Source organism: Oreochromis aureus, linkage group 6 (assembly GCF_013358895.1).
Source record: "Oreochromis aureus strain Israel breed Guangdong linkage group 6, ZZ_aureus, whole genome shotgun sequence".
Lineage (NCBI taxonomy): Eukaryota > Metazoa > Chordata > Actinopteri > Cichliformes > Cichlidae > Oreochromis > Oreochromis aureus.
In genome coordinates, this window is record NC_052947.1 from 6,406,614 (window position 1) to 6,547,846 (window position 141,233).

The 141,233-nt window shown below is 40.2% G+C and overlaps 6 protein-coding genes across 7 annotated transcripts; 3 read left to right on the forward strand and 3 right to left on the reverse strand.

Annotated features, from left to right (window-relative positions):
* Window positions 1-1,485: 1,485 nt before the first annotated feature.
* On the reverse strand, window positions 1,486-33,356 carry hoga1 (4-hydroxy-2-oxoglutarate aldolase 1). Its single transcript, XM_031733912.2, has 8 exons — window positions 30,565-33,356; window positions 30,067-30,343; window positions 27,407-27,535; window positions 25,926-26,053; window positions 24,799-24,933; window positions 15,352-15,448; window positions 10,306-10,439; window positions 1,486-5,373 (listed from the first exon to the last, which is right to left on the reverse strand). Exons 2-8 carry the CDS (start codon window positions 30,278-30,280, stop codon window positions 5,224-5,226), a joined length of 987 nt encoding a protein of 328 aa, XP_031589772.1. The 5' UTR covers window positions 30,281-30,343; window positions 30,565-33,356; the 3' UTR covers window positions 1,486-5,223.
* A 1,988-nt stretch (window positions 33,357-35,344) lies between these two features.
* LOC116315596 (metal transporter CNNM1-like) lies at window positions 35,345-57,002 on the forward strand. The gene is made up of 10 exons (XM_031733933.2): window positions 35,345-36,773; window positions 45,727-45,870; window positions 45,969-46,109; window positions 46,286-46,455; window positions 46,565-46,655; window positions 47,901-48,046; window positions 49,667-49,949; window positions 52,021-52,125; window positions 52,553-52,657; window positions 54,100-57,002. Exons 1-10 carry the CDS (start codon window positions 35,345-35,347, stop codon window positions 54,177-54,179), a joined length of 2,694 nt encoding a protein of 897 aa, XP_031589793.1. The 3' UTR covers window positions 54,180-57,002.
* An 826-nt stretch (window positions 57,003-57,828) lies between these two features.
* LOC116315580 (aspartate aminotransferase, cytoplasmic-like) lies at window positions 57,829-65,010 on the reverse strand. Its single transcript, XM_031733911.2, has 9 exons — window positions 64,774-65,010; window positions 62,493-62,674; window positions 60,765-60,888; window positions 60,517-60,629; window positions 60,277-60,381; window positions 59,975-60,125; window positions 59,670-59,835; window positions 59,219-59,361; window positions 57,829-58,907 (listed from the first exon to the last, which is right to left on the reverse strand). The coding sequence occupies exons 1-9, from the start codon at window positions 64,880-64,882 to the stop codon at window positions 58,768-58,770; spliced, it is 1,233 nt and encodes a 410-aa protein (XP_031589771.1). The 5' UTR covers window positions 64,883-65,010; the 3' UTR covers window positions 57,829-58,767.
* Window positions 65,011-93,599: 28,589 nt separating this feature from the next.
* Window positions 93,600-97,688, forward strand: LOC116315585 (homeobox protein Nkx-2.3-like). The gene is made up of 2 exons (XM_031733920.2): window positions 93,600-94,279; window positions 95,459-97,688. Exons 1-2 carry the CDS (start codon window positions 93,841-93,843, stop codon window positions 96,103-96,105), a joined length of 1,086 nt encoding a protein of 361 aa, XP_031589780.1. The 5' UTR covers window positions 93,600-93,840; the 3' UTR covers window positions 96,106-97,688.
* A 16,414-nt stretch (window positions 97,689-114,102) lies between these two features.
* Window positions 114,103-122,952, reverse strand: LOC116315579 (mitoferrin-2-like). Its single transcript, XM_031733910.2, has 4 exons — window positions 122,440-122,952; window positions 118,064-118,292; window positions 117,673-117,729; window positions 114,103-117,266 (listed from the first exon to the last, which is right to left on the reverse strand). Exons 1-4 carry the CDS (start codon window positions 122,773-122,775, stop codon window positions 116,686-116,688), a joined length of 1,203 nt encoding a protein of 400 aa, XP_031589770.1. The 5' UTR covers window positions 122,776-122,952; the 3' UTR covers window positions 114,103-116,685.
* A 653-nt stretch (window positions 122,953-123,605) lies between these two features.
* On the forward strand, window positions 123,606-137,374 carry LOC116315578 (ectonucleoside triphosphate diphosphohydrolase 7-like). 2 transcript variants are annotated; one of them, XM_031733907.2, is made up of 14 exons: window positions 123,606-123,787; window positions 124,417-124,522; window positions 124,788-124,973; window positions 125,777-125,982; window positions 128,505-128,655; window positions 128,908-129,011; window positions 129,136-129,195; window positions 129,327-129,475; window positions 129,574-129,740; window positions 131,536-131,737; window positions 131,819-131,938; window positions 132,053-132,138; window positions 133,299-133,460; window positions 134,241-137,374. In XM_031733907.2, the coding sequence occupies exons 2-14, from the start codon at window positions 124,515-124,517 to the stop codon at window positions 134,455-134,457; spliced, it is 1,818 nt and encodes a 605-aa protein (XP_031589767.1). In that variant the 5' UTR covers window positions 123,606-123,787; window positions 124,417-124,514; the 3' UTR covers window positions 134,458-137,374. The 2 variants fall into 2 exon arrangements, with proteins under 2 accessions (XP_031589767.1, XP_031589768.1); XM_031733908.2 differs by having other exon boundaries at window positions 124,420-124,522.
* The last annotated feature ends 3,859 nt before the right edge of the window (window positions 137,375-141,233 follow it).

Sequence of the window (141,233 nt, forward strand, 5' to 3'; positions counted from 1 at the left end):
GGGTGGAGAGAGGAAAGGAGGGGGAGACAGATGACAGATCGTCAGGTGTGGAGAGATGATGATGTGGAGAGGAAGCAGCGGGGGGAGAGAGAGTGTATTTGTTGGGAGATTTCGTTGCGATGACCTCGCCGTGTCATCGTCACGCTCCTCCGGGTGATGCTGCGCCTCTTTTGCTGACTCGCCACTTGCTCGCCCCAAGAGCAGGAGCGAGATAGAGGCCGGTCCTACTGTTTGCCCACCAGGAGCACAGACATCACCCGACCCAGATCAAAGGGATGCCCTTGACAGTGCAGGAGCAGCGGTGGGGCGTGTCGCCTCCATGTGGTCACTTAAAGCCACTGCACCTCACACAATGATAAAGGAAACCAATTACCGAAAGGTTTTTGAAATGAGTGAACACAACACTTCAAAAAGTTATGATGACACTTAGCGTGAATGCTGAAATTATACCGATTGAGCTCCAAGAGGCTTCAGACCTCAGGGGGTCAACAGTTAAGAACACAGCTGATCAAACATTAGGACATTTTTCCTCTGGTGTCTGAAAGGACTGAAAGGTACCACAGCGACAAGAGACAGGAATAGGTATTTATGGATCTTATTGAAGATTTTTCATTATTTAGTTCTTTGGCAAAACTCTTCCGTAACAAGGCCGCTGTTGGAAAGAGGTTAAACACACATGAAATAAAAAGAAGAAACCTCATATTATCAGAAATCCTTGAACAGGTTTATTAATATGAACTCATTAGTGGAATGTTTTTCAAACTCTGCGGGATCAGAGCCTTAAATCGCTTTCATGAACTTTAAAAACACACACACACAAAAAACATGGCTGTTGACTTGTGTTTTGAATAGACCTTATTTTTATAGAAGGCCACTGTAAACTCACCATGTAAAAGCCCCACTAACTACTGTATTATTATTATTACTGCGATTTTTGTGTTTCAGACTGGCTCCATTAGCTGGATGAAAAGAGGTCACTCATAGTAGCAAAAACAAAGGATTATTAACAACTCTGTAGCTCTGCTGAACGTTTTTGCCTCTTTTAGCTCACACTGTTGTTTCTGTGGAGCGCGGTTCAGGCTTTGCTGTGCTCTCGTCAACTTTGACTGCAGCACTGGGCAGCAGAGTTCAGCTAAAAGCTGCGATAAACTAATAAGGAAACACTTAGTAATTGGCACAGCGCAACATGTTGACAGCGCATTTGTAAAACTTGCACTAACAGTGTATTTCCATGTTATTTTCTACCATCTATTATGATTATTAATCATTTAAGCACAGTTTCTGGATATGAGTGCTAATTAATTAGTATTCAAGTGATATAACATCTGATTTTTACTTCGCAAAGAGAAAATGAGAGAAAAATAAAAGCAATGACAGTATCAGTTAAATTCATAATTGTGTGTGTCTTGGTTTTGGGTAATTAGAGTCAAACTACAAACACCTGGAGGTAACCATGGCTGCGAAAAGAAGCACACAAAAGAACAGTTGCATAATATTGTCATCACTGACACTGTAGCTTTGCTTCATCTTTATTCATTTCAAAATATCAGTTATCGTTATCATCATAACACTTTTAAAAGGATAACTTATTTCCTGTTACTGTGATAATGCTGGGCTTTGATTGCAGCGCTGTCTCTGGCAAAGGGGAAATGATGTGCACTTACAGAGGAAATCATTTTTTAAAACTTTGGCAGTTCTTAAAGAGCTTTATAGTGTGTTTGTTATTCACCCACTGACTCAAAAAAAACCTCATACACCCGCATATGTATGGCAAGGTGCTGGCTTGTCATTGGGAGAAACTTGGGGTTCTTTATTATATATCAAACTCCTCCTCTGTCCGGTACATGGACCCTATATAAACTTGTTTTTCAAGGAAATGTGACCTCATATAAAACTGCACTTATCTTGGTACCTAGCAGAGCAATATCAAGGGCGGGGGATGCATGTCTGGGTATCAGATTGCAGAAGCTTTGCCTCCAAAAGTATGTAGTTGCACTCTGGCTTATATTTCCCGTTCATCCTCTGGATCTAACAAGCAGGTGAGGAAAAGTTTAGGCAGAGGCCAACTATCCCTCGCAGCTTCAAATCACAGTGACTTTTTAGAGACGCTGTGCTCAGTAACTCACTTTTTACACAAGTCCTTGAATACTTTCTTTAAAAAAAGTGACTAAAGGTCCTATAATTGAATATAAAATTGACACAAAAAAGCGTGTATTGAAGCAAAGAAAGCGGGCCCCTGAAAACCAAGGTGACACTAAAGTGCACTTTTATTCACAAAATCTGGATTTTTATCTTTCACTCATGCCACAAAGAAAGAAATTGTTATAAGGCCATGTACTCTAAAGGAAATTACTTTCTGCAGTCTTACAGACAAGGCATATATAGTCACTGAACATTCTCCTATTACACAAAAAAATGTCACATGTCATTATGCGGAGATATTCTCCCAAATAAAGGACATGCACTCGGTGTCTTCAATAGCCCTGAATGCTTCCAATATTTGACAAAGCCAAATAATGACAGTAACAAAGGTCTGTCACAGTGAATCGGTGTATTTTCAAAAAAACTATTTCAAAGTTTCTCAAACAGTGAACATTTTCAGACCAAGGGTTAAACATTACTTATAAACTACAACTGTGCTTGTAAGACAGATGTCCTTAAAACTGAGTGGCAGGTGATTTCATCAAAACTGTTTATACTCAGAGCTTTCCATCTGTACTGTGTCCTTGTCGCACAGGAACAGAAGAAAACACAACATATCCTCCTTTTTTTATGATCCTGTAAGTATTTCTGAAAATATCTCCTGCTAAGAAAGGTGCTAATTGGACTCATGGTAAGATAAAAGCAAAAAAGTGCTATGTGAAAAAGCCAAAGGCTCTCATTGCCATGGCTACCTGCTACACTTGGCTTTAATTACAGTAATTATGGTTTTTAACTTTTTCACATCAAAGAGCACTCTGGCATTCTGCAGCAAACTGTGACCATGACCTGCAGCTCTGCCTCCCACTGAACTTTAGCTGATCTCAGGTCTTTCTGAAAACATTTATCAAATCTATATTTGAGATGAGGAACTTTTTTGGGGGCCTTTTTGGTTGGCCAGAGTTAATCTCAGACATGCATGAACACATCATTCAGTGCTGTGTCTGGCCAAGGAAGGGCACGGGCCACATTTGCTCTCGAGCACCTGTTTGTTTTTTCTAATATTAGATAAATATCAGCACAGGAAATTAGTGAAAAAAAGTATGGGCATCATTCCCCAGTGAGATAGTTTATACACAAACACACACACACTGAACATACATGACTGATTTAAATAAGAGCAAAATGATGTGATAGTTTTTCTGTTCCAGATTTTTTATTTTTCAAAGACCTTGGGAGGCTTCAGTGTTATTCAGCCTGAGGTTACACGTGGCCTGGCTGTACTTTTAGTTTCCATACAATAGCTCTACTGAGGTATTCTGAATAATAAGACATCTCCTGAGGTCAAAGCATGCCAAAGCTGTGCTGTAATTACATGACAATTACCTTTAGGTTACAGGGCATCTTAAACTAATGAGGCTGATGCATACAAATGACTTTCTGCCATTGCAGTAGGTGCAAATGCCCAAAGTATATATATGCATGCCCTGTGAGACCACCATATTTCTAATGACAAAACAGGCAATACTGTGATTAAATAACTCGTATTTACTCCACTGTGATTTCCATTTACTGTCTACTGCTTTGAGTCTAGAAATTCAGTTTTTTTACGGATCCACTAACAATTAGACAAAGTAATTGTTTCCTAAGTTACACATGAGTCCTGACTAAAGAGTTTCAAAGCTTAAGCCAAACAGGTCATGATCTGCCAAATGCATTACACACCAATTATACAAAAATCTACTTTTTACACTAGGCTGAAAAGCCACTTCTCGCTGTGAACCAATCATAACTGGATCCAGGTTAGTTATTGTTATCTTGGGAACATTAAAACAATGGCTGACATATTTCCTATTTCAATTTAATACGTAAAGATTTGAAGGGAATTTAATGGAATTCCTGAATTCAAAACTGGATCCACAAGTTGGATCGAGCGACCCCTGGCAGGATTTTCATGGAAATATTTTTCGTGCAACAACTCTAACAAACGGACAAAAAACAAATCAGACAGAGTAATCACAAAACCTCCTTGAAAGAAGAAAAAATAACAGTTACAGGCTAAAATATGGGGGTATTATTTTTCCCTGTGTAAGGCTGAGGTTAAGAAGCACTTAAAAAAAGTGTCCCTAGTTTGGAATCTCTTATTACATCCACTTGTCCTCTTGCTTTAGTGGAAGAAAATATGAAAATAAATAACTGATCACATGATAAAAACAACAGGAAAGATCAGCAGCTAATTGCCTGTCACTGGCTTCTTATTCTGGTTTGTGTACATTGTCATACTTGTAGTGTTTTAATGTCTAAACACCTTACAGTGGTGGCTTGCACTGCCAGAGGCACTTTTCTTCCTGAGTCTGATTGGCTTCTGCTGGCTTGATCCATTACCTGTAATGTCAGCTGCTACATGTTTTATGGTGTAGATTTAAAGACTATATAACACTGTGTACATATATATGTACACAAAGTCTGGCAAAGTAAACCATGGGGGGACCACCATGATGATGTTTGTTACAACAAACCTAAGCAGACACTTAAATCAACCTCATCCAGTTGAACATTTTACAGAAGCTAACAAAGCTCAGTATCAGCCAGAAGCTAACAGCCTCAGTATTAGCAATGGCCCCAAATAGTGGACATAATTAAAAAATTGCTTTGTTATACAATATATCCTGCACCTGCTATTATGTGGAAAGTTAAAATATGTCAGCGAGACATGGGTGTACAGCAGCTCGTTTTAAGTTAATCAGTCCTGGTCGCAGAGCACTTGGAGAAAAATTGGAATTGGCCAAGAAAATTTCAGTCAGTCCAGATCAAAGAAAAAGAAGAACAAAAACGCAAATAGAAGTTTGAAGTTGGACTCTTATTTACTTATTTACACATTTATTTTATGTTTTGGGGTTGTTTTTTTTTACAGGTTTTTAGATTTGGCTCAATAAATATCAACAGTGGACTGAACTGAATATTTATTTATTTATTTTCATGGGCAGCTGTGTTTTCCCTTCATGATATAATTACACCCACAGCTAATAGGGCCACACATAGTGACCTCACTCACGCATGCACTCTCGCTCCGCCTAGGTCACTTTACAGCCACCCATTGGAGGAGAAGTCCCGCCTCAGTTGCTGACTCTCGGCCTCTGTGAGCGGCTGAAGAGGTGATCGACAGGAGCCACCGTGGAAACCAAACCACTCCATCGCCTGCTTCAGGGCGGGAACTCCCAGCTTCCTAGTCACCTAGCAACACAGAGCTTTAATCAGTCTCCATATATATCCCATATGGATGATGTTGTGCTTTGCAAAGCTTCAAACTTAGACATTTTCCCTATTTGTGATTAATATTTGACAGCTGAAATCCACCTGTACCACATGCCACTTCATACTGTAGTGAAGATGGATTTGTATGATTTAGACTGTAGAGCAGTGATATTTACCACCACATTCACCTTAATGCACACTTACAGAGCCTGAGACATGCTCAACAGCACCTGCCTTCAATTCAGAACAAATCGGCGCGACATACAGTGCAAAACTGACATTTAACCTGACGCTACAAAGATACATACATATATACATATACATGTGCAAAGCCAAGTTAAAGCTAAGTGTACCTGCCTGGAGTCATGGCTAGCAGGTTATTACAGAACACGATCGTTAATAATTCCCTGTGTTTTGTGGCATTACATCACTTATTCTTGTTACTTTCATGGCTTATGTAAGCCAGCCAGCATTTTTGTTCAGATATCATTTTTCTGGCAAGAACAGTAGCAAGCTAAGGTTAACCAGCTAGTTAAGTTAGCTGTACCGTTAGTGTCCCTGGAAAAATCCTCAGCATTTTTCTACTCCATCACGTCCAGTGAACAGTTACAACAGCGATTATGAGAGGTACAAGCTGGCTTTCGCAGAAGCAGTTAATGCGCTAAACAGATCTTTACCCTGTGAATGATCATCAAACAAAACCTTGAATTACAAGAGCACACGGCTCTCTTTACCATTGCTCTTGCTGCTGCATCTGCACGGAAAATGCCACAACACATTTCCATAGGACTGAAACCAAAATACCTCAGGGTTGTGTTTCTCACCTTTTCTATTCCTCTTCACTACTGATTTTGTTATAAGGAGGTGAGTCAACTGTTGGATTGCTTTGTAGAGAAGCTAGACATGTTGTAGACCTCAACCAGATCAGAGGACTTCAGACTGGGTAGTGCATATACAGATTCTCATTCATATCAACCAAAGGCAGGTAGAAGAAGTGAACAAGTTCTAGTACCCTGGAATCTATTCACTGCTGACAGTATGGTTGACTGGACTGTCATCAGCTAGGTGGACAAAGCCTTAACTATACTATAATGACTGCAACCGATCTGTGCATCCACCTCTCTAAACTCAGCTACAAAAATATGTCTTTTTCAATTCAGTAGCTGTGCCCACGGTCCTGTATGCATGAGAAACATGGAGAGCAACAGAAAACATTTCCCAAAACCTCAACAAACTGCAACAACACAGCCTGCAAAGGATTTTTAAGAACTCTTACTCGGACTGAGTTACTACACTGACACCATTAGTTAGTGATTTCAATTAGGAGGACACATCCTTCACATATCTCCTGAACAATTTGCAAATTGACCTGGACTCCATGAACAGGTAGACAGAAGAAAGGCCAACCAAAAGATCACTTGAGGTGGATGTTCACTGAAGATCTGAACATTGTTGGCATCACCTGGCTGTGAATGACCGAATTTGTTGGCGATCATAAGCTGCCCCGTGTGCTAACAGGCGTAAGACGAACCAAAGGTAAGGCTAAGGTTTACTTTAAGCAGCTTATGCCGTCAGTGTCTGTTGTTTATAAAAAAACAAAACAAAGCTCACAAGTTCTTCTCCTGAGTCTGTGGTTGTCTTTCCAGAGTACACAGTATTCAGAAGGGATAGAATTGGAACAAGAGGAGGAGGAATACTTGTGTATGTAAAAAAACACCTGGATTGCTCTTTGCTTAGTTCACCAATAGATGTCGAAATAGAACATATTTCTGTTAAAATCACTCTTTCCCCAGAAATGTCATTTACATTGATCTGCTTATATCGCCCTCCTTCCGCAAAGAATATTTTTTATGAACAACTACAGATATTACTTAAATATCATACTATAAATAATAAGTCTAATGAAATAATTGTAATGGGAGATTTTAATGTCAACTGGGACTGTGAAAAGGACAGAAAAACACTCAAGGACATAATGGAGACTTTGAACTTTACTCAACACATTGAACAACCCACAAGAATAACAAGACACTCTAAAACTAAAATAGATCTGGTTTTCAGTAATAAGCCCGAGCGAATTATTAAATCTTATAATTTTATCACTGGTATTTCAGACCACAATTTTATATTATTTTCTAGAAAACTTATAAAATCATGGGTTAAGAATCACTTTCAAAGTTCATCTAATAGGAGATCCTTTTATGAATATATACCAAGAAGTCAGCGACAAAATGTAGCAGAAGCATTAGCATCAGTTAACTGGGAGCCTTTATTGTGTAGTGATGATCCACAATTCTGCAGCAGTCACTTCACTGACATTGTCAAGGATTTTATATCAACATAATCCATTAGAGGTCAACAAAAAATAAAGACAACATCTAATTTGCCCTGGTTAAACAAAGAGCGCAAGAATTTAATGAAAACAAGAGATCAATTACTAAAACAGTTCCTGAAAACAGGTCTAACTCTGGATAGACAGAGATTTACTTCAACGCGGAACAAAGTAACAAGAAGTTTGAGACAGGCCAAAGCAAATTTTTTTATAAATATAATTGAAAGAGCCAAAGGTAATGGTAAAATTATCTGGCAACACTTAAATAAATTACTTGGCCGTCATTCAAACAAAAGTAAAAATACAATTGAACTTTATGTAAATAACTCTATTGTTAGAGAGCCTCTATCTATTGCCAGTAACTTAAACACTTTCTTTATTTCATCTGTTAAGGAGATCAGTCAGAGCTTTGACTCAGTCGTATGCTCTGATAATGTGAATGATGTTGGTCAAAATTTGTTCACCATCACTCATATTTCAGACACTGAAGTTGCTAAACTAATTACAGGTTTAAAACAATCAAAAGCACTTGATGTATATGGTATTAACACAAATTTCCTAAAAGAACATATGGATTTGCTTGTACGTCCAACCACTCATGTTTTGAATATGTCTTTCGAACACTCCATTGTTCCAACAGATTGGAAAATTGCTGCAGTTACACCAATTTTCAAAGCAGGTGTGAAGACTGACATGGCTAATTATCGCCCCATAAGCATACTCCCGGTCGTATCTAAAATAGCTGAGAAGTGGGTGGTTAAACTCCTCACTGCTCACCTAGAAAACACCCAACCCTCATTACATCCATTGTAGTTTGGCTTTTGGGCACATCACTCCACAGATACTGCCCTGTGTATGTTAGTGGAGAACTTGAAGAGCTTGCTGGACATGAGTCCCTATGTTGGAGCTGTATTTTTAGATCTGAAGAAGGCTTTCGACTCTGTAAACCATCAGATATTGTTGTCCAGATTGACTCAGTTTAATATCTCCAGTCAGGCTCTTCAGTGGTTTGCCTCATATCTCTCACACAGGAAACAGTGTGTAGTGTTGGATGGGGTTAAATCTCCATATTTAGACTGTGATACAGGGGTTCCTCAAGGATCTGTTCTTGGGCCCTTATTGTTCTCTCTTTTTATCAATAACTTACCTGAAGTCTGTCCAAATATATTTGCTCAAATGTATGCGGATGATGCAGTTATATATACGCAAGCAAATAGTGTCCAGCAGGTGGCAAAAGATCTTACAGCTGCTTTAGCATTAATGCACAGCTGGCTGGAGGACTCATGCCTAATGTTGAACACCTCAAAAACTGTCTGTATGTATTTTTCAAAACACCCCTTAAACTTGAAGCAGTCAAACATATTCCTGGATGGAGTAGAGCTTGAATTAGCTCCAGAATTTAAATATCTTGGGGTCATTCTAGACCCAACATTATCCTTCAAGAGTCACATAAATAAAGTGTCCCAGGTACTTAAATTTAATAATCGAAATTTTAATCATATACGTAATAATTTAAATATGAATGTTGCAAAAACTTATTTTTACTCAATGATCATCTCGCATATGGACTATTGTTTGACGTCCTGGTCACTTGCTTGTCCAACAACACTTAAAACTATTGAAAACATTTATAAAAGAAGTTTAAAACTACTTGACAAAAAACCGACTTCCCACCACCACTGTTATGTGTTAAAAAAAACATAAATTACTGAACTTCAATAACTTAGTGAAACTTAAAAGAGTCTGTTTAATATATAAAGTCTTACACTCCCTTGCTCCACCACCACTAAAGCAGTTCATTAGGCATAAAGAAAGCTCAGACAGGACCACTCGAGCTACAATCCGAGGAGACTTGTTTATACCCCACAGACGGACAGCATTTGGGCAGAACGTCCTCTCTGTCAAGGGTGGCCATCTGTGGAACAGTCTTCCTCAACCCATTAGAGAATGCTCGACATTCAATTTGTTTAAGGCAAAGGTTAAAAACTGGTTATGGACAAATCAAGTGTGTGATCATGTATGAGTTGTATAGTTTTAATGTTTTATTTGGGAACAGAATGGTGTGTATGTGTAAGTTTTGGTGATGGAGTTTTTATTATGAATGAATGATGAATTTTTATGAATTATTATGTTTATTTTTTTATGTTTAAGGATAACAGATGGAAATTAGCCTTTGGCTATAATCTGGCATGTTTACATTCATGTAATTTTGTTTTACATTTATGTTCATTAACATGCACTGTCCTAAATAAATAAATAAATAAAACAAAACAAAACAAAACAAAAGAATCATCAATCAAACAAGGAAGCTGGCTTGTTTCTGAGTGCACTGGACTTTGCATGAATAGTTCTTAGAGGAAGCAACATTTGTGTTGAGTTTAACATCAGATTATCTATAAATACAGCAGAGAAAAAAAATCAGGGTTGTCTTCTTGGCCCAGAGTGCAATCAGTAAGAGTATTTCAGGCAGAACAGTTTTACCTCTAAGAAATGTGACTAAACCTCCAGTCTGGCACCATTTGTGGGAGTTCATGTCTGCGGTGGATAAAAGCGTGCAGTGAGCAGCAGATGGTACTCACAGCGGCATTGGGCTCGATAAGGCGCTGCTGCAGGACTCTGGCTTCCTCCCAACGCCCGGACACACACAGACGCTCCAACTCACATAGCTCCTGGCCCAGCACATTAGCCAGCGCACACACTCCACCGACAGCACCTAGAGACACAAATCAAAGACCGATGAGAGTTCAAGAATCACTGGAAAAGGCATATATATATATATATATGTGTGTGTATATATATATATATATATATATATATATGTATAGGTTTTTTTCTTCCCTTTTCCATTCATCTCTTTTTTTAGGAACTGTTATGCAAGGAGATATCTTTTTAACCCTTTGAGTTTAAATATTCTTAGTTTGTAAAATCCTCATCTGTAAAGAGGGAAGAAACCAGAATGGTTTTTGCCAGATACAACTTCCTGTTTACAATTATGACAAAAATCAAAGAAAAGCAGATCTGCAAACTTCCACTAGTTTTATCATATCAGAGCTTTTTTTTTGCAGTAGTTACAGAGTAAAGTCTGAAGTGTGACAGGATTATTAGAAGGGAGAAAAAATAATCTCCAACATGAAATTGATATTTTTTAGATATTTCCCTATTTTCTCTTCACTTGATACTTTCACTGCAACCATTTTTTCATTAATAGTCTAGAAGCAACTTTCCTTTTTGGGGGGCACTAGTTCAGACCTCAGAAAACACTAAGGCCATAATGGTGTCTTTAGCTGCAAGCACAATCCTTAAAGGTTGTCAACAATGGGCACTTCAGATTTCTGCAAACTAACCTGATGTAGGTCTGAGATGGTGTGCTGACAGCTTGTTGTTAAACTACGTTGAAGGCAGTGGTTTGACAAGTTTTATGTGTGGAGTCACTCGGTGCAGCGTTTAGTCCGCATATAAAGCAATTCGCTCGTCACTGTGTTGCTGACGGTTGATGGCTTGCGGACAATCTGGGCTCTGACTGTGAAGGTAAAGCTCTAATAAATATTTAGCACCCAATCAGTTGTGAGCCAGTGTTCTCCATCACCACATCGCTGCGTGTCTCTTTCTGTGTCCCCTTCAGAGTGTTTTAAATATTAAATATAGCATCTGTGGGTAGAATTTAGTGTTCAAAGAAACGGAAATGAACGAACTCAACATTCAGTATATCAACTTTAATATATCACTGTCCTGATTGTATAGCTGTCCTGATTTTGCATTCCAACTGTATGTCAGTACAAGGCAATGATCACTTTAGAGATGGTTGTCTGACTTTTCTGTTTTCATTAGTTGTTTTTCTTTTCACATAGATAACCCAGGCAACAACTGTGTGTCTAGTATCGCTGTTGGCTGCTGACAGACAGACAAGCAGGCCTGCGAGGGGAAGCTTCTCCACAGAAGGACTAAAGGCTAAACTGATGTAGACTAAGTCACAATGAAAATGATCCACAATGAAATGTGCATTTCACACTAATTAAAATTTACTATAATACAGTCACCATTTCAATTAATGTTTAAATACATAATATACTGTATTAAATTGTAAGTACAGTGTTTTTCTTATTCATGCAAATTATCCTCTAATGATTTTTGATCTGTAAATCTAAAAAGCTCTTCCACCTCAGTGCTCTCCATTCTTTAGCGCAGCGCTCTATCAAGCTAGAGAGGATTCAACAATCAAGGCTAGATGGTGGGAAAAGTGTTCGCTGAAGCTAAAAAAGAAGGTTAAATCTGCATAACTGGAGCTGGATCCTTTTTGTTATTACCTGTGCTAAGGTAATATTTTTAATGAGGATTCAAACTCAGTTGAACAATGTAATGGTTTCACTCTATAACTGAATGTCAGCAGAATAAGAAACTACCAGCAGAGCATATATGTTTGCAAACCCGTGAATGGAGGATTTAGATGCGAGTAGTCTTGTCTCTTTAAAGTTTAAAACCGACTGACATGCATCTTTCTTAGGGTTGCTGACAGAATTCATTTGGACAAAAAACCAAAAATTGTGTGGAAACTTTCTCATATAACTCGTTCTGTGTTGCCTTCCTCTGCATTAGCTGTATCACTTTCACGCACACGTTTACTCACACGACAAATTCTGTATATATGACAACATGTCAAGGACCAAAGATCAGAGAACCGTCGGAGAGAGGGAGTGTGTGTGTGTGTGTGTGCGCGTGTGTGTGTGTGTGTGTGTGTGTGTGTGTGTGTGTGTGTGTGTGTGTGTGTGTGTGTGTGTGTGTGTATTAGTGTGTTTGACGGGGCTGGTAGTGGGAGAACATGACTCATTAGGTTCTTGAGCATCTTGAGCATCATACTGATGCTTATTCCCAGGTGTGTTATCTAATCTGAGCTTACAGTACACCGTACGTGGCCAGCATATGAAAAAGGTAGAAAGTACTTTACTTGATATTGCTGCTGCTTTACATTTTAGTGAAGCTTACGCGCCTCTCCACTGGGTGAGGAAACACCAAACGGATTTTTTTTAAATAGTTGTGTCAAAACACTGATGAGGCAGAGAGTAACTAGTAACGTTGTTTGTTTGTTTTTTGCACACATCTAAGATATAAATAAGAAGATGCCACAGGGCTGGTGTCTTGAATGTTGGATGCAGATAACCCCTCTGTGCTTCCAGGCTCTTTGATCCTGAAGAAATATGGATTTAGGCTCAACAATATGTGAGAAATATAGACATGATTGTATGGTTCCTTGAGTTTCCTGTGTTTGCTGTGCCGTCCAGGTTTATTTTTCAGAAACTGGCTTCCAGCAGCCTTACACAGAGGGGAAGGTGAGAGTCATGAAAGTCAGATATAAAGTTTAAAGTGAAAGCTGAAGCATAAAATAAAAACTGATCTCAATGTGGCTTCACATAGAAACACTGTGTTCCCTACTGGAGAGTGTAACAATAGGATATTTTCAATTTCAATTATTTCAGCTTTTAAATATCTGAAATCTTTAAATCCGATAACGGGGATGAGCCAGAGACCTTCTGCATCTGATGATCCAATCAGAATCCAGCTGATTTGTTGCTACTCTTGCTAACAATGGCACAGTTACTCAAGTCCTGATTGGTTGGTTCATGGTGAAACGCAGCTTACGAGTCAAATACACAAGCCTGTGCCTTTTACTGTTTTCTAGGGGCAATTTGTCATTTTGTGTTATTAGTGAAACAACTGTAATTTTCACAGCTGTAAAACATACTGTGGGCTGTTAAGCAGAAGGTAGCCAATGCCTCTGGTGCCCATTGTCAAATGTTCGTGAATGTAGATTTGGAACACTTAGAATCTGGACACACAATAAAATGGTTGGCATTTTACTGTGTTCGTACTACACACAAAGCAGCTGTTACATCCATCATTTGGTGAGTCTGTTAGAAAAGCAACACTGATAAGCAACTTTTCTCACAGTTGTTTTGTGTTTCTATATGAATTCAGTGTTTGAGTTGATTGCTACCATCTGCCTTAAGCCAAAATGTTACCAATACAATATTACTGATTATATTAACTATCTGTAATTTGCAGCTGGGTTAACTGTTACATATATAATGAATCATGCAGCCTTTCTCCCCTGTCAGATGTGTTGCAACCAGATGCTCCAAGAGACCTAGCTTCGCCTCTTGTTCCTCTCTCTCTTTCCTTTGTGTGATAGCCTCCTTTTCTCTGTGGGCTTGAACGGTTGTGTATTTGTGTTTGTTCGTCCTCTTTCCCGGTCTGTGGTAGTTAGGAGCTTGTGTGCCTCAGACCTGCTCATCAGCAGCTGGAAGTTGCTCCACATATGGCATCTCATCTTATTTTTGTGATTTGCCGTAATCATTATTGACCAGTTATTTACGGTCCTTTACAACAGTTTTAAACGTCTTCCTGTGTGATTTAGGAATTTATTGTATGAGCATGTTTAGGACGTGTGGCGTCGGCACTGTAATTCCAGGATATTAAGCAGCAGACCGGCCAGGGAGAGCTCCTTATGCTCTGTCTCGAATTTGAGCAGCATATTTCTAAAAAGCAGGAATGAGTGGAAGGACCTCTGAGAATCCACACATCAGTCATGATTCTGATGATGCAGTAGACTTCATGCTCTCATCCGTAGTGGGTGAGTGCGCACCTCAAAGACACTTGTACAGGATGCTGCTGATAGCCCTCCCTCCTGCTCACTCTGCAAGGCATCCAGCACCTACCTGCCTCTCTGCACAATATGTTAGACAAGTCCCCAGAGTAATGCATGGTCAAAGGGAAGATGGATGCAGGAGACAAAATGAAAAAGAGCTACAGCTAAATACTGAAGTACTAGCTAAAATATGCACAAGTCATTTTGTATTGTTGTAGCTTCTGTGTATTTTCAGTGTCTGTTTGTGTTTGCTCATTCTTATTAAAAAGGATAGGTTAACTGTTTTGTATGTGTCTCCTGTTGTATTAGCGTGTGGTCTAATTGCTGCACAATTTCCCTTGTGGGATTAATAAAGTTTCTATCTATCGGTGTTTTTGAGGGTACGCCTATACAAACTTAAAAAACTCTGATTGAGACAGGTTTGTATGTCTCTCACAAATATAAATTACTTTCTTGTCTGAAAAACACAATGGGCAAATTTCATCCACAGAAGAGTCAAGATGTCGTAGAGAAGATAATTCTGGTTCAAAAAAACCCCATGAAATGTGTTAAAAACACATAAAACGATGAGAAATGTTCTTTTTCGAACATCTCTTCAATCATTTTTAATTCATTTTCTAAAAATCTTTCCTACCACTTTCTTAACACATGCTACCATCCTATGTAACACAATATTATTTCATATGCTGTAACAAAATCTCAGAAATGGATACTTTTACCGACATACCAATAATCTGATATAGAAACAGTCCTAAAAAGAAAAAAACACATATAGAGTAAGTAGTCAAATCCTGCCAGAAAGCAGGGATGATCTTTTATCAGAAACAAATATTTATAAATGATAATTATTATTAGTGTTTTTACACTTGTTCTTGTGGAAAAAGGAACTTAAAATCTACTTTTTTCCCTATATTTTTATTTTAACAAGTAAATGGTGGCAGTGGATCCCTGTGAGAAAGAGCAGTCCTTGTATTAGATTTCTTACCCACACAATAGGCTGCCATTAAAAACCCAGCCGAGCCCGCTAAGACCTGGAAATCCCACGCCTTGGTTTTATGGACAATCAGGCCGATCCGTGTGATCTGCAGAACAAGTAAAAAAAAAATAAACAGAAGGGAATGAGGAAGTAGAAATCAGAGTGGTTTTATTGTTATCACTCCTCTTTTGCATCAGGACTAATATCTGTTATAGTTTCTTAATCCCAGGGGAGGCTGTCACAAGAGACAACAAACCCAACATCTCACAGGGGTAAACAAATCGCTCGAATTGAGAGAAGTATAGTCTCTACACATGGTCGAGGTTTTTAGAGGAGGGGATCGCTGAAGATCCAAAACAGAAGGGGGAGGAGAAGGAGAGAGAGGGAAACAGACAAGTCCCAAGTGAGAATAAAAAAAAAGGAATCAACTTCAAAAGATGGGAAGCAGAAGGAGGTGGAGGATGGGAGAAGCTCATGAATAACTGATGAGCTCCCCATTTTGTTTCGCCTCTTTTAATTCTCTTTTGTCAATCCAGATATGAAGTGCAGAATCCAAATAACCTGAAGTGTTCAAACGGAGCATTAGACAACTCTGTGGTTGCTCTGTGCATGAAGCTGAAAGCTCCACAGGGAAAACCCACACCCTCCATCCGTGTTACCAAGGAGCTTCTATTTTTAACCAGAGACTGTCAATCAGTTTCCCCATATTATTAATTTCAAACAACAGGACTGCAATTGATCAGTCAGTCAGGCAGGCTGCAGGAGCCCCTGCTGGCCTCCCGAAGGCTCGGGCAGTCTGGCTATTTAGAGGCAGGTCCTCAATGGAAAAGCAAAATTGCTGCAAGGCTGCAGTCTGCCCTAAAACACAGTCATTTTCTTTTCTTTTCTTTTAACTCTTCTTATTATTGTCATTAGCCTATGATCTAACATGAGGGCATGGGGAGATTTAACCCTCTGCAGTATGAGCTGTACAGGTGGCTGGTCTGCTGGAGCTCTTGTTAAATGTTCAGGTCTTACCTTATTAATGTGAGAAATCTCTATGCCTGTCACTTTGTTTGTTTCCCCTCGCTTAACAACTGCTCATTCAGTTTATTCAGCTCATTTTGCTGGGGAACTTAGTAAATGTGCTGCAGAGCTCAATGTTGTTTGGGTTCATATCCATGAATCTGATTTAAAATAACAGAAAAAAGTCTCTCTAATATAGTCAAAATAGTCATGTAACAAAGTAAGGACATCCTGTGGAAACTGTTCGCTTTTGGACAAATTTGGAGAAGAAGTTGGACCCTATTTTGAAACTGTGCCTACTGAACACTTACTAAACACTTTCTAACCAACCTACTTGAACAACATAATGAAAATGTGCTTTTTCTATATTTTATTTGATAGAAATATCAACATGTAGAGATTTTCAGACGTTCTTCTGAGGAAAAAAAACTGCTCACAAGCTATTAGTCATCCCGACAGCATATATGGCTTCTTTTAGCAGTTCAAAAGGGCAAATACTTTCACTTGCAAAATGTTTGAGAGTTTTCATGCATGCACTGCTTTCATCAAATCCTACAACGTTTCAATCTGCTTTGAATCTGGGCTTCGAATCAGCCATTCCATAACCCTCAATTTACTTGCTTTGAGCCATTCCTTGGTGGTTTTTCTATTGTGCTCAGGATCGTTACATGGTTGAAAGAGTGACTTCTGGTTCGGCTTCAACTTTCAGACAGATAACTTCACATTTTAGTAAGAGTCTTTGACAGAATGCATAATATATGCTTAAATCAGTGGCTACAAGCTGGCATGAGTTTCTTCTCATCCTCATAAAATCTGTTCCTGTCGATTAAACAGCTCTATCTTTAACAGTCTATTGCTTGAAAAAGCCTCAAACTAGCATAGCTTTTCTCCGATGTTCTTTTTGGATAGCAAAGGCTTTTTCTGGTATGCTTCACATGCAGGTCAAACTTGTGCAGTCTCTTTCTGATTGCAGATATATGAACTTTGACATCTCTTCCAGTCGTTGCCTGCAGACTCTGTAACACAATCTGGAGGGGTTTTTTGTTGAATCAAACACTCTACTCTTGGGCTGACTTTGCTACCGATTTCATTTGAAAATTATGTCAATTGTAGATAATTTTATGCTTTATTTCATATCATTAAGAAATCTTTTAAGCCTGCCTCAGACTAACAAATCTCCATAGCCTTTTATTGTGAAGGCCTTTGAGCTCTCATAAGATCTGAACATGATGCCAGAACAGCTTTCAACAACAAAGACAGGTAAAGATCATGCATGTCAGATCTTTGAATAATGCAGCTCACCCCATGCCCTGTGCCGATTAATACTTGGCTCTTAATCTCATACTTGTGATTCTCACTGAATGGATTTACAGGTGCTATAAAAGTAGAAGCATCCTTACTTTTTCTGTTTTTTTATCAACATGGAAATGACTATGAAATGTGAGGTCATATACTGTATATCAGCTTTATATGAAGACATTTTTTAAACACAATCAAATATGTTCTTGGTCAGTTATGTAAAACAATTAATTCCAAAATTCATGTACTAGGATGTACTTATGTACTTTATGTATAAAAATGTTTTCAAATTATTTTGATATGGGTATATTGCAAACATTGAGCTACTACATTACACAGCATTTTTGATTTAACCTTTTATTATGAAATTAATTGTGTTTTTTCTTTATAGTAGGTATAAAAAAATATTATATATAGATATAGCCTATATATATGTATAGCTTTAATGTCAGAGAGCCTGATTGATATCTTTGATTAACTGGCATGGCAGATGCAAAAAGCCGCTTTATCAGAGGAAAGAGAAAAAAAAGAAAAGACAGAGTAATAGGAGTTAGGACAGAGCAAGGGTTAATCTGGTACCAGTACATACTCCGTGAAGAGAGCTTTAGGCTTAAAGCGCCTTCAAAACAGACAGCTAGCTTTATGTCTACTCCATCAGTAAGACCTACCTGCTTGTCAACCAACTTAGCATCATCATACAGCCACAGCAAACCACAGGAATACATCTCTGAGGTTTTTTCAATTTTGCATTGTTTTATAAAATAGAAATTCAATTGTCTAAGGAGCTTGAAAAGAAAAGCGTCTGGACTTCTTTAGGTTGCTTGAAGACGTTTCACCTCTCATCCGAGAAACTTCTTCAGTTCTAAGGTCAAATGGTGGAGAGTCCCAGATTTAAACCCAGTGGGAGTTTCCCCCCAAAGAGGGACAAAAGACCCCCTGATGATGTGAAAGCGGGTGTGGGTCACAATCAGCCAGGGTTTCGGGTGAGCTCATTGTGAAACCTGGCCCCACCCTATCATGTGATTTCCTGAGGTCAGATGGCCCAGGATGTGAGTGGGCGTTAAGGCGTCTGGGGAGGGAACTCAAAACTGGATTATAGATGGCAGACAGTTGGTGTCGTAAACCACCGCCTCTGTTCAAAGATGGTCGCTCACAGTGGACATAGATGGCCTCTTTCACTCCTCTTTCAAACCATCTGTCCTCTCTGTCCAAAATGTGAACATTGGCATCCTCGAAAGAGTGACCTTTGTCCTTAAGATGCAGATGGACTGCTGAGTCTTGTCCTGTGGAGGTGGCTCTTCTATGTTGTGCCATGCGCTTGTGAAGTGGCTGTTTGGTCTCTCCAGTGACGAGGTCTGGGCATTCCTCGCTGCACTGTACAGCATACACCACGTTGTTCAGTCTGTGTTTTGGAGTTTTGTCTTTCGGGTGAACCAGTTTGTGTCTGAGTGTGTTGCTGGGTCTGAAGTACACTGGGATGTCGTGCTTGGAGAAAACTCTCCTGAGTTTCTCTGATACACCGGCTACATAGGGGATGACAACGTTGTTGCGTCTGTCTTTCTTATCCTCCCTCGCTGGTGTCTGATCTTCTTTTCTGTGCCTCTTTGCTGACTTTATGAACGCCCAGTTAGGATAACCACATGTTTTAAGTGCTTCCTTTACATGTGTGTGTTCCTTCTTTTTTAGAAATTCAATTCAATTTTATTTTATTTATATAGCGCCAAATCACAACAACAGTTGCCTTAAGGTACTTTATAGTGTAAGGTAGACCCTACAATAATACATACAGGGAGAAACAACAATCATATGGCCCCCTATGAGCAAGCACTTTGCTGCGACCGGTTGGGGTGAGAGAAAATACTGCTAGCATGAGCCATGTTGCTAATCATTGACAGCTGGTTGTCAAAGCCTGAAAATAATTTGTGGTCTAACAAAATAAAGAAGAAACAGCCACCAACAAATACTGATGTCTAAATTTTGTTTCCAAAAGAAAAAGAAGAAAAAGAAGAGTATAAAAGTTAAACCAAGTGATGTGCCCGTGTACAACAAGAAGGATGTAGAACGAATAGAAAATACTGAAAATACTAATGTAAACGGAGAACACACTCATGGATACTTCTTTCAAACCCCATCTTTGTAAAATAAGGACTGTAAGAACATAATATGTACAGAAAGAGTAAGGCATCGAAAGATTGAATTTTAATAATACCTATAGGTGGTAAAGATAGTTATGTCTTCTGTGTTCATCATTACGACGTATGCATAATTCATGTCAAGTTGAAATGATCATTTATCTGCGTCAGTCATATGCATTCAAACAAACAAGAGTTGTTGTTTTTTTATTTGCATTTTTACTCTTTTTTTCTTTCTTTAAAGGTATCAGAATCATCTCAAGCTAAGTAGCTACTTGCTATCCCAAAGTACACCCCCATTGATTTATCAGCGGTCACATGGTCAGGACTCAAGCAACTTTGATTGAATTTTAATGTAGAAACTTTGTGCATATCATCAGCTTTAAAGTTAAAGCTGTTGACAGTTTTATCTTAAATATATAAAAAAATAACGTTAAACCCTCATCACATCCAATTGTTACTTTTCTGACAGTACATAGTTTGAATTTCAGTGACAGCATTGCAAGCTTCCATTTCAATCCATTAAATGTTTTATAACTACAGATGAAAAGATTTGTTACATCTCATTATGTCTTATTTAAGTGTTCATGGCTTCTTAAGATGTGACTTTAATTGCCTCCAACTCTCTCTTACTGGGATAAATAATAATATTGTTGTTTTAATTACTCCACTTAGAGGAGATAATTGTTTGGACTGCGCAGACAGGTTTGTCGTGCCAAGATAGCAATGATGTCATACTGCTCAGTAGATTCACACATTTTGCGTGTGCAGGAGACACACAGACTTTTAGTAAAACACCCACAGTGTAGGCAGAAGGAATCAGATTAAAGAAGATGAAGTAAGATGAAATGAAACCTTAATAATGCCAGTGAGGGGATATGTTGAAGCAGTAAATAACTTAAGTACGTGACAAGAATAACAGAAACTCTTCGAAAGAGTCGAGTGCCTTTTCAAACTTTTCTTTGTGCTTTTTTTTTGTCTTAAATCAGATTTCAGATTGGCAATCAGGGAAGACTGAAGTGTCTTAAGCAAGATTGAAATGTACACTGTGACTGAACAAACAAGCTACTAAACTACTAGATGTACTCAAACCTCAGGTTTTACCTTAAATATATCATATATATTTGTTCCACCCTTCTCAGATCTGGCTGCTGTCAGTCATCAGCATCACTACATCTGCCTGAAAATGCAATTGCTGCAATTAAGCTGCTTCTAAACTAGAACTGAAAGAAAGTAATTAAAGAGCGTTTCTACTCAGTGCATCCTTATACTGTCAATGTTAGGATTTCAGCACAATGATTTTATTCACTAATGACATCTCCAGGCCAAGTCTAAGAACACCTTTGAAGGAATACTTCACTCTAAATGTTTGTTTGAGTTAGGAAACACTTACTGCCAGTACATTTATGTAGAAATCTTGGATACTTGTGCTTCATTTACTTAGTTTACATAGTTTCGAGTTTCTGCTACTTACACTAGCATACACTATTGTTATAATAAATATGTAGGACTGCTTTCTTCCATTTGCGCAATATCTACGAAATTCTGTCTATCCTGTCTCAGAGTGAAAAACTAGTTCATGCATTTATTACTTATAGGCTGGACTACTGTAATTCAAAGCTCGATCCTCATGTGAACGCAGTGGTAAAATCCTGCTTGTTCTAACTGAGGCAACTGTCAAAGATCAGGTCTCTTCTGGCCAAACTCAACCTTGAAACACTAATACAGTTTATAACCTCTCGTCTCGATTACTATGATGCACCTTTCATCGTAATCAGCTAGTGCAAAAGACAACACCGCTCAATTTTTATCTGGCACAAGCAAACAAGAGCACATCACTCCAATTTTAGCGTCCCTTCACTAGATTCCAATTCGTTTAGGAATTTATTTGAAAATCCTTTTATTTGTCTTTAAGTCTCTTAATGGTTGTGCCCCATTTGATCTATCCGAGCTGATGCACCTTTACGTCCTTCCTCGTTCTCTCAGGTCAGCAGACCAGATGCTTTGCTCATTCCAAAGACGGAACGTAAACTCAGAGGTGACGGGGTTTTTGCAGTTGCGGCTCCAAAATTGTGGAATGATTTTCCACTGCATGTGAGGCAGGCTCCTTCACTCACTGTTTTTGAAATCTCATTTAAATACACTTTTACTCCCTGGCCTTCGACCCAGTGTGGGATGTCTATGTTACTTTTATGTACTCGTTTCTTGTTTAACTTCAACAACTCTTTTGTTTTTCTATATCTTTTACCTTCTGTCCTGCGTTTGTCTTTTATATTTGGTGTTATTGCACAGCGCATTGGTCAGCCCTGTTATTGTTTTAAAAGTGCCTTATAAATAAAGTGCCATGGTATGGTACTTTAACCCTGAACCACTCTGTAGTTATTCTGCTATAGGCTCAGACTGCTGGGATTATGCCCTGAGCAGCTCTCCTCCCCTCTCCTCTATTTACTCCCCATGTGTAAATGTGCCACTTCTGCATGCCATCAACTTATGTGTACTTTCTCCTCGAGTTTGCGCCATTTGTAGAGTTGATTGTTTTTGTGGAGTGGTGCTATATAAATAAAAGGGATCTAACTGAACAATTTCTGTTATATTTCAAAGCAAAATATTGTATATTTCACTCAGCTACATGATGTATGTGTTTTGCTATGATGAGTGCATTCCTGTTAATCTTGTTTATACCCATGAGGACAGTGTCTCACACACACACACACACACACACACACACACACACACACTAGTGACACAATAAACATTCTTGCCAACGGTTTCACAGTTATCTTCTGATCTGCAGGTGGTCACTACATCAAATGATACACAGCAATGTGGGAAGAGAAGACTGCAGGGTAATAAAGCTGTAATAAAAAGATGTAAACTGTTTAGGGGTTTGGATACTTCTTCTTTTCTTGGCTGAGTGTCAATGAATAGAAATAGCATCATTTTGATTTTCTATAAAAAAAATGCAATGAGGCTCCTTTAAGCTGGTTGCTTTAGTTACCATTTAGTTTGCAGGTTAAAATTTTTGATGTGTAAGTGTAACATACCATAAACTCAGTATGAATGCATTGGCATGGCTCATAGGCATTTGCCAAGCTAGTATCAGCTAATATCAGTATAAATCTTTTAAATGCCTCATGCATTTAAATTGAAAAACTAAAGAACAGACATGAGAAACACACTGTCAGATATGCCGATACTGCATATTTTGCCCACCAGAGGGCACTCTGCAACATTCTTGCTGGCTAGACACGTGTTTGAAAACATAACAAACATAACAGTCAGCTGAGGTTAGCAGAATCAAGCAAAGCATTAAATAACTAAACATAACAAATGTTTAACTTTTATGTGTCTGAAAGAAAAAGAAGTACTGGACGCTATATCAGAATATGAGATTTTAAATAGACAAATGTCCAGCAGTGATGTTAGAAATGCTTTATCAGTCAGGCTCTAATCAACCCTGATTTTCATTCACAGATTTGTGATATACACACTTTTAACTGGTTAGTTTATACAGCTTAATAATTCTGTAGTTTCAGTCATTTTTCATTTTCAAAGAACAACCAAGAGACCTCTGTGTATTTCACTTTATATCAAACAAATTTGTCAGGCGTAACTTCTGAAAACTGACTTATGACACTTACTGTGGCTTTTTAGACATATTTTATTTTTATTTAATAATTTATTTATAGCAGCATCTCATCTTGGATGTTGACTTGACCTTTTTCAGTGCAGCTACGACGTAAATGTTTAATTTACTTGCAGGCGTCTTATGCAATGATAAAGTTAGATTGCATACAACTTAACTTTAAGGTGGGTAAAAATGTTTCAGCCACATATTGTCCAGCATATGTTTAAAGGTAGGTAATGACAGAGTACGGGCAATTTTAGACCCATTAGAGATGATTGTGCAGTGACTCAAATTTCCATTATAACAACAAAACCCACCACATCAGTCAAGTGGACACACCTTTTTAGGGGGGGTTGGGAGAAACTGTCCTCTCCCTGTAAACTCTGGTCAAATTCTCTTTGAACACAAAATACAGAGGTTTAATGAGCTGAAACAATCTGTGCCAAATAACAAGAGCTGGCTCATGCCAGCAAATGTGTTTGTCTCTCAAGTTCTAAAAAATCTTCCTCCAACTTGTCTGCTTCCCTGAATCTGACCCATCACCCCTTGTTTTCTGTGTTTGTCCTCATCACGCCTACAACTGAGCAGGGCTGCTCTGTACTTGAACTACACCCACACTCCAGTCTCCCAGCGAGTGGACAAACATGTTATTTCCCAAATCAGAAATCCATTTGCAACTTCTTGCAAACACTTCCCACACAGACAAAAAGGTATTAAGAGCTCGACAAGAGCAAACTGTCCTTTTTTTTTTCCAGACGCGTAACCCTGCAATCAACCCTGCAGGATAAAACTACACACGCTTTAGTTTTAGGTTTTTCAGGAGTCTCCACTCTTTTCTCTTTTCTTTGCAGCAGTTAGATTACTGAAAAACAACAGGAACATAGTGCGCTGTCTGATTGCACAGTTGCACAAAATGCAAACTTTTTTCCGCATTGTTTGAGTTTTCTGTCCAGATAAAATGCACATGTCAGATAAGTGCTGGTGAGCTCACTGGGGTTTAGGTGGTGTGGCTTACATCCTTTTAAACTTTTCGACTTGAAATCTTGACGCTTGTTCTCGAAAGAAGCTTTTCTCCTCGTCAGTTTCACTCACTTTCCTGGCCAGGTAAAACGTGGCCTGGCTAAATCAATTTTCTTCCCGACTTTTCAGAATCTCATCTCATGAGATGTTGTCTGGTTCCGTCAGTTTATTATCAAGTATAATCTTGTAAAAGGAATTCAAATCAAATTACATGGAGATCTGTGGCTCTGCTAGATCAAGCAGCGTTGGAGTGGCTGCTTGACATACGCAGAGATACTGTTTCACTTGCATTGCGCTAATCGATTTCTTCATGACTCACAGATTACATTGAGAGAGAAAAAGAAGAAAAGCTTAAGTTTAAGTGTTTCTTACATCTCCCCCACTGTCTTTAACACCTAGGATGTTTGGGTGCTGAGAAAGCTCCACCACAGCGTCCAGTGGCAGCTCCAGCCCCGTGTTTGCCGGCACGCTGTAGAGAACCACCGGCACTGGGCTGCTGTCCGCCAGCTGCAAGAGAGAAGAAACAGACGTGAGACCTCAAATAAAACACCTGTTGAAGGTTCCCAAACTTTCCCGGTCTTTTCTTCATTTACAGTGAATTTACTAACTCGGATCAGGCTCAGACTATAAGAAGATAATTCCTGGTGGCCTGGCCGGCTGACATTTAACTATTAAAGCTGCGATGAGTAAATAATGACAGCGAATCGTGGAAGCAACGGTGAGCAGGTACTGCAGTCAGAACTGCAGACCATCAGCACACATAATCAGTTAAACATTGTCTGGAGTGCAGTGTAGATACAGCTTCTGCCATGTTTGCATGGATTGCTGAAAATTAAAACAGCTAGCTCTAATTATTTTATGATAATCAGCACAGGTCCGATCAGAAGTCTGAGGGTGAGCCAAAGACACTTTATTCCTTGTTATCGAACTCCGGTTGGACTAGCAGCAAAATGAAAGAACACTCAATCTAAAACTTCCTCCCACGTGGTGCTCATTTAATCTTCTTCTTTCATTATCTTCTAAAAACACTTTTTGTACTCGTAACTCTAACTGACGTTGAGCTCAGCAAAGTGTAGATAATATATATATAATGCAATATTCAAACCCAAAGACCCGTACTGCTTTGTTGTAATAAACAGACATGCTTTACATGAGAGGTGGAGAAGTATTATTCTAATAGATTTTTTAAGCACAGCAGCTCCTCATAGAGAATTCTTAGAGTAACTCTTCAATGGAAATCTGCATAATTTTCAGAATTGATAAGCACACACATTTATATAGTTGTTTTGACAGACGGGAATATGACCACATGGAAATATAGGGAATTTTTGTTTTTGTATTCATTTCTGTTGCACCTTTTACCCTCATCTGAGAGTGCTGCAGCACCTCGCTTTGGGAAGCACTGATTGTTCATCCTTTTATTTTTATTTTTTTAAACACCAAATCAAGGCTTAACCCCAAATTTGCGTGGCACTCTGTTTTTGTGTGTTTGCGCTGACCTTTGTGAAGTGATGGATCAGAGCCCGGCTGTCCATCTTCCCCTTGTAGAAGCAGGGTGTTACCACCAGCACAGCATCGGCTCCGGCTGCTGCCATCTTCTGCGTGAGCTGGATCGTGGCTCTGGTGGCTGAACAGGAAAAGGAGAAGGAAAGGAAACAACTTCAACACAGACTTTCACTTTTGACTCATTTAATCAAGCAGAATCACTACAACAATGAACCTCCTCTGTGCTCTGCAATATTTAGATTTGCCTTATATTAACCCCCACCCCCTCAGTCCACAGAATAATTGTCTGGCATGAAACTGGTCCATGACACAAAAAAGCTTGGGGAGCACTGGAATAACCCGTTTTTGTCTTTGTTTGCAGCATTTTATAGAAGCTGGATTGGGGCAGTTCATGTAGTAAATGTGCCTGCGGAGTGTAAATACTGTAAACACTGATCAGCCACAGCTGACAAACCACCTGCCAAATATGCTTTAGTTCACCCTCTTGGCACCAAACCAGTGAAGGTATGAACATGAGGTCTGTCAGGATGTCCTGAAGCACCCGGATCCTGCGTATGATTTGGGTCCTGTGGGTCGCAGGAGCCACTCCTGAGCAGACTGTACGAGCCACACATACAGTAACCCCATGTTGTTATGTTGGTATGTTACATTGTCTAATGTTGTAGCTGATCATATGTGAAGTAAGTGATGGAAAAAAGAAACCAGGAAGTTTTTACACAAGCGGTGAACGTAGGAAGGCTATGGAAGTAGAAGTTAATGCAGACTCTCGTCTCTCTGAGTGTTTATTATACGTTGCAGAATGAACAGCCTATCAAACTGTTACAGACTCCATTTGACTCCAATTATCAGTCCATCAAGACCGGTGACACTGCCGCCTCTATAATAAGCTTCGAATCGCAGTCATTAAAATCCAGAATGGAAAACATAATGAGTCAGTTTAAACTTTTAGCACTCGTCGTACAAAACTCTGATTTATTCGCAAAATATTTCACTTGTACTGTTTTTTCTCCCCGAACGTGCTCAGATCTGAATGAAATTACACTTGATTAACAAAAATTTTTTTCCAAATGTTTTCATCATTTTGTGCCTTTAACAAAGAGCGTTATCTGCAAAAATAATTAACTCTGTTCACTTAGAAGAGGTCAGAGTTGAACTAGTTTAACTAAATGTTTAATGGTTTCCATTATAAATGCTACAATTTTCAATTTCAGCGGCCGTGATGCGTTTGAGGGGCTTTGTTCAGCGTATAAGCAAAGTTTGGAGAAGATAACCACACAGTGTGATGATTCTCTGTAATGAGCTTCAGTTCAGTGTCAGTAATTGTTTTCTAAAAATAAAACTTCTTTTAACTGAATTGTGAATTATTTTAACACAACATGAAGCCGGCTAATTATTGTCTTTGCTTAATATTCTTTATCACTGAACCCTCCACTGTAAAGTTAAAGCCTGAGCTCAAAGTGGCTGAGAGACTTACATTCGCAGCCTGATCCGGCTATCAGCAGCCTTCCCGCCGGCAGCGATTGTTTGACCATCCTCACCACCTCCACCCGCTCCTCCACCGTCAGGTACGGGTACTCACCATTGGAGCCCTGAACCACCAGGCCTGTAACAATAAAACACATGATTTTTTATATTTGAGGTGTTTTTGGGGGGGAGGGGTTAGCTCTGTAAAGAAGCTCATACGATCTCAAAATGTATCAGCCATTTCTGGGTGACCCACACTGCCCTAAAAACTCCTAAAAATGTCAGACTTTTAACTGTTTTTGTCAGAATTTACACCCTTCTCATTAACAAAGACATTTGAAATCTGGCATACTTCAACAAAGTAAATAAGTAAACGATAAACTTGTTAATATTCCTTTAAATAACAGAAAAATCCCTGTTTTCTTCTAAATTCACTAATCCACACGGAACTGTGTCTATAAAACAGTTTCAGAATTATGTTCCCCAACGTGACAATACCTCATCATCTCCAAACATAATATTATAAAAACACTTCAGGAAGCTTGAGAAATGTCTGGGACAACGCTGAAAATAAATACTAGATGCCCGTGATCTCTGGGGCCTCAGGCGGCACTGCATCAAAAACATTCTGTCATAGAAGTCACTGCACGGGCCCAGGAACACTTCCAGAAATCACACGCGCACAGTTTGCTGTTCCATCCACAAACGCAGGTTAAAGCTCAATCATGCAAAGAAGAAGCCATATGTGAGCATGATCCAGAAACACAGCCGTATTCTCTCTGAGTCAGAGCTCATTTAAAAAGGACTGAGGTAAGGTGGAAACAACAAGTATTCTGTGGTCACACTAATCTAAATTCTTTTTGGAAAACATGGATGCCACATCCTCCGCACTAAAGAAGAGAGGGACCATGTGGCCTATTATCTGTGCTCAGTTCAAAAGCCCGAATCTCTGATGGTTTGGGAGTGCATCAGTGCTTATAGAATTCACAGCTTGCACTTCTGAAAAGACGCCATCCCTGCTGAAAGACAGGTTTTAGAGCAGCACATGCTCCCATCAACATGAAGAAGGCCTTGCATATTTCAGCAATACAGTGCTAAACAGCATACTGCAGTTATTACCACAGCACGGCTTTGCAGTCCGGGTGCTGAAGAGCCCTGCCTTCAGTCCACACGTTCCACCGACTGAAAACATTTGGCATGTCATTAAATGAAAAATATGACAAAGAAGACCCAGGACTGTTGTTCTGCCAGAATCTTCTATCAGCCAAGAATGTGACAACATTCCCCTGCAAAAGTTGAGCAGCTGCTCTCCTCAGCTGGCTGATATTTACAGACGGTGGTTAAAAGCAGAGTGGATGCTACGCAGAGGTAAACATGGCCACGTGCCCACTTTTTTGAGATGTGTTGCTGCCATCAAATTCAAGATAAGTTCATATTTTTCTTAAAATGGTACATTTTCTCAGTTTAAACACTTTGTTTTCTGTGTTGTATGTAAATAAAATAGGAGTTTATTTATTTTATTTTATAAAAATCATTGAGCTATTATTCACATTTTACAAACTATTCCAACTTTTTTCTGGAATTGGGGTTGTATTTGACATCGTCTCTTTCTTCTGTGCCAACATTAGAGCGAGCAGCCTCTTCTCTTACTGCCCGAGTAATAACTGACATGTAAGGCGGATAGAGAAGCTCTCGGCTTCTGTCTGAGTCCAGCACCTCCGTGATGCTGCAGCTCAGTCTGAGGGTTTTGCCGGCCTGAACAGTCCAGGCACGTTGTTTTGGATAAGCCGCTTTTGCATTCCCCCTCTGGTGTCTTGAAGCTGCTTCATGATGGAGCTATGCTTCCATCAGACTGAGCTCCAGGTATTATAACCTATTCTGCCATCTAGCTACAGCAAATGTGAATGTAGGAGATAAGACCTTGGTAGAGCCGTTGAGTCCTTCTTTGCATCCCTTGAAAAATGCCTTCTATGAACAACAGTGAGACTGAAATATAACATACGGAGTAGCAGGTTCATTGACAGTACCGTAGGTAATAGAAAGTGTAATATCACAAGCAACAATAGTAAATGTGCTGACTGATGTGTATGCTTTCCTGATCCTCAGTACAGTTCACTCACCATCTTTGTATAAGAATACAAAACATAATATCAATATCATGTGTATGTGCGCTATTTGCCAATTTCATTATAATTAATTATTATTTAATTATTGATAAAAGAAATGTTCTGGTAAATGAAGAATAATCATGTAGAACGATCATTTAGTTAACAACAGTAACATGTTGTGGAAGCAGAAGTGCAAATATTTCCTGCTGTGGATGGAAAATAAAACTCAGTAGCAGGACCAGTTAACGAACACCAGGGGGCGACAAATCCGAATCAGGCCCTGCCGTTACTTTACGTTTTTGCCTCGGTGCTGAACTTTGTCCTGTGTGTCTCGTCCCTAAGCAAATACAGACATTATCCATGGATGTCAGACTGCGGCGCATGCTGCGAGACGCTGCAGTGCAAACACTATGCAGCTGGTGTTTTAGGCTCCAAACTCAACTAGCTTCATAATGTTCAGAGCTGTGTAAGTAAGATCGACCTTATGCGCATCAATGACCTCCTTGTTATTCATACAACTCTGTTTTTGATAACCTTGACTTTCGCGTGCCTCGGGCCTGACCTTTAAATGGGATCTTGGCGTATTTCTGCAGGTTTTCCTCTAGTTTCTGATAGTCTACGTCCTCCTTGGCGGTGAACGGGGTGGCAATAGGCGGATAAATCCCGCTGAGGTCCAGCCTGGCAGCTGCTGCGTGGCTCTGGGATCGTTTCCATGCTCTGTGGTGAGCCACCCTGCACAGGGAGTTCAGACTTCTCCAAGCCCGGACGCACTGCATTGTAATTCGGACACAGAGTGACTGAGGTGCTCGCTGGCGGTGTGCTGGGACTCTGTGCAGCTGCTGCAACCGAGAACAGTTAATCACTAACCTGCTTCTTCAAATATTGACCACAAATAAGTAATTTCTAAATCCCCGATTTCAACCCTGAACACATCTGTCTCACAACAGTGAGACAACTGAATTGCGTAAAACGGTTTTGTGATAATTTTACAACAATGTCCACATGACTGAAACTTTAACTACTTTAGAATCAGTTTTAAAAGAATGGTAACACAACTTACATGGACTCCTGCAGAAGTTCACAGATCCCCAGCTCAGCCCAGGATCAATAAGGGATCATCAACCACAAGCAAGTTTTGAAATAAACGCAAAAGGGTTATTACGAGCGATCATGTTGTGGCCAAGAAAATAAATAAACAAAGAAATTAAAGTAAATTTAAAAAAATAATACTAGTCTTTTAAATTTTAACTTCAATATTTCTTGTGGACGGCTGTGACAGTTGTGGCCTGTCTAATCCCTTTAGTATGATGGATAAGAGGGAAAACATAAACATACTTACAGAAAGATGCTTATTTGATACTTTTACCGAAACTGGGATTTAGATGTTTGTGTCAAACATTAACTGGTTAAAACTGACAATCGTTTAATAACCACAAATGAACAAAATGTATAATATACTCAAATCCAGTTTCTCCTCTCTCCAAAATCAATGCTTAACGTATAATTAAGCAATCATAAAAATAAGCACATCTCGACTGAGGTCATTATAGTTCACTAAAACTAAATTCAAAACTAAAAATGGATGAGGAAAAAAAACATGTTAGTTAATTACAATAAAAAATCTAAATAAATAAAAATCGACTCCTGAAAACAATTAAAAGGAAAACTAGCTAAAATAAAAACAAAGTACAGAGGAAATATTCTTCGTTGTAATATCTGTCAGTTAAATTTGGTTTATTTTAATTAGAACTTGCCTCCAGACGCTTTGGTGGACGTGCTTATTGAGATTTCGGGTGTCTACGAGACTCTGTGAGTCAGCTGCCTTCAGAAAGTTATTTGTTTTTATTGTAATACCTGTACCGATTTTCATAATTATTGCCACTGATGTATGTAATAAAACCGAACTGAAATGAAAATGAAACATGTGAAAAAATAAAGTGAAACCACTCTGGAAACTAACTGAAACTAAACAGAATTTAAAGCAAAAGAGAAGAGAAATAAAAATAAAGAGAAGCAGAAAATACAAAACTGTAATTAGACGGATCCTGACATTGGCTCTTCTATATTTGAACATTTTCAGTCAGCAAACGTCACACAACAGACAAATACGAAGTAACAAGAGGAGACAGACGGGCCTAAAAGTGTTCATGTGTAACAGTTGGGGATTTTTTATGGACTGTATATTAATCACTATAGCCAAGCTTATATCACATGTCACTCAAAGTGATCTGACTCAGCTTTGAGCGACGCAGATCTGACACGTTGCTGTCTGTGCTGGTGGATGTGACGAATATGCCCAGCTTCTAATAGCCTTTACACTTCTGCCACCTTGTGGAAAAAACAATTCGTTACATTCAGTTTACAAAAATGACAAAATCATAACATTCTCTGCGGTTCTTGCCATTAATTACAGTTGATTTATACTAGATGGTATAAACATGCTGTCTAGATGCTTGCAGTTAACTGAATGTACAGAGTGAATATTGGAGTGGACAAAAAGGACCCCCTTTAAAATAGAAAAAAAAAATGAAGCCAAAATGCAGACACAGTGTGAGAAAATCTGAGTTGTCCTTAGTGCTTCAATGGAAACAATGAGAATAAGTATCAGCCAAGTGCAGAAGGTTCATTCAGCTATGTGTTAACATGATGTCTGGGAGGAAAGACATTAGCGATAATTAGACAACCAGTTTTTGCCACCATTCAATCTCAGAAGGTTATATATCCGTCTCCAACCAATTTGAAGTCCATCATTCTATAGTGAGAGAAATTATTCAAACACTGAAGACAGGATGGGATGTGCCTGCAAACTGACCGCAGTGTCAGACCATGGAGTGGTCAGAGAAATTACAACAACAACAAAATAGCTACATTATTTGCTATGTATTTCTCAGTTATCATGTTTAATATTAAAGTTCATGACATTACAGTTAAAGAGACTGAATTAGTTTGGCTTCTTTGAAGGAGAGGTCTTGTCTTACTAAATAGAACATCACTCAGTTTAGGTTTGAACAAACCACTAGACTTGTGGAACAATATCACTGAGACTAAAATGGAGATTTATCACTATAAGGCACAAACAAACACAGCATATCTACAGTCAAGCACAGTGGAGGAAGGTTGATGATTTGGCTTGTTTTGAAGCCACGGGACGTGGGGACTTTGCAGTCACTGAGTTGACTATGAACTCCATATATCAAAGTATTCTAGAGTCATATGTGAGGCCATCTGTCCAACTGTCATGGCTCTGTGTGTCTGACCCAGGGTTTATGTTTTGGACTGTTTTGCATCAGGTGGGATTATATTCTAAGTTGGGTTATACTCTCTGAGTGGTTTATGTTTGGTTTTCTTGTACTTTTGTGTTCTCGTTTGATCATTTAGTTTCTGTTATATTGTAGCTCTTAGCTTCTTAGTCATTCTTTCATCATGTTTAGTGTGTTTCTGTTTCTTTGTGATCACATTCTCCCTCCTTCAGTGTCTAGTCTTGTCTCTGTGTTTTCATCCCCTCAGTTACTGTGTCAACCTCACGTGTCCATTCATCTGTTTCCCTGCCATGTCTTTTGTTTCCTGTTTTATTTTGATAGTCCTTCATCCTGTATTCAGGGTATTCAGTTTTGCTTCCTCTCTGTCTTGTTATGTCTAATTAGTCCCAGCTGTGTCCTCGCATGTTTCCCATCCCCTGCTTGTCCTGCTTGTGTATCTAAGTCTTCAGTCTTCGTCTGTTTATTGCCCCGTTCTCCACATTAGCTGTGGATCCTTGTCATGTGTTCCAAGTTCTAGATCATTATTTCTATTTTTTCTTTTGTTTGTTTCTTCTTATGTTCATGTACTTTGTATTTAGTTTGTTTTTCCAGCAAATAAAGATGCTGCTTTCAGTCAGGTTTTTGTCTTGGAGTCCCGCGTTTGGGTCCAACCCCTGCCTCCCACATGGCTCACCATGACACCAAAAGCTAAGGCTTGGCCCAAATTTGGTCTACAAGAGGACAATGAACGCAAGCACAGCAGCAAATCTGCAACAGAACAGGCAAAAAAAGGAAAGAATCAAGCTGTTGCAATTGACCAGTCAAAGTCCAAACCTCGAGTGGGCCAAAATTCCCCCCACAGTGATGTGACAGACTGATAAAGTCTGATTACTTTTGGTATTTTTTGGCATTTATTGTTGTTTTTATTTCCATGTAGAAACTACAATTAATAAAATAATAAGCAATAATAGCAGTGTTCCAAAATCGACCCACGCTGAAAGCTGTTGAACCAACTGTGTTAGCACATTTTAGCCCATGAGGTCTGTCGCTGATCGTTACTCTAACACTCACCCAAAACAAACAAACAAACTAAAAAGTTATTTTTCACAAGTCTTGCTGTTTGATCCCATTATTTTCACTGAAAATTATTATTTTCAGGTCATTCTACAGCACACAGTGATAGTTCAGACAATGGGCTCGTTTTATGGCAGGAGTACAGGGAGTAATCTTTATTATTTCAGGAATCAGGGAACTAGCTAACACAGAGTCAAAGTGCATGATATAGGCTTCTGGCTGCTCAACGGTCCCGAGTATTCTTTATCATATTTTTCATTTCATTGCAGGAGGTTCAATATTGTCTTGCTGAAATATGTAAGACCTCACCTGCAAATGACATCATGTGGATTGGAGAAAATGTTGCTCTACAACCTGTTTAAGACTTTTAGCATTCATTTCCAGATGTGCAAGCTGTGAATTCCAGGCTTTTTCAGACATGAATGCATTCCCATACCATCAGAGATGCCCCCGTCTGTTTGGAGAAGATTGAGTATCCATGTTTTCCAAAAGGAACTTCAAATTTCAATGTGTCTGACCACAGAACCGTTATACGATTTGGCTCAGTCCTTTTGGAATTAGCTTTGGATCACTGAGTTTCTGGGTTTCTGGTTTGTGTCCACTTATGGCTTCTTAGAGCTTTAGCCTGCACTTGTGAATAGCACAACGAACTGTGTCCACAGACAGTCATTTCTGGAGGTTTTTGATGCAGTGACTTCCATGACAGAACCATGTCCATTTTTTAATGCAGTGCTGTCTTATGGCCCGAAGATCACAGCCAATCAGTACTGATTTTCAGTCTTTTCCTTTGCACAGAGATTTCTTGAAATTTCTCTAAATCTTCTGCTAATATGATGAGATATTCAAAGTCTTTGCAGTTTTACACTGAGGAACATTGTTTTGAAATTGTTCCACAATTTGTTAATGTGTTTTTCCCTTCTTTTTTTATTGTTCTTTTACTTATTGGTGAATCTCAACCCATTTTGACTTCTGAGAAACTCTTCCTGTCTGGGATGCTCGTTTTATAGCCAGTGATGTTGCTGACATGTTGCCAGTTAACCTGATCAGATGCAAACTTTTCCTAAATCTGCTTTTGTCACCCCGTCCCAACTGTTCTGATATTTGACATGTTTTCTAAAATATGGGTTTATGAGATTGCCAAATAATCGCACTCTGTTATTTATTTACATTTTACGTAGTACCCCAAACTTTTTAGGAATGTATTTAAATTTAAATGAGCTCGATCATTTAGGATAAAATAAAGTTATTATTTAAACGCTGGATCGATGAAGGTGAAAGGATGCTTGGAGTTGCAAAGCGCAACAAATCTAATGTAAACTCCACAGTGAAATCCACAAGGCTATTATTAGAAAGTTGCGTCACGGCAAGGTACAGAAGCCCCCCCGTCTGTGTGTGTGTGCAGGCGAACATCATTATCAGCACCGCAGTCAGCGGAGCGCTAATGGTCCCTCCTTCTTCCACATGGACCGGAACCGCGCTGCACGTGACCCGGAGACCGTGGACTAAGAGAGCTTCTCACACCGCATCATGGCTGCATCCGATGCGGCCGCGCGATACCGAGCCGTCTCCCTGCTCTGCTGCGGGGCTCCGCTCTCTCTGAGCCGGCTGCTCCTGCTCCTCTGCGCCTGTTCGCTGCTGCCAGCCCCGGCACTCGGCTTGCTCGGCTTCCGACCAGAGGAGACCGGGGCGGAGCTGTCCGTGGAGGACGGGGTGCTGAAAGCCACCGAGGGGACTCGCTTCATACTTCGGGTGTACTATTCCACCTCCTCGCAGAGACTCAACCGTGCTCGTGCCAACAACGCCGCGCCCTGGATCGCCTTCATCGAAGAGCCAGCTCCCGGCAGAGAGGGGCAAGTTCACCCGAAGCGGAACATGTGCATGGACAAGAACGCCAGCACCTCCGACATCGAGGTTTTGGGCTCTTTCAAGTCTGCTTCCAGTCAGAACTCGGTGCTGGTGGAGCTGCTGGCCAAAGACCTGAGGAGAGGGGAGAAGATTAAATATTATTCCATGTGCGCCTTTGACGGATCCAAATGGGAACACTACCGGACGAGAGATTTCTGGGTGGCCGTGAAGGAGCGCTCTGCAGTGCCGGAGCTCTGGCTGCAAGTGCTGGTCTCCGTCCTCCTGCTCGGGCTGTCAGCTCTGTTCAGCGGGCTGAACTTGAGCCTGCTGGCGCTAGATCCAGTGGAGCTACAGGTCCTCCAGAACAGCGGCACCGACACCGAGCAGAACTACGCGCGGAAAATCGAGTCTGTGCGTCGGCACGGTAACTACGTCCTGTGCACTTTACTGCTGGGGAACGCGATCATAAACGCCTCGCTCGCCGTGTGGATGTGCCAGATACTGGGCATGACCTGGCTCTCCACGGTCATCTGCGCCTTCGGGATCTTCTTCATCGGGGAGATTCTTCCACACTCGGTCGCATCGCGCCACGGCCTGGCCATCGCGTCCAAAACCATCTGGGTGACACGGCTGCTCATGGTGCTCTCCTTCCCCATCTCATACCCCATCAGCAAGCTGCTGGACCTCATCCTAAACCAGGAGATTTCCAACTTCTACACCAGAGAAAAACTCCTGGAAATGCTGCGAGTCACTGACCCGTACCACGACCTGGTAAAAGAAGAGCTCAACATCATCCAGGGAGCACTAGAACTGCGCACCAAAACCGTGGAGGACGTCCTGACCCCGCTGACCGACTGCTTCATGCTGGCCTCGGACGCGGTGCTGGACTTCAACACCATGTCCGAGATCATGCAGAGCGGATACACGAGGATTCCGGTATTTGAGAACGAGAGATCCAATATTGTGGACATTCTGTTTGTGAAGGACCTGGCGTTTGTGGACCCGGACGACTGCACCCCCCTGAAGACCATCACCCAGTTCTACAAACACCCGCTGCACTGCGTCTTCAACGACACTAAACTGGACGCCATGCTGGAGGAGTTCAAGAAAGGTGAGAGGGGTGTTAGAAGGGAGTGTGTGTGACATGTTAGCAGGTTGCTGGTGCTTCAAGTTTATAACTTAAGCTGTAACAGACTCTGTAAGTAACCTGGGTGAGAAATGCAGGTGAGAGGTGGCAAAAACAAACAAACAAACAAACAAACAAACAAACAAACAAACGTTTAAACGCACAAAACGAAACATTCCTGTTGTGTACTTGAACCTGATTTATCTTTGCACTCATGAGTCGTGTTTTTAACAAGAAAGTTTTCTCTGCAGTTCATGATTGTGATACTTTTTCTGGCGCTTTGAAGTACTACAGCAGGAAGGATTCAGTGTGTCACTGCGGGGTATATAGCGACACTTGTGGCATGCACAAAGGGAAATCAAACCCTCTAATAAACTAGTATTTAATGGATGAAGTTAAGACGGCAATTTGTGTACTGACACATAATTTGTTTTCCACCACAAGCTAGCTATAAATACGAGAATGACACGGGCCCTGAAAGTTGCAGCTGAGACAGCTGAGCTATCTTTTAGCAGCAGTGCTTAAACCTCTTTCATCTCCAGATGGTCCTCTTAGTATTAAACAGTTGTGATACTCCAGGGAATGCAAATATGTGATTTTGCAATCTGAAGCTGAAAAGGAGCTTTTCTTTTTTCCCCCTCTTTTGTTTTTGCAGTGTGCACAGCTTCCCCTGCAGATTCGAAGCAGTCTTCTACCCTGCATGCAGGCAGCTGGCTGTTCCATCTTACTCTAGAGTTTTAAATGGGTGGGGTTCGAATTGGCCAATCACAGACCTTGCTGCTTATCACTGCCTTCCTGCATTCTCAGGGACCCTGCATAGTCAGCACTTTTTTCTGCTGTGTTTGTGGTGAGGAGAGGAAGATAAATAGAGGACACCTTGACCCAGGCAGACTCTGTTTGCAGGAGAAGTTTGTATTTCTGTCTGTTTTGGCACAACACAGTGAAAAGCTTTCACTGCCAAATGTCACAGACGTTTTCTATTTATTCTGAACATCTTTTTTTCTTTTTCTTTTTTCTTTTTTTTAGCTTGTTGTAATGTTTTAGTGAAATGCTTTTGGAAACATTTTATAAACTTGGTAATGGTAGAATTTTCCAGAAATCTAAGCTGTGTGACTCTTTAGCTGTAAGCACAAAAAGTTTCTCTTGTCTTACACATCCAGTAACAGACAAGCAAGACCTGTGTGTGGATTTAAAATGAGCTGCATATATTTGTATTATGTAGTGGCTTGTACTGCATGAAGCCAGATGCCACCAGAGCTGCAGGATGAACACAAATATAGTTCTTGTGTCGCTCTGCAACAAAGGGATCTGGATGAGATAATCTACGCAGTCAAAGGATTATAAACAAGGTCTGTCCTCGACGCTTGTGTGTGTGTGTCTTCCTGTGCCTCCTTGACTCTGTGTAGGCACTGCAGCAGAAAAACTCAGGCCCTCTTATTCCTTTCAGTGAGAGTCCTGCAGTAGCTGGTGCTCACAGAGAGAGCTGCAGGAAACACATAGCTGCAGGGTGATGTACGGCACTGTGTAAAAGTCTTAGGGCAAAATTTTCTAGGAAATGGGAAAAAATAATAGTAATAAAAGTCATAGTCAACACTCTGTATGACCACCTTTATTCTCCAGCCTGAACTCTCTTAGGCAAATGTTCTTCTCATTTCTTTAAGTAGTCTTCAGGGTCTGCTTTTTGTTCTGTCCTCTGTCAAAATTATCCCAAACTGCTTCAATAATATTGAGGTTTTTCCAATCCAGGTATGCTTATACTGCATTGGCGGTGTGTGTGGGATCATTTGGGATTCATACACTTTCCAGATGGTATTTCACAGCCGATCAAAATTGTTGTGTACTTTTCTTTATTCATAATTCCATCAGTTGTGAATTCCAAACACCACTGGCTGAAAAGCAACTGCAAAACATGACAGCGCCTCTGCTGTGTTTTACAGATGGCTGTAGACACTCATTGTTGTACCTCTCTCCTGTCCTTGTTGCATATTGATGATAGTTTATGTAAACAATTTCACATTTGGATTCGTCACTCCATAAGACCAGTTTCTACTCATTTTCAGTCGAGTTCTTGTGTAATTTGTTAGATTTCTCCTGTTAAATCTTTCCTGTTTCTCTTCCTTAAGAACCACTTGTTGACAGCCACGCATCCACTGAACCCATTTCTGATGAGAAAGCAGTTTTTTCAATAGGATACCTGTGTCAAGTCTTTGCTAGATTTAAAAAAAAATTCTTATAGACATGACTTTCACATACTGTTCACCAGCTGTCGATGGATTTCTAGGCCTGCCACTTCTTCTTTTGTAGGTTTTCTCTGATTCTTTAAGGACACACTGCACAATATGTGAGGATATGGGATATGACATGTGTTTGGCTAATAACTCTTTGGGAAATAAATTAAAGATACTATTTTATGCCTGTTAAATTGTGTTGTCTTTGGCATTTTTATTGATCCCATTAAAACATGGGAGGAAATGGTGTGTTTTTGTGGCAGGTTGGTAGTACCAAAGTGCTTAAAGGTACAACTCAAAACTGGTTCTTTGTTAATTGGTTTGTTCTGTGTAGACACCACCCTGGTTCATCCTTGGAAAAAACAAAAACATCCCACTGAAAAGAGTTAGGTACAAAGACTGAACTGAAAATGAGTGAAAAAATGCCCAAATAAAAACGTTCAAAGATCTTCAGAAAGCCTGAAGAATTATTGCTTTAAAAATGGCAAAAAAGTCTGACTCCTTGGAAGCAAAATATTAAGAAATAAGCAGTGCCTCAAGTCTTTTTGCACAGTACTGTATAATGCATCGGTGGTTGCTCGACATATGCCTGCTGGCTTTGTGGGTTGATTTAAGCCACAGCTCATCAAGAAAAAGGAACATAAAACTAGAGAAATTAAATTCTGAGGAATAACTACAAATAAAAGGCTGATTATCTTTTATACAAACACAGTTTTGCACTTTAGCCTTAAAGCATGATCATACCATATTTATTTGCATAGCATTTAGATGATTAAACAGAGCAAAGTCTGCAGGCCACATGCATATTTGTTCAGCAATAAGTACAGTGTTGAAATCTGGTGTAGAAGACCTTTTGTACAATTTTCTTGCTTATGTGCCACCTTGTCTTCATGCAGATGGTATCATATGTAGAACAGGATTCCATAAGAACCAGATTTGTGTTGGCTTTTTTTGGTATTATTTATTTTTTTAAAAATAAGCAAAAGGCACAGTTTTAGTTGTAGTACCAAAATATACTAAAATGATCTAACATGCATGCAGTGACCATTTTCAGGTATATACATTATATCATTGGGTAATTCTAATGTCTAATTTTCATTGGGTAATTCTAATGGTAAGTCTAATGCTGGTGATGCCATCCCTCGCCATGCTATAGATACACACTCACGGTTACTTTTCTGTTTTCAGTTGTGAGGAGTAGTAGAAGTACTGAAGTTACAAAGTTACCAAAGATGAATATGAGTGGAGCTAGAGCCTGGTCAAAAAAGATTTTCACATTAAACCTCAGCTCTGGCTGAAAGGTCAGTTTACATCCAATCTTTTCTTTCGAGTGCATTTAAAACATCGTAATTATTGCTAAAATGAAATTCTGACTATAACAGGGAAAATAATTAACCAGTGCTTACTGAGAGAGAGCACATTCACTGCAGTGCAGAACAGAGTAACAGGAGGGCTGGTTAGAAGAGGTGATAATTTATTGAAAGCAAGTAAAACACTGATGTGACTGCATCTGAAGGCAGGTCAGAGCTGCAGCAGAGTCTGCTGGTCTGGTGAGACTGCACAGGGATTCTTTGGCCTGAATGCTAAGCAGTGTGTTTGGCACAAATGAAAGCAGCCAAGTAACACATTTCCTGCTGTGTACAACGGCAGCACCAGTACAGGGGACCTTTAGTTTGCCAGGCATAGGGTTCTTTAAACAGGTGGGAAGCTGAATAAGAGCACTGCACAGAAAGCCTGATCAAAGTGTGTTTAATCTGGCCAGAGAGCTGAAAGCAGGAAAGGAGTTTGTCAGTGAAAGCCAGATTTCATTACTACCACCAAAAACACATACGACAGTATGAGCTATCACTGATGGAAATACAGTGGGAAAAAAGAAATGAATGCTCGTTTAGGTCAACTTTATCTAATGACAGGCACTGAGTTATGCTGTGCTTCTAGTGTAAATTCTGCATCCCTTTACACTATTTTTTCTTTTTCTGAATCCTCTCCCTTCTCTCAGTTCTTCTCAGTATGCAGTCTCCAAGGAGGGAGAATATAAAATATTCAGTGTGCTGTATTTCTAGTTTGTCTCCAAGCCATCTGTTCTTTCTCATGTCCGCTTTTTACATTTCAGTCCATAATCTGTTTGAGAGACATTTTAGACTGACACATTTTCAAATAGGAACTATTTTCTTTATACAAAACTGTATATGTTTTCTTAGTTTTTGCATATTTGTCATACTTGCATGTTTTCAGATCATCAAACAAATTTTAATGTTAGAGTAAATACAAAATGTTGTTTTTAAATGATCATTTCGTATATCAAGGGAAGAACTTATTTAAACCTACCTGGCCCTGTTTGAAAAGTAATTGCCACCTGTATCTGGAAAGGGTTACAGAGACGTTTCTAAAGCTGTGGGACTCCAGTGAACTATATATAAATGGAGAAAACTTGGAACAGTGGCTGGCCTACCAACACTACTCTAAGAGCACACCAAGAACTCAGCAGGGAGTCACAAAAGAACACTTGCCTCGGTTAAGGTCAGTGCTTACCATTCAACAGTAAGAAAGTGAGTGAACAAAAATGGCATCCGTGGGAGAGTTCCCTCCTCTTAGATTTGCCAAAAGCCCATCTTGACGCCCTCCAAGACTTTTGGGAGAATATTTTATGGACTGACGAGACAAAAGCAGAGCTTTCTGAAAGGCTTGCATCCTGTTACATCGAGTGTAAAACTAGTTCAGTGCTTCATAAAAAAAACTTCATACCAACAGTCAAGCATGGTGGTGGTAGGTAGTCTGAGACTTCGTTGCTGGATGACTTGCTGTAATTGATGGAATCATGAATTCTGCTGTCTACCAGAAAATCCTAATGGAAAATGTCCGGACATCAGTTAGTGAGTTGAAGCTCAAGAGTGCTTGAGTTATGTGGCAGGACGATGATGTGAAACACAATAGCACCTCTGAGTGAGGCTCACGTTTATAAATTAACTTTAATAGGAGGAATTTAACTATATAATTCTTTTCTTTCTCTGCTTTTTGCCATATTTTTTTTTAAGTAAGCTTTATTTAAAAGCAGCATAATAAAACTGGACATTTCTTTGGTGATTTGAAAGATTTGAGGGTGACAAAGATGCAAAAATGTAGTTAAACAGAAAGAAAATAGTGCCTACATAAATCGGTTCAGCCACATTTGTGGATTTTTTTTTAAATAACAGAATAATGATTTCAGGAAAGAACCTTTGATGTTTTATAAATACATATTTTTGGCATTTTGATCCTCTCAAGGGGAGTGCCATTTAGTTAGGCAGACATCTCTACAGCCAGTATGTCCCAAACGGGGGAAATCTAACACAAATAACACTAGAACCCAGATGTAAAACTTGTAATTTTGATCTTATGGTGAACTTCCCTATAAGTGGCTTGGAACGAAACTGGACTTTTCACCTGTCATCCATGAGGCTTCTTCAGTTCTGAAGAACTGAACCTTATGAATGCTATGAAAGCATAGTTTCTTATGTCTTGGTTTTGGTGTAGTTCAGTCCCTTTTTACAGGAATGAAACCTTAATGTGAACTCGGAGATGAGCTCAGTTCAGACTTGTCAGCTGCCATAGTTTAAAACAGCTGGTGCTTGGAGACATTGTTTAGAGAAGTTAAAAATTTAAAGCAGTCCTAAACTTTTGATAAGATTAGTTTGTTAAAAAAAAGTTGCTAGGTGATAGACAAAAAAAATAAATTAATTAATAAATAATAAATTAATTAGTAAAGTATGTTTAAAAATTGATTGATTTAAAATCCATTTAATTATCACATACACTTCTACTACTACTACCACTACTACTATTACAACTAAAACCCAACAACTAATAATAATAATAATAATAATAGGAGGAAGAAAAGGAAGACAGAAGAAGAACACAATAATCACAGGATTACCCAGGTCCACTGTGTTTCTGTTCTATTGTATTGTTTTATCTTTTACGATGGTTTATATGGTATAAATGTTTGTATTTTGACTTATGTAGACTAGTTAAAGCTGCTTTAGTTTGCCCCGAGACCTGAAGGAGGAAGCTAACCCAACACGTGCCATCTCCCCAAGTGAAAACAGCCATGAAGGGAGCCGTTTTCTTTCGTTCTTTTTTTATTTATTTACCAGGATGGCAGTTGAGCTTGCGTGGCTGGCCTGAAATAACACTTCGCTCGTTTTTAATGATATGATTGATGCCTTTACAATATAGTTGTTAAAAGTCAAGAATAAAAATGTTAAATTCCAAAATACTTTAGAAAGAATGAAATGAAAGATGTAATTATGCAAGGAAAAACACTGAGACATAGTTGGCGTTGTCACATCTTAAAAGAATCTTTAAAAAACAGAATACTGTGAGAGAACGCAGTGCACATGAGCCTCTCTCAGTCCACTTTGGATGTACGCCTGACCTATTTAGCTACAAGCAACACTGCCAGAATCCAGAATCGTGTGCATTTGTGTTAGTCTGTGTTTGTGCATCAGTGTGTGCGAGGTAGTATTTGGCAGGCAGAGAGTGTAAGAGCAGAGAGCGAGGAAGTTGATTTGAAGCCAGGCTGCTGAGAATAGGAGGGGCTACAAACAAGGGCTCACTTTACTCGGTGAACTCGTTCTTCCGTTATGTTTCCTACACATCTCAAACGAAATAAGATCAAAAGACAATCCTGTCAGCCCGACTAAGCACTTCATCATTTTGTTTTGTTTTCCTCCACTGTAAAATATGCTCCCGAACACGATTTTCATCCAGCAGTGCATGGATTATTAATTATGCCATTTATCTTTGGGAACACCACAAGATGTTACCTTCAAAAGCACACACTCATCACCCTGGAAGTAAACACAGCAGGAGTACGGCAGACTTTCATATGATGGATTGTGTTTTTGCATCCAGAGCGCCCTTTGTATTAAATCCCATCTGCTGTTACACCCACTCCATTCAGCTCCCGCTGGCGCGCCACTTACTGAACATCAGACGGCACAGCTCCACTCAGTCATTATGACTCATACTGTGCAGTGGAAAGGGAAGGAGCATTACTTAAATCTAATCCAGAGGCTAAATATGAAATCTAATCATCTTATTTGACACACCAACACTTTACAGGATAACTGTATTCCAAGTTTCACATCTCAAGAATCAAAAGGTGTACTGTTAGTAAGTCAAGTTAAACAAATTCAATCATCATTTTATAAAATTGTTTCCAGCAATCGATTGCCTCAATTTTAAGGGTCTGTACTAGGGTAGCTTTGCATGACTTATGCTTCAAAATAATCCTTATTTATCTTATACTGAGTCTTTGTGCAGCCCATAATTCCCTTCACCCTGGGTTTTTAGGAGCTTCCTCCCTCCTTTTGTATTTACTTTGTTCTGATTGGCTGTTCCTCATAAACATTAAAGATTTAATCGGCAGGTGGGCGGGGCTTCTATGATTAGAGGCAGAGCAGTGTGGATGAGATGACCATATTAGGAAGTTGTGTTTGTTTGTTTGTTTGTCTAGTGTCCACACTTTTCAAGATATCATTTTCAAATTTTGTGTGATGGAAGATACCAATGACAGCTTCAGCTGATTTAATTTTGGCGAAAATCAGGTCAAGGTCACACCAAAAACACTGAAAACTATTACCTACAATTTTTCAGCAGATTTGTCTGAACAATTGTTCAACAGTTCACCTTTGGGGGCATGAATACCTAGGTTGGCTAAGCATTTGACCTTGACCTTCATTACTGGCATCAAATTAAACTTGAAAACAAATTTCAAGAAACCATATCCCTGCTGTAATATATAAGTGTTATATATAAATGTTCTGTTGGTTCGTTATTGTTCATTCTTGTGTATTCTTGTTTGCCACATTTGACTTCACTGACTTCTGTGTTTCTGTGTTTTTTTTCTAGTTATTTTCATGAGCATTCTGCCTTAGGTTCATTTTGTTATATTCTATTGTTATTTTGTATGTAGTAGTTTGTATGTTTGAGTCTGTTGTCAACTGATTGTGTATTTCCTCCTTTACTTTGGTAGTCTTTTGTCACCGGTGCTTTACATTGAGTTCTGCTTTCCCTTTCCCTGCTCCCCTCTTGTTGTCCATGGTTTATTTCTGCTATGTTTCCCCCCTGCTTCCCGTAGCCTCATTACCTTTGGTGTTTATTGTCTCAGTCTCCCCTTGCCTTTGTTGAGTTGTCCCACATTGCCGTGTGTACCCCAGTGTACTAATTCCTCATAGCTCCTGGATTTTATTTTCTGTTTTTAGACTATGCTTTTTTTGACTGCTCCAGCATTAAATGCTCATCATATTTTAAATTCCGCCTGTGTTCCTGCATTTGGGTCCACTAACAATCACCACACTCTACACAGTTTACTGTGACAACCAGTCAGGAATTTTAATTTTAATAACATCCATATAAAAATGAAAAATTGGGTATAGAAGCTACTATCACTCTGATACTCATCTTCATACAGGGATGTTAAATAATAGTTCAGTCAAAGTCAAGGACTTTGCACGCTGCTGTTGAAGTTTCTTTTCAATCAGTGATATTTGTGAAGCTGTGTAATATTTAAACAGAACCATATCGCAAATAGTTTTAAATGGTAAAAATGGTTATATTTAGAGTTGGGTAATCTGAATAGATTTCCGTGTATTTATCCCTTCTATCTACATACTGCCAGTGGCTTTGAGTGAAAAATGACACTGATGCGAGATTCACTGTTCATGCAGGCAAGTCCCACCTCGCCATCGTGCAGCGCGTTAACAATGAGGGTGAGGGTGACCCTTTCTACGAGGTGATGGGCATCGTGACCCTGGAGGATGTCATTGAGGAAATCATCAAATCAGAGATCTTGGATGAGACAGATCTCTACAGTATGTATGCAAACACACATGCATAAGCTCACACGTAAATACGTGGTCAAAATACATGGAAATGTACGATTTAATCACGCTGTTTTTATGTGTCTAAGCTGATAATCGCACAAAGCGTCGTGTTTCTCATCATGAGCGAAAGCAGCAGGACTTCTCCATCTTCAAACTGTCAGAAAATGAGATGAAAGTGAAGATTTCCCCCCAGCTTCTCCTGGCAACACATCGTTTCCTCTCCACAGGTAGCAGCCAATCAAATCGCCTCTCTGTCTCTCTGAGCGCTTACGTTTCTGCACAATATGCAACAAAAACATCAGTGTTTTAGCACTTGTAACAAGAATATTTGCAGTGTTTGTCTTCACCCAATCCAGTCAAAGTGCAGGTGTTTATGCACCTGTATCTTTTTGCTTTTTTTCAGAGGTGGAGCCCTTCAAACCAACACACATCTCAGAGAAGATCTTATTGAGGCTCATCAAACACCCCAGTGTTGTTCAAGAACTCAAGTTTGATGAGAAGAACAAGCGAGCCTCTCAGCACTTCCTGTTCCAGCGCAACAAACCAGTGGACTATTTCATCCTAGTGCTACAGGTACCTGCAAGAATTTGACCTTTCACCATGGCAGTAATTAGCTATGGCTATGATATCCTGTGTGCAAGTCAGTCAGACCACATTATATTTCTCCAATATTATTTTGCAGGGTCGAGTTGAAGTAGAGTTTGGTAAGGAGGCACTGAAGTTTGAGAATGGAGCGTTCTCTTATTTCGGGGTCCCAGCCATCATGCCAGCAGGTACAAAAAACCTTCCCTAACATCACTAAATTTACAAATATATTAGACCGCCCCCGAATGTAAGGTTTATACCACAGCAGTCTTAGATTAACATTATTGATAATTTGCAACATCATTTTTTATGTTTTCATAATGGTTAATGTGCTAGCATGCCCACGCTCTTTAATGCTAAAACATAGTTATTGTTTATTAAACTTACTATTTTACAAAAAGCAGAAATAAAATAGCAAAGCACCTTTTTATGATCAAAAAAAAAAGCTGCGCATCTTACTCATTACATATGGTACTGCAAATTCATCCTGACACACTAAAAAAGAGTGTGCAGAAGCTGTACAACACATCCACCCTAGACTGTAATGCACTTTCTATCAGATATAAACAAATAGGCCGCCAGATATGAAGCTAATGTGATTTACTTGCTCAGTGAGAGTGCAGCGACTCGTCTCCTCCTCTGCTTGAACATCAGGATTTGAAAAAGGATGTATTTTAAAATCAAAGCAAATTTGAAAGATTTAGTTCTAGTCGAGACTCTAAACATCTTGGCATGTTTTTAAGTAGTTTGTGGATGAATGTTGGGTTTTTTTTAAAGCAACAAGAATATTGCTAATAGTAAAATTCTTATTTTATTGTATTTGTCTGCTTTGAAAAGTATACTTATAATTCACAGTTAATTCATTAAAGATTATAATAGAATGTTTTCAGTTGTGCAGTTATATATGCTCGTTAGGCACATAAGGTTAAAGACGCAGAGTTTTGTTTCATTTTATATGAATAAAATATATTTAAATATCAGGCTATATGTAAAATGTGAGATCTGCTGTTTGCATGTGTCCCCTAGTGACTCCACTATGAAGCAAACACTGTGTAGTGAATGAACATTAGTTCCCTAAACATGCATAAAATACTGCTTGAGTGAAAATGTGCAAACACATAGTGTATTTGTGAAAATGCTCTGAAACTCTTCAAAAATCTTCAGTTGTAGCATTTAAATGCTCTGAGTGGCAGCATTTAAATATTTAAATATTATTGTAAGACTCGTATGGTAAGGAGTCTAACAGTATTAAATATTAGATTAACAGGGTGTAATGTGAACACTTCTGAGTCTTTTAAATGCTATGCACTTTTTTGCAGTACTTCTTTCAGCTGCAGTGACATCCCTGAGATCTTTCGTGATTTCACTGACACTCCACCATTTTTCTGTCCTTGTTAAAAGATGCATGTTTGATATGATGTCGTCCTTTGCAGTCCACAGATCGCCCTCTCGTAGCAGCGGTTTGGACCGCTCTGAGTCGATGCTCTATGGGGGAAGTATGAGCCAGCTGAATGGAGGGGGGAATGTCTACCTGCCAGACTACTCTGTAAGGCAGCTCACTCACCTTCAGCTCATCAAGGTAAAACCTGAAACTCACATGGTGTCTGAAAGACGACATGCTATAAATAGCACATATACACTGACTTGAATGGAGAGGGAGATGTTATCAACCATGACTGAAAAAAGTTCATTACATTTAGTAACTTTTTGCTGAGACTAAATATGAGGCTGCATGCTGGATTTTTCTTACTTCATTTAATTTGGGGATTTGGCTGAAGGTCCATTATCGGCGCCAAACCAGAGACTAAATTTTGTAATGGGATTATTTTATAAAATTACAGAATTACTGAAATGTCTGAAAGCTTATTGTAGATCTACCATAATAAATAAGTAAATAAAAACTGTGCTGCCAGCATCTGTGATCCATCTCATTCATAATATAACATTAGATTAATACATTCTGGTATGATGGGCTCTTACATCACTTTGGACAAGGAACAAATATTTAGTTTTCTGGTTTGTTCTTAGGCTTTTGTGACTGCTCTGAGTTTGCTGAAGAACTGTATTAATAAAGAGAATGTTTGCAGGACTGAAAAGTCCGACATTCCCAAAATCTTTTGCTCACATAGCTCCTTGGAAGAAATGTTTCCCTGACTGAAATTTGGGCTGAAATAACTCTCGTCACTTAGGCGTCAGCTGTCAGAACAAATTGAAATCAGATAGAAGACAGACGGGGGAAAGTGCAACACAAAATTGCCCGCAAAGAAAAATAATTAAATACATCCCCACAGTATACAACAAATGTTACTGGGATAAACTCAGATATATTAAAATCCCTGTTATGGTAAACTAGAAACTGAGTTCTGATCAATATGAAGAAACTAAGTTTCAGAAAAAATATTAGGATCAGTCCTTCAGAGGACAATACAAAGTCACAGTGTAACCTTGCTAATAAATGGAGAATTCTCTTTACTTCCATCTTTTTGTTCTTTGCATATCTCAGTCATCACAATCATCCAGTCGCCTTCAACCTTGGCATGAGTACATTGCTATTACGGTGTACACACACACTCATAGTCATATTTGTTTGGCTATCAAATATCAGATGGAGAACATTCACTGACATTATTGTATAACCAAATCACTTACTCCTAAATTTAACATCACCACTGAGTGCTAAAGTGAGCTTGTCCTTAAAGCTTCAGTTTTTTTTCAAAACAGTAACTTAATGATTGCCTTTCCTGGGCGTAGTTAGAGAGCATCGGTGTCTGAGTGGACGGGGTACTAGTGATGAAATTCAGTTTTGCAGACGACTTCTCGAGGTCGCAGTGTTGAAAGGAAGCTATACTGTGACGATGGTGCAACACAAAAGGTCAGAGGATCATTAACAATGACACAAATGATCTTGAGACAATGAATATTTAATGAGATCTCTTGAACTAAGCAGCAGACGTTACCGTCCTCATTAACATTCTCCTTGATTTCATCTCACTTGTAGCAAAAGACAAAAAGAAAGTTGACCATGAAGTAAAGACAATATGACCCAAGGAAAAAACTTTTAGTCAAAATGGACAGAAATAATTGATTTTTACACTATTAACTTTCAGATATAACAGGGTGTACAACAAAACTTTTAGAAAAGAATAGGTTCACATTCAACTCTTAATAATACCCACAATCCTCTGCTTCTATGTATCAGATCACCCGGAGTCACTACCAGAATGCAGTAACAGCTACCCGGATGGACAGCTCCCCTCAGACCCCTGATGCTGACACCCATCTGACAGAAAGCAACTCCCCAACCCCCGGGCCTCCAGCACCAGAGCCCACCACCACCACACTGATGCCCCCAGAGCACACTACTGCCACCCTTATGCCCCCACCCAGGGAGACCAGTCGGCCCAGTTCAGCCCGAACCCGGGGACAGCAGTCCAGTGTACCGCACAGCACCTCCCTGCTCAATGAGAAGAACCGCATTGTCCGTAAGTATCCTGGACTCCAGAGATATGGAGTCATGCCGTGTCAACAGCGATGACTTGAAGCAGGTTTCATGTCACAGTGATGTCAGTAAGAGATTATTTGAGCCATCAGAGGTAGAAAGCCACGCCACTCCTGCAAATGAGTTTTTTCCTAAATCGATAAGGGTGTAATATTCAGCGTGACTGGAATTGAATACCCTGAGCTACCTAAAACAGCATGTTTAAAAACGAGTGAGTGAGAGATAAAACCACAGAGTGAAATGACAGAGAGAATATTAATGACATGAGATGTGTGGGTTTCTTTGTTTTTCTACTTGAGAAAAAGTTTAGGTGCAGGCTCGGCCCAGAGAGCTGTGTTAGTATTAATTTGCGTCTGGTTTTAGGATTAAAATTAAACATTAGATGGCAAATCAAAGTTTAAAGGATTTCTGGTTAGATGAGGTAAAAAATTAAGGTAAACATGTACTGGGACACATTTACTATTCCAGTTCTAATTTTTAATTTCATTATTATTCAAGTAAATGCTTCCTTTGACTTATTATTTAATGTATGTTGACGTGTCGCGACAAATGCTTTTTACACAGAGTCTCTACAGTCTTGGTTGGAGACTGCAGCACGACCAAAATGAACTTTCTTTGCCTTTGAAATGGTTAGTTTGAAGGCAGGGACCAGATCTGCAGTCACTCGCAGTCAGTTGCCATCTTCAAGTGATTTTAGTGCATCGAGACAGCAATAAAACAACAATAGGACGTCATCAGTCTGCTATCAGTTTGAGATTGAATGGGTTCAAGTTGACAGTTACATGCAAGCTGTGATAATTTAACTGCGATAAATTGGTGAAAAGTACAGATGTGCTGCATTCTTCAATCACAGAAATTCATATTAAACTACTTGAACATTAAACTAACTACTTACGTTCAGCGACCACCCACCTGATAGGTGTGCAACAGAAACTCTGTTGCTGCAGGATGACAATTTAACTGCAAAATGACACAGATGCTCTGCAGCCCTGCATTTATGCAGGAATATAACCACATTACAACCAGCTGAGTTGAGTGTCCTACTACAAACAGATGCCTTGGTGCATGCTGACTCAGACAGATCGCAGCCTGTTGGAAATCTACTTTAAATTTGCTCCAAATGTGAAAACATTCAATGCAAACATCAGCCACTGATTTTTTCCTCTAGTGTGACTGAGCCATTAAGAAGTCATGTTAAAACCAATATTAGGATAGTTAACATAAGCTTTTTTTTAGAAATGGTAAATGGACTGGTTCGTATATAGTGCTTTTCTACTTTACCTGGGCACTCAAAGCACTTTATACAACTTGGCTCATTCACCCATTCATACAAGCACTTTTTCTCTGCTTTTTCTACATAAGTGCTTTCACATACATTCATAGTCCGATGGATGCATCGGAGACACATGGTGTTAGTATCTTGCCCAAGGAGTACATGGTACCTACCTCTAGTGATACAGCCGCCAGTGGACTCTAGTCAATGTTTGGAGGATCAGGACATTGTTCCACATGCAGGACAAAGCTGCAGTTAACCCACTGCAGACCTGCTGTCATTACTGGAAATACTCAGTTTGGTTGAAGTATTTCCTTGGAAGCTACTTCAAACACTTCAATAAGTTTTAGGATTAGGGAATTCTAAAGTCTGTAGGATTCCCTCACTTGCTAACTGGTGACTTTTATCAACTCTACTCGCATATAAGTGCAAACAGGAAATTGGAGAGACTTTGTGCCAGGAAACTGAAAGGTGTTTCAGTGAGTGGTTGCTATTTTATTTTCATTCATAATTATTATACTAAACAATTATGTTGTATATTTTATTTTTCAACATTTGGTAGATTAAATTATCTACTATGTAAAGTTATCCAGTCCAACATGGGATTCAAACATTTCAAAACCCCAAACCAAGAAAAACATGCTATTCCCGCTAAAAAAAAATCTAACAGTTTTATTGACTTATCAGTCAATATTTCAAGATTTCACATCTTAAATCCAATAAAAGAAACTACATCATGTGTTTTTTGATGTTCATATTTCTGTGGATGTGTCTGCTGCAGGCAGCAAGTCTGATGGCCAGAAGAGTCCGAGTGATTCGGTGTTTCTGAGGATGGATGAGATCCCCTACATCAGAGAGGACAGATGTGAGCCTGACAGACATGCTGGTTAGTCTAACTGTTTATGTTAAAAAAAATTAAAAGCTTCCACACAAGAAATCTGACTGATTACAAAAATATAGACATGGGTACAGAGAGGAAGTCACGTCCATGTCTTTAACGGTGACAGCGGACATGAAACGTATACAACACTAAAATATTCCAAAAGAACACACATCACAGTACACATCATCACGTAAAATCTTTTTCTGCATTAATGCATGTAAGGCAGGTTTACCACCAGCTTCAATCCTTGAAAAAAGCTTGAAAACTCCAAACACAAACATAAAATATCAAGTATTTTTAGCACGTGGCTCTCAAACTAAGCACAGAGTCAAACAGGACTTTAGTCTGTCCTCTAGCAGAGACCAAAGATATTTATCACTGACAGGTCATAATATCTCTCTCTCTTTCTCTCTCTGTCTGTCACTCTCAGACATGGCCTCTGTTCCCATAGAAACGGACACATCCCCTTTCATCAGCAGCCTGTCGCTGAGTGGTTCAGAGGACACACTGGGCAAGAAACTGCTGCTCAAACTAAGTCAGTCACACACACAAGCCACCTATTCACCAACCCTTTCTATTCATTTCACTCACTTCCTACTTGGATTTGATTCACATGCAAACACACACACACACACACACACACACACACACACACACACACACACACACACACACACACACACACACACACACACACACACACACACACACTTAAACATACATTAGTGTTTTGGACTTGCCTGCTCTGTATTCTCGTGCTGTTTCTGGAGGATGATTCCAGCGCTTTGTGTCAGATCGATGTGTAGGAGGCTGCTGCTGCTGCTGCTGAATTTGAAAACCAAATCTTCATGAAAGTAAAACTATACACAAACGACTATAAATAGTTTACAGGGACATTTGAGTTTTGTTGATTTGGGTATTTCTATGCAAATTGTTTACTTCTCTTCATTTCAATCTGAAATGAAAACCTCACAGAAATAAAGCTTTGTTCACGCAGCATTAAAAGCATTGCAGAAATTAGAGACGATAGAAAGTCAAAGACAATCGACAACTTCAGGTGAATATTTAAAGTGAATACAGGTGAAAAATCACTGTTAATGAGAAGTGAATCAGTCCTGAGATAAACCTTTCTCAACTCCAAGGCAACCGATTGAGGCGACTTCCAATGAGATCGCAGGATGCGTGTAATTGACATGATGCAGGGCAGTAAATACATTAGATTGGTACCTAACCAACTGGAGCCTGGAACTCACCATTCAAAGTAATGCACCATGAGCAGATTGCTGCCTATGTGGATACAGCTTAACACATGCTTACAGAAGCCTGTAAAGGACTTTTAAAGTGATAATGAAAGATTGATTGATTGAGTAAAATAGAACTAAATGTAATGCTCCACATATGTATGCTTAATATGAGTGAAAATTACAACCTCCATCTGGTGTATAAAACAAATTTGACTGATTTTTATTCCAGTTTGCAAAGAATTGATGTTTTTGGTTTCCACTGATTGTTAAGATCAAAGTGTTTCCTTCTTTTTGTTGAGAAAATTACTTTTTGGTTCATAGAGACCTGTTACTTTATGATACTTTATCCTCAAGCACAATGATGTGTTTTTATCTTTTTATGAAACACTAAAAACAATTTTAAAAATCCAAAAGAAAAGAAAAGAATTTTATTTTAAACCAAAAAAAACAAAAAAGCCTCAGCCATGTTGATTTATCAGGAAGTCTGGACATAGACAGGCAATTGATAAACAGAAACATTTCAATATATTTCTGGTAAAAAATTACACCTTAAATTAAGATCCAAAGCGTTACAATGCTAGTAACTGGCAATAATATGATGTGACCTTGGCTAGAAGCCTAATAAATACTGTCTATAAATTTAAATCTAACAACAGCATGTAGTTTCTAGTAGGTGTATGATAGGTACGCTGGTCCTTCTGCATTTAACTGTTAATGTGTTTTGTTTCCTCAGGCCACAAGAAGAGGAAAAAATCTCGTGAAGGGGAAAAGACACCAGAGGACATTTCAGAGCAGCCACTGGTGAAAACCTAGCAGACTGTGTGTGAAACAGACCTGAATACACTCCATCATGTGATGGTTCTTTAAGCTGTTTGTAAAGACAAATGTGGCTGCTGAATTACAGCTCTCAGAGTTTTATCTGAAAACACACTCCAAAAGCCCGCACTGTTGGAGACCGTAAAGTGGGCCTGTTTCCAGGAATGCACAGAACCTGTGGGTGGAAGACACCATTCTAACAAGAAGTGGGGGTGCAGCTTTAGCAACATGCACCAAACCCTCAGCTCTTTAATTCACTGTATCAAAAAACACAAGCTTCAGCACTATGCCATGGCTTCTCATCTCCAGGCTCTTGTGTGGATGCACATGTATAAAGAAAAGACTGTGAATGTAAAAGATTTATAGAAAAATAGTTTTTTTTTTTTATACTACTCACGTAAGACTACTTCTTCAATGGAGCTAAAGACACTGATGTTGCACGGGAAACAGAGGGAAGACACCAAAGATGTTGCTGTTTTGTACGTACTGCTCCAAAATGCACAAGTGAAATTATAGTAAAGGTTCTTTTAAAGGCTGCCTGATTAGCACCCATTATGTAATAATTAGAGTTTCAGCCTACAGTGCAGAAATATTGTCTTTTTGCATTTTATTTGTTAACACTTGCATTTCATATGCAGTCAGTCACAAATTTTTTCCACTAGTCGCTCACAAAATGTGGTCACACTGGGGAATAGTTAAATAGCATACAGCGATTTCTGATGGTATGGAGGCCCAGAAGTGCCAACAGAAAAAAACAAAGAAAGAACAAAATGAAAACATCATCAAACATTGCTGATGCTTGTGTGGTGTAGGCTATTACAGCAGCGAATTTATATCCATAGTTTTAGATGAATGGCATGTTCGAATATAATTTGAACCTTTCGATGTGCCCACGTGTTTCTACCCATGTGGTGAATCAATTCAGTAGATGAAGAGAAATATATGGTTATGATAATATATTTTTCAACTGCATGTGGGTATTACGATTGGAGCTCTAAACAATCGCTGAGTCTGAGAATCATTTAAGTGTCTGTAAAACGTGGGCTGGAGACAAATCTACTAACTGTTGAGTGTCGAACACAAAGTCATTCCCTGTCTTGCTGAGAGCGATTAGCTCAGCTTGGCCTAAATCCTGGAGTCTGGCGCAATTTGCTTTAAGCGGCTAAAATCAGTATTTTGTTGTGGTAACAATAAAACATCCCATGCAGAGGTGTTAGCAAAGGGCTAGTGAGCATTTAGACTCAAAACGCTGGTAGACACTATGGCCAAAAAATGGCCACCACGATGTCATCTATTTGTTAGAGAAGTCTCATTGTTGGGGGTTATGCGGGTTTCATGGAAGTCATGTTTTAAACTCATGGCTGAGAACATCAGGAAAGTGGTTTTTTGGAAATAATCCAGCATTTAAATATTGTTCTGCTCTGATGTTTGCTACATGTGCTGCAGGCAGTGCTGAGTGTAAGAGAAACAGTGGCAGCTGAGCCACAGAGCCAAAGACCACACCAGGCAGTGTTCTGGCTCTAATATAAGAGGATGTAATGATTATATAACTCTCCTTAAACGTTGTTAGCGGAGGTGGAGGAGTGTCTTTAAAAGGCTTTGTTTGTTTTTCTTTTTGCTGCATGTATCCACCTACAGTTTGTATGACAGCAGTGCTGAAAACACCCAGTGCCACACAGTTTGTGGATGACGTCATTGCTTGAAATCATGCTCCTTCTCGGTTTTGATAGTTGAGACATGTCGCTTTTTTGATCACTTTCATGAAGTATAATATCCTGCCACTCTTATTGTGTAGGAAAATGATTCAGTCATAATAGCATGCAGGCCCTGGAGGTTTACTGCTGACTGTCTGAAGGCCCAAATCATTCAGGTTTTTCCTGATCTGTGCAGAGCTGCCTCTGAACCTGCGCTCTCTGTTTGTCTACATGGTGCAGCAGGGATGGGATGGATGGGTGTGGCACTGTCTCACTGAGGTTCAGGATCAGATTTGTGCCACTGCAGCACAGACCTGGAGCAGGAGGAGGAGGAAGGAATGTGAAAAAAAGGAAAATGCACTTAAAGGCCTAAAGTTTGATGTCAGACTCACCAATACAGTTTTGTTTCCTGACTGAAGCCACTTTGCTGCATTACTTTGTAAAATGTTATCGTGCTGCATCATCTGCACTTAAAAACTCTACTTGCATAATTGGGGGAGGATTAAATTCCTTGATTTGTTTAAATTGAATTTTGAAAGACAGTCAACAAATTAGTGAGAAGCAATAGCGTCAAACAGCCTCGCCCAGCAGTACAAATTCATATTTAGGAAGTAGTGGGAGGGGTGCTTTTTAACTCTGCTCATTGGTTAATGTAATAGGAGGCCAGGGAGAGAGAAACATCCCTCCTGGGTACAATACATGAAACCTGCTGAGTCATTTTGCTGCATTGGGGCACCAGCCTCAGCCAATCAGCAGCATCCTTTGAGGTCAAATCCAGACAATAACAGATTCTGCTGCAGGACGTTGTTGATTTGTTAGGTCAGTTCATGCTTCCTGCTGTACATCTATTTGAGCTTTGGAGATCAAGATGCACTCATAACATGTCTGAGATCTGTTCTGTATATTCACTGTTTCTGCTATGAGACAAAGTAACGTCAGCTGATCAGTGCAAATTTGTTCTCAGCTGTTTTCACTGTATTTTCTAACAGAAGGAGCCAAGTTGCAGACATGTACAGACAGGATTTCCTTGGAAATATGAGTTTAATACTTGTAATATAGAAAAGCAACTATGTGATGTTTTTTGTATCAGAATATACAAAAATACAGAGTTCCACAAAATACTGAATTTTAAAAGTCTGCTGTCTTTATTTTATATTAAAGACAAATCTGGTGATTATATATTGTGGTTTATTTTTCTTGCTTTAAACATTTCCCACAAGACCAAACCAACCAACATGATCCTATTGACAAGTGTCGTTGGTACTAAGGGGTGCAAAGTGTGCCATGAAAATATCCCTCACCCCACTACTACACCAACAGACTAAATTCAATAAACCGTCGTTACAAGGCAGGATGGATCCATGCTTTCATGCTGTTTGCACTAACTTTTGACCCTGTAATGTGAATGTTGGAGATGTCAAATCAAGACTCATCAAATCAGGGGACATTTTTTCCAGTTTTATGTTGTCCCATTTTAGCCTCAGTTCCTGTTGTTTGAGGACAGAAATGAAACCCAGTATGGTCGTCTGCTGCTTCAAGTTTTGACATACAGCGAGTCTGGAGTTCCTCTTTCTCTACACCTTCAGTTTAGATTAACTTAAAGCAGTCACTCACTGGACAGTTCTCTTTTATGAACCATAGAGATGGCTGTGTAAATCAGCAGTTTGTGAAATAGTCCGTTTAAAGTCACTCAAATCACCTGCTCTGTTCTGGAAAGCAGCCACAAGCTCCTCAGCACAGCTATGATTACTTGTGACAGCTGATGACTTTACTTCACACTCAGTGCAGTCAACATCTCCATACTTTCTACACAATGTACGGTGTTAAACTGATTATATTCTATCTGGAAGTCTGTTCCAGACTGTTTGTATTTGCCTTTAAATATGAAGCTATTTTAAATGCACTGTCTCATAAGAAGGTAGATATGGGAAAAACAAAACACATACACAAAGCAGAGATCATAATTTAATTTGGTGAGAACGCCATAACAAACACCACTTAACATGTGACTGTGGCATAGAACAGGTTCTGAGGTCTGATCAGTGGCTTCTTACAGCAAATGACTTTACAGAGGCTTTGTGTAACAACATAAGGGCACTGCAGGGTGGAAACAAAGTAACAGAGAGGAGAAAGGTGATTTTTGTTCAATGATGGCACAGAAGGCGATTTTGTTGACTTAGTGGCTAAACAAATTATCTTCTGCCATATGTCTAACAAGGCAACACAGCATCAGGCATGTGCTTTACCTTTAAGTGAGAGATGATGATGATGGGGATGATGACCGTTGAACTTTAACACAACAAAATAAAGTCAAACATATTTAGCATGGTAACAAAACAATTTGGTGGTGTGTATGTAGACTGCCACAGATTACAGTACCAGCTTTTATATTCTAATGGCTAAAAACAGGAAAGTGATTTGTTGTGGTCTCAGTGCTTATGAATGAAATGGCAGGACTCTAACAGTAATTACATCTATTTACACGACTTTTCCTGTGCTGCAGTTTGTTCAGTACTACTGTTGTATAGGAAGCATAATAATTTCATTGCAAATCTTCCCAGTCCACATTCTGGTGTCCAGTTTGAGTGGAATGATTTGGACTGCACAGAAGCTTGCGGCAACAATTCAAACAAATGGGGTTGTCACGTCTGCGTATTCGATCATACCTGGCTGTGTGCAATCAAGTCTCTTCCAAAAACCACTGTACCTCCCATAAAATGACGCCGTCAAGTGAGAACAAAAACACATCCTTCCTCCCGTTGGTTCAACTGCAAATTGTGAGGACGCAGTTTGACCAATAGGAGGAGAGGATAAGCAAAGAGAGGGGCACAGACACGATGAAACATCCTGTGGCGTACAGGAGGCAGGAAGTGGGCGGGCACAAACGGCCTTTACTGGACTTTGGTGACGGCCTCGTGGATGGACTGAGCGACGTAGTCGATGTTCTTGCTGGTCAGGCCGCACATGTTGATGCGACCGCTGGCCATCAGGTACACGTGCTTCTCTTTGATCATGTACTCCACCTGTTTGGCTGTAGCACAAATTGCAACAGAGTGAGTGAACTTCATAAATGATGTGAAGATAAAGTGAGCCAAGACCGCTTGTTTCAAACAGAATATGAACTGAGGGGCTGCACAAAAGCTAAGTATAAGATATATAAAGATACTTTAACTGTGAAGAGCAGAGTCCAAGAACAGAAATATCAAGTATAATAGGTCTCTTAAGTATGTTTTGGGTATCTTGCAGGTCCCTCCACTATTGTGATGCTCATCTCTGATAATCCCAGTATGTCAAAGCAGGATGCGCTTCTACATTAGTGCGTGCATGTGTGCTTTCACTCACGAGTTAGGCCGGTGAAGCTGAACATGCCAATCTGCTGAGTGATGTGGTCCCAGGTCCCCGGGGTGCCCAGAGCTTGCAGCTTGGCCTTCAGCTGATCCCTCATCAACAGAACTCGGTCTGCCATGGTCTTCACATTACCCTTCCTAAAGAGGAGAGGAGGGATGGAGACAAGTGGAGATATTTTTTTAAAAAAGGACATAAGACAGGAAATGAGAGTAAAAGTCAGCTGACAAAGACTATAAACCTCTAAAAGTAATAGCACATGACTGAATGGATTGAAGTGTTTCCACAGTTTCAAAACCATGCTAGCATGCACATTTGGTAGCCGCATGCATGTGCATGCACCGACAAGGAAGAAAAGTTATTAATATTACTTGAATAATCAGGTAAAAGATGAAGGGTTAGCAGGAGCTAGTATGCTAATATTAAAGTGCTGACTGATGGAGCGTACCATTCTTCAAACAGCTCAGGGCTGTTGAGGGTCTTGCTGACAATGCGTGCTCCCTGAGAAGGTGGGTTGGACCAGGTCGTCCTGACAATCTTCTCCATCTGGGACAGAACGCGGGTTAGGTTTTCGTTGTCCTTGGAAACCACTGTCAGGTTCCCCACTCTCTCATCTGTAAGTAGAGACAGATAAAATATGGCTTTATTATAACACTACTCGAGGGTAAGTAGAGGTATAAACAGTATAAACTTCTTTTTGGCTAAAACACACAAGACTGTATGCATGAATGCACATGGACCATGAGTACTCACTGTACAGGCCAAAGTTTTTGGAGAAGGACTGAGCTATGAAAAGCTCAAAGCCCTCGGAGACAAAGAAGCGGATGGCCCAGGCGTCTTTTTCCAGAGAGCCTGAGGCGAAGCCCTGGTAGGCGGAGTCAAAGAACACGTATAGCTTCCTCCTCTGGAGAAGGAAAAGGTGAAATACATACATTAAAATTCAGTTCATTTTTTTTTTTAAATTACACATTGAAGGAATTTTTAAAAAGAAGATATTCATGGTGAGTTAGGCACCACCAAGGCCATCAGATGATGGTAAAATAATGTCTTTGTACCTTCATCACTTCTGCGATCTGCTTCCATTCCTCCTGGGTCGGGTCGGTGCCAGTGGGGTTGTGTGCGCAGGCATGGAGGACAAAGATGGAGTGCTCTGGAGCTTTCTGCTCAGAGAAGACAAATAATGAGTAAAAATCTTTAAAATAAATGAAAAAAATGCTCCCAAAGAGTCTTCTTGTTTTCATGTCACTGTCTGTTGGGTTCTTGTAACTTAACAGGAGTCATCGTTCCATCCTCACCTCCAAATCATCCAGGAACCCAGCGAGGTCCAGGCCCCTCTTGGCAGCATCCCAGTAGTGGTAGGGGCGGATATCTTTGAAGCCAGCATCAGCAAATACACCATTGTGGTTCTCTGGAAGAGGAAACGTTCAGCAGGTGTTTACCACTTGAATCAGCTCTGATACCCACTGAGACGTTCACTCCATTATCGAAAAACAGTCAAACTTTCTCAACTACAATTTCCTGCATCCTAAAATTGTTCACTAACCCCAGGTGGGTGCTGAGACGTAGACAGGCGTGGCTGTGTTGTTGACGCTGTTGTACCACCGCCGCAGAAACTCTGCCCCGATCCTCAGTGCACCTGTCCCACCCAGAGCCTGGACTCCTCCAACCTGTGAGACAAAGCGGGCAGTGGGAAACGCAATCAGAGAAATATACGTATGATATTAAATACATGTTGCTTTTCACAGTTTGGCCAGCGAATTTTGTGATAAGGTTGCAGGTCATGCCTGCTTCTGAACACTGCTGTTAATGCTGGGCTTACACTGTGCGATTTTTGGCCCATTTTGAGCCGATTTTTGAGTCATGCGACCGTTTTGGTGATCGGCCCGAGTTTGGCCTTCATCGTGCGTCGTGCATCGTGTAGTATACATGGGGTAACGAGAAGCGATTAACACCTCACGACCAGCTCCCGATCATCAATCGCTTGGTCAGGAGGATTTCAAACCTGTTTGAAATCCTCACGACCGTCGTGAGGGTGTCACCGCAGCCGCTCACACTGCGCACGCGCAAACACATAAACGTCGGTGAAAACACTGCGAGCAGCTGCGGCTGTGCAGCGTGTGATCTGGACACAAGCGATGGAGGCACTTGTAGGACTTTGGAAAGCTCATCCCAGCCTTTTCGATGTGGCCTCACAAAATTATCACGACCACAACAACCGTGAAAATAGTTGGATTTACATTGCTGCTCAATCACAGCTGCCTGATCAATGTTTTTCATTAGCACTTTAGCAAAGTTGATGGTGGTGATGTGCGTGTCTGTGTGAGTGAGAGACAGAGAGGGAGAGCAAGCGACAGATTTTCTGTTATAACCTTAATTTTTATGGACGCACAGTGTGAGCACTCAGGTCGCATCAGAGCATCGGGCCGTATAGTGTGAGACCCTGCATCATGACCTATGAACTTGTAACCCCTGCGAGTCAATCGTGCAGTTTGAGCAGGAGCTGAATCGCGCAACTGAAAAAAAAATTGCACAGTGTCTGCCCAGCTTAATATGCACTAATTTAATTCACCAAGACTTGTTGGTCTTCCAGATCTTGCCTTCACAGTTTTTCCTGCCCTTATTGTCTTGTTTTTCACTTTTTTCCCTGTTCTACCTAAACTGTTGCAGTGGTAAATGCTCATATTTAATATAAATTAAGTTTAAAATAATGAGGTTGCAGGGAAGTGTGTGCACAAGAATTCCCTGTGAGTCAAAATCTCAGGCTTCAGATTGCTTTTTCTACTCTTCCTTGACCTCATGTAGATCCTAAGAGGCCATCTCCTTCGCACAGCTATGGTCGTGAGCACAACAGCTCCACCCACCTACTGTTCAAACTTTGCAAGGGGCAGCCAATCAGAAGAAATCTGCCTTAAAAGGAGGGGAACTAAAGGTGCTTGGGTGTGACAGACGATAAACTGAGGGGTTCAGTGTATTCAGAACTAATACAGCACTACTATTGCAGTCTGAGAAATAAAAACATGGAGGTTTAAATTAGGGTTTCTAAGGACATTTAATAGAGATTAAAGACGCAGGCAAACCTGATCAGCTGATACCCATCCAGTTATGTCCATTAATCAATGGAAAGCTGAGGTATAGATTAAAATTTAAAGAACTTTTAATCAATGTAAAATGTGCTTTTATTTCCTTTTTATTTCACTGCAAAAATAAACAACATTTATTACATTTGCTCCAACTGTTCAAAAACCTCCATGTGTTAGTGTGCATGTCCCACCCTGTTCTCCTTGATGGCAGGGCTATCGTCTCCCAGGGCGACCTTTGAGGCAGCGGAGCGGAACTCTGGCAGACCGAGGATGGGCAGGTACTCGTGGTTCAGGCTTTCGTCCTCCACGATGAGCCGCTCCACCTTTTTCACCACCGGCAGCACCCAGGGCTGGCAGTCATCAGTACGGTAAGCTGGAGGGGACACAAAGCAAAGGAAATGTTCATCCAGAAGGCACAGGTAATGCTTCATAGGGGCAGGTTGTGTAGACTATTATTCATGCCTGCACTTCACAAAAAAGCTTTTTTATGCTTAGTATGACATTAACAAATATTTACAATTGATACACTAAATAACTAAATACTAACACTTTGTTTCTGCTGCTTGCGTCACTGTGTATAGTGCCATATCACTGAGTATTACAAAATTATAGATAACACTTCAAAGATAAAAATGGTAATAATACAGCACTGCAGTCTGCAAATAGTAAAGTGAATAGAAGAAAATGCGCACATGAAAGAATAAACTGCCATTTAACTTCATATGATACCACATAAACTTGGAAGGTCACAGGGAAACATGTGTGTAGCACATATCTGACTCCTTAGGAACTTGTGTTCCCTCATACTGGTCTGGAGTGTGGGCAGAGCAGTATCAAATATCAGGGTTTGGCAGCAGCGGTACACAGTCACTCAGGGTCCAAAGGCAAGCACACTTAAAAGGTCAAATGTGCTTATGGTGGCTTTGAATCAGGGGTATGCAAAATAACTCTGTGTGTGGCCAGTACAAAATCTGAATAGACCCCAATCTGACATCACTTTACCTGAAATGCAGATCAAGTGGCAAACAGGTCTGGAGAAATCTGGAACCCAGAAAACTCTTCCTGTTGCTTTTGTGGACTCTCTTTCAACATAATTTAACACATTAACTGATCCATTTCCACACAGAGACACTAAATTATAGAGTTAATATAAAACTACTGGAATGGTTTCTCCAGGCCAAACTGGTTTTATGTGCTCGGTTTTGTTTTGGCAACGACCTGCAAAAGTGCAACTATTGTCTCAGTCCACGATGAATCATCAGAGAAAGTGAATTTTTAATAATCCTGTAGGGAGCACTTTGATCGTTAAAGCATATTCTGCCCATTAGCTTTTGCTCATATTTTGCATTTTGACTCTTGCCATAAAGTGTACATGCAGGCTGTGCACATGAAAAGGTGACAAGCTGCTAGCACTACATTACATCCTAAAGGCAGAATATGTTAATAGATTCAACAGCAGCTACATCAGAGTTTTGCCTTATTCTGTCTGACCTGAAGTAACTAAGTATTAGTTCACTTTAGCCAGAAGCATTGGGCTAGGAGCAGGATAGATTGGGCTCATATGAGATGAAAAATCTGGCACATTGGGGTTAATGTTGAAAGACAGCTCAGAAACTGTTGGGATACAAGTGTCAACCTGTTAACCTGTTAACCTATTAAAGATGACTAAAGACTGTCTGCTGGTTTATTACAGTTTAGCATACATAGTCAGAATGAGGATAAAATAACACTAAAGAGATATTCTACAATGAACGTTAAGTGAGGGACACAAACTAGCACAAAACCTTTCAAATGAGATGACTTTAGCATTCATTCTAAAAACTGAACACATTTTCTTACAAAACTTTCCTAACCAACCAAGCAAACTAATGACAGTTTCCAAGACTTCCCTATTATGTGTCACACAATGATTGACAACAAACACGACTCGTAAGATTACATATTAAAAAACAGTTAACTACTTTGACGGTACTACGTAAGAAAACTTCAGCCTGTAAGTTCCTGCTTTGACAGGATGTCAGTGTGTAAGTGGACAATGATGAGTTCAAGGACAGATGGACAAGTAAAACAAGTCACAGCCGCTCTGCGTTTTAACATCATAATTTTAAAGTCTTTTATTGAGAAGTGTCCTGTGGTACGACATGAAGCCCTACTTCCTGGAATTGTCAATTCTTTCAGTGAGAGGTGTAACATTTGCATTAACAATGAAAAAATCCGAGCAATTTACTTGTCAGCATGTGAAGAAGCTAATGCTAGGTTTGCTGCTAGCAGCTTGCAGCGAAGGTCATAATACAAAAGCTGCTTACGTGTGCGAACATGATACCACCGCCATCGCCCGAATGTACCAAACAGTGCAAGCTACAAAAAGGTAGGAAACACAGCTTATGCGATGTGTTTATGCTTTACAGTGCCACTACAAGAGAGAGCAAGCCAACCTAGCTTTAGCATTAGCTGACATCTAGCATCTCTTACCTCCGACGCCCAGATTCACCTTCTGTGGATGGGTGTCCTCTCTGAAGTCAGCGGTCAGTTTGAACACGGCTACTGGGGGAGCCTGGGGGACGTCGCTAAACAGGGACATGGTTTGGGATGAAACAGACGATGATCCCGGTGTTGTGCAAGAGGAGCAAATGAGGAATGGGTGTTTCTAAAGACAGACCGGGTTCGTCACAGGTTCACCTTCACTCAAACTGGACCAGGACGCAAAAAATAGGCATCAGTTCAGCTACCAATAGGAAGGGGCAGAAAACTGACGCAGCCTGTCAAATAGCCAATGACAGCGGAGAAACATCTTGAAGAAAAAAACTACAATTATACCCTAAGAAACAAGATAATAAACCTGTGACGAGTGATAATAAGTCTATAGTCTTAGTACTTTAAAAAAGCCCATCTCACTGGACAAATTCGTGCCACAGGGATTTGTCCCATTTTAAAAGTAATGTATGAATAAATAAATGATGTGACGTAATTCATACTCATAGCTGCTGACAGCTGGACGCTGTGTAGTCTTCCTGCATTAATTCAGACCACCAGAATGTCCTTAGCTTATCTTTAGGCACCTATATGTCAATGCTGTGTGGCTTATATGCACATATTTAGCTGTTCTGAATGACATTATTAAGAATATTATAATTATTATTCTTCCGTAGATACATCCAACCTATATGAACTCATGTATTTTTTTTTCCATAAACAATTCGTGATAAGAGTAAGTGCTTCAGATAACCTGACTTTTTTATCAAACCATCTTCGAAATTGAAGTCTGATAGTGCGTTGACGTAGGAACTGCGATCTGCCACAAGGGGTCAGTGTTGCTCTGCAGAGAAATATGCAGAGTTAGTGGCGTCTCATTGTAGTTTAAGTTAACTTGGGCTAAAACGTCAGTTTGGACCTGTGATTTCACAGCAGTAAAAATTATACCAACACACAACACTGGAATGGTTTGGCCAAAGCATGTTTCCTTCTTTTTTCCCCCCTTTTTTGAGTCTGTAGCTTTTATCCCAAAAAGCTACAGACTAGTCATTTGTCAAGAGTAATTAAGTACAAATTAAAATGTAAAATCTGTCAAATTACAACAGTTAGGATTTTAATTAATGGTAGCAAATAAAATCCTTTATTGCATTTATTTTTCCACTTTTGTTGTCTTACGTCATAGAGCATTAAGTATCTTTTTGGCAGTTTTCTTAAAGTTTTATGGAATTTGTACTGGACTATTTAGCAGTATAAGTAGTCCTGCAAAAATATACAAAATGTTTTTAAGTTTTTGTTACAATATTACCAATATAGAATAACTTAAGTGATAGTGATTTAATTTATTTTTCAATCTTTTAATTAGATAAATAATTAGAATGATTAATTAATATCCTTTTTTATTTAACTGATAACATAATTGCTAGTCTCTGATAGAGTGATAGAGCTGGTCTAGTTGGAGCAACTGTTACCACCTTTATATACTGTTGTGTAGTTTAATCTATATCAGTGTTTCATATATCATGCACTGATGTGTCTTCAGGTATAAGATGTCTCAAGTTACTTTAGCTTTCATTAAAAAGTCTAATATCTGCTTGTAAATTACAATGAAAAGTATTAGGTTAAAAAAAGAATGCAATTAAAACGTTCAAGTCTCACTTCAAAATTTTTACTTCCGACTTGCGTAGTAAGTGTCCATCACAACACACTTAAAGCATAGATCATTACACACAGAGACACAGCCTCTCCTCATAAACTTTTTGTAAACATCCAGGTGTGTTTTTCTTTTCTCTTCTTCCTACCTCTTCCCTTCACTCTCTTGCTTTTCTTCTCTCAGTGTCTCCTGTTAGGTCTGAAGTGTTTGATGAATAGCCTCGGTTTCACTTCTGTGTAGCCTCCACTTGCAGGCCTCCTGCAGCTAAAGTAGCATGTTTTTGTGTCAGTCAAGTGTGTGACTTGCTGATGCATTTACACACACACACACACACACACACACACACACACACACACACACACACACACACACACACACACACACAAATAAAATAATAATAATAATTGAACTCTAATTTAAAGTTTTAGCAAATTCTAAACTAAGAAACAAATTCTCTTTTTCAGGTCAAAAACTTAAAATAGATTTTTTTTCTTTTTCTTTTAGATGGACATCAGGTCACATCACATGTTTGCGCACACACACGCACACACACACTGCTGCTCCTCTCTCATTCTGTCATTACCAGACATGATGAGGCCTCCTCCTCTCTTCCACTTTTTTCTTTTTCTCTCTGCTTCTCCATAAAGCACTCCAGTGAACCATCAACAGGGTAAAGTTTCAAAGGGCCGAGGGGCTAATGCTCCTGGATGAAGCTGACTGAGTCAATTTGTCGACATGATGGACGTTTTGTGGCCTCAGCTCCTGCTTTCCTGCTTGGCTGCAGGGCTGCAGGGCCCACGGAGGCTTTTTAGGTAGGTTAAAAAAAGGAAGAAAAAAAAGAAAGAGTAAGATGTATTAGTGAGAGGCAGAGGGGACAACCCGCGGGATGAAACCTTAATTTGACAAGTCAGAATGTGAAGCAGGTTCACAATAGCTAAATGTACACACACTTGGTTGTTAGAGTCAATCTAAAACCATTTTGCACATTAAACAACAACTCTTAGCTATTTATGATTTACAAATTTGATGTATCTTTCACTTTCAATCTTCAACAACTGGTCAGCAAAATTTTTCAGTAAAAAAAAAATGTAGTGCAAAAGTTTAGCATTTTAAATTTCACTGAAATCAACAGGCTACAGAAATATTAGCAGCATGCTAACATCCTCACGACTCAGCATTTGGTCTTTGTTGTTTGCTAGCAATTTTTATTTATTAGTCATTTTCACCCGATGAGGATTGTGTGTGGAAAGTTGAGCATCAAGTAATTACTATTGAATCTGATGGGAAGGGGAATGCCAAGCAAGACTAGAGTAGTTTTTTTTTATGCTTAGTGAATTGTGGTCATGAAAATGAAAACTATATATTTCAGATATGTCATGTAAGTAAACAATCAACTCTGAATAAGGGTGAAATAGCAAAAAAAAAAAAACCTCTGTAAGATCGGCTTGATGATCTTTACTGGAACTAAGTCAAACTGCGTGATCCTTATCAAATTAACTATTAATACAAATTTCCCTAATTATCAAGTACTACTTTTACATGGGAGGAACAAAACCAGTTAGAGGGTGGAGGCCTAGTGTCTCAGAAATGACAAGAAAAATCACTTTTAAATCATTTTAAAATTTAACAGTGAACTGATTTTGAATTATGGGCAGAGCACTCGCATCCATAAACATGCATTAGGAGAAGTAGCTACACTGTAGCAACATGGGGACTGCACCGAACATTATCATTATTTTTACAAGGACACCCTGGGAAAGACAGAAGAAAAACTCACAAGAACTCACTTATCAAGTTAGCTCAGGCATAATAGCTCCAGTAAGTGCAGTCATCTATACACACACACACACACACACACACACACACACACACACACACACACACACACACACACACACACGCACACACACACAGGTTTTAATATGATGTTAGCCCACAGCTTCAGCTTTTCTGGGAAAGCTTTTCACAAGGTTTAGGGTTAGTGTGTGAGCATTTATGGGAATTTTGGATCACATATGTGAGGTCAGACACTGATGGACAGGAAGACCTGGCTCACAGTCTGAATTCTGTCAGGTTGAGGTCAGGACTCTGTGCAGGCTAATCAAGTTCTTCCACACCAAACTCGTTCATCCATGCCTTTATGGACCTTGCTTGGTGCACTGGTTCCCCGCCATGTTGGAACATGAAGGGGCCATTTCCAAACTGTTCCCACAAAGCTGAGAGCATGAAATCATCCAAAATGCTCTTGGTATGTTGGAGCATTAAGAGTTCCTTCCAGTGGAACTAAGGGGCTGAGCCCAACTCCTGAAAAACAACCTCACACCATAATTCCTGCTGCACCGAACTTTACACTTGGCACTTGAAGTCAGACAGGTACCGTTCTCCTGGCAACTGCCAAACCCAGACTCATCCACCGATTTACCAGAAATTTGCATTCCAGAGAACACATTTCAACTGCTCTGGAGTCCAGTGGCAGCATGCTTTACATCACTGCATCTGACACTATGTATTGTGCTTGGTGATATAAGGCGTGGATACTGTTCGGCCATCGAAACTCATTCCATGAATCCTCATTCTACACACGTAAGATAATCTGAAGGCTGCGTGAAGTTTGGAGCTCTGTAGCTATTGGCTCTGCACACTGGCTCTGCATCCGCTGACCCTACTCTGTGATTTTATGTAGTCTGCCACGTCACGGCTGAGTTTCTGTCATTTCCAATTGCTTCCACTTTATTATAACACCACTAACAGCTGACTGTGGACAGTGTTGGGAAGGTTACTTTTAAAATGTATTCCACTACAGAATACTGAATACATGCCCCAAAATGTATTCTGTAACGTATTCCGTTACGTTACTCAATGAGAGTAACGTATTCTGAATACTTTGGAATACTTAATATATTATCATGCTGTTTACAACTACATGAATGTCCTATTGCTGTGATTTATTACTGTTACTGAAGGTACGTAGTACGAAACGTAGTAAAGGGACCTCTGGCTAATACGGTGGGTTCCGTGTCGGGCTGGTAGCCGAAAACTAGCTTTACTTTGTTGTCTGGGTCAACTTTGCTTGCCAGAGACAGAGAGAGGCGTTGAAAGGCTGCTCCAACGGAACTTATTTTTTCCGGAGGAAAACACGAACACAGTGTGCAGTCGAGTCTTAATAGCTTACTTACAAATGGGCTCGTCAGGCACTCTTCTTGGCTGCTGTGGTTATTATTATATTTACATGCTTCCAGCTCCCGTTTTTGCTCCGTGACAGCTCGGACTTTTCCTTTCTCTCCCTCCCTCGCTCACAGACACATAACGGGTATGGTAGTCCATTCTCCCTGCAGCACGGACTACACTGCCCATCAGGCTACATGCTTTAGAGCTATGCCTGTAGCATTCTGCCTTTAGCTTAGCACAACAACAACAACAACAAAAAGCGCTCTCTCACCCAGGAAACACGCAGAGAGAGCGCGTCACCCTGTAACCATGGCAACCGTAACGCTGCCGCCTGGAACAACAGAACGTAGCTGTCAAACAAACCCAAATAATCCTGACCCGCGATAATATGAAACAGGAAAGTACCGCCGTGTATTCCATTTATTTCAACAAAGTAACTGTATTCTGAATACCACCTTTTTAAACGGTAACTGTAACGGAATACAGTTACTCATATTTTGTATTCTGAATACGTAACGGCGGTACATGTATTCCGTTACTCCCCAACACTGACTGTGGAATATTTAGTAGCGAGGAAATTTCATGTTAGGAATGGTTGGACAGCTGGCATCGCATCACAGTAAGACGCTGGAATTCTCTGATCTCCTGAGATCAATTCATTCTTTCACAAATGCTTGTAGAAGCAGTCTGTATACCTTGGCGCTTTATACACCTGTCGCTGTGGAAGTGATTGGAACACCTGAATGATTTGGGATGTTGACTGAATACTTTTGGACTGTGTACGTGTGAATAGCTGTTTTTATAGCTACTTAGGTGGGAGCTCATTACAGTGGATATGTGAATGATAAACCATGTTTTAAAACTACCTTCTAAAACTGCAAACAGCTTAAAACCTAGATCCATACTCCCCAGGAAATGGTAATAATAAAATTCAGCCAAACGAGACCTGTTAGATTATGTGATTTTCCCAGCTGGAAAAGCTGCTACATTTGGATTTTCTCACTCAGCACCTGTTAAATCGTATCAAGGCCCACATAACAGCACTGGACTGTGCTGTGTGTGTTTAACAATCTGGGCAAAGCACCTGTATAGTGACTGTCAGACTGTAGCTCTCCAACACACACCATCAGCCTCAGATATATTCTCATTCCTGTGTGTTTCATGTGGGAAATATCTGGGGAATGTGGAAAATCCCTCCTCTCTCTTTCTGTGTGTGTGTGTGTGTGTGTGTGTGTGTGTGTGTGTGTGTGTGTGTGTGTGTGTGTGTGTGTGTGTGTGTGTGTGTGATAATGTTAAAGACAGTTCTAATGTATCCTTTCATGTGTTCAACCACTGTACAACTTTTTTAGAGTTGTTCATCAGGGAGGTCTGGGAGAAGGGAGTCAGTGGGTGGGAGGGGGGATCATTGTCAGGTCAGTAATTATCAGATTTGCTGAGGCCCCAGCAGAAGCAGGACTTACACACACACACACCTTCACCACCCCCGGGCCAGCCCAGGCGAGGCTGAGAGAGGAGAGCCATCAGTGGGAGAAGCTGATAGGTCGACCCCCCGGGGAAGACGATAGCCAGCGCTTCTCTGACAGCTGCTTAGTGTTAAGTTCTGCCTGCTCATGTTCGGAAAAACACACACTCAACCCAACTCTGACACAAACACGCACACACATGCATCACAAACAGACACACACACAAAAAAATGCACCGGAAAGTATTTACACATGTGGGTATACATTAACTAATAAACTTTACGTGAGCAGAAAAATCCATAGAGAAGGATGTACACAAAGGATTTCGAGCGCACTGTGTTTGCTAGCGCTCTATCGTCCTTCCCTCATGTAGTTTGCCAGATTGTGCCACGGGTACTTGAAGGCCATCAGAAGCAACAGGGAGCAAAGCAAATAGCTGGCCTGGTTTTAAAGACAAAATCCACCCGCCTTTACTACAGCCCCTGCCTGGAGTTTCCAGGACTTTCCATGCATTGTTAAAGAAATCACTCTGAAGATGAGCCTACTGATATTTAACAAGTGAATCTGCAACTGGCATTTTTTTGTTTTTGTTTATTGTTTTAGTGCACGAGCTATAAGAACCCACGGTCCACTTTGCCTGCTTTGCAGAAAAAACAGCAATCAAAGTAAGTTCAAGCTCATGAGTACTGTGCAGCACTTTTCTGTGACTAGACAAATTTCATTTGAGCATCAAGAGGGTGAAAACCAGACTTATGTTAACTGACTTTCAAAGAAGTTGCCATAATAAACCTAATAATATGTAAAATACATAAAAATAATATATAAAACTAATTTAATGTTGTTATAATATTTCATTGTGAGCAAAAACAAATGTTTGCAATCGAGTGCACTGCATTAAATTAAAAGGTAATGATTCACTAGATTTCATATTTGTAGTTAAGTTTACTTTAGTTAAGTTCAGTAAACAGAAATAAACCCATGTGAGCTCACCTTTACCTCAGCTTAACTCAAGTTATAATCATAAGTTTCATCAAGTATATTTCATTCTGTCCAGCTGAGACTCTTTATTACACATCCCATTTTCTCACTCTTAATTTCATGCAAGCTCTTTCATTTCTTCACTGCAGTAAGAGCACAAACCAGAAGCATCAGCAACATGTTGAAAATTCTACAACAAGTACTGCTGAAGGTGCACAACAAACAGCACTTTTCTGACACGTGTAGGAAACATTGCCGCTCCTGTTTCTGAGGATACCCTGTCAGTCTCTCCAGGGGCCTCGTGTGTCGCTGGAAGCGTCTTTGGTCGTCACCTCCTGGACTGTTTCTGTGTGTCTGTGGTTTGCCATTGACTGTTAATGGAGTGTGGTTTGTCGGTGAACTATAGGTCTCATTTCCTCCTCTGTCAAACTTGTGCGCACAACAACTTGTCAACACAGTAATTTACACTGTGTGTGTGTGTGTGTGCGTGTGTGCGTGTGTGCGTGTGTGTGTGTGCGTGTGTGTGCGTGTGTGTGTGTACTGTATGTCTGAGTACAAGAACACCAAGGCCAGTACTCACTCCCTGCTTTCGTGTCTGTGTTGAGTCTGGCTGATCTCTGACAGGAAGTGATCCGTGTCTGTGTACACATCAACAAACAGGACCTGGGTCTGCAAGGAGAAGAAGGAGGAGAAGGTGGTGTTGGAGGTGGTGGACAAAGTCAGGGGTCAAAGTGGGAGGAGACTGTTGACTGACAGCCTTTACTTGGAGCATGTCTGCTGTTTGTTTGACTAGAGGCCGGTCCTGTCATCAGGCTTCAGGCTGATAGTGAAGAGGAGACAAGACAGAAAGAGGAGACAACGCAGAGATGGGTTTTTGGGTGGATGGAGGTGGGGGTGATCCTGCTTAAGTTTTTTTTTTTTTAAGAAGGGGGGCGTCTTGTTCAGTGATTGGTTGACAGTTTGAAACTTCAGTCAGGCAAGGACACTTTGGTCAGAGAAATGTCTTCTTTGTAGGTTTTTCCTTTCTTTTTAGTTTTTATCAGAGAGGAACCTCCTCCTCCTATTCTCATTTCCTAAACTGATGACCTGCTGCTTTTTCACTGGAGTCTCTCTCTGCATCTCCATTTTTCTTGCACTGCAACTTTAAAGATACAAACAAACAGAAAAATACAGTAATTTAACAAGAAGCACTCCAAACCTCTGTCAAGGCAGTGCACTCCCACTTTATTAATTTTAACACAATAGCATTGTATTTTTTTCTCTGTAGTCATTTTGTTTTCTTATTTTTAAACATACTTTAATAAGTTTTTAGTGCAATTAAAACAAGTGCAAAGGCCACGTGTGTAGTATTCTTTCCATTTGTGTACACGTTCAAAATGTTATGTATTCAAACAGTTAGAACCTGTTTCTGTAATGCATGGAACAAAGTAATACAACAATTATGTGATATTTAGTATCTACATAAGTCATTGCCTTTATCCCTATATAATGTCAGTACAAAGAATAGCAACAAGAAACATAGTTTCAATATCTCTGTATACCATTATTATCACTTTGACCTTTAGATCAATCTGTTGATGTTGAAGGAGAGGTCAGAGGTCAGATGTGACCTCTGACATAATATTTAATTTATATTCTGCATTTTTATACAGTACTTTTATATGTTGATAATACACACCACACTTGTAAGTATCACAGTTTTTAAGTTATAAAACTTTTTATCCGTTTCTGACCAATAAATCATGAAGTTGGCCTTGGATGTAAGCCAAATTTTAATGGATAATTACTCCAATGACTCCACTCTACACCCCTACAAAGAGTTATCAGAAAAAAAATTACATCTATCATGTATACAGACTCAAACATCACAAATGGAACAAATGAGGAAAAAGACATTGGGAGTTTAGCAGCTACACCACATCAGTTCCTCAGTGGCTTCATGGTTGAAACTCCTCTTACTCAGACTTTTTCTGGCAGCAGGTTTCAGTTGTTTTAGCTTTACATCAACAGCAAAGTGCTGATGGTTCAGTCATCTTATCTGTGTGTGTGTGCGACCAAACAAAATGCCAGTTGTTCGCTGAACATAAAGTCCTGGTATGCAGATGCAGGCGCGTATCCCTGAACTGTCCGGCGGTCGGGGTCGGGCCTCGGCTGACTGACGGCCTCATTGTTGCTTTGCCGGCCGGCTGCTGTCAAGGTTACTGAGCTGCAAGATGGCTGAAGTCTGGGAACAGTCAGCTCCTATTTTGGGGTCTTCAGGGCCACTTTCTTAGAGGCACTGACAAGGCCTTGCATAGCAGCTGATGGGAACTGGATAAAGTGTGCATACGTGTGTGTGTGCGTGCCTTTTAAACTTCAGTAAAAGCACCAGTCATCTCCACCTCTTTGTAGCGCAGCAGGATTCTGCAGCAAAAAGTACAAAACTGAGGACGTTTATAAATATGAACTATTACCTTGTTTCCACTAGTTGTTATTTTTGTTAGCACAGCTTAGGAAAACCATCTTAGTTCTCATGTTAGTGTTATAGCTCCTCTTCTCCTTTTTGTTTCACCTGCTCCCACTCCAACACTTCAAAAATACAATTCAACAAGTCTTTAGAAATAAAAGTATATTATTATACTTTTTAATGAGAAAGGGAAGAAACAACAAAAATAAAATCTGATGACATTTAGCCACTAAATAAATTATAAAAAGCTCGACAAATTAAAAACAAAATCCAAATGTGTCAGATTGATTTTTGTCTCTTTTCTTTCAGGGCTTGTTTCAAGATCTCCTTTTTTACCATGAGCTGATTCTTTGGATGACGTATCACATTTTGATCATTTTGAATGTGAATTTCTTACAGTGAAAGCTTTTTTGTTTCTGTGTTTTTCTGGTTTTGAAATTCAGTGGCAAGTTTTTGGATTGGTTGTATTTTTGGTCTACTTTAACATAACTTGTCCAGGTGCTTTTGCTTATCCTGGCTTTTTTTTTTTTCATTTTAAAAGCATAGAATTTGATTGAATATTTGAGAATATAAAAGTGTACGAACATTGAATGTGAATATGAATGGTGTGCTTTAAGAAGCTGAAGAACCGTCTATGATCTGTGATGCTGTTAGACTTGGTGGGATCAAATGAAATCTTCAAACTTGAAAAACAAGTTGTGAGGATGAAAGAGGAAGACTTTATCTGGTATCTAGTATTTTCTTTAAAAAGCCCTGCTGGTGTCAGCTTACCACAGGAATTGGGAATTGCCTCTGTGCAGGGCTCGCTGATATGTCCGCTATGTTTGTGTTTTTGTGTTTATGGCCCAGAATTCCTTCACGCATTTTAATGCGTAGCTCAATGTCCCTAAACATTATTGGGAAAAGCATTTCTTTACCAAAAACCCCAGCGCTCAGGCCCAAAAGCTTGACTCTGGAAACTTTTTATTTACAGCGTTGGCGTGTGATGGAGGAGCCAGGCCGTCTATCCCAATAACAGATTGTCATTTTGATGGCGACGCCACACGGACAGAACGCAACAGCCTGAATTCATCCCTCTGAAATACTGTTTACTTCCTGGAAGGTCACAAGGCCACATCAGAGCGCTAGGACATGGGTTTATGTGCACACTTGTGTGCACAGTCATGGGAAATCTTTACATTTTCTATATGAATATTCATCACAGTGTTTGAGTCAAATGCTCATTTATCTCTTTAAATAATAAAGAGTCAAAGCTCCTAATGTTATTAAGCAGGTTCGTAAAATAGCCTGAAAAGGAAATGTCAGTTATCTATCATCACTGGGTGTCTCAGCTCATTATTCTGTGTATTTCAGTGTTCAGCAGTGAGGATACATGGAACTTTTTAAAGTGCCACTGCAGGATGATGAATCATAAACCTCGTGGGGTCTAAAGATAGATTTGTGTAAACGTGCAGTCATTAGAACATGCAGATGTACACTTATACACAACAAGACAACTTCCTCTCGCATGAATTATAGTCACTCCACAATAGCTCCAATAATAGTTTCCCATCTCTGCACTGGTGACAACGGTGACCCCTCCCTGACCTTTCAGTTCTGGTTACAGGGGGGGGGAGTGCACCACAAACTTCTGGTTTCATTCATACCATTGAGGCAGTAAATAGACAGCTCTAAGAAGGTTTAAAACCGGACCAGACGGTGTTTGTCCAGGGCTGATGTTGCGGGGCGCCACCTGTTTGAGAAGCTGAGGAGAGAGAGTGATTTATGTCTGACCAATCCGGAGAAACATGTTAACACTGGAAAGATGCTGGTGCAATGGATTTACAAGTACGGCCTTATACTGACATTATATAATTCTTTTCTTTTTTTTGCTTTTTCAATGTACGCAAAAAAGTTTCCACACAGACAGAGTCAGACACGGGAGGGAAACGTGTGTTTAATACATTCCCTTGTCAAAATATGACTCCCACTTACATTATTAATAACAGCAATAACAGGTTTTGGACTCTGAACATACTGATCGCAGGAGGAGCTTACTGCTCTGTAAATCAGCACCAGAAGAATTCTTTTGTTCTAAAATGCTCCACTTATGCCTCGTTTGCAGCGATGTGATGCCAGTGCCTAAACCAGAGTCCTAGATGCATGAAGGAGCGTTTCTGCAGGTCCTTCCTCCCTGCAGCTGTCAGACTGTACAATCAAAACTTCTCCCAACAATCACAGATGTTTACATCAGCGCTGTAACTTGCACTAATCAACCAAACAACTACTACTGTTATAACTTGCACATTACTTTTCTCAGTTTATATATACTAACTTATTGGAAGTTACATGTCTACTTTTTAATGCACTGGTACAATACACAATCTGCACTTTTCTAATTATTCTAAATATTCTTAACTACTTAAACATCTTTCAGTATCCTGCTGTTTGCACACTACAACCTGGGTTTGCCACTGTCTGTACTCAAATTTTTACTTTTTAATAACTGTACAGTACTCTGTTGTAAATATGTAAAAATTGTGTGTGTTTCTGTTCTGTGTCCTGTTCTGTTTGTATATGTGTTTTTGTTTTTTTGTTTTTTGCTTTTTTTTTACTGCTGTTACAACCAAACTTCCCCTTGTGGGACAATTAAAGGATTATTCTATTCTATTCTATTCTAGAATCAGCTCCACGCTTTAACCTACCGGTTAACCGACCGGTGCATCTGCCCACTGACTGCTGCTGTTGGTGGCCAAGTAAAGGGGCTAACAAATGAAATTCTCTGAGGATTCTGCTATGTGGTACCAGGACATTTAAAATGTGGGCTAAGACACTAAAGCAGAACTGGCTCCACACCGGTAACACTGGCAGCACAGCTTTAAAAACGAGGCATATGCAAACCATTTGGTGCCACCCTAAGCCAATCCATGCTTTCCAATTTGTGTGTTTTCATTGTTAAAAGTATTAAAAGGTTGTTGCCACTGATAAGTTGTACTAAAGTTAGCTCAAAGCCTATTATTCTATTAAATAAACACGCCCCAGATATTCTCAGTGGCATATCATTTCATGCTGCCAATTCATATTAATGGCTGAATGCAATAAAGTCCAAGATTACCACAAACTACATCCTCCAAAAACCAGACAATTTGACCTTTGTGATGGCTGGGATCGTTGCATGAATGCTGTGTTAGGCTGTGTTAGCTTTAGATAGTGCTACCTCATAATCAAATGAATGTCTAAATACTTTCATAGTGTCAGCACACTGTAGGCTTACATTCATCACGATGAGAAAAGGAAGCACACACATAGCTCAATTATGAAATCATACATGAGTGTCGAGCTAAATGGCTCCAGGACACCAAATAATAACAGACATTCTGGAGCATGCCACAAATCACTGGTGTTTATGGTTTCATGTCCCAAAACAGTCGAGAGAAGGCCCAGATTTTGTAGCTGCTTTGCTGCTTATGAGAATAAGTCGGTAAGTAGAATGTGGAGCTCGGTTTGTTTCTGTATTTCTAATGTGGATTCTCCATTCAAATCTCCTCAGATAGAAGAGGGTGAATCCGGGATTAAAGACTAAAGTAACACAGATAAATGCCTGTGTGGAATAATTAGTATATCCAAAGCTCGGTACAACTTGGGAAGGGAAGCTGGATTCACCACAAACAGCCTAATCTGAAACCACAAGTGGAAATCACCCCGTCTGCACTTTAATTATATCAGTGAATCTCCTTTATCCAGGGTTCTCCTCTTCTTCCCCTGCTTCAGTACGGCTCGCAGGACTTGTGTGTGCATAAACAAATTCATCATTTCAAATTCATAATGCGCACAAAATACACTCTGAGTCACCTCTTTATGACGCATATACTGTAATTAACCCTAATTTGCCATTATCACTATGAAATTAAACCATTTGTGCATCTCGTAGCAAAAGGCTATAATCATATATGCTGTTATATTTTGAGCCTATTCAAACAGGTTAATTAGCCGCATGTTTACTCAACAAATAATGATGCTCATGGGGAGTATTCAAATAACATCAATCCCTTAATTAGGTTGTATTTGTCAGAGAGCCAACATGAAGTCTGAGTAATTCATGTAGATGGAAGGACCTCGCATTTATTGCATATTTGCCTAGTGTACTCTTTAGCTGTAATGCCTCATATTAGAAGGCATTATTGTTGTTTAATTAAATCATAATTAGTCAGATATCATTCACAGTGAGTGTAATCGTGAGGAAGACGACCAATGACAGGTCTTAATTTTTTCAGAAGCTTTGGAAAAGGATCAGAGGAAGTGGAAAAATGAGCACTTTTGTAAAATTATTCTAAGAGGTAAGCCCCTGTTCTTTATATATTAATCATTACCATTCAGATACTAAATGGTAGTCAAAACCCCAAAACATAGCAGACGTGATTCTTTTAAATGCTGGCTCCAAGGCTTCACGTGACAGACTGATTTTTTTTTATTTTACCAAAATGCAATCTGCTTTATGAATAATTCTGTAAAAAGACAACAACTTTTTTAAAATAACATTTCTGGGGAAAAAAAAGAAAAGTTATCTATTTCCATCACTGTTACCCAATACACCACAACAAAGGTACAGTAAACTGGTGCAAGGCCACATTAAGATACAATAAACTGGCAAAAATTCCAAATGCAGCTTAAACATATCAGAATTATGAATGTTTATATTATTTATACACATCTTAATAATAACAAAATTAACACTGCAGCATGAAAGTTGAATAAAAATAATACATTTATTAAAGCTATTAATACGTTGATACCTTTGTAAAATTTGCTCAATGAAAATTGAAGAAAAGTAAACTGAAAAAAATGAAGAAAAGATGTTCTGCTTGCAGTTTTGATGGTCGTGACCTTGCACCTCGTAAAGTGTGTGAAACTCCACGTGGAGGAAGAAATAAAATTCCTTTCTTGATCTCAAGAGCAGCAGAGCAAACATAGCGACTACCATCAACACTACAGCCTTCCTGCTTCAAAACACCTGCTGGCTGTGGGTGTCTGGTTGGTCCTGTGGGAGACTTGCGGTTTCCCACATCCTGCGACAGCTGAGCTCTCAGGTACCTAAGCTCTGTCCAGGAGAGCACTTAAGTGTCGCTGTGTTTTTCTCAGTGATTTTTTTTTTCGCAGACTCATTAAAGAAATTATCAGAAGAGAGTGTCTGACTCATTTTATTTTGTGCTGTATTATTCCCTGATAGAAGTGAGTTCATATATAACGTTGTTTGGTATTTACTCACTCAGAGGGTCGGCAGCAGCAGGGTGTAGGAACTGTGAGGGATTCGGTATTTTGGTCAAGGACACTACAGCAGGGTGGAGGCCTACTGCCTCAAGCAGCTGAAGGACAGTCTCCGGCTGCACAGTGTCAGACAGGAAGCTGGGGATTCGGACTTATAGGTGGATGGTTTGCCTTTAATCAATTAATTAATTACACACAAAAAAAGTTGTTTCAGCAATTTTGCTGTAATTGCTGTACTTTGTACTGCATCTGCCATGCATGCATGATTGCAGGCAGTCTAAGCAGACAAACAATGCATGGGGGGAAATATACAAAGCCCCACTGAAAAGATGCACAGAACCTAAAACATTCTCATTCACTGGAAGCAAAATATTATCCAGATAAAATGGGTCCATTGTTTCTTATAAGTTTCTGCAGGAATGACTAAATATTTCTTGGCTTGTTTTAAAATTGTTTGAATTAAAGGTGGGGGTTTTTTCTAAAATTTCTTACAATATACCTTATAAAAAACATTGATGTTTTATATGTCTTCCCAGAAACGTTTAAATTTGCTGTTTACATGCAAACAGTTTGGCAGCTGAGGCAACAGAACAAGTTAAAAGGCAGTAAATCCTGTGGAGGAGGTCGGGGTGGATGGACAGGCACGCAAATGATCTTACCCCCTAATGATTGGTGTTGGGTTCTTTTTCAAAGGTGATAAGGACGATCAAAGCTTGATTGTTTAATTTCCCAAATTACAAAGTAAAAGGAAGGGGCACTGACATTGTGTCCCTATGCAATACGGTCCCTGCAGGAAGCTACAGTATAGCTAGGTGTATGTGTCTGTGTAATACACCCATACAAATAACACAAGGCTTAAAAACAGTAAATCATGATAAATGGTTAATGTCATGGCGGCCATGCAAGTCCATAATTACTTTTGGAAATACGGTTAAGTGACTGACTCTTTTGAGCAGGCAAAATGTTACTTGAGTAGACTTGGTGCACAGGCTCAGTACTCACTAATTCAGTTGCTATGCTGACCGAAGGCTTTTCTGCATATAAACAAATGTTTGGCATTTGTGAAATTTCAAGTGATTAAACTAGTTTTGTTGTCATTGCTGCAAGGTCAGCAGGGAATCCTCTCTGTGCCAGCAGTGTAGTTTAAAAAGACACCAGAAAGTGCTTCAGCCGATCTCAAGCACAGTAAAGGGATATCAGTCTGTTACATATTTGACTGCTTTCACACTGCAGGTCTATGACACAGTCCAGGACTGCTGCTGTTGTGCATGGTGAAGCGGCAGAGAGAAAGAAATGTGACTCCGGGCACTACATACCGTCAGATCAGAGCATCTGAACATGGCCGACACTTCCTGACATTCCTGTCGCAGCTCAGATGCAGCGAGAGAGAACCCTGTCATGTTTCTAGCGTCTGTTGTCCAACACACACGAGCAGAGAGGACAGGTCCGTACATGATGCGAGCACCGCTGCATTGCTGAGGTGTGTGTGAGTGTGTCATTCTTTCTCTGTCTGGCCAAGGACTATTTCAGGGTGTGGACAAAGAACTTGAATTGGAAAATGGGTTCTTGTATTTCACACATTGTGCAATGTAGGTGTTTACACAGTGACATTATGGGGACCGCCTTCCTTTTGGGCAGCAAAAAGCAGGTTTTCCTTGCGTAGATCACTCAGTACAGATATATGACAAAGACCTGACTTGAGGTTATCTCAAGGTCTCACAACAGAAGCTAATTTCAGGAAATTAATGTAAATCAGTGTGATAACCTCAGAAGTGATAAAAACACAACTTTGACACAACACAACCTGAAGGGCCTCACAAAGGCAGAAACACGGGAAGTGTGTGTACATTGGCAGACACTTTATCTCTGCTATGATTAGACCTGCACAATCATTCCACAGATATATTAGCCGCTTAATCCAGCGCAGGTCAACGAGGTCAGACACAACCCGGTGCTAGATGAAGGCGTGTGCACACATATACAACACAGTGTGTGAATACTTGCACACGAAGCACAGCATAGAGACGTGAGACAAAGTAAAAAACATGATGTGTATTAAGATGCTGGGGAAGCCATGTGCAACCAGGACGCTCCAGTGCTCCTTGGCAACAATTCTCTGAACACTAACTCAGGATTGAACACCACTTTTTCCTCATTTGGTGGTCTGATTGTGGTGATGGAGGACTGCTGTTGGTCTAAAGTTACCTGTAAGAGCTCAGTTTGGTTCAGATCTGGTGGCTGTGAATGTAAATAAACATGAAATACATTTGAGTTCTTTGTAGCATAAGTGGAATTCATGTGGGATTATCAGATATTATAGTTATATTTGAACTGCTAGACATCACTATTTAAAATTTTATTTAATAAAATTATCTCTAAATCGAAATGCAAACTGTACTTTCCTGCATCTCTGTAGTATAATCACTTAACAATAACAGTCAATAAATATACAAATATAAACTTGATTTATATTGTGCTAAGTGTTGTTGTATTAAAACAATACCACTATTAGTACCATGCTATGAATCAGTGTGTAATGAAGCTTCTATATTACATACTGAACCAATGAATGTTTTAATTCATTCAATTATTGCTGAATGAATTAAAACAAAAATAAATTAAAACAAAAATAAAACTAAAAAGTCTCATGACTTGTTGCACTTTTGGATCAAATGACTGTTTTCCCTGTTTGTCACATGAAATCAAACTATGAACAAACAATGCAAAATATTAATTACAGCTCGTTATGTGCACAGAATGTCATGTGTGCTGGTTTGATGATCTGTATGTGTGTATTTGTATGCAGTGCAATGGAGTCCTCTGTCGTTAACACATAAATAGGAGAAGATATGTGAGTAACCATTTATAATAATTAACATTAATAAATTGTAAATTCATAGTTATCTTATCGTTCACAAGCAATTACATGATAAGTCAAGATGTCATTGTTATTAATTTTATCATTTATTACTTTATTTTGACTTCCGTTTTAAATGATATACAGATACGTCCATGACTATGTGGACAATTACACTTTTTTTGCCATTTTAAATTTGTACACCAACACAGTGGATTTTAAATGTGATCATTGCGTGACTGAAGTTTTCAGCTTTGATTCAGGGGGTTTAACAAGTATTACAATAACCATTTAGGAATTACAGTCATTTGTATCCTCAGTATCTCATTTTCAGAGACTCAAAAGTAGTTGGGAGAATTATCATAATTTTAAATCTAATGATTGTATTTAATACTTGTGTGGAGTTAACGCTATTCCATTATCTTATATTATCTTATTGTTAAGAGTTATTGCATTAATGATCTTCATGAAAAGTCTTTAAGTCCTAATGTGGAGGCTGAACTGTAAGCTTTAACTCGCTTAAGAATATTTAGATGACACGTAACCGATAATTGGACGCAGTTGTTTAAAAAAAAAAACTATAGTGTTAATCGCTCACAGTCAACCTGAACACACACACACACACACACACACACACACACACACACACACACACACACACACACACACACACACACTGATGAAGTGTCACATGAATGGCATCATTACACGTCTCTACAGCTAATGACATGTCCAGCAAACTCATTAGCTGATTCACTGGACTGGGTTACAGCATCAAGTTCACTTCAGTCGAAACGCAAACCCACAACATCTGATACACACACAAGTGACACACATGCAGTTTGAATGCAGATATAACACACACACACACACACACACACACGCACGCACACACACACGCATAACTTTCATCATTAGAGATGCAGGAAAGATGCAGAGTGCAGAGTTCTGGCTGAAAATGTTCATTCACTTCCTATCACCATGGTTACAGGTGTTTTAAGGGGAAAATGTCTCCTTTTCGTTCTTGTTTGATTATTTAGACATGTTCGGATATTTTCCAAAGGTTCTGACATGCACTAATAATCTCAGTATAACTGCGCTGAATGGCAGCTGTTTTTGTTTTCGACAATATGGGCAAAGGTGCAGCGGCAAACCTGAGGATGAAGGAAGCCACAGATCAGATAAGTATGGGATTAAATTATTTTTGAATAAATTAAAACTAAAATAAAACTGAAAAGTCTCATTACTTGTTGCATTTTTGTTCCACTGATACTTTGCCGAACACCAGGGCTGTTGTACCTGCCTGCAGCTTTGTGTCTGAACTGAAACTGAAAAGAGGTGGGAAAAAAACCGAAGTGAAACTGGGAAAAAGACCACAGCAGAGAAACCCAATCAGTGAAAGAAGGGTGAGAATATCGGTATCAAATATTGCACTCCTGTAAAATATTTATGGCACATAACTCACTTTCTGGCGAATTATTTTTTTAAATAATTCTTTGTTCTTAATTCGTTGTTTAATAGTAAGGTTAAACAAGTGTCTTTAAACCTTGCGCTGAGCTTAATCAGCAGCACATTTTCAAATATATTTTAAAATTTCTGCTTTATACGAAACATCACTCTTGATCAATCAATTCCCTCTTAAGACGGTATGTTTTATCATTTTTAGCGGTCTTTTATTTTCTATTTTCTGTGACTTATAGAGTTTTGTTTGCTAGAAGAGTTGCTGTATATTTGTGTAGATGAATGTAAATAAAGACCCTGCTGATATTTCTGCAGTCCTGTGGAAGTGAAAGTGAAAGTCAGGCAGGAAGCTTCGCTGGGAAACAGCGGTAAACATCCTCCTCCCCTCCACCCTGCTGTCATGCTGGGGGAGTAAGGATGACAAACTCCCGAGCAGTAGCGGTACAGGAGGCCCTTGACCCCCCTATTTGGTTCGGACCCTTCCCAGCTGTTCGCCTGGCCCCAGGGCCCACGGTGATCGAAGTGATCTATTGTCGGTGTCCGTCCGGCCAGAAGCGGGTAGTCCTGTCGGAGTGCAACGCTCCGGAGGCCCGTGTTTAGCCTGGTCCAGGAAACAGGCCCTTCCTCCGCCTAAACAGGGAGGGACGCTTGGGGACCATCAACGGGACGCTGTGAGGAACGAGGCTCCCCGTCTTCCAGCGGAGGTGGGGTAACTGGCAGGTCACCGAGGATGCGCGAGACGTGTGCACGCTCTGCTCTGCCCTGAGCGCGCGTAATCCAAACCCGTGCGTAAAAACGAACGAATTTTTTAATCAGACTCATGAAAGATATTATTTGTATTCTAGATATTTACCAAAACGGGTAAACAACAATGATTTTTTTTACATTTTTACTTTTGACTTCATGACACAAAGACAACATTTGAGAACCGAGTCTCATGTTTATCTAAACGTACAAATCAAACGTCCTCCGCAGACGCTTCACTTCAGCCTTGTAGTTGAGAAGTTGCAGGGAATCTTTCTGTCTTCGTTCAGAGTTAATTCATCAGGGCTGACAGAGGTCGTGTGAGTGGGAACTTTCTCTGCGTCGTCGGAAGAAGTGAGTCCCTGCAGGGCAGCCGAGCAGTTTTGGAGGGGCCCTGAAACCGATGCAGGCCCCCTCTCAATACCACGGAAAACACTCCTTCTACTTTTTTTGGATGGCAAATCGTCGACATAATATTAAGAGCTTGGGCAGGAAGAAGACTCCTGTCCATGTCTTTGAAGCTGGAAAAGGGGAAAGCAGAACAGCTGATGCCACTTTGATAAGTTTAAAAGGTTTCGTTCCAGTGCGTCAGAGAGTTAAGCTTCAGCAGCATGTGTTTAGATTTTTTTTTACAGGAGAAACAAAGAAAGAACCTTTTAGTGTCTAACATCCCCATTGGACTTTTAAAAACAACATCCCTCCTCTTGAGAAGAGCTCATATTTCATAAAAATGCTCCCACATAAAATTATGCTGATTCAAACATTTTCAGAAAACACAGTAAGTCTCGGTCAAAACAAGAAAAAAAAAATCATGTTTCAAAAGAGCTTCAATTTACTGAATGCGGCCAGTTTGGCGAATCGGGGAATACTTGATACACTTAACTTGTTTGTGCTTAAAAAGTGACATTTTAAAAGTATCCTTTCCCTCTTTCTTTATGTTTTGCCTGTTTGATATTTACTTCTGTTTTATTGAAAGAATGCAAATACCGATTTTTACATCTAAAAAAAAGCCATATAAGTCTCAATGTTTCGGTTTCTGGTGTCCATAGAAGCATCACTCTGACACTTGGACACAGGGGCTCGGGTCGGCCTGGCAGAGCTCAGCCGGGCGGTGATTGATGGCCGAGACCCTCGGCAGGTTGTAAAGCAGCCAGGTTGGATGCTGTTTAGGAGATAGAGAGCAGATAAAGAAGACGCTCAGCGAGAGAAAAAGGGCGAAGGGCTCTAATGGGGGAATCCGGACTGTCTGCGCCGTGATGGAGTGGTCTGTCTCTCTCCTGGAGGCACTAATGCCCTCCAGTTTATACACAGACACACAGACTTCTCACGGGAGACGGGAGGACTCATCTCATTGCCTGCGTTTATCTGGACAAATTATTCATCATAAAAATGCTTCTCTCCTCGAAAGCTCAGACAAAATGAATCCCCGCTGTGTGATAAGACTAAAGAGCCTCTAAACGCTCGTTCGTTCTTCGGGAGACGTGCCCCTGCGTGGTTTTCTCATTAAATTAGACCAACAAGCCCCGCTGGAAATTTCTACTTAAGCAACGAAACAACACGGCAATAAATCAGAGCACCGTGGCTGTAACGACTTGTTTCCTCTGCAGTAATAACAATGGAAGTGGAGGCTTAGGAGTCGATATACTGGGCGGCGGGTCTCCCTCCCTGCATCCAGCTCAAGTTTATTCCTCCTCCATCGCGCCACAATATGAGAAACAAAATAACAAAACATACATCTATCACCATGGAAGACATCGCCTCCTCTCTGCTGTCGCGTTTATATACAAATCTCCCGCTATTAATGTTTGCAGGGTGGAGATAATTTACTTTATTTGCATGGTTAAAGACGAGAAAAAAACGCTTCGCTGTTGTTTCATTTCCCACATAAATCAGGAATTCCTCTGCCGGTAAAAGTCGGTCGTTTGTCAGCCGGGTCTGGCGTGCCGGGTGACAGAAAACGAGAAACAGAAGTCCCATTAGGTAAACCATTCAACGCCGCAATTTATACAGCAGTCCGGGCGGGTTCATAAACACAGCCGGTTGCGTCATGCTGTGTGTTTGCGGTTGTGTATGAGAGATATAGAGGTCTGTCCCGCACTTTTAACGACTCCGAATCAGGGCCAAACACATCAACAGAGAGGAGGCCTGACATCTGAAGATACAATCATGTGAGGAATTTTTTTTGCGTAAAAAGTGTGCGCTTTTCTTTCTCATTACTTCTGTTTTTTATTATTATTTGTTTTGTGTTTTTTTGTTTGTTTGTTATGTTTTGTTTTTTGTTTTTTCCCCACAAACGTCGGACAGGCCTCGGGAGAAAAAGTCCTGAAAAGCCCGAATTTTTAAGCCGCCATGTTTCTACGTCTTTCCGCTAAATCGCGGCGTTGTTTTGGAGATCAAATTGTGTGTTTTGGAGAAGTGTGTGTGTGTGTGTGTGTGTGTGTGTGTGTGTGTGTGTGTGTGTGTGTGTGTGTGTGTGTGTGTGTGTGTGTGTGTGGCCGCTGGCCCTGTCCTGCAGGGCGGAGGTAGACGTTACGGATCACTGAGATAGCGTCTTCCAACTCTGCTTAATGGAGCTATTACTGGCTGCAGGCCTCTGCTATCTAAACACACGCACGCACACGCATGCACTCTCAGCTTTTAAGCTACAGGCTCCAAGACGCGCGAACTTTTACGCACGACAAAGGGAGCAGAGCGGTGATTCACGTCCAGTCTGCAAAGATGTACACTTGTTTCTGTCTGTTTACTTTTTGATTACTTTTGTAAGAGCTTATCACAAAATGAAGATCCTGTTCCTGTTGTTTTAGCCCCTAATCGAACTGTCTGGACAGAACATCCCCAAAAGTTTAATGACATTTACAGAGTGATCTTATAATGTAAGAAACAATGTAAAGGTGACATTTTAACAGGTGAGGACAATCGAGATGTATTAAGATCTAATATTCAAATTTCTGTAAGACAATAAAGTATTAAAAAGATTTTTCTGTTTTTACACATATTTCATTAAGTTTCGTCATTTTCGCTGATTTTGTTGAACCACCTAAATAAAGGACGACTTTTCTTCACGCTGCCAAACCGAACAAAACGTGATCCAGGCGAGAAATGCATGTTTAACTGAATGTATTCTTACTGCGTCATTTCACGAAAAGAAAGAAAACAAAGAAAAACCGGTTATAAATCAAAACGCATTTCCGAAACTGGAGACGAATAAAACACAGCACAGCCGAAAGAATTGCTAGTAAATATCTTGTAAACAAAAAAATAACAATAATTATTTTTAAGAACATGTTTATTATTACTCGGTTCGCTTGTCAAGTTATTATTCATTTGAACTGATTGTGCAATCGTGGTTTTCGGTTTAAATCTTTTGCACTTGAAAACTTTGAAATCTGCACTCTGTTCCATTCAGTTCTATTTCATCCCTGTACACTTCTACACACTCTCAGGCTGAGGCCCACCTTACCTTCAAAGCAAACTGACTTGCTTTTTTTCCCCCTTACTGTTGAATTTTTACTGTCCGCATAACACTGAATCGAAGAAATGATACGACTTTAGGAGTCGTATCATTTCTCTGTTTATAGTATACAGCTGTGTGTGTGTGTGTGTGTGTGTGTGTCAGTTATTGCCCTTTAACTGCCTAATAAAGTTTGTTTGTGGAGCTTGCTGACCCTCCTTCATCATGACATTTAACCTTCTGACAACTATCTGAGCTGTCCTTTACATCCAAACACACACAATGCACGCACACATGCGCTCGCTCTCACACACACACACACACACACACACACACACACACACACACACACACACACACACACACACACACACACACACACACACACAAATGCATGGCTCTGAAGCGGTGATTATCTCCCTCACTTCTCTCTCTCTCCATCCAACCATCCAGAGCCGCCTGGCGCCTCTGCAGGGCCGCAAACAGACAGAGGACAAGAGGTGTAGCATTTCCTATTGTTACCAACTACATTCATAACACACACAGAGCGAGAGAGAGAGAGAGAGAGAGAGAAATCTCACTAAATTCACTAATGTCCCAGTTGTAAAGTTATGGCTTCAAACAAAAAAGAAAAAAAACACAAACCCAAATTCCCTGGAGTGACTATGAGTTCTGTAACAATATTAAATAAAATAGGCTTATAAGTGAAAAATATAATTAGTTAAACTTTGACCTTGGTGCAAGCATGATAAAAACAATAAAAAAAAAAAAAAAAAAAAAAAAAAAAAGCATGGCTGATGTTCTTCAGATCCTGTGGATATTCTGCTGTTTGTTTTCCAAAATGTTACCCTGAAAATGTTCAAATTTAAGTATTTACTTTCTAGTATCTAATCATACTTACAACATAATTGCAGGAGAACAGGGAAGTAACAAGTAACAATTTTCAAGGAAATGCAAAGCAAAATCTGTTGTTAGTAGCTTTGTAAGTGGTGGTAGCTGACAGGGTATTTTAAAAGAAAGGAGTCACAAATTGCCCTGTATAATTTGTACCTGTAGCATAAAAGACTGTGACCAAGTGCATGAGCTCTTGGAGCAGAGATCGAGAAGGATCTAGTAACAAAATGACCAAGTAGTCCTTCAGTATTTCAGAGGTTGTAATCTTCAAAGAAAACATGATTTTGTTTTTTTTTTCAGTAAACAGAGGCAAAGTGATACATTCAAGTAATTTAACCCATCAAACTTGTGATAAGCTTCACTCACCCACATTCTAACTGACTTATCTCTGTTTGTGTGAAAGATAAAAGTCCAATCAGAAGCTCCCGGAAAGGTCGCAGTCTCCCTTCCACGTCTGTCAGCACCACAAACACAACAGCCTCCTGCCTCCAGATGGACAATATACAGTAAAGTGAGTCGCTGCAGTTTGTAGAGCTGAACTCGCGGCGTTCCTCCAGCTTTACTGCAAAACCTCAGAGGACATGTAGGATCCATAAAGTTCACACACACACACCCACACACACAGTGAAGAATTCCCAACACTTGCACTGCTTCTGACAAGAACGTTTAATGTTTTTAAGTGCGACACGATCCTTATTCATCAGCCAATCTTTTCTGGGCAGATGGTGTGCAGCAGCTAGTATCCTAAAAACAGCTACTTGACAAAACAACAAGCTCAAAGAGTCTAAAAAGCTCATGCCTCTCCCTGATCTCCAGGGTGCAGATGTAGATCCATTTGAATAAGAGCAACATTTCAATCAGACTGTTTTTATGCTGAGGGGGATGAAATTGTTTTTAAAAAGTAAAGGATATCCTTTTAATGTTGGGTGGGAACTGGTAACAGCCAAGAAACTGTGGCACTATACATTGAACGTGATGGATATTTGGATTAATATGAGCGACTCAATATGTAGCCTGTTTGCGTCACTAGGTTCTTCTTTCTTGAGTGTGGCTCCACAGAGTCAGCTTCAAGTTTTAAATCTAAAATGAGATCATGCATAGTTCACGGTTAAAGAATTCCTCACTCTGAAGACCCTTTAAGAACACCAAGAGCACCACATTTTCAAAATGCTTGCCCTCCCAACCAAAACTAAATGTCCCATTTCGCTTAACTTGAACAAGTTTTATTTTCTTTCCAATAGCTACTTTAGAGCTCTGGCTACACTGACACACAGAAAGCGAGTGCTCAGTCTGGCGTCTTTGGATTTAATGCTTATTTAAAGTAAATGGAGGCGGCCGTGTGCCAGTCTAAACACCATCCTGCCTTGTTTGGCCCTTTTTTACGAGGACGCGCTCGATGATGACATAGAGTGAAATAGAGAAAGTCGCCGAGGTGTCTACACGGACATCCACACATACATCTGTCTGTTTCTAGCTCCATAGATAGAGCTGCATCGCAGGATATTTACTATCTGCTGGGTTACACACAGGCAACCGGCACAGGTCTGTGTGTGGCCATAAACAGGATCATTGTTAGTTTAGTTTAGTTTAGTTTGGTGTTACATTTACCTTGTTCCCCTTATGAAATTATGACAATGTGCACAGCGGCAGTTATATTTAACATAATAAAATAAACTGCAATATAATAACTTTTTTCTTTTTTTTTTACATCTCAGACAAATTTGCTAATTTTGATCCTAATACTTAAATAAATAAACACTTACATTGTTGTAAGAGAGAAATAGTGAAAACATATGTGGTCACATTTAAAGTATGTTTGGGGGCCCCGTGGGGACCATAAGGCTCATGGATGGAATCATGTCAGATCTTGATTGTGCAGTTTTGTTACACTTTATTCTGCAAAGACTCAAAGAAAGCTTAATAAAAGTCTACAAATGCATTCTGAATTGTTGTAAACTACATATGAAAAACAGGATTGTGTTATTCAGTATCTTTGCAGATTTGAAAGAAGAAAACAGGACCTGAAGGGAAACTTTGCTCTGGGTCATTTATTTATGTTCCTTTCTCTCAGTGTGTTTTTCCCACATTGGATAATAAAAAACTGAGAGATAAATGTTAGAGTTTAGAAAAAAGCTTTTCTAGTAAATTTGCTCTTGATTGCAACACCTATCAGAAATATCAGAGTGTTTGTGTTGACATATGCAATTTCTTTTCATAGAGTTTACCAAATTTAAATCCCATTTCACTTATATAAAGCAAGTTAATACATAAACAAAAATGACTGTATGTCTACAGGAGAGAACCATTCATTTTCCCAAGAGGGCCACACTAAAGGTGAGGTCAAAAATAAAAGTGAGTTCAACCCTCTGCAGCAGTCCCAGTTTCTCATGTGGCCCTTTGGGAAAATGAATTGCCCACTTTTGGTCTACATGGATGTTCAGAAGTGTCCACACAACACAAACACACAGACATGTGAGCCTGAAATAATTTTATTTACTTATTTATTTTTGTGTTTAGTCATCAACTTGTGATGTCTGAGTTTACGCTTTGTCTTTATGATATATCCTAATAGTCCAAAAAAAGGACAGATATTATTTTCTTTGTTTCACCAAATTAATTTTCTTTCCCAGACTGTAAGAAACAACAGTGAAAACTCTACTTCACCAGGACACAATGTTAAATTGTGTGATTAAATTCAGGCGTACTCCAAACTTCCACGTTACTGATTCTAAAGAAGAAGAAGCTCTCCCATTAAAATGAACTACAAACAAACCCCAGCGAGTTTTCTGTGGCATTCACTGTGGATGTGTGTGTATGAAACAACACATGCAGCTGAAAACTGTCTTAAAAAGTTACTTGAATAAAATGAGTCACGTAGATGTTTTGAGCCCGCGCCTTTGAAACGAATATTTTTGATGCAGCACGTTGGCAGGTTCAATAAAGAAGCACTGAGTTAGTAATTCTAATATCGCAGCTGTTTGTGAGGAGTCCAGCTACCAGGCGCCGTCCACCTGCCATGTGTCCAGAGAGGAAAAACTCGCAGGAGGACCAGAGGGAGAGGGGTGAAAGAGGCGAGGGGTCCCACTGCAAAACGGAAAGGGGAGCTGATAGGAGCAGATTAGGCCGGGCTAAAAACGTCAGTCAGTTTTCTTGGAGGAATTTTAATTGCCCCGGGGGGGGACTGCTTATCGGCCCAGAGCGGTTATTAATACAACAGCAATGATAAAGAGGACAGAGGGACACCGAGCAGAGCTGCTGGAAGACGAGGCTGCAGAGGCGCAGAGAGACCGGGCATCACAACATGCAGTCTGCTGAGAGTTCTGAGAGTGAACAAAAATGATAGCAGCTCCGTGTTGTGCAGTAAACAGCGGGGATCTGCGCCTCAGTGGAGCTGCAGTGAGTGACAGGTTTAAAGCGCCATCAGACACTTTTATTGCTCCGCTGTTATATGAAACGGGGAAGTTTTCTGGAGTATTTTACGCACGTCCCTGATGTGCAGTTCAACTTCTCTAAAAAACAGAGTAAAGGTTTGAAAATCTGGAGCTTCGTGGAAGCGAGCGGCCTTTACTGAACCCAGTCAATGTCTCAAAGAATAAAAGCAGTACACGTTTGTACATATAGATTATTATGTGTTCCATCGCATATATATTTTATTTCCTGTCTGCTGTTTTTGACCACTTTAAGCCCCCCCTAAAAGGCAATTTTAAACCCACCATTGTTCCACATTTTGGCTACAAAAATGTCTCCTGGCGCTAAAATTTATTATTATATTATTTTGGGTAATGATTTTCAGAGAAACTTCTACTATTAGTCAACTCAGTTACACTTCATCTACAAGGCAGGAACTCCTGCGCTTAACCTGACCTTGACGTATCACCGCTAACACGAACTGTTAGCCTCTGAAAAGAGCACACGGATTTGCACAGAACCAAGGGCCACGCAAAACTACAAGGACCCCGGGGGTATAACAAGTGTAAACAACAACAATAATAATTTTAAAATATCTGTGTACATTAGATTTAAATATAATAATAAATGTATAGGGCCTAGATATTCGCAGGACTCTTTCTGTGCTTCTTGGAGCTAAATGAGTGCGTAAAAAGTAAGGAAACTAATTTAAGTACAATCTAAGGAGCTTGGAAAGAAAAGCGTCTGGACTTCTTTAAGTTTCTTGAAGACGTTTCATCTCTCATCCGAGAAGCTTCTTCAGCTCTAAGAGAAATCGGTGGAGAGTCCCAGATTATAAGTCCTATTGGGACTGTCCCCAAGATGTACAGAAACATGAAGGAACCGGGCAGTGGGCGAGAATTGTCAGTACAAATCTTAGTTCACCACGTTCAAAAAAACATAACCAGTCCGTGCAAACGCGTCACCTATGCCCCTCCCTCCTCCCCTCTCTCTCTAATTCCCAAACGTTTCTCTTCCAGCCCTCACGGACTTTCCATTTCACACACACCCCTCCCCCTGATACCAGAAGAGGCAGAGGTGCTCCTTCCCCTCCCCGGTCCAAACTTCACTCACAAAGCCCGATATTATATCTGTCAGGCAAGACATCTGCATGGACAAACCCGGGACTAATACCCGTGTTTTCGTGCGATTTATGGCGATGAGGGATTTCAGAGGCTTAACGCACCTCCGATTGCCAAACAAGGGGCTTTTACGCTCAATTATTTGCTAGAGAAAAAAGTGGGGAAAGGCGAAGGGGAGTGCATGTTACTCGGAGGGCTTCATTTCCTCGATGCTGCAGAGCAGGAGCTGGATGACATGATGCTGCAGAGCCCGCTCACCTCCACGCCGTTTTCTGTCAAGGATATCCTGAAGCTGGAGCAGCAGCAGCAACAACAGCAACAGCAGCAGTCCGGAACCCTGGAGCTCACGCACCGGATCCACACCCAGCAGCACTTGTCCCGCTCTCCTCCCCAGCAGCAGCAGCAGCAGCAGCATTTCCAAACCGCGCCGTCCTGCATGCTCGCCGGAGCCCGGGACAGCCCTTCCTTCTCGGACGGAGAAGACAACCTGGCTTACCTCAGCGCGCTTGCAGTGCGGGAGGAAGAACGGGGGGACACCAGCCTGTCTCCGGACATGTACGTGCATCCCGGCCTGCAGGGAGCCAAGCTGGAGGCCGCTGAGCTGGAGGAGCAGGAGAGCAGTGAGTACAAACTCGAGCTGCTGTTGTAAAAACTGCACGAAAAGGCAAAAGACGCGCGTAAAAGTATTTTAAAAGATTTCAACAGGCCTTTTAAAGAAAACCAGAAAGATTCACAGAATAAAGGACGAAAGAGCAAAGCGGATTAAACCTTTAATATGTCATATTTTCAGTGCCCGCAGAATGCTTTACATGTTTACCACAAACTCAGTGACCTGTAACCCAACCAAACAGCAAATAGTAAAAACGCCTCTAATGTTAGCATCAACTTTCACACACCACTTTCTTTGTAACTGATCTGGTCACAGTTGTATGGTTCATTATCAAATTTAATACCAAGAGACTTTAAACTTCATGTGAGCCAAATGGGGAAAACATAATATAGTTCTGTGAAATTTTCTAAATAATATTCGCGTGACCTTAAAGATGACACCCGGCGGAAAAATCAAAAGATAATACGTGCAAAAAATACTTAATGAAATACGTGGAACATATATTGGGTTTCGCGGCTTTCTGGGGCCTTTTGTCTCTGCCCGGCTCTTCCATCTGCACACACGCCGGGCATTATTCCAATAAAGAGCTTCCAAATGGTGGAAGTCAGAAGCCCTGAGACGAATCCAGTAAAGTCTGGAAATGTCAAACACTTTCTAGTGGTTCAGTCGCTTGCCTGTTATTTGGAGTCTGTTATGCTGTCTGGACCGTAAACCGACAATTAGTTTAAAGAGGCTTGTAAAAGAAGTGACACCGACAAGTAGCGCTAATAAACACAGGCGGACACGGCGACTTCGGCTCCTCTCTACAGAGTTCACACAATTATTCATCAGACATAAACTGTTGACAGAATTAGCGGGTAAGTGACTTGCATCCTTCTAAGTTCAGAAGTGTTAAAAATAAATGAATAAATAAACCAACTATAATTAGTCCATTCCGGCGTTCCGTGTTTTATCTTTGAATTGTGGGCCCTGGCTAAAAGCTTGAGCTGCCGTGGAGTGTTGTCTCTGCGGTGACAGGTTCTCGTGGATCTGACAGGTACTGACGGGAGCGTGAGAGCCTGTGGCTTCAGTTCAAAACTTTATTGAATGAGGATTAAAACAATTGGCACAATTGGGAGAAATGATTCCCGTGTTTTCTTAAAGAGATATTAACTTCATACTTCTTCTGTGAATTTCCCAACCTGCCCAGAAAACTGCGGGCTGGTGTCCCGGGAGGAGGCAGCCGAGGGCGGGCAGGGCGACTCGGAGAGGCCGGTGCAGAAGCAGAGGAGCCGGCGGAGACCCAGAGTGCTTTTCTCCCAGGCGCAGGTCTTTGAGCTGGAGAGGCGCTTCAAGCAGCAGCGCTACCTGTCCGCCCCGGAGCGAGAGCACCTGGCGACCACCCTCAAACTCACTTCGAACCAGGTGAAGATCTGGTTTCAGAACCGCCGCTACAAGTGCAAACGGCAGCGGCAGGACAAGTCTCTGGAAGCGACGGGGCAGCACCATCCTCCGCCGCCGAGGCGCGTGGCCGTGCCGGTGCTGGTTCGGGATGGGAAGCCGTGTCTGGGAGGAGCGCAGAGCTATGCCGCTGCGGCTACTGCTCCGTACGGATCCAATCCGTACGGCTATAACGGATACCCGGCCTACACGTACAACAGCCCGGCGTATAACACCAACTACAGCTGCACCTACACCAGTATCCCCGCCCTTCCTCCCTCCGGCACCCCCAACGCCTTCATGAACATGAACTTGGGAAACGTGAGCGGCCTCGGCAGCTCCCCACAGGCTCAAACACACCAAGGGACAGCGGTCACATCTTGTCAGGGCTCCCTGCAGGGGATCAGGGCCTGGTAGCCTCACCATAACAGAACCAGTATCTTTTTTTTTTTAACGGAGTTCTCCAACCCACATTCTTTCCTTTAGAAGTGTGTATTAACCTGGTCAAAATACAGACAGAATACAGTATTGCTTATAACGGATGCGCGTTTGGATTCACTTTTCCGGATATTTGGAGAATTATAGAGAAAATTAGTTTCCGTAATTTGCTGGTTGTCGAATTTCTGAACAGCACAGGCTTGGGTGATTTTTTATTCTGTGGTCCAATATTTGTTGGTGCTCTAGTTCGGCACTGAAGCGCAGGGGGGAAATTGCGCACAAGTTTGCGCATTTCTCCTTAATTGAACTGAAAAAGACTGTTTTTTTAACGATTGTTTTTATCGTTTATATTTTTAGGTTGTGGAGAGACTGAACTGCTTTAAAATGTTTTTTTGGTTTTTTTTTTGGTTCAACAGAGAATTGTTTTAGTCTATTTCGCATCTATTCAAATAAACCCAAGAGATTAAAGAAAGTGCGTTTTGATTCTGTATCCGCACAGAAGCATAATAATCTTATTTTGTGTGCTAAATTTGAGAAAAAACGATTATTATAATACCAAAATACATCACAGAGAAGAAAATGAAATCCTATCTTCCCCCAAATCTGCAAAGAAATATTATTGATAGTATATATTTGCTTCCATACGGTGTAACAGTGAATCAGATGGTGAATATTAGTGAATCTGATTCGTGGTGGCAGATTTTGCTCATAAACACAGGTCCTGGTAGAGACTAGGACACAGGAACTCTTTGTCCCGGTGCCAGGCGACGTGAAAGGAGGAAGTTATTCTCCATTTGAGGTCCTTAAAAGGACGCGATTAAGCACCTAAAATACCCGAAGAGCGAGCTGCAGCCGGGCTAGGGAGCGAGAATAATGGCTCTTATTGGATTGTCGGACAAAAGGTGTGTGGTAGGCAGAGCTGGGCACTCAGCAAAGACAAAAGCGCACAGGGGCCGTGAGATTGACGTCCTAATATTCCCATTTGAGCGACAGGCAGCGGGTTATTCTGCGCGGAGAAGGGGACATGGAGGAAAAATGTGGTCACTTTTGTTCCCCTTCAGGAGGCTTTTTTTGTTCGCGGAGAAAGGCTCTCCGAGATCCCCAGCCGTGAGGCTTCGGGGGCAGCCGGGCTCGAGGTGATGGCAGCGGGGAGGCGTTTGTGTGAAAGAAGAGGGTATTATTGCTACAAGTTTCACCATTTATCCCGAGGAGGAAAATGGACTGGAGAATTTTAAGGGGGTGAGCCCGGTGAGGCTGCAGTGCAGTCTATTATTTCAGTGTGAGGGTGTTATTTCAGCTCATTCTCACAGGTAACAGTCCAAACTCGGAAAGAAAAATCTTCTATTAACACAAATAATTATACAATATCACAGAACAAAATTCACATACAATAGATTTCCTAAGACCGTTGCGCACTACTGAAAGAAAAATTTACAAACGGATATTTTAATATTTTTCGCGCAGGCCAAGGATCCAAGGTTCTTAGTTTGAAGGGTACAAAATCAGAATATTTCCCTGGAATGGTCAGTTGTTGATTCAACTATGAAATAAAGCTACAACATTTTTTATTATTATTTTATTTATTTATTTATTTATTTATTTATTTATTTATTTTCGATTCGTCAGAGTTTAGTCCAGTGCAAAAAAAGGTTAATGACTTAAAATGAATGGACAGCAGTTTGGGAATATTTTCCAACCCAAATTTCTCATATTTGATAATCACTAGTTTTCTCCTACGTAGTAAATGTAAAAATTTTAAAACACAATACAAACAAAGCGGAAAATACTCAAATAGCGAAGATGCCCCCTAAGATTTGTTTGTAGATTAATTTCACTTCACCAATTTCTGATATTTTATAGGAAAAACTATAAGCTGAAAGTACCAAAATAACAAGATTGACAGTTTGGCTGGTTGGTGGTTTGGTGAGAAGAATTCCTTTTCGCTGGCTCATAATCGAGCGTTACGCACAAGTGAGGACCAAAAACAGGCACTGGGCATAATTTGAGGACCAAGCTCATCTCAAACCTGTGTTTTGTCGTTTATGGGACGAAAAATCTGTCCAGCTATTTGCTAAAATAATTCTTAAGAAGATAAATGATGAGGGAAGTTATGAGAAAATTAGGGAGGGAAAGCATCAATTGCTGTTTTTCCCCTGCGAGTAATTGTTCCTCCGGCCTGAGAACAATTGTTTCCCAAACCCATTCTTGTGTAATTACACCCACACACTCGTGTCCTAATGGGAGACCGCAGCCAACATTGAGAGCAAACACCGGGAGCTACGTTTACTCGAGCGTTTCACACCGAAACCTCACTTGTGCGTTACTGTGTGAAAGTGCGGCACGGGTTCAGTGAGTCAGTAATATCTAAACTTCGAAATAAGTTGAGCTTACTTTATGGCCACACACACACACACACACACACACACACACACACACACACACACACACACACACACACACACGCGTCACTGAATTTAATTAAAATCTGGGTAACTGTCCTAAAGTAATGGCTGCGTTAATAAGAACACAGCCAATATCAGTATAATTATCGTTGTTGGTGATCGGTGCGTCTCTCACGCTTCTTCCCTGCCAGACTGTCCGGCTCTGTGCTCAGATTGAGATCTGTCCGTCTGAGCTGTTAACCAGCCCATCTCCTGTTTGGGACAAAACAACATTAGAGGCCACCAGAGCGGCCTTAATGCCTTCTCCCTACTAATGGGGATTAATTGAGAGGTAAACACAGAAAGCTGATAAGCTCTGCGCCCTGAAGTGCTGCCGGCCCGCAGGACAGAGACTGATGGAGGCAAATAAAAAGGAGACAGAGAGGCGTCTAGCAGGTAAACACCACTATCTGCAAGGTCATGAGGAAGTGAATAAACAACAACAACAACAGTAATAATAATAACAATAATCATCATCATCGTCATCATCATAAACGAGCTAAAAGGAACTTGAAGAAAAAAACCCAACAGAATATATAAGACCACTCAAATGATAAAAATCTTAAAAACATACATTTATTCAGCTTTAACTAATAATAGAATAAAATAAAATGAAAAATTGTCAACCATAGAAATATTTTTCTATAGAAAGTAGGCTAGTATGCAAGTCTGGTAGTACAACTGTTTAACTAAGGTTATTTCGTACTACTGCGTTAACTTAGTAAGTGTTCCAGGTCTTACCCTGGGCCTGACAAACCAACGCGCATTCTGGGTCGCACTTGAGAGTCAATCTAATGTTACAAACTACAAAATCAAATTTTATGTCTCGATGTTTTTATTATTGAAAGTACTGGTACAGAAACGGTTCATTTTATTCTTGTTGGTTTTTTTTCCATTTCAGCAGAATTTAATTGAACACAGTTACATATCTGCCAATAGCAGCTATTTGTCACATTTTTTCAGTAAAGTGTTGCGCTTTCAATAATGATGTAGACATATCCGTGACTACATATCTGTAGATATATTTATAATTGCTAAATAAAATAAATAAATAAATCTGGCTACATAGTACCCATTGAATATTTGCGCCTTACATCAAATTTATATCGTAATATTACGGTAAAAAAAAAAAAAAAAAATACATAAATAAAACCTTTCTGTAACATAAAGTAACATTAAACTTCCGCATTTATTTTTTTTCTTTAGAAAAGTTTTGGCTGTATTACAAATAAAAAAATATAAAAGTATTCATTACAAAGCCCAGTAATAGTTTTAGCATCGTTATGACACAGAGTGTTGGATTACTAATTCACTTTAGGAGCTGTGTTGTTGTAGCTAAGCTGAACTGCTGTACATACTGCTGGACAGTTTAATGTATAAAAATATAAAATGCTTTACATATTAAAAATATGGTTTGTAAAATTGTAATCTACCAGATAAAAAAATACTTATCACTAAAACTTTTTAAGTGGCTTGTAAATGAAATCAAATTTTACCGCTAATAATGACAATACACTGCAGTATACAGGAGCTATTTTTAGTTGTACCAATGTGAACTGATTTTTTCAGCTTCCAGTGCATCAGTGGTGGTAATTGACAGTAAAATGAGCCATCTCAACACACACACACTTGCGTCACAGTTTTTTTAATTTGGCCCATCTATTTGCTTACTGAATTTGTTTACAGCACACAGTTAGCTGCAGCTGCTCTGACTCTGGCTGAGCAAACACACCAGTCACCGGTGTGTTTGCAGCACACCCTGCATGTGTTAATATGTTTGATTTTTCAACTCTGATTTGTAGAGTCTCTCTGAGTTATTTTTTTTCTGCCAAAGTCTGAGTTTGGAGAACTTTGAAACCTAAATAACACCGATACGTCTGCATGACTTGATTTAATGTTTTAATCTAACCTCTCACAGCAGTTACAATAAGGTATAATTGGTTTTACAGCTCTACTAAGGACACTGGCTAAACATGAACTGAAGATTAAACGTCTTTTGTGTGCCCTAAAGATATACTCAGACATGCTGACACTCTGTGGGAGCAAATCCACACTCGAGACAGTGGTGAATCATTACCAACGACTTTATGAGTATCAACATTTGGAATCTGCACTCTGAAGAGAAACGCTAATTGGATACCAAACAAGTCTGCTTCATCATGAACAAAAGGGTTTTTAAAATAACACTAGAACTTCAAGAAAACTATACATACATTTGTCCTCTTTGTTTTGTTGTCTTCTACTGAGTTCTAGAAAAGCAGCTCAAGGAAAATATGAGGCATTTATTATATCTATATATATCTATTATATCTCTCCATCCTGTGGGCATGCAGTACATCGCAGGAGTGTGCAAAATGATGTTTGTGTCACATTAACAGGGTTTTGCACTACAAGTAAGCTCACAGTGTGACACAAAGCCGCGGCTTCCTCTAAAGCTGCTCATTTTGTACAAGTTTCAGATTTTGGGAGCTGGTCTTAAACGTGTCTAAGCTAGTCTCCGTGGGAATAAAACAAAGCATCAGTTTATCTGTCACGCTGATATAAAGAAATCTATGAAAGAGCTTGGGATAATTAGAGCCCCCCCCCCAACATTTTTATAACCCCAGTAGATAAACTGCTATGCAGCAGATGTAGATGTGCCCTATTGTGGAAATGCTTTCACCCTCTTGTTTAATTGCTGTATAAAGTTTAGAGAGAGGGAGAAAGAGAAATTTATGCTCTCCCTTCTAGAAAAAATACATGTTGCTAAAGGCGACACACAATATATGAAAACATTTTCTATGAGATCATTCATGGCTGTGCCATTATCAGTTTGGGGAGTTCTTCTTGGCGTGCTCTCTGTTTCTGTCACAACACCCACATGTTGTTGTAGAGGCTGCTGTCCATGCTGGGCTGCTGCTTCCACTCATACAGCTCTTACTATTGGTCATCAAAGAGCAACACTCCTCCCATTAGCAGACCGCTCAGGCTGCAGCGCCGAGCACTGACAGGCCCAGACAGGCCGCATGAACATGTGGAGACATTTAAGCTTATAGCTCTACTCAGGTACTCAGGAGTGCAGCTATAAGCTCGAGCTATGTACAGTAATATTATTACAGATACTGTGCCTGCTACTCCCACTACAGCTACTTGTGATGCAGTGACTAAAAGTACCACTGCTGCTATTGCTGCTACTGCCCAAGCTTGTATAACAGCTGCTATAGGGTCCTGGGGCAAAGACACCCCCGGGATTTCTCTGGCTCTCTCAAATAATGACTCAGACTTTGTGTCTGCAACAGTAGAAGTGACTCAAGCACCCATCCTTCATTAAGGGATCTCTGCCCAAATTGAGTCTTGTGTTACAAAGGAGGATTGGGGTGGGGGGGTCTGATCCAGGAAGTCCAGCTTGAGGTACAGGTCTGTAAACCTCAAAGTTTATCAGAGGTGATAAAACTCCACAGAGGTTCATAATTTCCAGAAACTGGATTGGAAATCGGATTTTATGACTCAGGAAATTTATCACAGCTGTATACAATTTTTTTTTTTTAAACACAGAGCCTACAGAGGAAAAGTGACTCACTTGCACTTGAAACTAATCTTTCATATTCCAGTTGATGGCTTTATTATTCAAATCTGAGAAGCATGGGTTAGAGAGTTGTGTCAGTCTTGTCTAGAACAGATTACATGATGTGCTAAGTTAGTTTAAAGGTAAAAGTAAGGTAACTGAAGTTTAAATAAACCTCATTTTGTTAAAATTGCCCATGTTTACACATCAAAATGGTGCAAAAGAGATGCACAAGTTGTCAGTTTTCCTGAGTGCAGGGGCGTCGAATTCAGTTTCACGGAGGGCCACGCTGAGAAATTAGAATCATATCAAATGGTTTACTGACATGTTTTAATTTAATCAAAATTGGATATTTGACTGAGCCATTTTACATCCAGTTTGATCCACATAAAGCCTTCTACCAATCATTTAACTTTTATATTGATTATAGTTCTATGAGTAGGCTTACCTGCAGCTACAGGGAGGGTGTGATACACAGTGATGTCTAAGCAAAGTCGCAATTTTGTTCTTGCACATATTTCTACAAGTCTTACAGAGCCAGCTCATACAAGACAACTGAATAGTTACGAAAAGTAATGAGCTTAATGATCCCTGATTGTGTAGTTTAGTCGTACAAAATTGGACCAAAAAAATTCAGCCAGTACATCATTCAATTCTTAAGTAGGTTTCTGTAGATGGTCAAATTTAATGTGTGAAATCCTTTAAAAACTGAAATGGAAAATCATTTTTTAAAAGCACACTGTAAGATTTTTTTTTACAGATCTTTTTAATGTATTTACTTTTTAATGTGCAGCATCTTCAAATTAGTGGATATTACTTTCAGATGAGTTTATTTTTTGTAAGAATCATCCTGGCGTTACTTTCAGTGAGAAGATACTTGCTCACCAATAAGAATATAATGACATACCACAACACGCTGACAGCCTCAAAACATCCTTCTCAGTCCTGTTGTAGTGGTTCCTACACCTGTGGACTGTTCATGGTGCAGAGTTGCGGTACGTCAGCAGCTAGCTATAGAACAAGAGCAAATATAAAAATAATTTCCTTCTTTATTTCCCTTTTTGTTGGTGATTGATCATTTCAAATGCACAGCTTCTTTACAGTTTGTCACTAAATGGGTCAGTTAGCTCTAACGCCAAGTCTATCATGTTTTTTGATGCTTGACTTTTGAGATCTCTATTTCAAAAAGGCTGTAGCAAAAATGACACTAATTAAAACTCAAATGCAAATTGATTTAATTTAATTTTTTAAAGAAAATCTCCAGTTTGAAAAAAAATAGCATTTTCTGGCAATTATTTCATGGTTCAGGGTTAATGTACAGTTGTTCTATAAGTAAAAAGGTAAACAAAATGAAAACATTAATGTGCCACATAGATGTATGAATAAAGAGGAAAAGAAAGAGGACGGAGAGGGAGATGAATAATTATTTTTAAAGTTAATGACTACTTAACAAGTGGCATTTTAAATCCTACTGTCATATAAATCTTTTTAAAGTTTTTAAATCTTTTTTTTTACCTATGCATGACGTGTTCCTGAATAACGTTTTTGTAAAATGTTCTGCAAAATAAACAAAACCAAAAAAATAAAAACATATTTTTATTCAAACTTTGCTTGTAAATAGATGATATCAATTTCTATTTAAGGTGATGATGCTCATTAGATTCACTCAGTATTTTACTTTTTTATACTTTATACTTTGCTTTATACTGTCAAGAAGCTGCAGCAACAACGGCTAATATTTTGTTTAATTCAGTTAGCTCAACCAACAAAGAGCAGTCAGTATTGCATTACCAGGACAGGTCAGCTGATCACAATCTGACAAATAAATCTTTTGCTACAACCACTTTACACCAGTCCAGTCCTCTGCCATGAAAGTGGCTACTCATAAAAAATAAACTTAGATCTGAAGTAGCATCTCTTGCATTCAGTAACTTTCTCAAACCTGTATTCCCAGTCTATGACTTATCTTTACTGGTGTGTGGATTTAAGTCTGCCAGCCTGTTTAATCTGTCTCTGTGCCAACAACAGGCAGTCCAAAACTTAAGAACATAAAGTAATAAAGTTCATGAAGTTGGATTGGTTGTCTGTAGACCTCCAAGACAGGATTCTATCAAGGCAAGATCTGGGGAAGGGTATAGAACAATTTCACTGAAAGTCCCAACGAGCAAAGTGGGATCCATCCAGACCAGACAGAAGCCACTCCTCAGTAAAAGGCACATTACACCCTGCATATAATTTCCAAAAGGCATCTGAAGGATTATGAGAAAAAAAATTGTCTGGTCTGATGAAATAAAGATCGAACTCTTTTGTCTGAATGCCAAGCACCATGTCTGGAGGAAAACCACTGCTTATCAACTGGCCAATACCATCCCTACAGTGAAGCATGGTGGTGGTGGCAGCATCATGCTGTGGGAATGTTTTTCAGCAGCAGGAACTGGGGATAACTTGCCCCAGAGTGCCAGGCCCAGCCAGAACCCAGACTTGAAGCTGATTGAATATCTCTGGAGTGATGTGAAAATGCTCCTCATCCAATCTGAGGGAGCGTGAGAGGTTCTGCAAAGAGGAATGACAGAATCTGCCCCAAAAATGGTGTTCCAAGCTTGTAACATCAAAGGAGCTTCAACAAAGTACGAGCAAAGGATGTGAAAACCTATGTACATGTGATATTTTTGGTTTTTATTTTTAATAAATTTACAACAATTTCAAGCAAATGTTTTTCCCTTTGTCATTATGGAGTATTATGCATAGACCTCTGAGGTGAAAAATGAATTTAATACATTTCAGCATAAGCCTGTAGCACTGACACGTTACATTGAAGTCTAATCATAAGACTGCATATAATTTATTGTTTGGAGCAAGAGTTGTGAGGTAAGTAGCATCCATCCAGGGTCGCAGGAGACTGAAACCTATCTCAGCACCTATTCCCTGGAATTTTGCCAAGCCGTCACACGAGGAAAGTCCTGGTTTTGCAGGATAACTTTCCTGGTTCAAGTTTTGGCTCTGCTTTTTTTGGCTGTTATTTTTTTTGGCACTACTGGATTGGCTCTATTAAAGCTCAGAGGGCTGCACTTTTTCACACTAGGCTGTGACATTTCACAGCAAAATTAGTTCATGTTAGTGTGATGAAAATGATCAGTTCACTCGTAGGGGTGAAGTAATTCTGCACTAATCTTTCATGTCAAGTTCAAATTGGGCAAACTTAAACACATGAATTTAAACTGTAGAACAACAGTAAGTTATCTTGACAGCACTGACCTATGAGGTAAAGCTGGAGAGTTCAAAATGGGGAAAGAGGTTATAAGCTTTTTTGCAGTATTTACTTTTATTTTCTATATGTGAAAAACGGTTTACAGAAAGCGCTGAGACAGAAGTCCCTTACAAAAGATAACAATGTACAAGAGCTTTTTCCATTTTGGAGTTCTTTTTCATTAAAGGTCCACACTGTAGGGCTAAAGTTAGCCAACGTTCAAGAGAAAAACAAGCAAGAAAAAAATTACATAGATTTAGCTGGCCCCCAGCAGAGAATGCACTGAAAACGTATGATGTTACAGCAAAACTATGCTTTTATTAAAACATATTTTTAACTGCTGAATAGCACAAGAGACTCCTGTGTGCTCATCTTGCAGCCTGTGGGAGTTCATCTTTAAAATGAGCTATCCACCAATTGAAAAGATGACACCTACAAGCTCTAGTGAATAAGTGCTCTTGGGAGACTGCACAGTGTCTTCTCAGTCTGTCAGTTCATGTAATGCTTACTGACGTCAGTGTAATAGATTTTGCAATGTGGATGTTTGCAAATGTCTTTTTAACTGGTTTCCCGTGTCCTGGGGTGGGAGACGGGATGAAGGCCAGCCAAGAGAACGGCTTTGGCTCGTCCATCAGCCCGAGATATCTAAATATTTATGCTGTGATCCACATTTATCCATTCACTGGTGCGGCTTTCTGGGTCTAAAACGTTATGTTTCTGGGAAGATACACGAGTATACAGTGTTTATCCAATGCAACCCACTGAGATTTATCCTAACCTGTCAGGGTTTACAATAACACACATAAATTGTGGTGTGTGTGTGTGTGTGTGTGTGTGTGTGTGTGTGTGTGTGTGTGTGTGTGTGTGTGTGTGTGTGTGTGTGTGTGTGTGTGCGTGCGTGTCACTAAAAATCATTAGAATCATTAATTCGAGTTCTGCACCAGCTGGGAAAATCAGGACAGGAAAAGAGAATGAAGTAATACGTCGACATCAGCTGATGTCCAGGTGTTGCTGATAAAACTCAACTCTAACCTGATGTTTTTAAAAATTCTAATTACAAGTACAAGATACTGGAGTTGCATGTTTGCATATTTGCTTAAATACTACACAGTAGTTAAAATTTTTACAAAGTGCATGAAAAATTAAAATATCTAAGCCAGTGGGGCGAGTAAGTAAGTAATCCCAGTCAAGGCACTTTTAACATACAAATGCTTAAACTTCAGCATGCTGTTGGTTTTTGGTTGCTTGTTTTGTTTTTTTCAATAATTTGAATTTAAATGCAGGTTTAAAGTCTTTGGAAATAAATGCATTCTTTGCGTTTACACATTTTGTCACAGCATCCCAGCTTTTTCATAATGGAGTGAAAAATACACCAATACATCCTTTGGTTGCTGACAGAAACGATCACCTTAATGTTTTATGCTTAAATGTGAAATACTTGGTTCATCATACTCAGCTACCATCACAAGCTGATCAACATTATGGAATCCTGCTTATTTCTTTTCTTTTCATACAGAAGAAGATAAAAGCATGTCAATGGACTGGTTCTTCTATAGCACTCTATACATAATTATACAGCTTGCCTCACTCACATAAGCACTTTTTTTCCTATGATTAAGTGATTTCTATCTAACTTTCACTTGGCATTAATATCTTGCCAAAGGACATTTGGCATGCATTTTGGAGCAGCCAAGGATTGAACCAGCAACCTTCCTGATGACTAGATGACCTGCTCTACCTCCGGAGCTACAGCCACTCCACATAATTGCATTTTCTACCTAAAATCCCAGTGGAAATAATTACAATGAGCCTACATCATCACACTGTTCAATGATGACATATGCCATTCTCATCATGGTTAAGCCATCAGAATCTGCAGATCTCATACTAACTGGGTCTCTTATGTTGTCACTCCACCTCTTACTGCTCCATGGAAGGAGACAGTGCAGGTTCACACAGCTGAAGTGGGTTTTATTATAAAGAAAAGGAAAATCAAATCCAGTCCTTGATTGGTAAACCAAGAGGCAGAGCAATAAGCTGAGGGTGCTATTACAGCTGGTCAGAGGAGGAAAAAAAGCCTCAGCTGTTAAAACTAAACAAAACTGTCATGTTCATGTTTGCAAAATGTAAAAATATTATTTCAATTTACTTAAAAGGTTTCTGTTTTCATTTGAATCTACACTGTAAACACCAAAGGCTTCTGAACATCTGTTGTTTTTGTTGAATCTGTTTAGTGATATTATGTCTGGGAAGCTGCAGTTACTTTGTTTCATTCATATTGTTTATACTGGTAAACTATCGGTATAGTCTACCAGTCTTACACTCCTCATCGCTGTAATTTCTATCATCATCACTGAGGTTGTAATATTTGCTGCTGAGATCCACACAAAAAAGTACATAAAAGAAGTAAATAAGAAATGGAGAAGGTATTTTATCGCATACACACAGGTCACACTTCAGGGTTTTGTGAAAGTCAGTTTGGCTTGACTTTCATTTTGCTTGACGACAGGTTGGCGACACAACATGCAGTCATAATTGTAAGTCTGGAACACACAGCATACACGTATTAACTCACGAGCCACTTCATTAAGTACACCTGTTCAACTGCACGTTAATGCAAATGTCAGTAACGTGTGCTAATCCAATGTGGATATGGTCATGTGGATATGGTCAAGACACCCTGCTGAAATTCCAGTGTGCATCTGAGTGGGGAAAATGGTGATTTAAGTAACCAAAGGAGCTGGTCTGAGTATTTCAGAAACAGCTCATCTAATAGGATTTTCCTGCACAACCAGACTCCTGGTTGATGCCAGACTGCTTTGAGTCAACAGGACGGCAACAGTAACTCAAATAACAGCTTGTTGCAACCAACCTGTGCAGAAGAGCATCTTTGAATGCACAACACATCCAACCTTAAAGCAGCAGAAGACCACACTGCATGTCATACCTGTCAGCCACTGGCAGGAAACTGAACCTACAGTTCACACAGGTTTACTAAAACTGGACAGCAGAATATTGGCCTGGTCTGATGAGCCTAGATTTCTGCTGCGACAATCATAATTAACATGAAAGCATGGATCCATTCTGGATCCAGCAGTTCAGGCTGGTGTGAGTAATGTAATGATGTGAGGTTTTATTTTTCTTTATTCCATTTCTTATTTTCTTTGCACACTTTCAGCCAACTGAGCATTGTTTAAACACCGCAGCCTACCTACGTATAGATCAGGTTGCCCCTTTATATCTGGTGTGTGCCCATCTTCTGATGGCTGCTTCCAGCAGCATAATGCACCATTATCTCAAACTGGTTCACTGAACGCAACAATGAGTTCACTGTACTCATAAGGCCTCCACAGTGACCAGATATCAATCATCAACTAATAAATCTGCACCAAAATTCCTGACGAATGTTTCCGAAGCTTTGTTGAATCTGTGCCACAAAGAATTAAGTTCTGAAACCAAAAATGGGGTCCAACTCAGTGCTAGCAAGGTGTACCTAATAAAGTGGTTGGTGATTGGATTGTGTGTTTTCTTGAACTAACAGAAGTCATGCAAACACACAACCCAGACTGTGAAATCACTCTTGTGTAACAGATCTCCTTTGTTTTAGTATTTGCTTGTAGCATGATCCAGGCAGCTTGGAGGGGGAAATTGCAATAATGATGAAAAAGAAGTGGGCACTTATACAGCACTTTCTCAAAATCTGTGTTACAAAGTGCTTCACAGGAACAGCACTATATTAGAAACCAAGGCTAATGAGAAAGAAAAGAAAAAAATGTTCACTTATCTTTTAAAAATGGACCAAATATGCTAAATTGTCAGTTTTCAGAGTGGATGTTGCATATGAAGTCAAACATATCTGTGAACTTATATTTATCATCTTCAGTGGGTTTTAGGGAGTGTTCTTCTGCACACTTCCAGGTGTAAAACAGGTGCAGAGCAGCCCCCAAATTGCCAAAAGAATTATGATTAATGCTGTTTATATCAATTGCTACAGTTGTGTGAAGTGTGCCATTGTCTCTGTTTGTATGACCTGCAGGCGGAGCGTCACCAATGGAGAGATTAGAAGCTCATCCCACATTTACACATCACTGTCACATCGTTTATCAAGCGAGAGAAAGAGTGTGTTGTTGGTCCAAATCTCTCCTCCGTCTGTCTTTTTTCATCCAAATACACTCACACATGGGTGACTGGTTGAGGGATTTGCAGAATGTGAGCTGGGTTTAAGCCACCTCGTTTGTCTTTTCATCTACGCACACGCCTGATGTTGACCTTGGCTCTGACCAGACCTGCTGCCATGTGCCCGGACTGACCTCACTTGCCAAGACCTTCCTGTCGAACTTAACAGATCCCCTTACATCTCACAGCACTGATGCCGAAAAAGAACAATGAAGAGAGGAAAGGGATGGTAGGGGGTAAAGCGAGATGAGAGACATGAAGAGACAACATTTTAGCTTGTAGGCCACAGGGAATGACAACAAACACGGGGGCTGGAGTGAAACGGGATCTGCGCAGGGAAGGTGGAGGAGCTGCTTTCTGTCAGTCAGCTTAATCTGGACCACCTCCTGCAGTAAAAAGGTTCATTACTCAAAGTGAAGAGGACGTCCTACATGTGTTTCATGTATTCCAGAATGATGATTTATGCCATTTCTTTTATGGCCCTTCATTATTTCTTATTAACAAAATTTCCTGCAAGTCAAAGATCATGAAGATGGTTTCAGAATATTCATTTTACTTGTTTTTAAGCATTCAAAAAAAACATTAGCAGAAAACAGGTAAAAGAAAAGAAAAACCGCTTTTTCCATTGATTTTGTTCTAATTTATGTGCACAATAACAAATTAAGTTGTTTTTTAACATTTTATTGTAAATATAAACATCCAGCATACTAACAATATATTGCCACACCTCCTTTGTAGAAGTTGTGCTATAGAAATGATGAGTTGAGATGAGAAACCCTTTACGTATCCCAGATTTGCTAAATGTGAAGTTTTGTTTTCATGAATCACTTCCACTATCATGCTACTCCCCACACTCCCCTCTCCCAAACATCACTCAGTGTAGTTTAATATCCAGATTCTCACAGCTCTGATATCTCTTACAATCCCATTTCAAATGATGTTCAGTCAAATAAAAGCAATTCTGAAAACATCAAATGTTCTCTCACTCTTACTTAAACATTTTTAATCTTATAATTGAAAAGGTAACCGGTCCAAATTAGCATCCAGACTCCTACCACTGAGCCATCTGATGTAATACGTGAACAGCCCGGTTGGGCACACAGACGTCTATTCTCCAAAATGTGTAGACCAGACCTGCCTTGCAAGACTGCAGTTGGTCCAAAATGCTGCAGCTTGTCTTATTAAAAGACGTGAACATATTTCCCCGGTGCTTGCCTCTCTTCACTGGCTCACTGTTCACTTCAGAATTCATTTTAAAATTTTATTGTTGACTTACAAAGCCCAGAATGGACAGGCTCCCGGGTATTTGTCTGATCGCTTGCAGCCTTATGCGCCCTCTAGATCTCTTAAATCAAATGATCTTTTGCTTTTAGCCATACCAAGGTCAAGGCTGGTTCACAGAGGCGATTGAGCATTTGGGGTCGTAGTGCCTAAACTGTGGAATAATCTACCCTACACATCAGACAGGCTCCTACTGTCAGTCTTTTTAAATCTTATCTAAAAACACATTTGTTTTCTCTGGCTTTTAATACAGTATGAGAGTTATTTGGTATTTGATGTTTGGTACTAATATTATAAGTTACTTTACTAGTTGTTGTGTATTTTTGTACAGCACTTTGGTCAATGTTGCTGTTGTAATTAAATGGGCTTTATAAATAAATAAATGATAAACAATACAACTTTGATTTCAAAGAAGCTGGAACACTGTTAAAAGCATATAATGCAGTGATTTGGCAGGCATTTAAACCCTGTGTATAACTAAAAATAGCACAGAGACAACAGATCATATGATAAACACAGAGGAGACCATTGCTTTGAAAGTGCTGTGTTTTCCTTGATGATGTTATCAGTTGGTCAAAAACACGAGGATTCTTTTATCAGTTCGCAGGTCTTTACTACAGAGCCACACTGTTGGATTATGTGCAGGATGCATTTGCCATTGTTTTCCTGTAATAAGCAAGAGCTTCTGTGGTGAAGATGTCCTCTGGCTGCCAGTTTGTGTATTTGAGGTGATGACACCATCACATATTACCTATGCCATACTTATTAACACAAAACTCAAAACAGCTTTTTTAGTTGTGCTTACATTTTAAGCTTGTATGTTCAAGAATTCCCACAAATAACATTTTTATTAAACCAGTCCAAATATGTGCACTTCGTGCCTCCATCTATAAAACACCTAAGGAGCTGAAATGCAAGATTTACTTTCCATGGATTTAGCTTAGCTTTGTGTCCTGATGTCAAGCCAGATGGTCCCACTCCTCTTTAACCCATGGAGACTTGACAATGAAGATTCCCAGAAGAAAAATAAATAAGAATTCTGATTTTGATTTGTGACACCACAGAAAAGATTTCCACTTTACCACAGTCCATCATAAACAGGCTCTGACGAGCCAAAGCAGCCTCTGGATCTTGTCCATATATGGTTTTTCTTCACATGGTTGCAGGGCCTTAACTTGGCGCACCAAAATGTCAAGCAGCTAAAAATCCTGCATCGAGCAAGACTTGGAAAACAGTTTGCTTTCAAATCTCCAGCAACTGGTTTTCTCAAAAAAATCAGAAACCAGCCAAATGAATTTCACATTGTTAAAGCGCATTTCAGGGAGTTTTGTGGTTTTTGTTTTTCTGTATATCAACATGAATGTTTTTACATTGTAAGCAAAAGGAGAAAAAACATATTGCATGTTAAAACACAGACTTATGATTACTGAGAGAGTGGAGGTGTGTGGAGGTGGAAGAGCCAGTAGGATCATACCTTGAATCACTGAACCTCTGCTGGTAGTAAGACATGCAGCCAGCTCAGTGGTCTGTAAAACTGAGGAAATATTATTTTGCATTATAGATTGCAAAGGTCTATATCTATCTATCTATCTATAGACATAGATATATAGAGAGAGATATATACATTGCCGGTGAAACGTTTTAGAACACCCTAATTTTTTCAGTTATTTATTGCTACTCAAGTCGCTCAAATCCAGTAAATAGCTTGAAATGGTACAAAGGAAAGTGATGAAATGCCAGAGGTAAAAAAAAAAAAAAAAAAAAAAAAAAAAAAAAAAAGGTAAGGTTACCCAAAACTGAAAAATAAAGTACATTTGAGAATTATACAAAATGGCCTTTCTCAGGGAACACAGAATGGTTTAACAATTTAAGCTGTTCTGCAGGAATGGAGGTTGATCAAGCCTTGAAATCTTGTGGTTACTTAAAACCCCCTCTGTCTGCATAAAAGCAGTGTTGGAACACACTGTGGTACCATACCCTCATGAGCATCAGTTGAACAGTATTGTACTGCAGAAAGTAGTGTGATGCTACAAAACTGGTGAGAAAAAGGCAATTAACAATGGAAGAGAGACAGACCATCACAACACTTAAAATTGTAGGTGTTTCCTACAGAGAAATAAGTCAGTGAGTACAGTTTCCTTTACCATCAAAGACACTCAAACTGGGCAAACTGACAGGAAGAGGTCTGGCAGACACAAACCACAACTGAATCAGAGGACAAGTTTCTGAGAGTTAACAGATTATGTGATAGGCGGCTCACAGGACGACAGCTCCAAGCACAGCTTAATAGTGGTCGTAGTAAACAAGTCTCAGTTTCAGCTGTGAAGAGAAAACTTCGAGCTGCATGTTTGGCAGCAAGAAAGCCATTGCTAAGACATCAGAATAAGACAAAGAGGCTTGCCTGGGCCATGAAACACCACCACTGGACTACTGAAGACTGGAAGAAGGTCATATAGACTGATGAATGTCGAGTAGGTGAAATGATGGTTCCACAGTGGGTGGCATCAACTGTCAACCATGGAAGAGGACGTGTGATGGTCTGGGGCTGTTTTGCTGGATCCAGGGTGGGTGACTTGTACAGAGTGAGAGGCACCCTGAACCAAAACGCCTACGACAGCATTCTGCTGAGCCATGCAGTACCCTCTGGTATGTGCCTAGTTAGTCAGGGGTTCATCCTACAGCAAGATAATGACCCAAAACATAAGTCCAAACTATCCCTGAACTACCTCAGGAAAAAAGAACAAGATGGTAAGCTTGAAACCATGAAGTGGGCAGCACAGTCCTCAGACTTAAACCCCATCGAGCTGGTTTGAGATAAACTGGACAGAAGAGTGAAAGCAAAGCAACCTACAAGTGCCACATGTTTATGGGAACTTCAGCAACAGATATGGGAAGAACTCTCTGAACAATATTTCATGTCTATTGTACAAAGAACCCCTCGGATGTGTTCAGCGATAATATGTGCCAAAGGTGGCTACTTTGATGACTCAAAGGTTTAGAATACATTATGGTCTAGAAATTGATTCCATGATTTCTTTTCAACTCCAATTGCTTATTTGTGCTATGCTTTCATTTTAGAGTGCAATGAGACATTAAACTGTATAATTTTCAATAGAAAAACTGGAAAAATTGGGGTGTTCTAAAACTTTTGACCGGTAGAGCGTGTGTGTCCATCAATACCGAAAGAGATCTCTCTATCGATGAATAGTCTCCAGACTGTGCACATACTGAAGCAGTGTGTGGATGTTGTGATGCGAGGGTGAGGAAAAATAAGACCAGCAGACACATTGATAGCCTCAGCGCTTGGCGAGCCAGCACCAAGAGAAGACCCTGCTTCTGCGAGGAGCTGCCTTAGCGAGTTTATTTACAAGTCACAAAATACAGGCGTCTCTTTCAATCTGCGCACAAGCGTTTCACATTAGTGTTGTCATTTGACAAACCATCAGTTCATCCCCTCTACTGCTCTGTCTTTGGTTTCCCAACTTTGAAACATGAGGATCAGTCCCACAATCATACTTAAATACTCTTTACCTATATATTTTGTTCCACAGATATATAAGGTGTCGCTGCTCTTAAAATAATAGTTTGGTTTTTTCCTACCCTCCAGATGAGGATTTTGTGCACTACAAAAACTTGCATTTTTACAGCACAGTTGACAAAACTTTTACAGTTCAAATTTATATCATTCAGCATAGAAGTCAGCCTCATATTTGGAGCTTTAATGATCTATATTTATGCATGTTATTACAATTTTGTTTTAGTTTTATGGCTTCAAAAACATTAAATATATATCTGGTGTACAGTGATCTCTGTAGTAGTTGTGCGTTGGCTGTATAGCGGCTAACTGTAGGCGTGGATTTAAGTAGTTGCCTCGGTTTCTCTTTATTTTCCAAAGTTGCTTTTCTGCACTAAATATGACAATAAATTTTAAGTTTTTCAAGAGCTGGAAAAAAAACAAACAAACAACAAAAAAAACTAAAAACAGAAATAGACTCAAATCATGACCAAAGCACTTTTCTAGAGCAAAGACATGAAGTGACAACATGACCTTGGCAAAGGAAAAAAAAAAAAAAAAAGTCCAATAAATTTATACTTTTTTCCTCCTCAAACTGTTTTTCCAAATAAAGGACAACAGCTGTGCTAAGATCAAATAAACTCAGTCACAACTGACTTCCCCCCCCCAAAAAATGGAGTTTACACGCACGCACACACCTTCCACTCAAGTGCTAAATCTTCAACGCAAATCAAATTCTGTTTTCCGAAACAGAAACAACTTATAATCTGTCACACACGTGACAGAGAGGGTTCAGTAAAATAAAGGTGATCCCACACTAAAGTCACTTGTTTTGAGCCAAGCGTTACTGTGCATTTGACAGTACTGATTCAGTGACCCAACACTGTGCAAAAACAGGACATCACAACATTGCACAAAACTTCCTTTAAAGGAACTCTGTGAACATAAAGCAGAACAAATTTTCGATCCAGAGGAATCAAATCTCTGCATCTGATGAAGAGGCGGTCTGACCTGGCCTCAAAATACTGCTCTGCCGGATGTCCCTCAAAGTTTTTCAAGGCTGTGAGCTACGAAGCTTAAGTTCTTGTTTTAAAAGTTTCATCTCCAATTGTCCTCAAGTTTTTAGGATAGCAATTAAAAACGGCACCCCCCTGTGGTCAGAGGGTGCAATGGCAGTAATGCTTTTAACCAACCCCCCAACATGTGCAGTTAGGAGATGCGTCTTAACTAAGCCACAGTGCAGCTCTTAAGTAACTTAACCTGCTGAGATTTAAGGCCATTCGAGGATCTTCCCATCAGTGTGGGACTTTTTATCCTTTCTGGGGTATTTATAAAATGTTACAATCAAAACAAAGTTCATTAGGAGTATAAATACCCTCAAACGAAAGCTCAAAGCCATCACTTCAACCTGAGTCTTTTTGTTTTGTTTTTTTTTGTTTGTTTTTTTAAACATACATAAGAGTCGGGGGAGTCCTTAATGGGTGGGACAAATCCAGACTTAATTTCAGTGTGTTAGCAGTGTTTCCCACACACTGATTATTTGGACAGGCTGCCAGGCATATTTGGTGACTCGTTCAAGGGTTTGATTTATTCATTTTTTCGCTAATCAATTGAGAGAACACCACCTTAGCCAATTTACCAGTGGTCCCTCGGCACTTATTTTGAAAGTTGATTTTCTGATAACTATGCCATTGTGCTGATTATCAATATCATTCAGCTGCTTCTTAAAGGATGAACACCAATTTACGGTTTCTGGAGTTTTGCAGCTGTCGGCTCCAGAGACCCATCAGGATTGAGGCGGAGTCTCATTGGCGATGCAGCTGATTGCACCATAGTTTATGGTGTCTTGAGTTAGTGGGCAAATAAAATATCTGTAGAGGTGTTAATGATTTGTTAAACAAAGGGTACATGGAACTCTTTAGCAGTAGACACACAACTAGAAACAACATCTGGGAAACACTGCTCAGCCACAACAAATGATTTCCTTTCTGGATGCCCATGCTGAGAGTTTGTTAGGTCAAACACTAGTAAAAGTAAAAAAAACAAAAAACAAAAACAAACTAAAAGAAAGTTGGAACCAGAACCTGTTATTTCAGGGCAATCTTCTTACAGATGGACATTTTGCCAACCCTCTAATGAGAGGCTACTTATGTTGGTTGTAAATGTAGTCACCTGCTTTGAATTAGAACGGATATCATAATTGATATCAGTAAACAAGATGATAACTGACTTTCTGCTCAAAGAATCAGAAAGAATTTTTTAACCTTCAGATGTTCAGAAATCACCACCCATAACAGTAATCGCTACGGTGCAATAAACCTCTGAAATGCTAATACCCAGTCGTGTTTCCAGGTGTTTATTTGTCTCCATCCCGATCTCCATGCAGCCTTCTCTCATGCTGCCGTTTGGTGATGATGTATTTGAAGAACTCGTAGACAGACCAGCTGATGGCAGTAGAGGGCATCTGGTAGATGACCCGGGCTTGGACACCTTTAAAAAAGGCTGGAACGCCTCCCATCCTGTACACTGTCCGAAAAGCCTCGCCCAGGCCAGAGATTTGGCGGCTGCCGGAGGCCGACGCGACCGCTCCAGCTCCCGTCGCTGCCTCTGCCTGGACCACGTGAATAGCCCGAGCCTCCTGTGTGTTGAGAAGGGTCTTGCAGACATCGAGAGGGGTAGTGGCAGCAGCAGCCAATGCTCCAGCAAGAGCACCGGAAACAACGTGGGAGGAAGGGTTGTACTGTCTGTGGGGGTTGAGAAGCTCCTGCAGGTACTCATAGGTCATGAAGTGGAGCGCCTGGAAGGGCACGTTCATCGTCAGCTGGGTGGTGTAGCTGCGGTAGAAAGCAGCTGGTCCCTCGTGTCTCAGCAGAGAACTCACACAGTCCACCACGCCACGATAAGGTGAGTTAAACATCTGCATTCGCTGCTTCACAACTAAAAGAAGAAGACAGGACACAACTTCCTCAATCACATTCAATAACACCTGATCAAGCATGTGTTTTCTATGATCTAATGACCATTTCTTATCAATCCATCCAATCATATTCACACAGAATTGCAACACAATGTTAACCTTGTCAAGTAAGCGCATAACCGTGTGTAACTGTCATCATCAGACCAGTCTGTTGTAAAAAGCTCTTTCATTGTCTGCAGCTTGAGCCTGTAGCTCCACCAAGTGTCCTAATCACAGAAACACCACATGGTCTATAATGACCTGAAGTAGGCCGAGGTTCTTTAAATAGGTCAACACTAAGACTTTACTGTGCAGAATGTATCACATGTGACTGCGTGCACATCAGCTGGGCTGACATAAACAAAGAGATGGAGGAGGAGGGTTTACCTTCAGCTGGGTTCATGATGGCATCGTGCAGCACTGTGGCCATGCAGCCCGCCACTCCTGCACAACAGACAAAAAAAGTTTCAACCACAAGATCGAGCAGCCTCTCCAAATATTTTCAACACATTACAAGGAGTGTGTTAAAAACATTTAGCGTAACAGGCTCTAGTTTAATTAAAAATAAATAAATAAATAAATAAAAAAATTATAATCAAACTGACAGTAATAAACAGTCACACAGTCAGGGTCACTTCCTTTTACCAAATTCTACTGAATTCATTTCCTGTTTCTTTATTCCTCTGTTCTTTAAAATAAAGAAGGAAAAAAGAAAACCCAATCAAACCTCTGCACCATTGATTATAAGTCAAAGTTTGCTGGCTGGGAGGCATCTTACCATTGGCAAAGTGGCTGTTGGTGCCAGGATGAATAGCGTCACTGAGCGAGAACTTTATCTTCTCATAGCATGCAAAGTAGAGAGCATGGGCAGGCCCCGCTCCCACTGCCAGTACGTTCACGCCTCTGATCGGCCTCCACACGCCCTCGGTCTGTACAATCTGCCGCAGGGCATCCATCACGTTCCTGTAGCGTGCGCCCGGCTCTGGGTGCAAGCTCTGCATGCGAGTCTAAGGTAATGGGGGGGAAAAATAAATAAATAATGAATAATGTTACAAGTATGGGCCAGTGAATTATGTTTAAATACATATCAAGCTATTACAATAAGAACAGAACAATCTGTATCCCACCTTTTAACGTTCCAGGTAGGAATAATAAGTATTTTTAAAATAAACACAAACTTGTGTATTTAAGCCCACTCAATTTTATAAACACTTGAAATTGGATATTGTGATATTTCTTGTTCAAAGTTAACAGGTGTACTTTTGCATTCTTGCAGAAAAGACGCAGGAGACCAAAGAGAACAAACAACCCCCCCCCCCCCAAAAAGAAAAGAAAGTGGTACAGGGTCCCTTTCTGTGAGCATAACCATTATAAACACTTATCCCTCTGTCAGGGAAACCTGAACATCTAACAGGACAGTGGACCGTTGGCGCAGTAGGTAAGCGGTGATGTAAATGACTAATTTTAGGTTTGCCTATTCCATGTATGGTTCTTATTATGTTGGTTATTTGATGCTGCAGTTCCTGATACAACACAATAAAGTTACTTTAATCTTTAGAAGAGGCTCTTGCATTTTGAAAACTGCGCCTTTTTAAAATGACGACAGTATAGGAAGCCTGTCATAAACAACAAAACCAACAACTCCTAATATAGTAAAGGATTGAGACAAAATGATGTTGGATGACAAAGATGGCGCAGTTTCACTTCTGTGTCCAAATATCATGCAGTATGTGTCATTTTGACAGCTTTTTCACTGGAAATTTTCCAATGTTTATAAAAGTACATATCACTGTAGAAAATGTAACTAGATCTGAGTTCAATCAAAACAGTCTGCCAGTGTTTTTGCCCATGAATGAGTACTACTGTTCACTGGTAGACAATAAATGAATCTGACTACCTAAGTAACAGACAGGGATGTGTGTGACAAGTGGACCAGTCGAACAATCATCGCCATTGTCACTAGTCGGTATCACATATACTAGTTTTTTTTACTTCATGCCCAATGCCGGTAAATAGTTGTATCCTACTGTTATGCAGCCATCTGCCACCAGATGGAGCGTTGTTGTTGAGAAACACCATAAATCCCTTAATCTCGGCCTGATCTTTTTGTTAATGCTATCATTGATAGTTTAATTAAAAGGCGAAAGAATACGACTGTGGATATATGTACTGGAAATGCGCTTCCTCTGTAAGGTGAACTAGGCTTTCTCTTGGCCGACTGGGCATTTCTTACTGGGACGAGGCCCCAGGGTAGACCCGAGACTTGCTGCCCATGCCTAGTAACAGATTGCCAAAGCAATGAGCAATATTTCCAGCCCCCTAACATGTCACAATCCTAAAATTTTTCCAGCCGATTTACAGAACAGCAGAGAGCACATCTTCCTCTTGGCAAAATGTTTACATGGACTTTCCCAGTTTGTGCTTCTGGGAAACAATAACGCACACGGGATGTGCTCAGTCATCCACAATGTGAGCGGTGCATTCAAGACTGTTGTAGAACATCCACGTCCTCAGCACTGAGCAGCAAACAACAGCAGCAGGTGGTAGTGAAAAAAATGACAACAGTTCATCGGGTTATGTATTCAGCCCTACTTCACTGTATACCACTAACTCACGGGTGTCATCTTTGCCCTGCGAGAGAGCAAATGCCACCTCTGCTATCAAAGCAATCATCTCTGAAGGCCTAATGTAGCAACCTGGCAGCTGTTGCTAGGCTGCTACATTACCCTAAAAAACATAAACATACCAACTAGATAGACGGGGTAGCTTTGTGCAAACAGTCAAAGGGCAAGGTTGATTGTAGATACTGAAGAAACTACAGCAGTGCTTCCTCCCACAGTCTGATTAAATGGATCAGAGGTTTGTAACATTTTGCAATATATTTCATCATTTTTTCAAAAGGGGTTTTTTCTAATGGTTCACTCAGGAAAAAGTCTGCATTTGTTTTTTTCCCCTAGCTTAAAATAGACGTTTATGTATGAAAAAAAGCTCAAACTAGATACCTTGAGTCAACTCGCTTACAAAAAAAATTCCTGATATTATTTTGGTGAAAGAAACTTCTTTCAGCCAAAACAGATTAATAAGATAATACTTTCTGCCTGCCTTCAAGCAATGAAGAAACAGACACTGAATTTAGTGAGAAGAATAGACTGAAGCATAATGATCAGTATTACATAAAGATGCTGGCCAGCTACGTATGATGGCAGCAGGAAACAGATTGTGAAAAAACAAACCTTAGCAGTAAAAGGAAGTTGTCTTTAAAAGTTTACTGTAAAGAAAATCCAAACTTCCTTCAGACAAAAGACTATCAGCCACAAAGTTTTGTAATCCACTTCCTTCTACTTCAGCTTTGTGGCTGGAAGAGGGACACGGTCTTGAGACACATAAGGTCAGGAAAGGCTTACAAAATTCTCAACTTAAAGTCTTCTTTATAAATTAAAACATCTGAAGCACACGATTTTTTCGCTTGGCAAACACTAGATCGACATAGTCACACACCCCCCCGGGCAGAAGTTTCATAAGATGACATCCTACCAGGAATGAGATTAGGTCTGAATATTAATTGCTCTATGTTTTTGTTAAAGGCTTTCTAAAAATGAGGAAGTGATCAACATCATTGTTTACCAAGTGTTGCTCAGTTAAAATGACCTGCACAGGACTTGTCACTGCAGCAGATTGCACATTTACATCCTTGTTAATAAGAATTTGAAATAACCACAAATCTGCAAGTCAGAACATTTTCTACAAACATCTGCTGATCATGGTGTGATTCTGATGAAAAGTCCTGCAAGGGAAAGCTTGAGCTTGTTTTCACCAAATCTTTGACTTGGAATTTATAGTGAATAAGCCTTTTGTTTGATTTACCACCGCTATAAGAAACCACAGAATTACTGCTTCTTTATCTCCTGATACAAAAAGGAAATAACAGGCCGCATACTGAGCACTAAGCTAACAAAGGAAGACACTGTCTTGATTGCTGAAATGCTTTTTGACTCCTTACACTTAAACATTTGTCTAGTCAGTTCCTCCTCTAATCCTTAAATGTACTCAACTGAACTTTTCTAGCTAAAGCATGGGACAAGCAGCTGTTTACAGTTGGCACAGACATTTATATCATAGGAAGACATGGTTAGGAAATCCTAAACTATCCAGTTATTCTGAGAAGCAAGCCTGTGCACAGTGCCACACCCCCTTCTGCCAAGGAGTGCTTCATTTAACTGATGTGTCATCGACTTTTGCTCCAGTGACTAATGACCCAAATGAGTTACTCAGTTACTACAGCCGACTCTTCGCTGTGGTTCTTTGACAGTTTCTACAAAGTAAATTGTTTTCTCAAAGTAAAGCAAAGAGTGATGTTGTCTACAACCATAAAGGTAGCTCCAACAATGCAAATGAATGAAAGCAACAACTGTCCCCAGTATCGCTTTTGTTTAGTCCTCTACGGTTATGTCTTTGATATCAGACTTTGACCATATGTGAACTCCAAGATTACTTCTAAAATATCGCCTGTTGGATTTTCGTCGGGATTACTTTTACGATACTAACCATTTACTTAAAACGTAGCACAATTGAAGGCTTTGGACAAAGCAACACAAAATGTCCATGAGTTAAAGAAAGTTATCACTTAACCCATTACGTGTATCGGACCCGTGGAAAAGCAGTGCTGTGTAGCAAGGTGTAAATTTACGAATCCACTTGAAATTGAAAAAAGGAAACACAACAAAAATGCCCATTTCTAACCCTGCCCGATAAAGGATGCATGTTAGGGACAAACTTTAACAATCTAGGACAAACTGAGGTGCCGTTACGACACTCCTTAACGGTACCTCAGTGAGCTACTATCAAGCCTAACACATCACTTATCTTTTGAAATCAAAGCTAGATAAAGGTAAACATACACACTAATAATAAGCTTCACACTGCGTCCACCTGAGAATCCTGAGTTTTATAATTTTAAGTTTAGGTAACGTAGCTGATTTAACTGACCTCTGTTAGCAAGGTTACCCCCTGTTAGCTTGTAAGCTAGCGTTAATCGAGCTCAGGCTTGTAAAGAGGCCTGCGTCAGGCTCGGCTTTATACAACCAGTTGCTACCCTCAATGTTGCAAAAACAGAGCCCGACAAAGTTTAAAACTCGTATCCTATTGCTCTTATACCTTGACACAGTCGATGGGATACATAACGCAGTGCTCCATGATTCCAGCAACGGCACCTGCCAACATGTGTGTGCTGGTGGATACTCCTTGCGGCAGTCCTTCATAGTCTACTTCTGTCTCGACAGAAGTCAAGGTCTCCGGAGTAGACCGATGCGACACCGAGACAAAGTCCTGTTCCCCCGCCATTCTGGATGAGACATGAAATCTTCCCGATGTTCCCAGCAGTCTGCCACCCAACCATCGAATCTCTGCCCTGGCTGCAGCGCTAGTGACCCGGCTATCGACGCCCGCTGCTTCCACGGACGTTCGCCGGGACATGAAACCATCCGCTTCCATTCAGGTAAGTTACTTTAGTCCTAGTGATATGGACAAATCCGGCGGCCTGCCTGTTGGCGCGTTCTTCCCGGCAGCTTATGAATGCAGGCCGGGGACAGAAAGTGCGCGGCAGCCAGCTGCAGAGAGACCGGGAACCGGGAGGAAGGATAGGTGGGACTTCGGTTGGCTGTGAGTGTTGCACACCAACAAATAAATTTGATTCGCTAGACTAGCTGTCAATCATACACAGTTCGCTCCAATTAGCCAGTTTGGGCTGGGCGGGTAGGTAAAGTGGGTGGAGTTTAAACCTCGTCTTTTGTAACTTCTTTTGATCACATGGCCTGCAGGAACGGGACGTCCCAGGTTACGCATCAAAGTAACCATCAACTTGAACGAAACACATCTACACTTAAAGTTAGGGCATGTGGGGATTGCTGTTATTTTATTTTAATGCTGGTATGTTAACTTCAGCAAAAGGGTATACTGTTTTTGTTTACATCACAAAATCATATGTCATATGGACTTTTTAATCTGGAGAAAACACAACTTACTGACTTTTCAAGATAAAATAAACAGTCTTTGATTTTAAAAAGTGTGTAAAATGTTATAAACATATTATTATTGTTATTAATATTGCCTGTATATGATCGTACATACACACTCTACTCTCGCTATAATCTGATGTATTATTAATATTATTATTTCAGTTGGTGTAATAAAATAATTCCCATATGTCGGATAAATAAAATATTTCCCATTCCACCGTCATCAAGTTGTTCCATTGCATAGTTCTGATTATTCCTACAGTCTTGAATGCAGCAAGCCATCGCCTTTCGTGTTTGATGACGTAGCCAACCGGCTAACCGGAAATTTTGTTAGAAATTTCGGTCATTTCCTCTCCGTCTCCTCGTCGTGTTCTCTAAACTAATAATTTACGGTGAGAGAAGAAGGGATCGCATCGTCTTATCTGTCGAACTACAAACAAGTATTATTAATGTTTGTTGCTGCCATGGTGGAGAAGAGGCTTCTGTAGGTACGTTTATAAGAGCGAGTGATAGCGTACGGGTGCTGTGATGGTTATCAGTTGTTCGTAAACGTAGCCGGTTTGTAATTGAACCGTTATTAACAGTGATAGCTACGTTTGTAGCCAATATAAATACAGCATACAGTGTATCTTTCCCTCTGTTATTTGGTTTCGGTTACAGTTATTGTGTTTTATGTAACGGTTTTAGCTTATATAACTGAGAGGTAGGCTAGTTACACTGACCTGTGGGAAAAAAGCCAGAGATTATACTAAAATGGTCCTCTTCTATTTAACGGCAGCGTCTAACAAGTACAGCAGGGGATTTAAAAACATATCACAGATTTGAAGCACAATATGCTTATTGTTCTGGCAGGCAGGCTAGGGTAATTTGTTTGCAAGTATTACAAATAAATTCGATTTTTTTTTAGGTTGTAGCAAGTAAAACTGTTAGTAAGGCCTTACGAAGACAAACAGTGTTAGTTAGGTTTGCCAGTGTACAGGCTGCCAGCTGATTAGAATAAAGTGTTTATTGTGTTGTAAAGTTTTTATTTTAGCTTTATTTTTACGTGCATTTAGACAACAGAGCATTAACATTAAGTCCGCTGAGCCTCTCCCCCCCCCTTCTTACTCCCTTCCAGCAGAAAAAAAAGTCAGAACAGTTGACAACATCATAATCAGCCTGCAGCCGCCATGAGGTGACAACTGTGACATTTTGTACTTTTGCTGACGTGGACACATGGCAAGGTAATAAACCGATAACAGTTTCTGCTGTCAGAGTATTCTCGAGAAGCCCTTATGCTTGGCACTCTAACAGATGTTTTTCTATGGCTGTGGGAAACACAGGCGTCACTACTTATGTTACTATGGGCTCAGCACTTAACACAACAGAGCCTTTATTAATGCCATTACTTAAACTTGTATTTACCTACTGTTTCATGTCAAAATGGCTGCCATGAGTTACGTCTGCTGTTGTATATAACAGTATCTGCTGTGTCTTCGTCTTCCACAGGATTACTTTGTCCTGCCTGCCAGCCTCCTGGTACTGCAGCGTGTCCCTGCTGTCTCTGGGCTGTGCCCCAAGACAGAGGCTTCTGCTCCTGCTGCTGCTGCTCATCACCTCTGCCTTCCTCCTTCTGGAAACCTACCAAAGGCAGCTATGGGGTACCCAGCGACGGTCTGGGACCCAAATTAACAAGTGAGTGGACGGTAATGAAACAAATAAACTCCTTTCATTTAAGCCGTACACAGAGACTGACAGAGTGGCCTCTTGCAAATCTGGAAGCCTTTTGGTAACGTGTTTTCCTCTTATATGCTACTTTGGGCTCACTTTAATAGATTTTTGTCTTCCTCTGTTAGTTTGTCTTGTTAGAAAATACAATTTAAAAGTTCAAGTCCCAAAACCTTTTCCAGTCAGTGTTGTAGAAGCTAAGCTAAACGAAGCATGGCTCTAAGGAAATAGGAGGGTGAAACAGCATGAAAACACTGGTAATTGAGCGTGTCTGGTTACAGGATGGTGAGGGGATGTGCCAAAACATGCCTTAAATTTAGATGCATTTCATAATCAGCCACCATTAAACTGAGCAATGAAGACTAGAGAATTTATAAAATGCCGCCATGTCGATCATATTCTCTTTGAGCTGCTAATGCAGGCCCTCCTCTCTTTCAAGTGTGCTCGAGTGGAAAGCTCATGGTAAACAGATAACCAGCTTTGTGAGCACTGTTGAAAGGACTCAGTGTGTGGGACTGACTGCAGGTGTTCTCCTCAGTAAACAAGGGAAAGATATACTAAATAAGCAGATCATTTGGAAAAATGTAAATGCACTCTGCGGTTTCTTTGTCTGAATGTGTAGAACATTTGTTTCAAGTGGATTTAAAGGAAGGAGCATGTCGGTGGATATTATTTAAGCTCTTTCTCACCTTTGTGCTTTCTCTGGTACATAAACACAGTTTTCTGAGTATATTCTTCATCTCCTAATGTTTCTGTTTGCTCTCCTTCAGATACCTCTCCCTCACCGAGTCTATGGAGGCTACCGACATCCTCAACCCTTCACTGAATTATGGCATCGTGGTGGACTGTGGCAGCAGTGGCTCCAGGGTCTTTGTGTATTACTGGCCGCCCCATAACGGGAACCCCCACACCCTACTGGACATCAGACAAATGAGGGACCGCAGCCGCAACACAGTCGTCAAGAAGATCAAGCCTGGTGAGTAAGCGAAGCTCACTCGGAGTTTGTACAGTGTGTGGAAGCTTGCTGAGGACTTATAGCTCTGTTTGCGTGCACAAGAACACAGTGCTATTTGTTTAGGTAGTGAGGCACACCAATAACATGTGTGCTTGTGTATAAATGCAGTGGCTCATTTCTGTGGCTGTGTCCATCCATTCGCTTCCGCTTATCCGTTTTCAGGGTCGCGGGGGGCGCTGGAGCCTATCCCAGCTGTCATAGGGCGAGAGGCGGGGTACACCCTGGACAGGTCGCCAGTCTGTCACAGGGCTAACACACAGGGACAGACAATCATTCACACTCACATTCACTCCCGCATTCACATCTAGTGGCAATTTGGATTAACCAATTAACCTATCCCCACTAACTGCATGTCTTTGGACGGTGGGAGGAAGTCGGAGTACCCGGAGGGAACCCACGCAAACACGGGGAGAACATGCAAACTCCACACAGAAAGACCCCGGCCTGATGGTGGAATTGAACTCAGGACCTTCTTGCTGTGCGGCAACAGTGCTAACCACCGTGCCACCGTGCTGCAGTCGCAGTGGAGCTCGTTCAGTTTGCCTACTTTAACTGCTTAGAACATATAGAATTAAACACTGTATGAACGTGTGGTTAAAGTTCTTTGTCTGGATTTGAAAAGTCCTGTCTGTCCATTTTTATCATCCTTCATCCTCCTACATATTCCTCACATCCTACTGTCTGCACTCTTGTGTATCCTCCTCTCTCTCTCCCTCTCTCTCTTTTTTCTTGTAGCATAGACATCCTTTCTTATTATCTGGTGTGGTAGAATAACATGTGAGTTATTAACTAGTTTTGTGAGCCACTGATAATTTTTTGAATGTGTTTTTCCAGATGGAAATTAGTTTGCAAAAGTTTCACTGTAAAAGGCTTTTATAAGAACTGAACAGTTTCTGTGTATTGAAATGCTAAATGGCTTTTAATTTGAAACATATACAGGAAATGTTACATTTGTATAAATGGCGTCCCCTTAACAGAACAGGAGCAGATCAGAGTACTAAAATTCTCTTTATACTCAGTCAGAAAGAGTTAGGAAAGGCTAGTTATGCTCAGCAGTCGAGGTAAATAAAAGTCGGATGGCATAAGATGAATCACAGTGTACACGTAAATGAATGAGCAATTAGAAGAACCATTGTTTCTAGGTTTGCTTAACTGTAACTGTTTAAGCCTTATGTACAGACCAGAAACAAAGTGACAAAGACTGATTGTTTATTTGTTTTGTTTTGTTTTTGGTGCCAGTGAGACAGAAGATGATGGCGACAGGGAGATCATTTCTTATTCACTGTTTGCCCTCTGGCTCACGGCCAGAAAAGTGAAAGTCAGAGCATGTGAAACTGGAAAGAACATGATGGAAAACAGAAAGTAGGAAAAAGATTAACAGATTTGGCTTCAGTTGTTTTTCCATGCAAAGTGAACTTTCTGATGGTCTTACACTTAATTCCATTTTATGTATGTGACTGGAGACCGCCTTATAAGTCACTTTTAATTGAAAGATCGCAAAATTAAAATGATATAGGACCATTTAATATTTGTACATGTATATTTTCTTTATCTCTTTCTCATTATGTCTTTCTCCTCCTCTTTATCTGTCTCATCCATCACTTTTCTGTCTCCCCTCATTTCCACCTCATCCTCTTCCTCCTCACCTCAGGCCTCATCTCCTGAACTAAAATCAGAGCTCTAACACACAGAACCGTGCATTATTGCTTATACATGCTTATCCATGGCTGATATTATCACAATTACTTAATGTCAGTAGATTAGATATGTGACCCTCCCGACTCGTATCCAACTCCTTTCACAAATGTTCACAGCCTCCTCCAGAACAAATAGACACCTGGCATATTGAGTAAGAATAGGATTATGTACCTAAATTGGGAGGGGTAAAAAAAAATCTACTAGATTTTACACACTGTACCTTTAAATAATTAGTCACATCAGTGGTGAGGAGCTTTCAGTCCCTGCGACTTTGTTTTATCTCTGCCACAGCAGGCAGATTAGATAGAATGCTGCAGTTAAAGGAAACCTGAACCTTTGAATGCTGGGACATCGTTGTGTAACAACCATTCTAATCGTTTCCTTTTAAGGCTTTTATGATTGATGTGTGGTGTGTAAGGCTATAATGCTGATGGCTTAGCTTTGTCTAGTTCAGTGATCTGCATCAAATAGTTCCAGAGTTTTCATATCATTCAGCATTTATTCCTACTAAAACACACTGATATATTTTAGATCATGTCATGTAAAGTGTTTGTGTGAAACCTCAACTATAGCTATTTATTAGTCATTTATAAGTTATTTTATGAACAAATTAACCCTGTTCAACCTCATCTTATCTTGACAGCATTCGATTTTCTTTATATTCCAATATGGGCAACATATTAGCTTTCTACATTAGCTAGCTCTGATTTTATAACTAGCTAAACATTGTGAATTTTGTATTTTATACCTGATTGTACTGTATGTGTGTATGTGTATTCTCTCAGGAATCTCCACTCTGGCAACCACACCAACGCAGGCCAGTGACTACCTCCACCCTCTCCTCAGCTTTGCTGCTGCTCATGTCCCAAAGAACAAACACAAAGAGACTCCACTCTACATCCTCTGTACTGCTGGCATGCGGCTGCTGCCTGAGAGGTAAACAGAACACCATGCAACAGCATCCGTTTTTAATCTAATGATATTTTAAGGGAGACCTGGTATGGTTGTTTCCAGCTCCCACTGTGAACCATTTGAACTCTACTCTAGTGAAGCTGACATAGTCTCCCTCACCTTTCTTCTGATTGGCCGTCCCTTGTAAATGGAGGGTTTTCAGCTTTCCTCATTCGTTCTGTATTTCTATATTGTGAACAAAACCTCCAATTTTATGCTGTACTTCTCTGCATGTAGCCAGCAGGCAGACATTATAGAGGATCTTGTCACCGATGTCCCCCTGGAGTTTGATTTCCTCTTTTCCCGTTCACATGTTGAGGTCATCTCTGGGAAACAGGAAGGTGAGCTGAACAGGCTTGTTTACCCTGCTGATAGTGGCACTCTTTAAATCTGACACTTCTAACTGCTGCCTGCTTGTTTCTGTGTCTTCTCACTGTGAAACGACATGTTCCTGTGACCTCGTAGGAGTGTATGCTTGGATTGGCATTAACTTTGTCTTGGGCCGCTTCGACCATCCTGATGAGGGTGAGTGTGACGGAGGCATGATGTTTACCAAACTCACACTAATGTTTGTTTCACATGTGTTTTATGCAAAATTGTTAATTTTTTGGGGGCGTGTAATTTTTTTATTATTTTTTTAAAATATATTTCTTTAGAGGATGCCACAGTCGAAGTGACGACAAGTTCTCAGAACCAGCAGCCAATCAGCAGACGGCGCACAGTGGGCATCATGGATATGGGTGGAGCTTCGCTTCAGATCGCCTATGAGGTGCCCAGCGCCATCACCTTCAACTCACCTCAAGAAGTAAGGAAATACACTGAATACTGACCTGTCCTGCCTGTGATGTAGCCTGGAAGGCTGGTCCCATCTGCATTAGTGTAACACCTCTGTGTGGTTTTCAGGAGGAGGCAGGGAAGAGCTTCCTCGCAGAGTTTAATCTGGGCTGTGATGTCGAGCACACGCAACACGTGTACCGAGTGTATGTCACCACGTTCCTGGGCTTTGGAGGAAACATGGCCAGGCAGCGCTACGAGGACCAGCTCTTTAACAGCACCTTCACCAAGAACAGGTTAGTCACATGTGTTTTTTATGCTTGAAGTACACTGTGAGATGCCTGCAAATATCTACATTTTGCATTACAGCTGCATTACTGATATGTGTCTCATTTTTCCTTTAGACGGAGCTACATAGTAAAACTGATAGTTATAGGCAGTTGTTTTTAATCTATAGCCAATATACTATAACATTTACTTTACTTCTAATTAGTGTGAATACAGATTAAGCATTCACAGCATTATAATCCAAATCTTTATTATTTTTCATTATTATCCTCTATTGCATATGTTTTTCACCAGCTATCACCTTCAACTTAGAAAAACCATTCAAGCAATGTTAGATTCCTCTTCTTTTCTACATGTCTGCTTGTATTTTTCTCATTTCTAACTTTTATATTTTTTGAAATATTCAACTTTATTCAACAAAATTTATAATGTATTTCAATGGAGAGAAGTGTTTAAACCCTCTTTTAAGTTACTCCTCTTTTAACTCTAACTGCTTCCACATACGTTCACCTACTGACACCTTTCAGACTTTAAAACGAAGCCAAGACATTAAACTATTGAGCTTGTATTTATCTTTTCAATATCTTTTATAGTCTTTCTTCAGTTCCAGTTTAATTTTCATGCTTTTTTTTCACCTGTTTCTGAGTTTATGATAAGTGTCTGTGGGATCGGTTAGAGTGGGGTAGAGTGGGACAAGTCCAAAAATGATTCACATTTTTTTGTCTTTCAACTGCTGCTGTGTTGACAGTTTTCCCTCTACAGCCATTGTTTTGCTCTCAAAACATAGCCACCATTGTCCTCTTTCATCAGTGTTATTATCATTAAGGTTCTCCTATAAATGCCTCCTCCGTCCAACTCTTCCACAATGTTAAAACAGCTCCCATATTTCATCTGAAAATAAGAATTGCAGGTTGTCTTTTCACTGTCACCACGTCCGTGTAATAAACTCTACAGATGTGAAAATTAAAGATTTTGAACTGGTTCCGATATAGCTGGTATAGTTTTCACTTTACAGCCATCATCCTAATCTCAAAATGTAGGGCTGTTTGTCTTCTTTCCAACAATGCGGCTCTCAAAGCTAAGAGATGTAACATTTCTTATCTGTGTGGATCCAAACGAAGCGAGTACCTTTTCCACAGAGTAACAGGATGTCAGTATTTACTGCAGTCCAGAAGCTGTTTGCAGTTATTTTCAGTTGTTGAATTTAAATGTGTGTGAACGACAGAGCATTCTGATTGGCACATTAACTTAATTTACTCTAAAAGTAAGCTGAAGCAAAGAAAAATCAATTGCCTGTTTCCCAGGTGTGTTACCATAAGAGACCAGCACCTAGACGGTGTCTTTTCCTCTCATGCCTTTCGTATTACTGTTACCCAAAGTCAAGCTGGCACTTCCCACAGCTGTTTTCTCTATTTGCTTCTTTCCAGGTTTTGCTGAAGCTTGTAAAAATACTGTCTGCCTTTAACTTGGTTTAATCTCAGAAACTAAAAAAACAGCGCCATCTACCTGCACACAATCACACATCCTCTCTAAAATCCAATCTGGAGCATGTGATGTGAAATATAGTGTACATACCTTCAGGACTGGGAATCTTTTGTGTATAAAATGATATGAATAATTAATTATCTTGATTTGACAATGTTGATTCAGTCTTTTAAACATCCTATAACTGATCAAGTATTTAATTCTGGTTCACTGATTTATCTAATTGTAGACACTTATTTTTCTAAACCTCATATTCTTTCGGTTTCATGTAGCTGAGTGAAGAAAGTAGATTTAAAAATTTTTCATGTTATTGTCCAGATATCTAACCACACAGACGGGTCTGAGTAAGGACAAACCGTACCTGGACTCCTGCCTGCCCGTCGGACTGAGTGAAACAATAGTCCGTGACAATCGCACGCTGCACCTGAGGGGTCAGGGTGACTGGACCAAGTGTCAGGAGGCAGTGCGACCCTTCCTGGGTCTCCACAATGGCACAATGTCACCAAGAGGCGTCTATCAGGTATGGACCTTTATGATAGCAAGGTTTGTATTTATCACTGCTCCGAGTCTTGATAAACTTAATTCTTTATAATTTTTGCAGGCTCCCATCAACTTCAGCAACAGTGAGTTCTATGGTTTCTCTGAGTTTTACTACTGTATGGAGGACGTGCTCAGGATAGGAGGACAGTACAACAGTGAGAAATACTCCAAAGCTTCTATGGTAACAGACACACAACACCAGTCCTTCCATTAGACAAATCTATTAGATAAAGGATTTTACCATTCTGTGTTTGTTCAGTGAAAGTTCAGTTTCATGTTTTGGTTAATTTAACAGGACTACTGCTCTACCCAGTGGTCGACACTGAAACAGCGTCTGGAAAACCACCTTTACTCCAAGCAGGCAGACGACAGCAGACTGAAGTAAGTTCAGTTTTCTGGCTGTCTTTATGCTATTATAAACCTGCACACACACAGACACACACACAAATAAATGTGGCATCTTTTGAGCATTTTCCAGTTCTGTGTGTGAGTTTTTTCATAGCAAAGAGCAGAACCTGAGATGTAAAGCATGTCATTATCACAATTGCCAATTCACTTTTATTAGGCCACACGAGGAGGAACTCTTCAGTTACTCCCCGACTACTTCACTGACCATATGTAGAAAATGGACAATAATCGGTCAGAGGTTGGTTTGTGGTATATTTTTGTGTCAGCAAACCATATTTATAGAACTGGAGATGTTTGTGGCTAAAATCTTCACATATTTAAGATACACACATATTTATTCAGTATAGCAAACTGCAGTTAATTGCAGATTGTCATATTGTATGTTGCAAATGAGGATACTTCTTTTCTCCTGCTTTCCACATATAAACGAGTCTCTCTGAACTTGATTTTCAGCCCATAAACTCTATGTAAGTAAGGCTGACCCAATTCTTCTACCAGTGCACAACAGTGGATTATTTCAGTAACAGCAGGAGCCACAGGCACACCCAAGCATTTCGAGGACAGTCTAAACAAAAAAAACAGAACAAATATTTCCAAATTGCTCACTTGTTCTCAGTTCTTTACAGCACTAACTCTAAATTATGCATAAATTATGTATAAATACACAAACAAATGCAATTTTAACATGTGAGTCTTTATGACCTGACATCCCTAACATGAAAAAAGGAGGAAAAGCAACTCTTACCGTCATGTACCAGCTGAAATGTTCACCCCAGAAACTGATATGGCTTTGCAGTTAAGTGCAAGTTGATGTAACAGCCTGCTGCCATCGTTTTGCCACTTTCAGACGTAGAGTTTCACCCACAGCTTTGTTTGTCTCAGTGGGAAATGGCAAATGAAGGCTAATGATGTCAGCTACATCACTCTGGCTTCAGACTGTGTTTTGATTCTTGAAAGAATAATATACTGCTGGTGGCAAAGTTGCAAAAGTTATTCCCTTTTTTGCCTGCAGGTGGTGCACATTTTCATGACTCTATCTGCAGCTGCAAATCTAAATGACTGCTTTGTTTTTCCTGCCCTCAGATGTCAATTTTATCCTACTCTGACTCATTATTGTGCTGTTTTTACCCCAGGTATCAGTGCTTCAAGTCAGCCTGGGTGTATGAAGTGTTACACTCTGGTTTCCGTTTCCCCACCGACTACCCGAACCTGAAAACAGCCCAGCTGGTTTATGACAAAGAGGTCCAGTGGACTTTGGGGGCCATCCTGTACAAAACCCGCTTCCTGCCTCTCAGGTAACTGTCAGATATGTCACACTTTAACTCTACACTAACTTACGCTGGTTTTTACTTTCACTCATTTGCTCCTGTTATGCCTGCACTGAGTTACCTTTTAACTTGTAGGTTTGTTTGGGGAAAAACACAAGATGTGTCACAGGAATGTGCTCGCTATGAAAAACACGGCTTATGTCTTTATCTTGAAACGGTCTAAAATCAGCTATAGGGCTTTACAGCACTGAAATGAAACCTGCCAAGTTAAACCAAAATAACTTCAGTTCATTTTTATTCATGTAGCACTAAATCAGAACAACTGTCACCCGACACCTCGAGGGGCTTTAGACTCTAAAGTAAAGACACTAAAGTAATACAGAGAAAACCCAGCAATCACTTTGAGCAACCACTTGGTGACAGTGGGAAGGAAAAAGTCGCTTTTAATAGGAAGAAACCTCCAGTAGAACCAGGCTGAGACAGGAGCAGCTAACTGCTTTGACTGGTAGGGGACAAAAGACACGCTGTGCAAGAGAGCCACAAATTAATAATAACAAGCACAGTGCATCATATAAACAGAGTTTGTTTACCTGAAAAGATTTTTAAAACATCCTCTTTACATCCATGAAATGAAACAGTTACAGAATCTTATTTTGAAAGTTATAACTTGACTCCCACCTCCCCAAACCTGCCCCCCCCAAAAATAATACACCAGCTAAACAGAATGCTGCTCCTGCTGCTCTGCTCATTAGCAAGGATTTGTTTTGGATTAAACATGTGCTTCCTCTGCCCCGCTTGTTTCTCCAGGGACCTGCAGCAGGAAGCACTGCGGCAGAACCACCCCAGCTGGCTGCGCTCTTCATTCGTCTACAACCACCACCTGTTCTCACTCTGCATCCTGGTGGTGGTGCTGGCCATCCTGCTCTACATCCTGCGCCTGCGGAGGATCCACCAGCGGGAGCAGCGGCAGGCCGAGGTCCTGAACCTCCTCTGGGTGGAAGAGGGAGAGGCTCTCCTCCCCTGAGAAATATGTCTGGGACGGGAGGCTCCACACTAATCGCATGCAGAGTCTTATGTGTGCCTCACTGTGTGTGAAAAATGTGAGTATGGAGGACAGTTGAGGAAGGGAGAAATTACTCAGTGGAAAAGCGTGTGACTTGGTAGATTATGATGTAAGAGGAGACCAGACAAAAACATCGCAGCATGGAGACAGTTTAATGAGCCCCGAAATCAAACACCTCTGTATATCCTTTGATCGTACAGAGCTCACCTCAGACTGGAAAGACAGACTCTGGGCTCACTTTCTTCTCTTCACGACCACTTTGGATGAAAAGAATCACCCCAGGTTTACAGGATCAAACCACTCCTTTTTTGGGGGGGGGGGCTACCCATTCCTTCGAAGATCTTATTTCTAGGTTAAAGGCAGTGTGGATGGTTAACCTGGATGTGGTGTCATTGTTAATGTTTCCACTGCTGACTGAGGAGAAAACACGAGAGGATAGAGATAATTTTACAATATGGGCTCAGAACAAAAGTCACCTAAAAGGACAGCAGAGGGAGTGGTCATTCGTTATCATCTAATTGCTTTGTTTTTTGTTTTATCATATAGAAAGTCAAAGCAGTTGCACAAAAATTCAGTTCTTAAAGGGGACCTTAACATTTTTCCCACCTATGTACTGTCACAGTGGTTGGTGGTCATATGAAATAAAAGTTTCAAGTAATGAGGTCAGTCAGTGGGCAATAATCTTTGTGGGTAAAAGCTCAGGCTTCAGACTGATTTAAACACTCAGTTTGACTTTTTTTTTTCTACCCGTGGCTCTGTATGATGTCAGTGACAGAGGATAGCCCAAATATGGGCATCTCAGGCACATTACACTCACTGTGAGCACAGAAGCCCCCGCTGGCTTAAAGAGAAGGTCGCAAGAGCAAAAGCAGTTCACTTTAGATAGAAGATGAACTGGGAGAGCTCCACTGAGGCCCAGTATAAGTTAAATAAGGATTATATTTAGACATGAATCATACAGAGCTACTCTGGTACAGTCAAAGGATAAAAATGAGCATATTAGGTCCACATAAAACAAACCCAGGCAGCCTGAGCTCTAGTCTAAGTTTAATGCGAGCAGAGCTGAGAGTAGGCAGAGGCTGAATGAGTGCCAGATGTTTATATGGACCACCCATCATGAGACAGGTTGTGTACATATATGACTGGATGGTATATGATGCATGTGATTATAGAGCGACTTCCGTTTTAACGCGAATCCTGTTTACATGCTGTTTACATCTCCAAATATCACACAAACACAACATTATGCCACAACATGCCAAACATTACTCACCTGTGTCAGTGGAAATACCAGGTAAAATCTGCCTCTTTTGCATACAGGTTTTTGTATCCTACATGTCCTGTGCTTTCCCCCTGCCATCATTTCTGTAGCCCAGTGTTACTTTCCCTTTATCTGTGAAATGACATCTGTAACAAACCCTTAGCTGCCTCATACCTGAGAACTTATTTTTGTTTCAGCCTTCATGCCCAGCTGAATTGCTCACTTCTCCAAAACTGGCATTTCATTGTAAGTTAGTGCAAGTTTATTTAAAGCTTGTTGTTTCTCCACAATCAAAGATAGGGTTTCACCCACAGCTCCGTTCATCTCGATGGGAAGATTTCCTTGAAAGCAATCCTGCAGACTGATGATGTCAGCTGCATCACTTTGGCCTCAGACCATGGTTTGATACTTGAATTCCACTGCTGTCCTGCCAAGACCCCCGTCCAACCAAATTTTAATCAGAGGGTAGGCAGGGCCAAGAAGCTTTTTAGCTGAAATAAGCAAGGAGGCTTAATCAGAGTCTGGACGGAGGCACTGAAAGCAGAAGAAGAACCTGCAGGCCTGATTTAAGCAGATGCTGTCTGATTTTTGAATGCAATAACTCAGAGAAAGCGGGGAGGGAAACTTTTCCTGTGCCTCAGGCTTAGATGGATACTGGGACATGAACAAAAGTACAGAACAGCTCTCAGTCTGTGTTTCTAATATCAAGATGAACTACTTTAAAGCCATTTTTAGGAGTAGAGCCTAATGCAGACAAAGAGGTTTATTCCATTCTGTGTCTACTGTATAATATAGCTGTAAATTGAAATCACTGTTTTGTTTTGTTTTTTTGTCTGTTTTTGAGCGATATGTGCTGACAGACTGATCGAGCTGTGCAGCAAACCATGAAGATAGAAATATGTGTTTGAGCCACACCTGGTGACATTTCCTGAGAAGTCCTATAAATCATAGATCGATCCTACAGTGGATTGTTTTTAAATGTTCAAATGTATGGCTCAGAGTTGCTCACAGTGATTTCAGTCAGTGGGACGGGGCATGATTCATCCAGCTGAACGATGATGACTCCATTGTTTTCAAAGAAAACTGTCCTTTTGTAAGCTGTAAGTGGTGCTAATGTGAATGTTTTGTTGTTTAGAGAAGCGGAGCCGTTTGAGAGCTCTGCGTCATTTCAGAACATTAAATATGTTCTCTTGTTTTCTCCGTTCTGCTCCTCCTCGTATAGATGAGTTCTGACTTGTCTTCATCAAATCGTCAGTGTTCATTTGTAACGTTTCTCCCATCTGTATGCAACAAATACTTTCACTCTTATATTCTTAATCAGTGAGACTTGAGTGCCAACAGGTCCATTTTGTTTCATTCCAGTTCTTATATTTTTAAAAAACTGCAAACCTCTTTCTGATCCATCCTGATGAGGATTTTTAAGATTTCTGCTGCTTCTGTGATATTTTGACTCCTGACGGAGGACCAGTCACTGACTGTCTTTCCAGAGCTGGGCATTGTGCAATGTTGAACAGTAATTCACTGAAGAGGAGACTTGATTTCAATGTTTTTAATTGTGGTACTTTTAATGTAAATGTGAACCGAATCAATCCCAATAAATGGTTCTTTGTAATTCAAGTGATTTGACTCTTGATAGCACACCTCACCCAATGCACAGAACTAACTGCAGATGTGAAATGGTGTTAGCTGTGTTCAAGCAAAGCGGCAACTGCTGGATATGAAAATCCAACATCCAAGTGCCAAAATAGCCACGGGATCATTTTGGACAGCCGATGGCTGACTGAAAAAATGAGTCAGTCCAATCAATTCCCCTAGAGACCCATGTTAAAATCAAAGACTGTATACAAATAATGGCAATAGCCACATTCATTCACTCACTGTTTCTGGACTCTGCATATGAGGGTTCAGTGTAATCATACTGGAACTGTAGAAAAGTAGTGATGCAATCAGACACTCTCCACAGTGACACTTATTAGCAACTTTTCCTATGATCACCCAACCCCTTTAAATTGTTTTGGGGGGTTCGTTTTACGTTAGGCTGTTTGAGTCACTGAAACAGACTTTTCTGCTTTCTAATGTGGGAAATTTTAGTGCCTGTTTTGCAATTGTGTGACAAATAATAAAGCTTGCTGTGTGATTAAATATACTAGCAGACTATTTAAGAGGACTAGCTTTTTCATTATATGAAATTATATTTAGCAGGATGTCTGTGCTCAGCTTAAAGCTGGACTCAAGGCTTCAAAATGTAAGAACAAAAAAACCCAGTTCATTTGATTCATTGTGTTCAAATGCTGAAATTGTCCCATCAGATCACATCAGGTCATTTCTGGTACTTATGGTAAGTGTTTTTAGGAAAAGTATTATTGGAACTGAAACTATCACAATTCATAATCTGCTGCTGTGGATTTTTCATTTTCGTGAGTCTGAGGTAATAAACCAACAGATGATACGTAGATAATATAAATGTAAGCAAATAAATTGTGCCACTTAATAGACCTTTCGAGAGATGGTTTGATGAAGTTAAATAAACTTCCCTACTTCACTTCTAGTAACATTTATTCAGAAACACTTTTATATCACCATGTTTTGACATTTTCATCTATGAACATGCCAATAAGCTTCAGCTAAAGTGCAACTGAAAAATCTGACAAACGTCTGTGACTGTGTATGTGTGAGGAGATCAGAAGGTAAGCAGGGTTTGAAGATTTCTTTTAGGCATTTTTTTTTTCATCTTTAATGCATTAACTTACATAACTTTTCATACAGAGTGATGGGAGTGTGAATGCCTTTGAAAAAGACTGTTTTTCAGAGTGCCTGTTCTGGACAGTGGTATTTGGATACTACAATCACCACAAGTACTTGATTTGTATTGTATAAAATGACCAAATGTGAAACCAAATGGCATTTATAATAAGGAAGATAGTTCATTTAAAAAATCTGAAAATGAAACCAACAAAGTAATGACAAATTATTATTCTTCAGGTCTTCAAACAGGCCTGTGTGACAGACCATCCTAAAAGATTGTGTTAAAAACTCCTTTATTACTTTAGCAAAGAAAGCCTTGATGATGGGGAAAGAGCATCAAGGTCTACGATGTCCAATTTGATAAAACAGACAAAACAGGGACCCGATCCTTTCGGAGGACCGATTTTTGGCGCAGCATGTTTTGAGGTTTGAAAGCCACAGAGATGCATCTCAGCTATTCTCATACTCCTGACACTTAATGCATCACTAAGGGTTTTCGCGTGGACAGCAGTTGTCCTTCTCTCCTGGACCGCCTGGAGCTTTCTTTAGGTGCCTTCCCAGCTTTGACAAAAGTCCAGCTGGGATAACCACATTTACTCAGGGCCTTCTTGAAGTGATGTTCTTCTGCCTCCCTGGCTGCTGTGTTTGTGGGGATGGTTTTCGCTCTGTGTTGTAGTGTCCTGATGACACCCAGTTTGTGCTCCAGTGGATGATGAGAGTCAGACCTTAAATACCATTACTGATGGAAATGTCACAGTCTAAGAAGACTAACCTGCCATTTTTCATATCCTCCCTGGTGAATTTGATGTGTTGGTCCACCAAATTAATGTGATCCATGAATTGTGGTACATCCTAACACAAAGGTGTCTGAACCAATGACTTGGTGCTGTTCCAGGGTATGATAACAGAGCTCTCCTTTCCACTTCTTTCATGTTGGTCACAATGGGTGAAACTGGTGAACCCATGGCACATGCGGGTTAGTGCACCACGGGTTGCCATGGCGCCATGGGTCAGTATTACATGACTCTTGTATGTGAAATAGGTGAAATGAAGACACAGTTCCAAGAGCAAACACACTTGGTGGGTGCTGAGAGTGGTCCTGTAGCTGAGGTTGGGGTCATCCTGAAATCTCTTATGAACAACCTCCACTGCTTCAGTGACTGGAACACAAGTGAAGAGAGATGTAACATCGTACGAGACTGTGAAAAGATTTTGTTTATTATTCAAATATGCTTTGCTTGTGATTGTGTAAACTCTGAATGACGATTCACCCTGATAAACATGAAGCCTTGCCTATGCTTATCAAATGCCTGTGAAGACAAGTTCCTGTGTAAAGAGGAACGGAAAGTGCCACTTAAGCAGACGTTTAGTATAGTACGGACAGAATGTTTAGCAAGATATGCATTTGTCAGTTAAGCAATCTATATTCTGAGAACAGGCGGAGACTGCCTCCGCCCTGTTGTGTAACCTACATGCCTATATAACCTGCAATAAAGAAGTGTACTGTGTGACTCTCTCTCGAGACGTTCACCCATGTACATGTGATTGATTATATTGTCTCACTGTGTCTCTGTTTTACTTGGCAGCCTTCTATTTGGGAATTTCCCCCGACAGAGACCATTGCTTCATCTGCCTCCATAATGACATCTCTCACCTTCCCAACAAAATCCAAGGTGTTCTGGATGTGGTGTTCAGAGCTGTCTACCAACAGGATGAAGATCAAAGCCAGAAACTTAGAGATGTTATAGGTGACCGAGTTGATCATACAGACAATTGGTCTTAAAGGTGCACCCTGTTTATGTGATGAAAGGTACTCGTGGCACTCATATCAATTGTCATTGATCAATGATCTGTGATCAGTGCTTGTTGATCAATGGTAATGACAATTTGTATGTTAATGATCAGGAAACTGACAGCCCATTGTTAGTCTGAGACATTCTCTTTCTCTTCGAAGAGAGAGCAAAGTCACTGGGATGAGTGACTGAACGTCTCTCCTACAGAATATGCTACATCCAGATCACATTTTGGGGATTTCCTTACCTGGATCATTGAGCATGCATCGAGACATCTCTGAAATAGTTGTGGTGAAAGTTGCCTCTATGCTACAGCCAACAAAAGGTCTGGTAAGAAGTGGTAACTCTAAATTTGGGGGTGGGGGGTTTAGGATTATAAAAGGGACATTTTAATACTCTGTCAGCTGATATGCTTTGGATCGGTATCATTTTCTGTTACTTAAGTAAATTTTTTTGGGTGGATTTTATTTAGGTTTGCATCCAAATTTTCTATCTGTCTGGGAGTATTCCAGTTGCTTTTTTCCTCCACACAATCTTTCTATGTAGGCTGATTTGGACTCATCCAAAAGCTGTTGGTTCTGGGCATCTTCTTCTGCAAATTGAATGGCTTTTTAAAAATTTTTTATAAATACTGTTCCCAGTGTATCACTCTCCCTTGCTGATTATATCTCCAACGTTTTGTTTGCAGGCATATACCTCAGTATTTCTGCTCATCTCTGAGGCGTTGCTGTTTATCTAACAGAAATGTGAGCCAGACTACTGTTGGTCTTTCTGTTTCTGCCTGTCTGCTTCACGTTATCATGTTTCTTAAACATTTGTGTTCGGTATGATATCATGTAGAAACCCACATTAATAACTGCCGCTCTAACCCTGTGAGACCTGCTGGGGGAGCTGTTGAGTATTTGTGAACTTTCCAGGATCCCTAAAGGGAAATGCAA

Bases quoted from the DNA above. Each gene is read 5' to 3' on its own strand.
- hoga1 (XM_031733912.2), bottom strand. From the start codon at position 30,280: ATGCAGTGCGTCCGGGCTTGGAGAAGTCTGAACTCCCTGTGCAGGGTG. The intron at 24,934-25,925 runs GTCAGCGCAAAC...TCTCTCTTGCAG, and splicing joins TGATCCATCACTTCACAAAG to CTGGCGGACAGCAGCCCAGT. The intron at 15,449-24,798 runs GTAAGAAACACT...CTTGTTCTGCAG, and splicing joins TTAAAGACAGTGGGGGAGAT to ATCACACGGATCGGCCTGAT.
- LOC116315596 (XM_031733933.2), top strand. From the start codon at position 35,345: ATGGCTGCATCCGATGCGGCCGCGCGATACCGAGCCGTCTCCCTGCTC. The intron at 36,774-45,726 runs GTGAGAGGGGTG...CTGTTCATGCAG, and splicing joins GCTGGAGGAGTTCAAGAAAG to GCAAGTCCCACCTCGCCATC. The intron at 48,047-49,666 runs GTAAAACCTGAA...TCTATGTATCAG, and splicing joins CTCACCTTCAGCTCATCAAG to ATCACCCGGAGTCACTACCA.
- LOC116315580 (XM_031733911.2), bottom strand. From the start codon at position 64,882: ATGTCCCTGTTTAGCGACGTCCCCCAGGCTCCCCCAGTAGCCGTGTTC. The intron at 62,675-64,773 runs GTAAGAGATGCT...TGTCCCCTCCAG, and splicing joins GGTGAATCTGGGCGTCGGAG to CTTACCGTACTGATGACTGC. The intron at 59,836-59,974 runs GTGAGTACTCAT...CTCTACTTACAG, and splicing joins CAAAAACTTTGGCCTGTACA to ATGAGAGAGTGGGGAACCTG.
- LOC116315585 (XM_031733920.2), top strand. From the start codon at position 93,841: ATGTTACTCGGAGGGCTTCATTTCCTCGATGCTGCAGAGCAGGAGCTG. The intron at 94,280-95,458 runs GTGAGTACAAAC...CAACCTGCCCAG, and splicing joins GCTGGAGGAGCAGGAGAGCA to AAAACTGCGGGCTGGTGTCC.
- LOC116315579 (XM_031733910.2), bottom strand. From the start codon at position 122,775: ATGGAAGCGGATGGTTTCATGTCCCGGCGAACGTCCGTGGAAGCAGCG. The intron at 118,293-122,439 runs GTATAAGAGCAA...CCATTACCTTAG, and splicing joins ATCCCATCGACTGTGTCAAG to ACTCGCATGCAGAGCTTGCA. The intron at 117,267-117,672 runs GTAAACCCTCCT...TTCTTCTTTTAG, and splicing joins CATCATGAACCCAGCTGAAG to TTGTGAAGCAGCGAATGCAG.
- LOC116315578 (XM_031733907.2), top strand. The intron at 129,012-129,135 runs GTGAGCTGAACA...GTGACCTCGTAG, and splicing joins CATCTCTGGGAAACAGGAAG to GAGTGTATGCTTGGATTGGC. The intron at 129,476-129,573 runs GTAAGGAAATAC...TGTGGTTTTCAG, and splicing joins CCTTCAACTCACCTCAAGAA to GAGGAGGCAGGGAAGAGCTT.